Below are 144179 nucleotides of genomic sequence, written 5' to 3'. Positions count from 1 at the left end.
TCAGATAAGAATAGTTATGAAAATATCTTCAGAAATATGGAGGATATTTATAATGAAAGATACGATGATATCTTAGAATATCTAAGATCAGAGGATGATGAAGAATATTGTCCACAAGGGTTTAGAGTAAGGAGCAAGGTATTCGCTAAAGACTTCAGCAGACACTGAATCATTTGGATTCTTTGAAGGTAGATTTAGTCTTTGTGATTTGTCCACAACCTCCTTCATGGTTTGCTCAATCCATTTTCTAATTCCAAACCTTCTCTTTTTTCTGAGCTTTGCCAACACACTATTCTTTATCATCAAACTTTTGACTGTTACAGTTGTCTACAGTTTCTGCTGTTTCATTCAGTTTTTTTTTTCAAAATTCAGGGTATTGATTCGTAGACTGGGTGCAATTCAGAATTTCAGAATTGAAGGTCAAAATTTTCAGGAGTGACACATTATATGTATATATATAACGTGTTACTTGAAGTTGCTGGTACTTCTCTTTTTCCAGGAAATTATTGTTACAGGATGTAGATGGGTACATGATGGGATTTCATAAATAATATAGATATTTTTTAGAGAGACTAAAGCCGAAGTTGCTGGTACATCTGCTGATAATGTGGTGTAATATAAAAGGTTCCCCGGTAACGATGGCGAAAAGGCAATGTATATATCGAGGTTATAATATGGCTAGTTCGACTGAAAAGTCGAAGTTGACTTGTGGAGCTGTGACAAAATTGACTACTTTGGAAAGGGATTGAAAAGTTATTTTTGGTATAAAAAAAAAAATGCCAAAAGATCTAACCCAGATGCGTGTTAAACTTCTACTTAGGTTCCGGGAGTTTTCCAGATGTATGACTATATGCATAAGTCTTTCTTTTTGTAGATAACGTGTGGTTGGTTCGTCTTCTCGATTGTTCAATATTTGAAGTGTCTTCAGGAATTTTGATGGGTTTGAACGCAGATTGTCATCGTCAATATCCAAATGATGAAATCACCGTGAATCTTAAATGATTCTAATATCTTTCTGGGTTTTATGAATAAATGTGATGTTCTAGCACAGTTTTGAATTCAAAGTATGGCTTTGAAAGATGTAAGAATCTAAGAGTGATGTTTTCTGTTAAATCTTGACTTGGATTCTGATTTGTCAAAATCAGAATATGTAATCAAATTTGGATGCGAATGGTTGTTTTGATTTCTATGAAAGAATGTATATTGTTGTGAAAGTAGTGGGTATAGTTGATGATTTGCTTAATCAGAATCGAAGAATGCAACATATTAATTGTGAATTTAAATATTTCTTGGGTATTACCTACCCGTTAAAAATTTCACAGGTAATCTTTTGTACAAGAGAATTTTTACTACAGTCTTTTTGAAAATATATGTATATTTTCTTCAGATGTAATATAGATTTAATGAGTTAGTATTAAATTAAACTCATTTGATTTACGGTCGGAACTAGAATTGAATAATCCCTAAAACTTTAGAAATGACATAATCTTTGCGGATTATGTAATCAATACTTTATTATTTATTCTTATTGACATTCCTCGGTGAAGGATGTTGGTGCTCGTGGAATTCTTCTGCACTTCGCAAGGCACGAATGATGTTTTTCTTAAAAAGTTTTGAGTACATCGAAAATGAAAGTGTAAAATCAAATATGTATTTGAATACTACACTTGGTTTATAAAAGGGAATTTATCGAGTTGAATCAGAGATTGTAGTTAACGATGGTTAAGTCGTTAATGAAGGATGTACATCATAGCATATTAGTAATGTGAATTAACCGAGTAGTACCTACCAGTAAAAAAAATATTCACACGTAATTGCTTAGTACGAATAGATTTATTATGGTTTCAAAATTCGTATATATATAAAATATACATATGAATTCTTCAGAAATAATGAGTTAGAACTAGAACAAATAATCTCTAAAACTTTAGAGATTACATAATCATCTCAGAATATTCTTCCAATGAAGTTATGAATCAACACTTCATCGTTTGTTGGTATTCCTTGGTATCTATGGGGCGTATGATGTTGATGCTCGAGGTACCGATTGTGATGTTGAGGCGTGGGATGCGGATGTTGTTGGTGGTACTGGTGCTGTTGGTGCTGATGATGGTGGTGCTTGTGATGCCTGCAAGTTGTGCATCATACTCTTCAAAGCCACTGCTCGAGCGCGAAGCTCGTTGGCTTCTTCTATTACACCGGGATGATTGGCGGTAGGAACGAGCGGATGAATAAGATCTAGAAGTTTAGATAATATATAATCGTGGCGAGATACTATGGAAATGAGAGTGAAAATGGTGTTACGAACGGGTTCGCCGGTAAGTGCCTCATGTTCTTCACTAAGAGGGAAATGTGGTGGATGGAAGGGATCACCTTCTTCTTGTCTCCAATGATTAAGTAGACTACGAACCCATCCCCAATTCATCCAAAATAGATGATGGCTAATTGGTTGATCCATTCCGGTCACACTGCTTTCAGAGCTCGAGTGAAATTCCAAATCGGAATTCGAGGGACTTGAACTAGTGGAGAGTTCCATTTCATACGATTGAATAAAGGATTTTTCGATATGAAATGATTTCCGGCTATCGGATGATATTTTAATTACATAGAATATCTATATATATATATATATATATATATATATATATATATATATATATATATATATATATATATATATATATATATATATATATAGAGAGAGAGAGAGAGAGAGAGAGAGAGAGTAAAAGATTTCATAGATTACGGAGGAATTTACAGAATATGTTAGGCAAAGTTTACAGTAACAAATACGCTAAGATATGAATTAGCATATACGCTAAAATATGAACTTTGTCTATACACTATTTATGCAATCAATGCAGTACGATGTGTCTAGACTAAGAATGATAATCATGTAATTTTCTAAGGGTGATAAGCAGATGATTTCCGACTAGAAATGATAAGCAAAACTTTTGACATGCAGTTAAGGTCGAAGTCCAGACTCACTAATGCATCTTAATAACTATCCGTTAGAGACACTAATGCAAGACATGGTTCGCTAAGACCACCGCGCTGATACCAACTTTAATGACCTGTCCATATTACTATAAACGCAGTACGTTCTCATTGGTCCCATAGCGAGGTATTTGACCTCTATATGATACGTTTGAGAAAATATTGCATTCGTTTCATAAAAAGCAGATCATTATTATACATAATGCATGTTTTAAACAAGTGGGCGATTATTTAAGAAATAATCCCCAAAATACATCGGTTTCCAAATACTACACACGTGACGTAACAGTCGAATATAATACATGACAAAGGTTTTATTGAATGCAACACTTTATTTAAATAAAAGTATGAGACTCCATGCACAGCTTGCTCAGATAATGCAACGGCGGAAGACTTCTTAAGGACCTGAGAATAAACATGCGTAAACAGTCTACACAAAGGTTTGTGAGATATATAGGTTTATCATCGATATAAATATAGACCACAAGATTTCATAGTTATAAATATATGTACACTCGCAAGTGTATAAAAGTATTCTATAAGTTGTTGAGCGCTTCGGTAACCATACTTAACCATTCATGTGGCATATTCCCTTTATTATGAAATCTCCCTACACTGTACCAAGTGTAGTAAAAACGAAGTACTATGCAACCGTTTACGATACTAGAGCGATTAGCCCGGTTGGAGTTGTCAAACCCGATAGATCTATCAATAGGATTCGCGCTTACATGTTCTTACAATATGTAAATATTAGTTACCAAGCTATTAGGGAAGATATGCAAGGTGGTACAAATCAACGTAGAATATATTTTAAGTACTTGTGTCCATAGCGTAAAACGTAAAATGCATGTATTCTCATCCCAAAATATTTTTAGAGTCTAAAAATGGGACTATATACTCACAGTAGTAAAAGTATATTAATAATAAGTTTTCAACTTATTAAAAATATGACCGTCGTCCTTGGATTCATGAACCTATAACAATAATAATGATTCAGATAATAATACGACATATGAATAAAATAAAGCAAGTTCATAGAATACTTATATAATAATTTTTAACATTTTATGTTAGTAGTCCATTGTTAGTAGTCCAAAATAGTCCGAAAAGTCCAACAGTCCAATAATCGGTATATATATATATATATATATATATATATATATATATATATATATATATATATATATATATAATCTTAGAATTACCCCACGACGTATTGTATACGTATTGTCTTTGCATCAACCCAGAGACGTATTGTATACGTATTGTCTTAGAATTAACTAAGACGTATTGTGTACGTATTGTCTTAGGATTTATCAAAACGTATTGTATACTTATTGTGTTAGGACGTACCAAGAATATTATTATACATATATACAATCACAGAATTAACCAAGATTATAATATTTTGTTATACTACTGATAACATGTCCAAATATATATAGGATATAGGAAAAGTTAACAAGGATATGGTTAATATAGTTTTATAATATAAATTTCGTCCATACAACGTTAATTTTAGCAGATTTTGTTTTGCTCGCCAAATATTCATTACAACTCTGTTTAAAGTGAATCAAATTGCTATGGATTCATTAAGAAGTAAATTTTACAAAACCAATTCGAAAATTTCATCCCAAGTAGTAATTTTTAGAGCTTTACCCTCTTTTTGTGTCAGTGGACAGATTTGGAAAAATCCCGGCATTCACCCAATATATGATTTTTGATAAAATACTTCCACTTTGTCTAAAATCATGAAAAAAATACTGGAAGTCTTATTTACATATATTAACATATTTCCAAAGTCTTAGCCTTGAACTCAAAGTCTAAGATAGGTTTTTAATTCCCAACCCAAAACAGGCCGCTTTTTACCAAATGGAGATTAAAGGATATATGTTAAGTTTCAAGGTGTTCTTCATATGTACAAGTTATAAGTTCTTATATTAACTTAATATAACATCATAATACATATAAATAAGTGTTATTAGAGTTAAGTTAGAAAGATTAGATTAGTTTTTCAAACAAGCTTGGTGTTCACCAAAACAAGTTCTAATTTTTACAAGTTTTATAAGTATAATAAGATAGCAACTATACAAGGAATTGAACAAGGATTTTGAGAAGTATTTTACCTTGATTATGAAGAGGAAAGTTGCTGAGATTAAAGTATGATATGTGAGCATTCAAGTGTGTGTTTTTAGTTTAAGAAAATGTGGAGTAAAAATGAGTTAAAATGGTCCTTATTTATAAGCTTATAATTTTGACTTTTAGTGAAAATATCTAAGATAAGTTAAATTGTATTAAGTCATGCATAACATATTAAATTGATTAGGTCATGATGACATATTACACAAATAATTGCAGATTTCTATTGGTATATACCAATAGTAAATATTTCTAGAAGCTGTGTATAATACGGGTAAAAATACCGTATGAATGCGAGTAGAATTCTTTGAGGAAATTGAACGAAAATACGAGTATAGCTATTCTTTATATGTATTGGTATATTATAAAGTGTATTCAATACTTGTAAGGATGTATTTACACTCGTAATACATTATATGTAAATACATTTTAACATAAGTTAATTACGTCGTTTAAATAATAATATATATACTGTTTGAAAACTCTTTAAATTACTAGTATGAAAATATATATATAATACTTTGTTAATGTACTTAATGAGATATTTAATTATCATATTTTCAAGTTAAATATATATAAATCCATATATATATACACAATAATTAAACAATTAAACAATTAAATCAAGTTATGACGTTCGTGAATCGTCGGAATAAAAGGGTGACCAAAAGCTTGTGTAAAACTCTTTTCGGAGATTCAAGATTTATTAAAATTCATTGCTTATCAAGTCGGAATTATATAAAGATTAAGTTTAAATTTGGTCAAAAATTTCCGGGTCGTCACAACACTTAACTAAGAAAGTTAATAAAAGTTAACAACACCCTCTTTTTGATTAACTTTCACAAATACACTCTTTTTTATAGCGAAATGAGATATATTACCGAAAATAAAAAAAACTTGTATAATATGTTACCTTTTAATGGAATTTGCCATATTTTTAACCAGCAAACCATATTTTTTTATTTTTAAATTTTTTTTCCAGGTAGGCAACCACTAAAGAACATTCACATGTTATTAGTATTATAAAAAAAAATTAAGGACCCCACTAAATTTTGTTTCTGAAAATCGCCATTGCATTTCCTGGTCAACATTTTAGTTAGTCTCATTAAATGTCTATCAACGTTTATATACACTTCTCTTTTTGCCAAAATAACGTAGAAGATCCAAAAAATATAACTAATACAAAGTATATTTGAACCAAATCAAAATAAACATAAATATAAATTCCGGCCAACAAGTTGAAATGCTACTAACTAGGAAACTAAATCATGCCTAACAAGCAATCACCGGATACCCAAGTACTAGCTACACTTAAAAGCAATAAACAAACAAATACAATAAAATACAATGATAACGGTCGAAAAAAACGCCAACCACCAATGCATCAATAAAACAGAACAATACCAACAACTGCACAACATCTCGAGGCGTCTTGAAAAGAGCACAAACCGCAAATATCCGAACCCACCCTCGAGTCTTGAACCAGTATCTTTCCAGTAACTAATACCTTCTTCCACGTAACTTTTAGTACTTGTAAAATCTTTGATCCTTTACCATATTCGTGTGGGTAACTGCCTAACTCATTATCAGCCAACATGTTAAAAAACTCATTGTACAAATCTCTTATGTCCGCCATCATCTTATCCTAAACTCCATGATTGATCACCTATTTTTAACAATATGAAACGACTTTGACTCGCTTTCGAAAAACAACATTTTTTTTATACAATACATCATTAACATTCGCAACTTACAAAGTGCAGAATATGCACATTAGACTAATATTATTACAAGCTTCGCGTACACAACACTTTTTACATGTATGTGACCCAAAACAACACAAGGTGGTAATTTGACCCATTACCACTATTAACACCAAAAGACATCCAAAATTAGAGCATGGTTTTGGGACACTACCCAACTTAATTATCACCAAAGTATAGTGATGCCACCCTGCAAAAGCACATCTAACAAGTCGTCATCCAAGCTTACCCTTTCCTTTCCCAACGTTTGAATCTATAAAAGATTAAAAAACAAAAAACGTAAGCTAACGCTTAGTGAGGATAATAAACATATATATAAGTGTATGAATCGTCCAAATTCTCATATCACCAAGAATTCGCTAAGATAACATATATGTTATCGCTAAGTATGTTACTTTATACACACACGCACTTATGTCCAATTTTCCAATTTAACATGTAAAAACACACATAACATGTTAACACGAATAAATACACACTATTGTATTATGGTTACGCCCTACTTGATTTCACCATAACACATAACATCATATTGCGATTACGCCCTACTTGGTTTCATCACAATACACAATACCACATCGTGATTACACCCTACTTGGTTCATCACAATGCACTTTGGTTAACCCTACTTGGTTAAACCAAATCACATCACATCTCAAGATTTCACCCTACTTGGCTTCATCTTAAGACCATATGACTAACTATAAGTAGTTAAGTCATAAATCACCAAAATGATCAACCCTACTTGGTTAATCAAACACTAAGTAAACTAACTTAAATTAGCTAGTCATTTCACCACTCGGATAAACCTACTTGTTTACCCATTAATACACACATATACACAATTATACACACATACATATATTTATTAAACTCACCTTATTCTTGCACAAGGAATCGCCAAGAAACTTATTTGCAAGCTCCAAACACCAGCAGTTAGCCTATAAGAATAATTTTACCACAAGTGCAACTTTGACCCATTTGCACTTGACTACCCAATTGACTCACAAAAGTTAACTCATAATCACCACTTAAGTAGTGACTATGTTTTAACACCACACTTATACACTAAGCACATAAGTAATTTGTACTTTTTACCAATTTAATTCAAAACCCTAATTTGACTAATAAGAGTCAACAAACAGGTTTGACCAATGCTTGAACTCCAAACATACTCAATCAATAACACTTATAACCACTAGCAAAAGAGTACCAATTACATAATTATATATTTACAATTTAATACCCAACCCTAACCCACATACAAGGGTTTCACAACATAATTTTAGACTCACATAACCCCAATTTAACAAGTAAAGGGGTTTATTAATCACAATAAACTCAAACCCTAACTTAATTTTTATAAATAGAACATATAAATTTGGATTAGGGTTTACCTTAAACACTTAGATGACCTCTAACAGCTGAAACAATAGAGAGAGACCTTAAACAAGGTTGGAATCACCACTTTCTCTTCTCAATTTGATCTTTCTTCACACTAGGGTTTCTTATCACTTTGGGAGAGTTATTTTCTAAAATAAAATGGAATGTGAATGAGGCTTCTGCCTCATCCTGGACTTTATCCCATTCATTTAATATTTTTACACATATAGTCCCCAAGAAGTTATAAAATTGACAAAAATTGCCTAAATTTCAGCAACTATTTTATGTTAAAATGGAACAGGGGACGTTACAACTCTCCCCCACTAGGATTAGATCACGTCCTCGTGATCCAAGCTTGGTGAACAGATGGAAAATGTTTTATCACAAACTCGTCTGTTTCCCAAGTGTACTCTAACTCTTTACCGTACTTCTGTAGTGACCCGAACTTTTCCATGTTTATATATATTAAATGAAATTGATATTTACATGATTAAGTGTTTTCAACATGTTAAGCAATCAAACTTGTTAAGACTTGATTAATTTAAATAGGTTTTATATAGACAATTGACCACCCAAGTTGACCGGCGATTCACGAACGTTAAAACTTGTAAAAACTATATGATGACATACATATGGATATATATAGTTATCATGATATTATGATAAGTATGTACCTCATTAAGTATTTTAACAATGAGTTATATACATAAAAATGAGACTATTGAATTAAGAAACTTGAAAACGGTATATATCACGATTATCGTTATAACAACGTCTTACTAATTACATATGAATCATTTTAAGATATTGATACACTATATATAAACATGTTAAATGATAAGTAAACATATCATTAAGTATAATAACAATGAACTACATATGTAAAAACAATACTACTAACTTAAGGATTTCGAAACGAGACATATATGTAACGAATATCGTTGTAACGACATTTAACTGTATATATATCATATTAAGATATATTAATACATCATTATATCATGATAACATAATAATTTAACATCTCATTAGATATAATAAACAATGTGTTAACAACATTTAACAAGATCGTTAACTTAAAGGTTTCAAAACAACATTTACATGTAACGACTAACGATGACTTAACGACTCAGTTAAAATGTATATACATGTAGTATTTTAATATGTATTCATACACTTTTGAAAGACTTCAAGACACTTATCCAAGTACTTCTACTTAACAAAAATGCTTACGATTACATCCTCATTCATTTTCATCAACAATTCTACTCGTATGCACTCGTATTTGTACTTGTACAATACACAACTTTTAAATGTATTTACTATTGGTATATATACTCCAATGATCAGCTCTTAGTAGCCCATGTGAGTCACCTAACCATGTGGGAACCATCATTTAACATCTAGTATGACTTATGAGCAAGAAAACAAAAACAAGAACTCCTTTTAACCCCACTCACCTTCACCACTCACCACCTACTCCATTTCACTTCCAATTTTCTTCCCAATTCTCTCTCAAAACACACACACTCTTCCATGAACGTCTAAGTTACTATTTTCCAGTAAAAATCATCAAATACAAGCTTTGGTTATTACCTATAATCATCATAAAAACAATTACTCAAGAACACATCAAGAACACCTTCAAGTTTACAAGTTTACTTCCAAGTTTCCTAATCCATTCCAAGCAATCATCTAAGATCAAGAAACCTTTGTTATTTACAGTAGGTTATCTTTCTAAATCAAGGTAATATTCATATTCAAGCTTTGATTCAATTTCTATAACTATAACTATCTTAATTCGAGTAATAATCTTACTTGAACTTGTTTTTGTGTCATGATTCTATTTCAAGAACTTCCAAGCCATCAAAGATCCTTTGAAGCTCAAGTTATTTTTTCATCATTTTCAGTAGGTTTACCTACTAAAATTGAGGCAGTAATGATGTTCATAACATCATTCGATTCATATATGTATAACTATCTTATTCGAAGATTTGAACATGTAATCACTAGAACATAGTTTAGTTAATTCTAAACTTGTTCGCAAACAAAAGTTAATCCTTCTAACATGACTTTTAAAATCAACTAAACACATGTTCTATATCTATATGATATGCTAACTTAATGATTTAAAACCTGAAAACACGAAAAACACCGTAAAATCGGATATACGCCGTCGTAGTAACACCGCGAGCTGTTTTGGGTTAGTTAATTAAAAACTATGATAAACTTTGATTTAAAAGTTGTTCTTCTGGGAAAATGATTTTTCTTATGAACATGAAACTATATCCAAAAATCATAGTTAAAATCAAAGTGGAAGTATGTTTTCCAAAATGGTCATCTAGACGTCATTCTTTCGACTGAAATGACTACCTTTATAAAAATGACTTGTAATATGTATTTCCGACTATAAGCTTATACTTTTTCTGTTTAGATTCATAAACTTAAGTTCAATATGAAACCATAGCAACTTGAATCACTCAAAACGGATTTAAAACGAAGAAGTTATGGGTAAAACAAGATTGGATAATTTTTCTTGTTGTAGCTAGGTGAAAATTGGTAACATATCTATATTAATCATATCCTAGCTAACTCATATTGTATTATACATGTATTCTAATATATTATGTAATCTTGGGATACCATAGACACGAATACAATGTTTTGACATATCATATCGACCCATATATATATATATATATATATATATATATATATATATATATATATATATATATATATATATATATATATATATATATATATATATATATATATCGGAATAACCATAGACACTCTATATGCAGTAATGTTGGAGTTAGCTATACAGGGTTGAGGTTGATTCCAAAATATTATATATACTTTGAGTTGTGATCTAGCCTGAGGCTTGTATACACGAGGTAGTGGATTGATTCGAGATATATATATTGCTTTATTTCTGTACATCTAACTGTGGACAACTAGTTGTAGGTTACTAACGAGGACAGCTGACTTAATAAACTTAAAACAGTAAAATGTATTAAAAATGTTGTAAATATATTTTGAACATACTTTGATATATATGTACATATTTGTTATAGGTTCGTGAATCGACCAGTGGCCAAGTCTTACTTCCCGACGAAGTAAAAATCTGTGAAAGTAAGTTATAGTCCCACTTTTAAAATCTAATATTTTGGGATGAGAATACATGCAGTTTTGTAAATGATTTATAAAATAGACACAAGTATTGAAACTACATTCTATGTTGAATCGTTATACCGGATATCTCCCTTGTTGAACTTGGTAACCTAAGAATTGGTGTTTATTATAATTGCCACCAATTGACGCGAATCCTAAAGATAGATCTATGGGCCATTGACAAGCCTCAGTCAGAGAATTTGAACTGCTTTAGTACTTCGATATTTATATATGGGGATATTCTAGATGCATTTGTTAATGTCGGTTACCATGTGTTCAACCATACGAATGATTTTTATGCAGATTGCATGTTATTGAAAGATGAAATCTTGTGGTCTATTATTACAATTTGATATATAGGTTAAACCTATAACTCACCAACATTTTTGTTGACGTTTTAAAGCATGTTTATTCTAAGGTGATTATTAAGAGCTTCAGCTGTTGCATGCTAATATATGGACAAGATTTGGTGTCAGCATGCTTGTATAATATTGTTTAAAACTGCATTCGAGATTTACTTTGTTGTAACATATTAATATTGTAAACCAATATGTATTGGTAGTGTGTAAGTGTGATATTTTTAGATTATCATTTATGATAATCTAGGTGTGTCCTTTTAACCTTGTCGATAAAATAAAGGTTATGGTTTGTTTTAAAAACGAATGCAGTCTTTGAAAAACGTCTCATATAGAGGTCAAAACCTCGCAATGAAATCAATTAATATGGAATGTTTATAATCAATATGAACGGGACATTTCAGTTGGTATTCGAGCGTTGGTCTTAGAGAACCAAAAATTTGCATTAGTGTGTCTTATCGAGTTTGTTAGGATACATTAGTGAGTCTGGATTTCGACCGTGTTTTTTTAAAAACGATTGCTTAACACTTTTGTTGGAAACTATATATTATTAACATGTAATTATTATGTGATATATTAACCTCTTAATATATTTGATATTGTGTGATAGATGTTTACCACTAGTACAAATCTCATCGACTCACCTAATAATAATGAAGAGTCGAATATACTTTGGGAAGATTCACAAATTCCCGAAGAGGAACCGGAAGAGGAAAAACCAGAAGAAGAGGAACCGGAAGAAGAGGAACCGGAAGAGGAGGAACCGGAAGAAGAAGAGGTTCCGGAGGAAGAAATATTGATACCTACAGTAAATCGATTAAATAAAAGAAAATCCTCAACCAACGGACCAAAGTTAAAAATGGTCAATGGTGTTTCCGCCGAGGAAGCAAATTATTGGGAAGATTACCAATTTTTCGATGAATCGGATCCCGATGAGGATTCCGATGATGTTATAGAAATTACCTCGACCCAATTTAATAAAGCAAAAGAAAATAATAAGGGAAAATGTATAAAAATAGAGAAACCTGTTTCCAACCCCGATAAACTTTATATGTATCGGAAAAATCCGTATTTCCTAAATTGTAACAATAACCCGGGAACCTCTAAACCACCAGGTTTTTCTAAACCATTGTGGAAAATGACGGCTCGTATTAGAGGAACACCATATATCCCTAGAAATTTAGGAAAACGAACCAAGTCCGAAGAAGAAGAAACCAGTGATTCAGATTAGAGGGTTGTAATTATGTTGTGTATTATATGTATTGTAGTGTGCTTGTACTTTTATGTTCTATGTAAAAATTGTTTGTATTATTTGTTAATTATCTTTTACAAATTTAATCCTTGTCTATTTTACAGTATAAAAACAAAATGGACGTTAAGGGTAGACAACCGAATATTTTAGAAGACCTACCAGAGGATATGATTGAGGAAATCTTGTCTAGAGTCGGTCAGAATTCATCAGCACATTTAGTTATGGCGAAATTAACTTGTCAAACATTTGAAAGACTTTCCAGAAATGCCTTAGTTTATAAAAGGCTTTCCTTTGATAGGTGGGGTATATCACATTGGGGAGATCATAAGTTACGTCGTGTTTTCTTTAAAGCGTTAAATGCAGGGAACCCAAATGCAATTTTACGCTACGGGTTAAGAACCTATTTTGACTCAACATATCCCAACATAGGATTTCGTGAGTTAGAAAGAGCTTCTAACATGCAACATAAAGAAGCATGTTATACTTACGGGTTAGTGATGTTCGCTTCTTACCAAAGTGAGAAGAAGAACATCGGATTACAACTTTTAAATAAAACATTCTCACAAGTGACGGATTCAGTAGTTGGGGTGAGAAACAAGGTTTTTAGATTATTACGGGGCTGTTGGACATTACAAAACCCTCGTCCTTTTGACGACATTACAACATGCTGCCTAGCCAAATGTCATAACGGTTACTTTCCACAAGACCAAGGATGGGAAATCGTCTTAGTAAAACCAGAATGCATGACTTGTTTCTGAACTTTTGAATTACGTGTCTTTATTTCTTTTGCTGATCAACTTGCGTATTAACTAGAATTGCATTTATAGCTGCTGAGTAGCAAAGTTATTATGTGTTATATTTCATCCTAAATGTATAATAGCGGTATTGTAAGTTGTAAAATATTATATAAAATTTGAACGCGAAATTTTATTACAATCAGTTTTTCATATGGAATTGTAGTAGTTGAATTGTATATTAGCTACTAAGTATGAACTTAACAGGTATATACTACCCGAATTAAAAACTATAAAATGCTAATATGAAAATTTTTTTTTTTATAAATGAGTTCATACTATGCTACGAAATACTATTGACTACTCTTAAAATTCTATATAATTAACTTAATTCTTTTGGCTATTTTTGAAGGAAATGGCACCGACTACTCGTCAGAATTTGAACATGAGCGAGGAAGACTTCCGTGTTTTCCTTGCTGCGAACATAGCCGCAGTGCAGGCTGTAATGCAAAATAACAACAATAACTCTGGTTCTAGTAGTGGAACTAATTCCACAAGAAATCGTGTAGGATGCTCCTACAAAGAATTCACTGCCTGCAAACCTTTGGAATTCGATGGAACCGAAGGACCAATTGGATTGAAACGGTGGACCGAGAAAGTCGAATCGGTGTTTGCCATAAGTAAGTGTACTGAAGAGGACAAAGTTAAGTACGCTACGCATACCTTCACAGGTACTGCGTTAACGTGGTGGAACACCTATCTTGAACAGGTAGGACAAAATGCTGCTTACTCACAACCGTGGTCGGCATTCAAGCAACTGATGAACGAGCAGTACCATCCTAGAAACGAAGTCAATAAGCTCAAGGTAGAGCTTAGAGAGTTACGAACACAAGGGTTCGACATTACCACATATGAACGACGATTCACAGAGTTGTGCCTATCATGTCCAGGAACGTTTGAAGATGAAGAGGAGAAGATCGACGCGTTTATAAAAGGGTTACCAGTAAGGATTCAAGAAGATGTGAGTTCACCAGAGCCCGCTTCCATACAAAAGGCAAGTCGAATGGCTCATAAACTCACAAATCAGATTGAGGGAAGAATTAAAGAACAGGCGGTCGAAGAAGCCAACACGAAATAACTCAAGAGGAAGTGGGAGGAAAACGGTGACAAGAATCACCAGTACAACAACAATAACAATCGCAACAACTATCCCAACAACCGTAACAACAATCGCAATAATAACCGCAATCCTAATAATAACTACAACAAACGTCCCAACAATAACAACAACTACAACAACCGTTCCAACAACAATAACAATCCCAACAACAACCAAATCAATAACAACAATGGCAACAACAATCAGAACAATAAATGTCTAAGGTGTGGAGGGTATCATCCAAATAAGTTCTGTGTAGTAGTGTGTACCAAGTGTAATAGAACTGGTCATAGTGTAATGAAGTGTGATGTCTATGGACCAAAGGCATATAAAAATAACAGAACAAATAATTCCATTATTTGTTACAGATGTGGAAAGCCGGGCCATTTCAGTAAAGCATGCCCTAATCAAGGGAATAATAATGGGCAAGGCCGTGGACGAGTCTTCAACATTAATTCGGCAGAAGCGCAGGAAGACCCGGAGCTTTTTACGGGTAAGTTTCTTATTGAATATAAATCTGCTTATGTTTTATTTGATTCGGGTGCGGATAGAAGCTATATGAGTAGAGATTTTTGTGCTACATTAAGTTGCCCATTGACGCCTTTGGATAGTAAATTTTTACTCGAATTAGCAAACGGTAAACTAATTACAGCAGATAAAGTATGCCAGGATAGAGAAATTAAACTGGTTGATGAAACATTTAAAATTGATTTAATACCAGCCGAGTTACGGAGTTTTGATGTAATAATTGGCATGGACTGGTTGAAAAAGGTGAGAGCAGAAGTTTGTTACAAAAATGCGATTCGCATTGTACGTGAAAAAGGAAAACCTTTAATGGTGTACGGAGAAAAGAACAACGCGAAATTAAATCTTATTAGTAGTTTGAAGGCGCAAAAACTAATAAGAAAAGGTTATGACGTCATTCTAGCACACATCAAGGAAGTTAAACTTGAAGAAAATAACATCAGTGATGTTCCCGTCGCAAAAGAATTTCCCGATGTATTTTCGAAAGAATTACCGGGATTACCCCCACATCGATCAGTTGAATTTTAAATAGACATTATACCAGGAGCTGCACCAATAGCTCGTGCTCCATACAGACTCGCACCCAGCGAAATGAAAGAATTACAAAGTCAGTTACAAGAACTTTTAGAGTGTGGTTTCATTCGACCAAGTACATCACCGTGGGGAGCTCCTGTTTTGTTTGTCAAGAAGAAGGATGGTACATTTAGGTTGTGTATCGACTACCGAGAGTTGAACAAACTTACCATCAAGAACCGCTACCCACTACCGAGAATCGATGACTTATTTGATCAACTACAAGGCTTGTCGGTTTATTCGAAGATTGATTTACGTTCTGGGTATCATCAAATGCGGATGAAGGAGGATGATATTCCAAAGACTGCTTTTAGGACGCGTTACGGTCATTACGAGTTTATGGTTATGCCGTTTGGATTGACTAACACACCAGCTGTGTTCATGAACCTCATGAACCGAGTGTGTGGGCCATATTTTGACAAGTTTGTCATTGTTTTCATCGATGACATACCTATTTACTCGAAGAATGATCAAGAGCACGAAGAACAATTGTGAAAAGTGCTAGAGTTGTTAAGGAAAAAAAACTGTACGCTAAGTTTTCAAAGTGTGCATTTTGGTTAGAAGAAGTTTAATTCCTCGGTCATATAGTGAACAAAGAAGGTATTCTGGTGGATCCAGCAAAGATTGAAACCATTGAAAAGTGGGAAACCCCGAAAACTCCGAAGCATATACGCTAATTTTTAGGACTGGCTGGTTACTACAGAAGGTTCATCCAAGATTTTTCTAAAATAGCAAAACCTTTGACTGCATTAACGCATAAAGGGAAGAAATTTGAATGGAAGGATGAGCAGGAGAAAGCGTTTCAATTGTTGAAGAAAAAGTTAACTACGGCACCTATATTGTCATTGCCTGAAGGGAATGATGATTTTGTGATATATTGTGACGCCTTAAAGCAAGGTCTCGGTTGTGTATTAATGCAACGAACGAAAGTAATTACTTATGCGTCTAGACAATTGAAGATTCACGAGCAGAATTATACGACGCATGATTTGGAATTAGGCGCGGTTGTTTTTGCATTAAAGACTTGGAGGCACTACTTATATGGGGTCAAAAGTATTATATATACCGACCACAAAAGTCTTCAACACATATTTAATCAGAAACAACTGAACATGAGGCAGCGCAGATGGATTGAATTATTGAATGATTACGACTTTGAGATTCGTTACTATCCGGGGAAGGCAAATGTGGTAGCCGACACCTTGAGCAGAAAGGACAGAGAACCCATTCGAGTAAAAGCTATGAATATAATGATTCACAATAACCTTACTACTCAAATAAAGGAGGCGCAACAAGGAGTTTTAAAAGAAGGAAATTTAAAGGATGAAATACCCAAAGGATCGGAGAAGCATCTTAATATACTGGAAGATGGAACCTGGTATAGGGCTGAAAGGATTTGGGTACCAAAATTTGGAGATACGAGAGAAATGGTACTTAGAGAAGCTCATAAAACCAGATACTCAATACATCCTGGAACGGGGAAGATGTACAAGGATCTCAAGAAACATTTTTGGTGGCCGGGTATGAAAGCCGATGTTGCTAAATACGTAGGAGAATGTTTGACGTGTTCTAAGATCAAAGCTGAGCATCAGAAACCATCAGGTCTACTTCAACAACTCGAAATCCCGGAATGGAAATGGGAAAACATTACCATGGATTTCATCACTAAATTTCCAAGGACTGCAAGTGATTTTGATATTATTTGGGTAATAGTTGATCATCTCACCAAATCAGCACACTTCCTGCCAATAAGAGAAGATGACAAGATAGAGAAGTTAGCACGACTGTATTTGAAGGAAGTCGTCTCCAGACATGGAATACCAATCTCTATTATCTCTGATAGGGATGGCAGATTTATTTCAAGATTCAGGCAGACATTACAGCAAGCATTAGGAACTCGTCTAGACATGAGTACTGCCTATCATCCACAAACTGATGGGCAGAGCGAAAGGACGATACAAATGCTTGAAGACATGCTACGAGCATGTGTTATTGATTTCGGAAACAGTTGGGATCGACATCTACCGTTAGCAGAATTTTCCTACAACGGCTACCATTCAAGCATTGAGATGGCACCGTTTGAAGCACTTTATGGTAGAAAGTGCAGATCTCTGATTTGTTGGAGTGAAGTGGGGGATAGACAGATTACGGGTCCAGAGATAATACAAGAAACTACCGAGAAGATCATCCAAATTCAACAACGGTTGAAAACCGCCCAAAGTCGACAAAAGAGCTACGCTGACATTAAAAAAAAAGATATAGAATTTGAAATTGGAGAGATGGTCATGCTTAAAGTTTCACCTTGGAAAGGCGTTGTTCGGTTTGGTAAATGAGGGATATTAAATCCAAGGTATATTGGACCATTCAAGATTATTCATCGTGTCGGACCAGTAGCTTACCGATTTGAGTTACCTCAACAACTCGCGACTGTACATAACACTTTCCACGTCTCGAATTTGAAGAAATGTTTTGCTAAAGAAGATCTCACTATTCCATTAGAAGAAATCCAAATCAACCAAAAACTTCAATTCATCGAAGAACCCGTCGAAATAATGGATCGTGAGGTTAAAAGACTTAAGCAAAACAAGATACCAATTGTTAAGGTTCGATGGAATGCTTGTAGAGGACTCGAGTTCACCTGGGAATGAGAAGATCAGATGAAGAAGAAATACCCGCACCTATTTCCGGAAGATACGTCAACACCTCCAACTGCTTAAAATTTCGGGACAAAATTTATTTAACGGGTAGGTACTGTAGTGACCCGAACTTTTCCATGTTTATATATATTAAATGAAATTGATATTTACATGATTAAGTGTTTCCAACATGTTAAGCAATCAAACTTGTTAAGACTTGATTAATAGAAATAGGTTTTATATAGACAATTGACCACCCAAGTTGACCGGTGATTCACGAACGTTAAAACTTGTAAAAATTATATGATGACATACATATGGATATATATATAGTTATCATTATATTATGATAAGTATGTACCTCATTAAGTATTTTAACAATGAGTTATATACATAAAAATGAGACTATTGAATTAAGAAACTTGAAAACGGTATATATAACGATTATCGTTATAACAACGTCTTACTAATTACATATGAATCATTTTAAGATATTGATACACTATATATAAACATGTTAAATGATAAGTAAACATATCATTAAGTATAATAACAATGAACTACATATGTAAAAACAAGACTACTAACTTAAGGATTTCGAAACGAGACATATATGTAACGATTATCGTTGTAACGACATTTAACTGTATATATATCATATTAAGATATATTAATACATCATTATATCATGATAATGTAATAATTTAACATCTCATTAGATATAATAAACAATGTGTTAACAACATTTAACAAGATCGTTAACTTAAAGGTTTCAAAACAACATTTACATGTAACGACTAACGATGATTTAACGACTTAGTTAAAATGTATATACATGTAGTGTTTTAATATGTATTCATACACTTTTGAAAGACTTCAAGACACTTATCCAAGTACTTCTACTTAACAAAAATGCTTACGATTACATCCTCATTCATTTTCATCAACAATTCTACTCGTATGCACTCATATTTGTACTTGTACAATACATAGCTTCTAAATGTATTTACTATTGGTATATACACTCCAATGATCAGCTCTTAGCAGCCCATGTGAGTCACCTAACTATGTGGGAACCATCATTTAACATCTAGTATGACTTATGAGCAAGGAAACAAAAACAAGAACTCCTTTTAACCCCACTCACCTTCACCACTCACCACCTACTCCAATTCACTTTCAATTTTCTTCCCAATTCTCTCTCAAAACACACACACTCTTCCATGAACGTCTAAGTTACTATTTTTCCAGCAAAAATCATCAAATACAAGCTTTGGTTATTATCTATAATCATCATAAAAACAATTACTCAAGAACACATCAAGAACACATCCAAGTTTACAAGTTTACTTCCAAGTTTCCTAATCCATTCCAAGCAATCATCTAAGATCAAGAAACCTTTGTTATTTATAGTAGGTTATCTTTCTAAATCAAGGTAATATTCATATTCAAGTTTGATTCAATTTCTATAACTATAACTATCTTAATTCGAGTAATAATCTTACTTGAATTTGTTTTTGTGTCATGATTCTATTTCAAGAACTTCTAAGCCATCAAAGATACTTTAAAGCACAAGTTATTTTTTCATCATTTCCAGTAGGTTTACCTACTAAACTTTAGTTAGTAATGATGTTCATAACATCATTCGATTCATATATGTATAATTATCTTTTTCGAAGATTTGAACATGTAATCACTAGAACATAGTTTAGTTAATTCTAAACTTGTTCGCAAACAAAAGTTAATCCTTATAACTTGACTTTTAAAATCAACTAAACACATGTTCTATATCTATATGATATGCTAACTTAATGATTTAAAACCTGAAAACACGAAAAACACCGTAAAACCGGATATACGCCGTCGTAGTAACACCGCGGGCTGTTTTGGGTTAGTTAATTAAAAACTATGATAAACTTTGATTTAAAAGTTGTTCTTCTGGGAAAATGATTTTTCTTATGAACATGAAACTATATCCAAAAATCATAGTTAAACTCAAAGTGAAAGTATGTTTTCAAAAATGGTCATCTAGACGTCGTTCTTTCGACTGAAATGACTACCTTTACAAAAATGACGTGTAATCTGTATTTCTGACTATAAGCTTATACTTTTTCTGTTTAGATTCATAAACTTAAGTTCAATATGAAACCATAGCAACTTGAATAACTCAAAACGGATTTAAAACGAAGAAGTTATGGGTAAAACAAGATTGGATAATTTTTCTTGTTGTAGCTACGTGAAAATTGGTAACAAATCTATATTAATCATATCCTAGCTAACTCATATTATATTATAAATGTATTCTAATATATTATGTAATCTTGGGATACCATAGACACGAATACAATGTTTTGACATATCATATCGACCTATCTATATATATATTTTGGAACAACCATAGACACTCTATATGCAGTAATGTTGGAGTTAGCTATACAGGGTTGAGGTTGATTCCAAAATATTATATATACTTTGAGTTGTGATCTAGCCTGAGGCTTGTATACACGAGGTCGTGGATAGATTCGAGATATATATATATATATATATATATATATATATATATATATATATATATATATATATATATATATATATATATATATATATATATATATATATATATATATATATTGCTTTATTTTTGTACATCTAATTGTGGACAACTAGTTGTAGGTTACTAATGAGGACAGCTGACTTAATAAACTTAAAACAGTAAAACGTATCAAAAATGTTGTAAATATATTTTGAACATACTTTGATATATATGTACATATTTGTTATAGGTTCGTGAATCGACCAGTGGCCAAGTCTTACTTCCCGACGAAGTAAAAATATGTGAAAGTGAGTTATAGTCCCACTTTTAAAATCTAATATTTTGGGATGAGAATACATGCAGTTTTGAAAATGATTTACAAAATAGACACAAGTATTGAAACTACATTCTATGTTGAATCGTTATACCGGATATCGCCCTTGTTGAACTTGGTAACCTAAGAATTGGTGTTTATTATAATTGCCACCAATTGACGCGAATCATAAAGATAGATCTATGGGCCATTGACAAGCCTCAGTCAGAGAATTTGAACTGCTTTAGTACTTCGATATTTATATATGGGGATATTCTAGATGCATTTGTTAATGTCGGTTACCATGTGTTCAACCATACGAATGATTTTTATGCAGATTGCATGTTATTGAAAGATGAAATCTTGTGGTCTATTATTACAATTTGATATATAGGTTAAACCTATAACTCACCAACATTTTTGTTGACGTTTTAAAGCATGTTTATTCTCAGGTGATTATTAAGAGCTTCCGCTGTTGCATGCTAATATATGGACAAGATTTGGTGTCAGCATGCTTGTATAATATTATTTAAAACTGCATTCGAGATTTACTTTGTTGTAACATATTAATATTGTAAACCAATATGTATTGGTAGTGTGTAAGTGTGATATTTTTAGATTATCATTTCTGATACTCTAGGTGGTGTCCTTTTAACCTTGTCGATAAAATAAAGGTTATGGTTTGTTTTAAAAACGAATGCAGTCTTTGAAAAACGTGTCATATAGAGGTCAAAACCTCGCAATGAAATCAATTAATATGGATCGTTTACAATCAATATGAACGGGACATTTCAACTTCCATTTTACTTTAAATGATTAGATCGGTCGATTTCGAATTTGTCTCACTTGTTCATCAACTATCTCAACTGATTCCTCCACAAAACCAAGTTGCTCATTAACTTCAATCTCATCCAATGGCACAATCGTAGACTGTGCGGTTAAACACTTTCTCAAATGAGATACATGGAAGGTGTTATGAATTCCCGAAAGTTTCTCGGGCAATTCTAATTTATACTCAACTTCACCAACTCTTTCTAGAATTTTTAAAGGTCCAATGTAACGGGGACCAAGTTTACCTCGTTTTCGAAACCGAATTATCCCTTTCCAAGGCGATACTTTAAGCATTACCATATCACCTACTTGGAACTCGATTGGTCACTTACATTTATCCGCATACGACTTTTGCCTATCTTGGGCTGCTTTCAATCGTGCACGAATATTCTCAATCTTCTGATTTGTCTCAAGTACTACATCGGTACTTCCTATTTCTTTCTGCCCAATTTCACCCCAACAAATAGGAGTTCGACACTTTCTCCCATAGAGCATCTCATAAGGTGGCATTCCAATACTAGTGTGAAAACTATTATTGTATGAGAATTCCACCAACGGTAAGTGCTCATCCCAATTTCCACCGAAATCAATCTCGCACGCACGAAGCATATCCTCCAAGGTTTGGATGGTTCGTTCGCTTTGACCATCTATTTGAGGATGAAAGGCGGTACTGAATTTTAATTGAGTTCCCATATCCTCGTGAAACTTGTTCCAGAATCAGGATGTGAAACGAGTATCCCTATCCGAAATAATAGACACTGGAACTCCATGTCTCGCAATCACTTCTTTAATAAACAATTTCGCCAAAGATTCTGATGAAAACGTTTCCCGAATAGGAAGAAATAACGCACTTTTCGTTAGCCGATCAACGATCACCCAAATAGTGTCAAATTGAGTTCTCGCCATTTTTGGTAACTCGGTTATAAAATCCATGGTAATGTGCTCCCATTTCCATTTAGGAATTTCGAGTGGTTGCAACATACCATACGGCTTTTGATGTTCTGCTTTTACCTGTAGACAAGTAATGCATTCTTCCACATACTTAACAATATCACGTTTCATACCAAGCCACCAATAATCTTCTTGCAGGTCTCGGTACATTTTAGTAGCACCAGGATGAATAGAATATCTAGATTTATGAGCTTCATCAAGCAAAAGATGCTTGATTTCACTAGTTTTTGGTATCCACACTCTGTCATGCATCGTTAATAAACCACGATCATTTTCTTTAAGAAGTTCAACTTGGCCTTTCATACCACATTCTTTACTAATTTTCGACTGCAAGGCTTGGGTTTGAGCTTCCCGAACCCTTTGAAGTAAGTCATTAGTAATCATCAATCTTAATGATTTAACTCGGATACTCGGTGGCCTACTCTTTCGACTTAGGGCATCCGCCACCACATTTGCTTTACCAGGGTGGTAAAGGATTTCACAATCATAATCTTTCAGAAGGTCTAACCACCTACGCTGGCGGTTATTCAAGTCTCTTTGATCGAATAAGTATTTTAAATTTTTATGATTAGTATATATCTTACACTGAACACCGTATAAATAATGGCGCCAAATTTTTAATGCATGAACTACCGCCGCCAATTCAAGATCATGAATGGGGTATGATTTCTCGTGGTCCTTAAGCTATCTCGATGCATAAGCTATGACTCGCCCGCGTTGCATTAAGACACACCCAAGGCCATTTAAGGACGCGTCACAATAAACTGACATATCCTCGACCCCTTCAGGTAACACCAACATCGGGGCCTTACTCAACTTTTCTTTTAGAGTCTGAAATGCCAAATCTTGCTCATTTCCCCAATTAAACTTTACATTTTTGTGAGTCAATTTAGTCAACGGGGAAGCAATTTTAGAAAAATCTTGTATAAACCTCCGATAGTACCCGGCTAAACCTAGGAAACTGCGAATTTCTGTCGGTGTAGTCGGATACTCCCACTTTACAATCGCCTAAATCTTCTCGGGGTCCACTTGAATTCCCGCGGCCGATACAATATGGCCTAGAAATTAAACCCTTCGAAGCCAGAATTCACACTTTGAAAACTTTGCATATAGCTTTTTGGCTCGCAAAGTCTCCAAAATTTCGAGTAAATGTCTTTCATGCTCATTTTCACTACGAGAATAAATAAGAATGTCATCGATAAACACGATAACCGATCGATCTAACATGGGTCGACACACCCGATTCATAAGATCCATAAATGCCGCTGGTGCATTCGTGAGACCAAAGGGCATCACTACAAACTCGTAATGTCCATAACGAGTACGAAACGCTGTTTTCTCAACATCTTCTTCCCGGACCCTCATTTGATGGTACCCGGACCGCAAATCAATTTTGGAAAAATAACATACTCCTTGGAGTTGATCAAATAAATCATCAATCCGAGGTAACGGGTAACGGTTTTTGATCATCACTTTATTCAATTCACGATAGTCGATACACATTCGCATACTACTGTCTTTCTTCTTTATAAACAAGACCGGAGCACCCCAAGGTGAGCTGCTCGGTCTAATAAAACCTTTCTCTAATAGCTCTTGAATTTGATTCATTAACTCTCATATCTCGGTTGGTGCCAAACGATAAGGTGTCTTAGCAATAGGGGTAGCCCCCGGAACCAACTCTATACGGAACTCTACTTGTCTCTCCGGTGGAACACCGGTAATTCATCCGGAAACACGTCTTCAAACTCATTTACCACCGGAATATCACTAAAGGATGGCGCCGCTTTCTAAGTATCAACAACATGGGCTAAAAAGGCTATGCACCCACTAGTAACAAGACGACGCGCACGAGCATACGTACACACGGGTATAAGTCGTCTTTGTTTCTCACCGTGAATAATCATAACTCCCCTACTAGGAGTCTTCACTTTTACATATTTTTCATGACATGAAATATCAGCTTCATTTCGATCAAGCCAATCCATGCCAATGACAATATCAAACTCACCTAAAGTAATGGGTATCAAATCAATCTTAAAGCTTTCCGACCCGAACACTATATCACAATCTTTATAGATTCCGGATGCTTTCATAAATCTTCCATCCGCTATCTCTACTTCTAATGGATGCTCTAAACTATTTAAAGTTTTATTCACATAAGCCACAGAGTTTAAAGCAACGAATGAGTTGTTCGCACCACTATCAAACATCACTTTCACCGGTTTAGAATTAACTAGAAAAGTACCTGAAACGACTTCTGAGGAATTTTTAGCTTCCTCCGTTGTAATAAGATAATTACGACTTTTAGCGGGCCCCGTCACCTTCTCTAGCTTTTTTTCTGCCTCTTTCTTTCTCTCGGCGTCAGACAACATAGGACACTCGGATTTACGATGACCCTCTTTATGACATTTAAAACACACTATTGACCCTGGAGTTAGATTCGTACAGTCTCGAGCAATATAACCCACTTGCCCACAATTATAACACCTCGGAAGAGGTAAACTCATTCCTCCTTTCTTGACACTTCCCACACTCTCGGTCACAGTTTTAGTTTTCTTACTAGGAACACCGGTAGCCTCAAACTTTCTTTTGTAGGGAGCTTGATCTACCTTCTTTGGTAAATTAGTTTCAAAACCCTTCGCCACCTCAAACAATCTTGTAAAGGAGTCTACATGACCCAAACTTATTTTCTCTCACAAATTTGGATTCATTAATCGATGAAAAGTCTATCTCAATTAACGATCATTCCCCACAAACTCGGGACAGAACTGAACTCTCGCCATGAAACAAGTTTTAAATGTATTAAGATCCATAGAGCCTTGCTCCATATTTTGTAATTCATTACGCAACCGGGTAACGTCTGCTTCAGTTCAGAACTCTTTAAAGAATTCCTTTTTAAAATCATCCAAGACAAATTCATCATTTGCTCTTCACCGAACAACGTAATTTTCTCGTCCCACCAACGTTTCGCGTCACCCTTTAACATGCTAGTACCCATACTGGTCTTTTTCTCGGGTGGACACTCACTTGTACGAAAACATCCCTCTATATCAGATACCCAACGTGCACTTATTATCGGGTCAAGTTCCCCATCATAAGCCGGGGTTTTAGTAATCTAGAAATTTTTCAAACCATACTCTTTTCGAGGGACAAATTCACGTACACCTTCTTCAATATCACCAGGCCCTTCGACACCATCACCCACACCACCATCATGAACTGGAGGTTTAGGGAACCTCCTTTCAAACTCACTTTGCACCGTATCAGAGACTTGCACTTTAATCATTTCTGCGATCTCATTATTGACCGCATCTTGAATTGTCTCCTTAATTTGGCGGGTGATGAATGGAGTGAAATTCTGCAACGCTTCACCTATTTTGGCGAATAGGTCACCATCACCACCGCCTTGATTAACATTAGCTTCCATACTGAGAGTTAACGCTTCATTAGATACCATTAAACATTACATGAAATATAAACACTTCACATAATAATACACATCATCATCTATCGGTACTTGTTAGGCTTCACTTATACAACACGGTATACGACTGTAATAGTGGTGGCCAATCACCATTACCTCCGCACACCTTGTCATACTCGTTGACTTCACAAGTCCCTCACATAAAACACAGTGCAATATATCCTAGTCAGTCTACACATAACGAACTAACTAGTCTAGGCACAAAACGGTCCAAGTCTAGGCACGCGTCACAAAGTCACCTAGATCCCTTAGACCATGCTCTGATACCACTTGAAACGACTTTGACTCGCTTTCGAAAAACAACATTTTTTTACACAATACATCATTAACATTCGCAACTTACAAAGTGCAGAATATGCACATTAGACTAATATTATTACAAGCTTCGCGTACATAACACTTTTTAGATGTATGTGACCCAAAACAACACAAGGTGGTAATTTGACCCATTACCACTATTAACACCAAAAGACATCCAAAATTAGAGCATGGTTTTGGGACACTACCCAACTTAATTATCACCAAAGTATAGTGATGCCACCCTGCAAAAGCACATCTAACAAGTCGTCATCCAAGCTTACCCTTTCCTTTCCCAACGTTCGAATCTATAAAAGATTAAAACATGAAAAATGTAAGCTAACGCTTAGTGAGGATAATAAACACATATATAAATGTATGAATCGCCCAAATTCTCATATCACCAAGAATTCGCTAAGATAACATATATGTTATCGCTAAGAATGTTACTTTATACACACATGCACTTATGTCCAATTTTCCAATTTAACATGTAAAAACACACATAACATGTTAACACGAATAAATACACACTATTGTATTATGGTTACGCCCTACTTGGTTTCACCATAACACATAACATCATATTGTGATTACGCCCTACTTGGTTTCATCACAATACACAATACCACATTATGATTACACCCTACTTGGTTCATCACAATGCACTTTGGTTAACCCTACTTGGTTAAACCAAATCACATCACATCTCAAGATTTCACCCTACTTGGCTTCATCTTAAGACCATATGACTAACTATAAGTAGTTAAGTCATAAATCACCAAAATGATCAACCCAACTTGGTTAATCAAACACTAAGTAAACTAACTTAAATTAGCTAGTCATTTCACCACTCGGATAAACCTACTTGTTTACCCATTAATACAAACATATACACAATTATACACACATACATATATTTATTAAACTCACCTTATTCTTGCACAAGGAATCGCCAAGAAACTTATTTGCAAGCTCCAAACACCAACAGTTAGCCTATAAGAATAATTTTCAATAAGCTAAAATTATTTATAACCACAAGTGCAACTTTGACCCTTTTGCACTTGACTACCCAATTGACTCACAAAAGTTAACCCATAATCACCACTTAAGTAGTGACTATGTTTTAACACCACACTTATACACTAAGCACATATGTAATTTGTACTTTTTACCAATTTAATTCAAAACCCTAATTTGACTAATAAGAGTCAACAAACAGGTTTGACCAATACTTGAACTCCAAACATACTCAATCAAAAACACTTATAACCACTAGCAAAAGAGTACCAATTACATAATTATATGTTTACAATTTAATACCCAACCCTAACCCACATACAAGGGTTCCACAACATAATTTTAGACTCACATAACCCCAATTTAACAAGTAAAGGGGTTTATTAATCACAATAAACTCAAACCCTAACTTATTTTTTATAAATAGAACATATAAATTTGGATTAGGGTTTACCTTAAACACTTAGATGACCTCTAACAGCTGAAACAATAGAGAGAGACCTCAAACAAGGTTGGAATCACCACTTTCTCTTCTCAATTTGATCTTTCTTCACACTAGGGTTTCTTATCACTTTGGGAGAGTTATTTTCTAAAATAAAATGGAACGTGAATGAGGCTTCTGCCTTATCCTGGACTTTATCCCATTCATTTAATATTTTTACACATATAGTCCCCAAGAAGTTATAAAATTGACAAAAATTGCCCAAACTTTCAGCAACTATTTTATGTTAAAATGGAACAGGGGACGTTACACAATAATAAAAATTAATTTAAAAAAAATAAACTACTAAACTACATACATCTTTGATGTTATTAAACATAGTTTTAAAGAAGGCTGGACCTGAAAGCAAAGGTTGCAATTTTGACCCATTTACATATTTGCGAGTTGTGTTAGGAGGTGGTAATTTTGACCCATTTACAAATTTATGAGTTGTGTCAGGAGGTAAAAATTTTGACCCATTTATATATTTACCTGAAAGATACCAAAACCTTCACATGCTTTTACGAGTTGTTTGACGATCTCATACCGTTGACTTTGAAGGTTGATAACTGAAATCTCCTGGCTAATTATAACGAATGTTTGTTTGGTTTAACGAATATTTGTTAGGTTTAACTGTAAGGAAAATGTCAAAATACTATTTAAATTGTATAGGACACCACTAGACTTTGAAGATCGTGATCGTGAGGTGCTTTTGCCAGAATATTTTTTCATTTTTTTAGAAACGACGTTCTGGGGTTTTGTTTGCAACATGTATTGAGACCTGGTAACTTACTTGGTCGAGATTAAATCATGGGTATGTCTATGTATCCGAAAGAGTTGATCGCGTAGGGATTCGGGTAACGGTTCTTGAAAGTTATTTTGTAATCGGGACGCTAATCGCATCATGATGGTGATTTTTTTCGCGAAGGGTTACGGAGTCAGAGGCCAGGTCGATGGGTTCATTGTGGAGAGATTTTGTCGGGAGATCTGGGTAACGGATCTGAGTTCTCGGAGTTTTGGGAGCTGTTGTGGAAGAAAATTCGTAGTTGGTTCGTTAACCGTTGGATAGACTAAATTTTTTGGTTGTGGGAATAAGACATACTGGTCTACACGTGGTAAAAATCTTAGGCTAATCTGACCGTTGAATCTTGAGATATGTGTTTCCGAATCTGGCAGTTTTCAGGGTGAACTTTTTCAGGTTCGATGATGCGAGCGCGAGATGGTTTTGTCTCGAAAACTTCAAACGATACGAGCTGTGTTTTTAGAGATGTGTGTTTGTTATGGGAGCTCAGGGGGGTGTTTTTTCTTTCGGTCTAGAGCGGTTAGGTAACGAACAAGATGCATCAATTGAAAGTCGATAGTAGGAGTATTGGGGGAAGTTTGTTGCTTGCGTGTTTTGAAACGGGGTGACTAAGTGTATGGTCGGATATTCCATGATCTATGGAGTATGAGGGATGATTTGAGCTTCTTGTCACTAAGGGTAATTTGTTGTAGAAGGGTGTCAGATAGAACGAATTCGACGGCTGCTCGGGTATTGGTTGATGTTTTGACAAAAGGAGCGGTTTTTTCTTCAAGGGTGATCAATTAGAAGTACTTAGGTGATGGAAAAGGGTGGATAATCATGTAAGTCCCGGAACTTGAGCTTTCTAGGATCGTTGAGGATGTCGGGAACTCGGTATTGAAATGTCCCGTTCATATTGATTATAAACGTTCCATATTAATTGATTTCGTCGCGAGGTTTTGACCTCTATATGAGACGTTTTTCAAAGACTGCATTCATTTTTAAAACAACCATAACCTTTATTTTATCGATAAAGGTTTAAAAAACATTACGTAGATTATCAAATAATGATAATCTAAAATATACCGTTTACACATGACCATTACATAATGGTTTACAATAAGAATATATTACATCAAAAATAAGTTTCTTGAATGCAGTTTTTACATAATATCATACAAGCATGGACTCCAAATCTTGTCCTTATTTTAGTATGCAACAGCGGAAGCTCTTAATAATCACCTGAGAATAAACATGCTTAAAACGTCAACAAAAATGTTGGTGAGTTATAGGTTTAACCTATATATTATCAAATCATAATAATAGACCACAAGATTTCATATTTCAATATACATCCCATACATAGAGATAAAATTCATTCATATGGTGAACACCTGGTAACCGACATTAACAAGATGCATATAAGAATATCCCCTATCATTCCTGGAAATCCTTCGGACATGATAAAAATGAATTCGAAGTACTAAATCATCCGGTACTTTAGATGGGGTTCGTTAGGCCCAATAGATCTATCTTTAGGATTCACGTCAATTAGTAGATCGGTTTACTAATTCTTAGGCTACCAAGCAAAAGGGGCATATTCGGCTTCGATCATTCACCCATATAATTTAGTTTCATTTACTTGTGTCTATTTCGTAAAACATTTATAAAACTGCATGTATTCTCATCCCAAAATATTAGATTTTAAAAGTGGGACTATAACTCACTTTCACAGATTTTTACTTCGTCGGGAAGTAAGACTTGGCCACTGGTCGATTCACGAACCTATAACAAATATGTACATATATACCAAAGTATGTTCAAAATATATTTACAACACTTTTAATACATTTTGATGTTTTAAGTTTATTAAGTCAGCTGTCCTCGTTAGTAACCTACAACTAGTTGTCCACAGTTAGATATGCAGAAATAAATCGATATATATTATCTTGAATCAATCCACAACCCAGTGTATACACGTCTCAGGCTAGATCACAACTCAAAGTATATATATTTTTGGAATCAACCTCAACTCTGTATAGCTAACTCCAACATTACTGCATATAGAGTGTCTATGGTTGTTCCAAATAATATATATACATGGATCGATATGATATGTCAAAACATTTGCATACGTGTCTATGGTATCCCAAGATTACATAATATATTAGAATACATGTATAATACAATATAAGTTAGCTAGGATATGATTTATATAGAATTGTTAATATTTCCCGTAGCTACAAAAATCAAAAAATATCCAATCTTGTTTTACCCATAACTTCTTCATTTTAAATCCGTTTTGAGTGAATCAAATTGCTATGGTTTCATATTGAACTCTATTTTATGAATCTAAACAGAAAAAGTATAGGTTTATAGTCAGAAATATAAGTTACAAGTCATTTTTGTAAGAGGTAGTCATTTCAGTCGAAAGAACGACGTCTTGATGACCATTTTGAAAAACATACTTCCACTTTGAGTTTAACCATGATTTTTGGATATAGTTTCATGTTCATAAGAAAAATCATTTTCTCAGAAGAACAACTTTTAAATCAAAGTTTATCATAGTTTTTAATTATCAAACCCAAAACAGCCCGCGGTGTTACTACGACGGCGTATGTCCGGTTTTACGGTGTTTTTTCGTGTTTCCAGGTTTTAAATCATCAAGTTAGCATATCATATAGATATAGAATATGTGTTTAGTTGATTTGAAAAGTCAAGTTAGAAGGATTAACTTTTGTTTTTGAACAAGTTTAGAATTAACTAAACTATGTTCTAGTGATTTCAAGTTTAAACCTTCGAATAAGATAGCTTTATATGTATGAATCGAATGATGTTATGAACATCATTACTACTCAAGTTTTGTGGATAAACCTACTGGAAAAGAGACAAATGGATCTAGCTTCAAAGGATCTTGGATGGCTTGAAAGTTCTTGAAGTAGAATCATGACACGAAAACAAGTTCAAGTAAGATTTCCACTCGAAATAAGATTGTTATAGTTATAGAAATTGAATCAAAGTTTGAATATGAGTATTACCTTGTATTATAAAGATATCTTACTGTAAATAAGAAAGATTTCTTGAGGTTGGATGATCACTCTATAAGATTGGAAGTAAGCTAGCAAACTTGGAAGTATTCTTGATTTTATGAAACTAGAACTTGTAGAATTTATGAAGAACACTTAGAACTTGAAGATAGAACTTGAGAGAGATCAATTAGATGAAGAAAATTGAAGAATGAAATTATTTCTAGGTGTTTTTGGTCGTTGGTGTATGGATTAGATATAAAGGATATGTAATTTTATTTTCATGTAAATAAGTCATGAATGATTACTCATATTTTTGTAATTTTATGAGATATTTCATGCTAGTTGCCAAATGATGGTTTCCACATGTGTTAGGTGACTCACATGGGCTGCTAAGAGCTTATCATTGGAGTGTATATACCAATAGTACATACATCTAAAATTTGTGTATTGTACGAGTACGAATACGGGTGCATACGAGTAGAATTGTTGATGAAACTGAACGAGGATGTAATTGTAAGCATTTTTGTTAAGTAGAAGTGTTTTGATAAGTGTCTTAAAATCTTTCAAAAGTGTATGAATACATATTAAAACACTACATGTATATACATTTTAACTGAGTCGTTAAGTCATCGTTAGTCGTTACATGTAACTGTTGATTTGAAACCTTTAAGTTAACGATCTTGTTAAATGTTGTTAACTCAATGTTTATTATATCTAATGAGATGTTAAATTATTATATTATCATGATATTATGATATATTAATATATCTTAATATGATATATATACATTTAAATGTCGTTACAACGATAATCGTTACATATATGTCTCGTTTCAAAATCATTAAGTTAGTAGTCTTGTTTTTACATATGTAGTTCATTGTTAATATACTTAATGATATGTTTACTTATCATAATATCATGTTAACTATATATATATATATATATATATATATATATATATATATATATATATATATATATATATATATATATATCCATATATATGTCATCATATAGTTTTTACAAGTTTTTAACGTTCGTGAATCACCGGTCAACTTGGGTGGTCAATTGTCTATATGAAACCTATTTCAATTAATCAAGTCTTAACAAGTTTGATTGCTTAATATGTTGGAAACACTTAATCATGTAAATAACAATTTCATTTAATATATATATATATATATATATATATATATATATATATATATATATATATATATATATATATATATATATATATAAACATGGAAAAGTTCGGGTCACTACAGTACCTACCCGTTAAATAAATTTCGTCCCGAAATTTTAAGCAGTTGGAGGTGTTGACGTATCTTCTGGAAATAAATGCGGGTATTTCTTCTTCATCTGATCTTCTCTTTCCCAGGTGAAATCGGGTCCTCTACGAGCATTCCATCGAACCTTAACAATTGGTATCCTGTTTTGCTTAAGTCTTTTAACCTCACGATCCATTATTTCGACGGGTTCTTCGATGAATTGAAGTTTTTCGTTGATTTGGATTTCATCTAATGGAATAGTGAGATCTTCTTTAGCAAAACATTTCTTCAAATTCGAGACGTGGAAAGTGTTATGTACAGCCGCGAGTTGTTGAGGTAACTCAAGTCGGTAAGCTACTGGTCCGACACGATCAATAATCTTGAATGGTCCAATATACCTTGGATTTAATTTCCCTCGTTTACCAAATCGAACAACGCCTTTCCAAGGTGCCACTTTAAGCATGACCATCTCTCCAATTTCAAATTCTATATCTTTTCTTTTAATGTCAGCGTAGCTCTTTTGTCGACTTTGGCCGGTTTTCAACCGTTGTTGAATTTGGATGATCTTCTCGGTAGTTTCTTGTATTATCTCTGGACCCAGAATATGTCTATCCCCCACTTCACTCCAACAAATCAGAGACTTGCACTTTCTACCATAAAGTGCTTCAAACGGCGCCATCTCAATGCTTGAATGGTAGCTGTTGTTGTAGGAAAATTCTGCTAACGGTAGATGTCGATCCCAACTGTTTCCGAAATCAATAACACATGATCGTAGCATGTCTTCAAGCGTTTGTATCGTCCTTTCGCTCTGCCCATTAGTTTGTGGATGATAGGCAGTACTCATGTCTAGACGAGTTCCTAATGCTTGCTGTAATGTCTGCCAGAATCTTGAAATAAATCTGCCATCCCTATCAGAGATAATAGATATTGGTATTCCATGTCTGGAGACGACTTCCTTCAAATACAGTCGTGCTAGCTTCTCCATCTTGTCATCTTCTCTTATTAGCAGGAAGTGTGCTGATTTGGTGAGACGATCAACTATTACCCAAATAGTATCAAAACCACTTGCAGTCCTTGGCAATTTAGTGATGAAATCCATGGTAATGTTTTCCCATTTCCATTCCGGGATTTTGGGTTGTTGAAGTAGACCTGATGGTTTCTGATGCTCAGCTTTGACCTTAGAACATGTCATACATTCTCCTACGTATTTAGCAACATCGGCTTTCATACCCGGCCACCAAAAATATTTCTTGAGATCCTTGTACATCTTCCCCGTTCCAGGATGTATTGAGTATCTGGTTTTATGAGCTTCTCTAAGTACCATTTCTCTCATATCTCCAAATTTTGGTACCCAAATCCTTTCAGCCCTATACCGGGTTCCGTCTTCCCGAATATTAAGATGCTTCTCCGATCCTTTGGGTATTTCATCCTTTAAATTTCCCTCTTTTAAAACTCCTTGTTGCGCCTCCTTTATTTGAGTAGTAAGGTTATTACGAATCATTATATTCATAGATTTTACTCGAATGGGTTCTCTGTTCTTCCTGCTCAAGGCGTCGGCTACCACATTTGCCTTCTCTGGGTGGTAACGAATCTCAAAGTCGTAATCATTCAACAATTCAATCCACCTACGCTGCCTCATATTCAGTTGTTTCTGATTAAATATGTGTTGAAGACTTTTGTGGTCGGTATATATAATACTTTTGACCCCATATAAGTAGTGCCTCCAAGTCTTTAATGCAAAAACAACCGCGCCTAATTCCAAATCATGCGTCGTATAATTTTGTTCGTGAATCTTCAATTGTCTAGACGCATAAGCAATTACTTTCGTTCGTTGCATTAATACACAACCGAGACCTTGCTTTGAGGCGTCACAATATATCACAAAATCATCATTCCCTTCAGGTAATGACAATATAAGTGTCGTAGTTAACTTTTTCTTCAATAACTGAAACGCTTTCTCTTGTTCATCCTTCCATTCAAATTTCTTCCCTTTATTCGTTAATGCAGTCAATGGTTTTGCTATTCTGGAAAAGTCTTGGATGAACCTTTTGTAGTAACCAGCTAGTCCTAAAAACTGGCGTATGTGTTTCGGAGTTTTCGGGGTTTCCCACTTTTCAACGGTTTCAATCTTTGCTGGATCCACCTGAATACCTTCTTTGTTCACTATGTGATCGAGGAATTGAACTTCTTCCAACTAAAATGCACACTTTGAAAACTTAGCGTACAGTTTTTCTTTCCTTAACAACTCTAGCACTTTTCTCAAGTGTTCTTCGTGCTCTTGATCATTCTTCGAGTAAATAAGTATGTCATCGATGAAAACAATGACAAGCTTGTCAAGATATAGCTCACACACTCGGTTCATGAGGTCCATGAACATAGCTGGTGCTTTAGTCAATCCAAATGGCATAACCATAAACTCGTAATGACCGTAACGCGTCCTAAAAGCAGTCTTTCAAATATCATCCTCCTTCACCCGCATTTGATGATATCCAGAACGTAAATCGATCTTCGAATAAACAGACGAGCCTTGTAGTTGATCAAATAAGTCGTCGATTCTCGGTAGTGGGTAGCGGTTCTTGATGGTAAGTTTGTTCAACTCTCGGTAGTCGATACACAACCTGAATGTACCATCTTTCTTCTTGACAAACAAAATAGGAGCTCCCCATGGTGATGTGCTTGGTCGAATGAAACCACGCTCTAAAAGTTCTTGTAATTGGCTCTGAAGTTCCTTCATTTCGCTAGGTGCGAGTCTGTATGGAGCACGAGCTATTGGTGCAGCTCCCGGTACAAGGTCTATTTGAAATTCAACGGATCGGTGTGGAAGTAGTCCCGGTAATTCTTTCGAAAATACATCGGGAATTCTTTTGCGACGGGAATATCATTGATGTTCTTTTCTTCGGAATTGACTTTCTCGACGTGTGCTAGCACAGCATAGAAACCTTTTCTTATTAGTTTTTGTGCCTTCATGTTACTAATAAGATTTAACTTTGCGTTGCTCTTTTCTCCGTACACCATTAAGGGTTTTCCTTTTTCTCGTATAATGTGAATTGCATTTTTGTAACAAATGATCTCTGCTTTCACTTCTTTCAACCAGTCCATACCGATTATCACATCAAAACTCCCTAACTCTACTGGTATCAAGTCAATCTTAAATGTTTCGCTAACCAGTTTAATTTCTCGATTCCGACATATATTATCTGCTGAAATTAATTTACCATTTGCTAATTCGAGTAAAAATTTACTATCCAAAGGCGTCAATGGGCAACTTAATTTAGCACAAAATTCTCTACTCATATAGCTTCTATCCGCACCCGAATCAAATAAAACATAAGCAGATTTATCGTCAATAAGAAACGTACCCGTAATAAGCTCCGGGTCTTCCTGTGCTTCTGCCGCATTAATATTGAAAACTCTTCCACGGCCCTGCCCATTAGTATTCCCCTAATTTGGGCAATTTCTAATAATGTGGCCCGGTTTTCCACATTTATAACAAACAGCGTTGGTATTACTTGCTCCGACACTATTCGTTTCGGCATTACTTGTTCCGGCATTATTTGCTCCCTTAGTTCTGTTGAACTTTGGTCCGTAGACCTCACACTTTGTAGCGCTATGACCATTTCTTTTACACCTGTTGCAAAATGTCGTGCAAAACCCCTGGTGATTTTCTTCACACCTATGACATGGCTGTTTTTGGTTTTTGTTGCCGTTGTTGTTATTGAGGTTGTTGTTGGGATTGTTATTGTTGTTGAAACGGTTGTTGTAGTTGTTGTTGTTGTTGGGATGTTTGTTGTAGTTATTGTTAGGATTGCGGTTATTATTGCGATTGTTGTTGCGGTTGTTGGGATAGTTGTTGCGATTGTGGTTGTAATTGTTATTGTTGTTGTACTGGTGACTCTTGTCACCATTTTCCTCCCACTCCCTCTTGAGTTGTTTCGTGTTGGCTTCTTCGACCGCCTGCTCTTTAATTCTTCTCTCAATCTGATTTATGAGTTTATGATCCATTCGACTTGCCTTCTGTATAGAAGCGGGCTCTTGTGAACTTACATCTTCTTGAATCCTTACTGGTAACCCTTTTACAAATGCGTCGATCTTCTCTTCTTCATCTTCGAATGCTCCCGGGCACAATAGGCACAACTCTGTGAATCGTCGTTCATATGTGGTAACGTCGAACCCTTGTGTTCGTAACACTCTAAGTTCTGCCTTGAGTTTATTGACTTCGTTTCTAGGACGGTACTGCTCGTTCATCAATTGCTTGAATGCTGACCACGGTAGTGCGTAATCAGCATTTTGTCCTACCTGTTCAAGATAGGTGTTCCACCACGTTAACGCAGTACCTGTGAAGGTATGCGTAGCGTACTTAACTTTGTCCTCTTCAGTACACTTACTTATGGAAAACACCGATTCGACTTTCTCGGTCCACCGTTTCAATCCAATTGGTACTTCGGTTCCATCAAATTCCAAAGGTTTGCAGGCAGTGAATTCTTTGTAGGTGCATCCTACACGATTTCTTGCACCTTTAGCTGCATTTCTAGATTCAGAGTTATTGTTGGTATGTAGCGCAGCCTGTACTGCGGCTATGTTTGCATCAAGAAAGGTACGAAATTCCTCTTCGCTCATATTCATGGTTTGTCGAGTCGTCGGTGCCATTTCCTTTAAAATAGCCAACTGAATTGAGTTAATCATATAGAATATTAAGAGTAGTCAATAGTATTTCGTAGCATAATATGAACTCATTTATAAAAGCTTTTTCTTCATAATAGCATTTTATAAGTTTAAATTCGGGTACTACCTACCCGTTAAGTTCATACTTAGTAGCTAATATACAATTCAACTACTACAATTCCATATGAAAAACTGATTATAATAATATATCACATACAAATATTCTTCAAACTTACAACTTCGCTATATTACATATAACATGAAATACAGTACAGTTTGATACATGACAGTTTTGAAGATAAACCTAGTTAATACGCAAGTTGTTCAACAAAGGAAATAAAGACACGCAATTCATAAGTCCAGAAACAAGTCATGCATTATGGTTTTACTAAGACGACTTCCCATCCTTGGTCTTGTGGAAAATAACCGTTATGACCATTGGCTAGGTAGCATGTTGTAATGTCGTCAAAAGGACGAGGGTTTCGTAATGTCCAACAGCCCCGTAACAATCTAAAAACCTTGTTTCTCACCCCAACTACTGAATCCGTCACTTGTGGGAAGGTTTTATTTAAAAGTTGCAATCTGATGTTCTTTTTCTCACTTTGGTAAGAAGCGAACATCACTAACCCATAAGCATAACATGCTTCTTTATGTTGCATGTTAGAAGCTCTTTCTAATTCACGAAATCCTATGTTGGGATATGTTGAGTCAAAATAGGTTCTTAACCCGTAGCGTAAAATTGCATTTGGGTTCCCCGCATTTAATGCTTTAAAGAAAACACGGTGTAACTTACGGTCTCCCCAATGTGATATACCCCACCTATCAAAGGAATGCCTTTTATAAACTAAGGCATTTTCGGAAAGTCTTTCAAATGTTTGACAAGTTAATTTCGCCATAACTAAATGTGCTGATGAATCCTGACCGACTCTAGACAAGATTTCCTCAATCATATCCTCTGGTAGGCCTTCTAAAATATTCGGTTGTCTACCCTTAACGTCCATTTTGTTTTTATACTGTAAAATAGACAAGGATTAGATTCGTAAAAGATAATTAACAAACAATACAAGCAATTTTTACATAGAACATAAAAGTACAAGCATACTACAATACATATAATAAACAACATGATTACAACCCTCTAATCTGAATCGCTGGTTTCTTCTTCTTCGGACTTGGTTCGTTTTCCTAATTTTCTAGGAATATATGATATTCCTCTAATACGAGTCGTCGTTTTCCACATTGGTTTAGAAAAACCTGGTGGTTTAGAGGTTCCCGGGTTATTGTCACGATATTAAAAATATGGGTGTTGACGGTACATATAAAGTTCATCGGGGTCGGAATCAGATTTCTCTATTTTGATGCCTTTTCCCTTATTATTTTCTTTTGCGTCATTAAATTGGGTCGGGGTAATTTCTATAACATCATCGGAATCCTCATCAGGATCCGTTTAATCGGAAAATTGGTAATTTTCCCAATATTTTGCTTCCTTAGCGGAAACACCATTGACCATTATTAAATTTGGTCCATTGGTTGAGGATTTTCTTTTATTTGACCGGTTTTCTGTGGTTCCTACTATTCCCCCCTCCGGAACCTCTTCTTCTTCCGGTTCCTCTTCTTCTGGTTCCTCTTCTTCCGGTTCCTCTTCTTCCGGTTCTTCGGGAACTTGTGAATCTTGCCAATATATATTCGACTCTTCGTTATTATTAGGTGAGTCAATGGGATTTTTGCTAGAGGTAGACATCTATCACACAATATCAAATATGTTAAGAGATTAATATATCACATAATATTTACATGTTAATAATATATAGTTTCCAACAAAAATGTTAAGCAATCATTTTTAAAGAAAATACGATCGAAGTCCAGACTCACTAATACATCCTAACAAACTCGATAAGACACACTAATGCAAATTTTCTGGTTCTCTAAGACCAACGCTCGGATACCAACTGAAATGTCCCGTTCATATTGATTATAAACGTTCCATATTAATTGATTTCGTCGCGAGGTTTTGACCTCTATATGAGACGTTTTTCAAAGACTGCATTCATTTTTAAAACAACCATAACCTTTATTTTATCGATAAAGGTTTAAAAAACATTACGTAGATTATCAAATAACGATAATCTAAAATATACCGTTTACACACGACCATTACATAAAGGTTTACAATAAGAATATATTACATCAAAAATAAATGCAGTTTTTACATAATATCATACAAGCATGGACTCCAAATCTTGTCCTTATTTTAGTATGCAACAGCGGAAGCTCTTAATAATCACCTGAGAATAAACATGCTTAAAACGTCAACAAAAATGTTGGTGAGTTATAGGTTTAACCTATATATTATCAAATCATAATAATAGACCACAAGATTTCATATTTCAATATACATCCCATACATAGAGATAAAATTCATTCATATGGTGAACACCTGGTAACCGACATTAACAAGATGCATATAAGAATATCTCCTATCATTCCGGGAAATCCTTCGAACATGATAAAAACGAATTCGAAGTACTAAAGCATCCGGTACTTTGGATGGGGTTCGTTAGGCCCAATAGATCTATCTTTAGGATTCGCGTCAATTAGTAGATCAGTTTACTAATTCTTAGGCTACCAAGCAAAAGGGGCATATTCGGCTTCGATCATTCACCCATATAATGTAGTTTCATTTACTTGTGTCTATTTCGTAAAACATTTATAAAACTGCATGTATTCTCATCCCAAAATATTAGATTTTAAAAGTGGGACTATAACTCACTTTCACAGATTTTTACTTCGTCGGGAAGTAAGACTTGGCCACTGGTCGATTCACGAACCTATAACAAATATGTACATATATATCAAAGTATGTTCAAAATATATTTACAACACTTTTAATACATTTTGATGTTTTAAGTTTATTAAGTCAGCTGTCCTCATTAGTAACCTACAACTAGTTGTCCACAGTTAGATGTACAGAAATAAATCGATATATATTATCTTGAATCAATCCACGACCCAGTGTATACACTTCTCAGGCTAGATCACAACTCAAAGTATATATATTTTTGGAATCAACCTCAACCCTGTATAGCTAACTCCAACATTACTGCATATAGAGTGTCTATGGTTGTTCCAAATAATATATATACATGGGTCGATATGATATGTCAAAACATTTGCATACGTGTCTATGGTATCCCAAGATTACATAATATATTAGAATACATGTATAATACAATATAAGTTAGCTAGGATATGATTTGTATAGAATTGTTAATATTTCCCGTAGCTACAAAAATCAAAAAATATCCAATCTTGTTTTACCCATAACTTCTTCATTTTAAATCCGTTTTGAGTGAATCAAATTGCTATGGTTTAATATTGAACTCTATTTTATGAATATAAACAGAAAAAGTATAGGTTTATAGTCGGAAATATAAGTTACAAGTCGTTTTTGTAAGAGGTAGTCATTTCACTCGAAAGAACGACGTCTTGATGACCATTTTGAAAAACATACTTCCACTTTGAGTTTAACCATGATTTTTGGATATAGTTTCATGTTCATAAGAAAAATCATTTTTCCAGAAGAATAACTTTTAAATCAAAGTTTATCATAGTTTTTAATTATCAAACCCAAAACAGCCCGCGATGTTACTACGACGGCGTATGTCCGGTTGTACGGTGTTTTTTCGTGTTTCCAGGTTTTAAATCATTAAGTTAGCATATCATATAGATATAGAACATGTGTTTAGTTGATTTTAAAAGTCAAGTTAGAAGGATTAACTTTTGTTTGCGAACAAGTTTAGAATTAACTAAACTATGTTCTAGTGATTTCAAGTTTAAACCTTCGAATAAGATAGCTTTATATGTATGAATCGAATGATGTTATGAACATCATTACTACCTCAAGTTTTGTGGATAAACCTACTGGAAAAGAGGCAAATGGATCTAGCTTCAAAGGATCTTGGATGGCTTGAAAGTTCTTGAAGTAGAATCATGACACGAAAACAAGTTCAAGTAAGATTTCCACTCGAAATAAGATTGTTATAGTTATAGAAATTGAATCAAAGTTTGAATATGAGTATTACCTTGTATTAGAAAGATATCTTACTGTAAATAAGAAAGATTTCTTGAGGTTGGATGATCACTCTACAAGATTGGAAGTAAGCTAGTAAACTTGGAAGTATTCTTGATTTTATGAAACTAGAACTTGTAGAATTTATGAAGAACACTTAGAACTTGAAGATAGAACTTGAGAGAGATCAATTAGATGAAGAAAATTGAAGAATGAAAGTGTTTGTAGGTATTTTTGGTCGTTGGTTTATGGATTAGATATAAAGGATATGTAATTTTGTTTTCATGTAAATAAGTCATGAATGATTACTCATATTTTTTTAATTTTATGAGATATTTCATGCTAGTTGCCAAATGATGGTTCCCACATATGTTAGGTGACTCACATGGGCTGCTAAGAGCTGATCATTGGAGTGTATATACCAATAGTACATACATCTAAAAGCTGTGTATTGTACGAGTACGAATACGGGTGCATACGAGTAGAATTGTTGATGAAACTGAACGAGGATGTAATTGTAAGCATTTTTGTTAAGTAGAAGTATTTTGATAAGTGTCTTGAAGTCTTTCAAAAGCGTATGAATACATATTAAAACACTACATGTATATACATTTTAACTGAGTCGTTAAGTCATCGTTAGTCGTTACATGTAAAGGTTGATTTGAAACCTTTAAGTTAACGATCTTGTTAAATGTTGTTAACTCAATGTTTATTATATCTAATGAGATGTTAAATTATTATATTATCATGATATTATGATATATTAATATATCTTAATATGATATATATACATTTAAATGTCGTTACAACGATAATCGTTACATATATGTCTCGTTTCAAAATCATTAAGTTAGTAGTCTTGTTTTTACATATGTAGTTCATTGTTAATATACTTAATAATATGTTTACTTATCATAATATCATGTTAACTATATATATATATATATCCATATATATGTCATCATATAGTTTTTACAAGTTTTTAACGTTCGTGAATCACCGGTCAACTTGGGTGGTCAATTGTCTATATGAAACCTATTTCAATTAATCAAGTCTTAACAAGTTTGATTGCTTAACATGTTAGAAACACTTAATCATGTAAATAACAATTTCATTTAATATATATATAAACATTGAAAAGTTCGGGTCACTACAGGTATGAGTTTGGTAACCACGGCAGTTATGGAGCTAGTGGGAGTTAATCGACTAGTGGAGTTTTGGAGATGATTATGAGATGCCATTCTCTAATGTTCTAGAGATTAGTGTGATGATTCCGGGTAACGCTAGGGCTTCAAGTACTTGTCTTAGTCTCTGATGGCAATAAAATTTGCAACTGACCGGTGGTACGAACCAAGTTTCTTCTCGAGTAGCCGCAGTTTTATTTCTTACTCGTACAGTGGGAGCGTACTTGAGATGAGAAGATGGGTTTGTGAAATTCATAGCTATGAGGAGGTCAGTGAACCAGCGAGAAAGCGGAAAGTTAAAAAGGTAGTAGACTTCGAGGTTGTGAATGCGTTCTCATCGGAGCCTTGATGAAGAGTTTAGGAGGGCGTCTGTTGAATTTTCTGATTTTTGAGAAGGAAAATCATAGATAGACGGTGAAATCCTGTACGAGAATGATCAATGATATGTAGGTTCAGGATTGGACATGTGTAGATTGATCAATGAGGTGGTGTTTGTCTCATGAAAGAATCCTATAATTGAAGAGTCGTATACTTCAATTAGTCTTATGGTGTAAGAAGATGATCTTCGTGTTAGAAGATGGTGGTGTAGAAACAGAGATGACCCAAGCTAGTAACTAAGAGATTGGATTATCGCTCAGCAGTGTTTTTGGTGTCGAAAGACTTCACTTGCTCGTGGGTTAACGAGTGAAGTGCGGCGTGATTCGAGTAGTTTACTCGGCGGTATCAAAAGGAGTTGGTAATCGGATAATCTGGAGTTATTGTGGGTGTTGAAGAAACATAGTTGACGGGTTGGCGAAGGTTGTTTATTGTCCTATTCAAGTGGGAGATTGTTGAGTACGAAGTCGATTAAACAAATGAAGAGGAGCTGGCAGGTGAAAGCTCGCGAACGCGAGGAAGCACAGCTTGGAAGCTCGGGATCGCGGGAGGGGGCGGCCAGCAGTTTCTAGATTAAGGAAACTTGTTCCCAAAGTTGTTTCCTTGTTTGTTTTTCCTATAATAGGACACTATGTAACCCATAACTGTGTGCACGAAAAATATAGTGAAAAATCTCTTGTTTGCGCCCCTGGAGTAAATCCTTCTCCATGTCTTGGAGTTAGGATATAACCACGTTAAATCCCTTGTCGTTTATCTTTATCGTTATGCTTTAATTATTCGTTATCATTCGTGAGTAAGTGATTGGTTTAAATCACTTGTCTTGTTGTGGCCTTCCGAATTTTGAACAGTATTATCTAGTTATCTCAATAGCAGGTTTGTATTCTCACTATAAAATAAATTTTATCCCATCATCACTATAAGTACCAGTATTGTAAAAAACTCGATTACTCGCCGATTAATCATCGATTAATCATTTTTAAGAGCAATCCTTTCCTATTTTCCAAAATCCGTTTAATTAATCGGTCAACGTCAATTGATGGGTCAAAATCGAATTTGGTAATCAAACAATCAAAGTCAAATTTGGTCAACATTTTGACCTGTATTTAAAGTAGAAATTTATAGTTTTGAACAAAATGAACAAATTTAAACAGTCACGTTTAAGTTTATGTTAATGTATATGATTTTCTTTTATATTTACACATATAATTTTTGAAATTTAATTGCATAAAGTACAGTCTGATTAATCTCCAATTAATCTCCGAATTGCCGATTAATCCTTTAGAAATCCTGACCGATTAATCCCCGAATAGCTGCAACCTTGACTATAAAACTTCATTGTTTCAGTGTTATCTGTTTATGAGATCAATAATCTCACTATAACACAAATTTTCACACACAAATGTATTCTCCCATCTTCATCATCTTTGGGTTGCAGTTCATCACCTTAATGTAATCTTGATTCACCATGTGTATTTTCATATAATCTTTAACACATCGTTTCATATTTAGTTCTTGTATTAAGTGTGTGTATTTCTGTTTATTTAAAACAGACATCATACTCATTTGTTCTTGTTAATACAAATAATACATGGATTAAATTATACAAATACTTATATTAATATTCCACTCTCGGATCAAACATGGTACACGGACAAGTAAAAACTTGCCGAGGATGAGGTCACCAAGTGACCTTTTTATTAGCTTAGTTTGTCTTATGAGATCATGTTACATATATCTATTATACATATGTTTATGAGCAAGGTCTCTGATATAATCTAGACCCGGTAAGAATCCAGTGCGGTTCCATTTCGAGGAATTGGTTTGCGAATGAAGTCCAAGTAATTGGCTATGAACTCATTGTACTTGAATGATTTGAAAATTTGGGGACTACTTGAACTAACAAGCTCTTTAGCAGGTTCTACAACAATCGGAAGATTGGAATTAGGTCCCATAAATGTAACAATCGATGTTCGAGCAGCAATTGAATTCAAGACCCCACGATGTTCTGCACTTTTCAGCTTTCCGTTACTTATTATCTACCAGAAAATTAACCAAAACATTGATCAGAATCCTATATGTTTTTTTCTTCTTATTTTAAAGCATTGAAAATGAGTTATAATAGGTGAGACCTGAAGTTGGTAGCCAAGGTTTACTACAAAAGCATTTGGAATGGGGTCAATACCCATCCATACGCCATCCTTTTGTATTTGTAGCCCATATTGATCTTGTTGAAGGAAGGTTATGAGGTTAGGGTCAGTATGACCACCTATGCCCATGGCTAAACTTGGGTCAGGGCATGGTGGGTAGTGGTTAACCGCCATCGATTGATCTTGACTCACTTCGTTAAAGTACCCTTTGCTAAGTCCAAGTCCTTCAGCAATCAAATCCAAAATATTGAATCCCATTTTTCGAACTTCGGCCGCATATCTCCCAACCTCGTCCCTGAATAATTGTTAATGTAGTAAATAGTGTACGAAAATACTATTATTACTCAAATACACCAATGCGCTCTTTGTTTTTAATGATGTTTTTGTTTTAAGATTTGTAAACCACATACGTAAAGAAAATGTGGTCCGAAGATCTATAACATGAACAAAAATTGTAAGCACAGTGAGAAGCATATTTTTAAATATGCAGACTAGCTGACAAAAGACAAAAGACATTATTTATCTTTTCTCTTCAGAAAATAAACAAGTCTGCAGTAAAAACATTTGCAGACAAAAAAACATAAGACCTAAAAACATTATTCGTACATTACCTGTATCTAGCTGGTTTGTCTGGCCACGATGGTGCGTGTTCTTCTAACGGATGACACCCGTGTTTCAGAGTGTCTTTCCAGTAATGAACATCCTCCTTCGCGTAATTCAAACCACTCGTATAAAGTGTACACCCTTTACCGAATTTTTCAGAATAAACACCTAATTTTTCCTCAACAGGCAGGTTAAAAAACTCTTCGTACAAAACTCTCATGTCAGCCATCATCTTATCCGAAACTCCATGATTAATCACCTGTAAATCAAATAATAATCTTCACGTAAGCCTTGAAAACATGAGTTTATTAAACGGAAGGGATGTAGGGTGAAAAATACCTGAAATAGACCAAATTCTTTACAAGCGTTTATAATTTGTTGTACGACCTCGGATCGATCACCTTGAAGATTGATTACTGGAATCTCGTTGCAAACTTTTATGAATTCACCGGCTCTTCGTTCAGGTGGCATTACGTAATCTTGAGGAACAGATTGAACTCCATTAGACCAAGTAGACACCAGTAAAGCCATGGTCAACTTCAATCAATCAACTTGTGTTGAAACTAGGATTAAGAAATGGATTTTATAGGAAAATATATCTACATATTCGAGTTTGAAATTAACGATTAGACAGTGAAGGGATGCAATCGGGCAAGAAATTGAAATATTTGGAATCTAACTAAGAAGAAGAAGACATACGGACCATGTTAGAAAATGTCACCTTTAACAATGTTTGGAGGTTAAACCAAATAAGAAGCTTCTTTATCTTATACGGAGTAGAATGGTACAACAATGTAACAAGAAAACATGATGACATCAGGAATGACTAATTGGAACAACTAGTCGACAACACAAGTGGTGAATATGTTTTACGAGTAGAATTTAGAACGTAAATTACTAGCTAGATGCTTAACAGGAAAGTAATTAATGGATTAATTACTTGGTATATTACATATTATTCAAGAGATTTGAAAGCTAAAACACTCAAATCATATATGGATATCATTAGTCTATTAAGCTCGATATCAATAGCATTCATGATTACAATATTCAGAGGAGGAGTTTGAACAATTGTTTTTCCTTTTTATGGGCTACTATATCGAGAATACTAAATGATGTTAGTAAATAATATTAATCTTTTTTATGATGGTGATATCCCCGAGAAAAAAGTGCATGTCTAGGATTTGTGACTCTTAATTTTAGGTAAGAATTAAAAATGAAATTTGTAGACCTTTGAGTTACGAATATTTAAGCTATTAAATCCACTAAATCCGAGGATTGAAAGAGATATAACCAAAACAGTGTCAACTCGTAATTTTTGCGAGCCTTCACTATTTTAGTCATATCTTCTTCATAAGAAAGCTCCGCCCTTGACAACATTTGAGAATATATATTTCAAATTATATAAAAACTAGAGAACATCCCAAGAATACACGAAGGTGGTTCGGTGGTGGTCCGGTGGTGGTTCGGTAGTCCGTTAGCCCATTGGCGATGGCCCGATAGTGGTACGGGGGTGGTCTGTGGGCAGTCCGATGGTGTTCTGGTGTTGCGGTGGTGATCCAGGGGTGGTCCGTCGGTCCGAAGGTGGTCCGGTAACAAATTTATTAATCAATGATCGATTGGTATGAGCATAAACACAATTATTGCATCATTATGACATTGTTATATCATGATGACATAAGTACGACTTTTTTTAAGAGGAGGAGTACATAGTAAAGATTGATCAATGGAAGATATTGATCAATATTTGATCGTATCTTATAAACCTGGATTAATGATTCGGTGTCCTTTGTATTCTAAGTATATATAAAACTTCAGAAAACCTTTCGATTTGAGAGGTCCATATTAAGGGACACCAGTTCCGATAATTGATTTTGTAGCTTTTATAATGGTTTCAAACCACAAAGAAACATTGGTCTAGCGGTATGGAAGAACCCTTCAACCATTAGGTTGTGGGTTCGAGACTAGAGATAGATATTTGTATATATTCAGGTGAAATATGTATAAGGTGTGTAAGTTTGCTTTCAAAGAGAAAAAAAAAAACAGTGGTTTTAGGACCAGAGTGATGAAACTCACATTCGTCGTTTGATCTTTCCTTGAGTTTGTCACTACTCTATGTTCCGCACTTGTTATCTAGACTAATACAGTTAATCTCACAATTGTAATTCAAGTAACTACATCAAGAAGGAATCTAGCATAAGAAGGGTCTGTTAGCCGATATATATTCCCGGTCTGCGAGCCCGCTAGCCTAGCTATGCTTTCATTATTGGGCCTGCGTGCCTTATGTTTATGTTATGGGCATGCGTGCCTTGCTAGGGTTATGTGTAGGTTCTATTTATACATTGCATATGTACAGGCATAATCAAGATACATATTACAATCATAATACACGTTAATATGGTATCACGCCTCAAAATATCGATCCTCAAACCCTAACCACAGCCGCTGCTTCTCCTCTCTTCTTTACGTCCCCCCTTCATCTTCTTCGTTTACAACAAACAAACCCTACACAATCCCTCCTAGTCAATGGCCCCTACAATCAAATACGATAAGCTATATGCCGTCACCTCTGTCACACACCTCATCCCCATAAAACTTGATCTCGCTAAACTAAACTACACCCATTGGAGCACCCTTTTCTCCAATCATTGTGCCGCGTTTAACGTTCTCGATCTGCTCGAACACATATCCACATCTGAACCTCTTGATGAAAAAGCTAAGAAGGCGGACGCTGTTGTGCTTGGCTGGATCTATCTCACCATCTCTGAATCTCTGTTGGAACGATTACTAAACATACAACCCAAGTCATCTAATGCCGCTTGGGAATTCTTGAAGCGAATTTTTCAGGACAATAAACGATCCCGTACCGTCGAACTTATGGCTTAACTCAGGAACTTGAACATGGGGGATCTCACCGTCGAACAATATTTTCGAAAAGTAGATTCCATTGCAGCGATGTTAACCAATCTCGGTTCCACTATCGCAAGTGACGAATTAGTCACCTATGCGATCAACGGGCTCAACGATCGTTATCCACACGCCACACATATTATTCTTCACAACAAGGAGTTTCCGGACCTCGATACTGTCCGTTCCATGATAACTCTCGAAGAAATGCAACTCAAACGCAAAACCGGGATGACAGAAACACATGGGGCTCCATCGGCACCCACGGCTTTAATCACACAAAACCCACCACCACAAACTACCTCGGTTCGTCAAGGTTCATCGCAACAAACATGCCGCAACTTCTTGCGTGGGAATTGTAGGTTTGGTGCTTCATGTCGTTACCTTCACCATGGCAATCGCACATGTGCTTCAGGATCTAATAACTATCGAACACAAGGCACTTCTCAAGCCCATATGTTGGAAATCATAGCAGCACAACAGAAAATAATAGCCCAACATGTTAATTCCAGGTCCACTAGTACTTACGGCCCAAGTTCAGCAACTAACAATAACAGGAACCGATCAGTGGCCCAGTCCGCAAGCCCACCTGGATTCAATACTTATGATAAACATTCTGTTTTTAATGGCCCACTGCAACAGGCCCATACTGTCAGTCGCATGCTTCTGTTTACAATCCTGGACTAGCTCAGCCCAACACAGGCTCGGTCCTTGGGCCCTATCCACACACATCTACTCTTGAACAGGAAACTACTTTACCAAATGCTTTCAGCACCATGACCCTTCAGGATTTTGGTAATGCCGGCTGGCACATGGACTTAACTTCTAGCATTAACAGTCTAAGTACTATATTTAATCATTGCATGTACCCATCTGTAGCTGTTGGTAACGGGAACACCATTCCGGTCATCAACACAGGCCATAGCATGTTGCCCAACATTCACCGACCCCTACCACCTCAATAATATACTCGTTACCACTGATATTATTAAAAACCTTGTTTTTATTCGTCAATTTACTCGTGATAATAAAGTTTCTGTCTGTTTTGATGAGTTTGGTTTTTTTTCGAAGGATTATCTGACTCGCTGCCTGCTCCTCCGATGTGACAGCACTAGAAATCTATACCCCATCACCACTCAACAATCAACTTCGGCTCAACATGCACTCATCACCACTCCCACTACACGGCACTGTAACGACCCAACCCGTTATCCAACCAAATACGCAAGAATAAATTTTTATTTTATACAGTTAGGGTGCGCGGCGTGCAACCCTCTTTGTGCGCGGCGCGCACAGAGCCTGATCAGTTCTGTCCGGATTTTCCATTTTTCGTTTAATGATCTACCACTTCCCGACACCTTTAGACGAAACGGTTTTCACAACACATTATACTAAGTAAAACTCACACGTTTTCATAATAAAACAAGTTTTACGACACCGGGCCCACATCGGCTGTTTTACGACTTTCGTACAAAATACAAGTTTTCGACCACATGATTTTAACACAAAATAAAGACCGAGCATGGTGATTGGGGATACGCTACCCAATCCTAATCAATCCATAAGCACGTCTTCTAAGCAACTACGCGAGTCCACTAGTTCCCACGCTTACTAGAGCCACCGCATCCATGCAAATCTATAAAAATGTAAACAACGAGAGGGTAAGCTAAAGCTTAGTGAGTGAGAATATACTACATACATATATATGCATAAAATGGACACGCCACACAAATAATCAAATAACACATACCGGAGCATCCAAGCATAAAGGCAAGCTAATCTAAGCATACCGTACGTACACTAAGCAACAAGCTAATAACATCCACAATAAAGTAAGTTCACCAACGACGATGTGAACAACGCCAAATAAGCTACACCCGGAGGGTTAGCTACATCACAAAAATACGTTAATATATATATACATCAATATATAAACGCCCAAGGTTAACCCCTTAACCCAATACTGAAAACCAAATACCACAATGAAGATTGGCCGAACTACACGAGCCTTAGTAAATCAGCATCCACACGAAACTACTATCTTCATTACCACAATAACATCGAGGTTGGTCGAAATACACGAACCTTAGTGAATCCGCAACCACACGAGATCACTACCTCAATAAGATGACCGAACTACACACGTCATCGTGAATCCGCATCCACACGTGACCCACTTCTCCAACTCAATATCAACCCTTCGCCATTGGGGTTATACAAATCCACATCACAATACATGTGATAACGTACACACAAGTGTACACCTCGCCAAAGGTGGTCAACCAAACCGCACAACCGTGCCAATTGGACCTATACACAAGTCCATCAAATCCACCTATGCGTGAAGTGAGCTCTATAACCGAGGACCACTTCACCCGACCCGCACCCATCCTACACATACATATGCACATAGGATATTAACACTCACCTTGTCACCTTGATGAATGCTACCGAATAATCCGCAACTCGCCGATGGAATGTACCTATTCCATTTTCACAAATACAATAACACACTTAGAGTGGATTTATAAACCAACTCAATTCGACACTTAGTGCAAATTCGACCAATTGTACTTACAAACACAAATCGCGCCCAAACTAACCAATAATCACTAACACTAGTGACAATGGTCCTAATATGCCAATTTAACCCAATCATAAGTGTTAAACACTTAAAATTCTCAAAATCACCCATAAACTCTAATTTTGACTCATTTCAAAATTAGTCTTTCAAACACTCTAAATGGGTTCCAACACTTCCATAATTACTAAACCTAGTGATTAAATCCAATTACAAGTTCTAATCATGGCCAATTTGTTCACCAACCCAAAACTCACCAACAACAACCAATAACCCGATTACTAGCATCAATAAACTCACTTCAAGAGTTTAAATGGGTTTCTCTACAAATCAAGTTCAAACCCTAACTTTGAATATCAAATCAAACAATGAAATTCGGGATTAGAACTTACCACAACAACCAAAACGTAGCTAGGAACGAGGTGAACAACTTTAACACTCGGGCTTTTGATCAATTCGAGCTTCTTCTTCACCAAAACCCCAGTTCTCTCTCTAGAACTCTCCATCTCTCTCTTAGATAGTTGAGAGTGTTTGTGGATGTGAAATATGATCCAAAAGTGGATCCAAACCAGCTGATATAGCCTGAGATCCAGCCTCAAGTGAAAAGACCAAAAATCTCTTCATTAAACCCACAAATAGAAAAAGCAGAATTCTGTCGCTGGCATAGTGCGCGGCGCGCTCACCTTATGGTGCGCGGCGCGCACAACAGTCTGAGCAGATTCTGAGCTTTTAATTTACACCACGCTTCACCCACTAAACGTACATTATTATAACTCTATGTACCATAAATATTTGGGTGTTACAGGCACCAACGTCTTGGACACCCTAACATAGATTCTTTTCGTCGTCTTATTTCAAATAATTATATTGCATGTAAGAATACGAAGCCTCCCAAGTTTTGTCATGCATGCCAACTTGGCAAACACGTGCGGCTTCCATTCAGTAATTCTACTTCTCATTTTACTTCTGCTTTTGATATTATTCATTCAGACTTATGGACTTTACCTGTTTTAAATCTTAGCGGTTTTAAATATTATGCTATCTTCTTAGAACATTTCTCACACTATTTATGGGTTTTTCCATTGCGTAACAAATCAGAAGTGTTTAATATATTTGTACAATTTCGTGCCTTTGTTAAAACAAAATTCAAAACCGAAATTAAAGCCTTTCAATGTGACCAAGGGGGAATTCGACAACACACCGTTACACCAACTTTTCAGAAAAAATGGTATCCAACTCCGTCTATCTTGCACACAAACCTCCCAACAAAACGGAAAGTCCGAACGAATGATCCGCACCATAAATAATATCATACGCACCCTTCTCTTCCAAGCAAACCTTCCTCCAACCTATTGGACCGAAGCTCTACACATGGCCGCCTACCTTCTTAATCTCCTCCCATCTTCCGCCATCAACTATGCCATTCCCCATACACGCCTATATAACAACCCACCAAACTACTTCACCTTACGCGTCTTTGGTTGCCTTTGTTACCCACACCTTAACACCACCAACAAACTCGCTCCTCGCTCTACACCTTGTATCTTCCTTGGGTATCCGACCAATCATCGAGGCTAACGATGTCTCGACCTCTCAACCAATAAAATCATCCTCTCTCGCCACGTCACTTTTCATGAGAACATATTCCCGTACGGCACTTCCCTAGCTTCCCCCACCTCCACCACCTCCACAAATCCGACCTCATACGACTTTCTCGATCCACCACCCAACTCAATCTCACGTAGCTTCGCCAACAATACTCCGCAACCATCACCACCTCCTACACCGCAACCTTCACCGCCACCATCACCTCCATCTCCGCCACCAGCCCCACAACCGCAACCACACCCCGCACCATCCAACACTACTTCCGTTCACCCCATGATCACCCGACACCGTCGGTACCACCTAACCTGTCCAACGCCTAAATCTTCATGTATCAACCACTTCCCTGATTCCCACATCCTATACTCAAGCCTTTAAAGACCCCAATTGGCAACATGCTATGACCGAAGAGTATAATGCTTTGATTAATAATAGTACTTGGACCCTTGTGCCCCGCCCATCGGACACGAACATAGTTCGCTCCATGTGGCTTTTTATGCACAAGTTTAATGCAGATGGAACCCTGAGCAGGTATAAGGCTCGTCTTGTCGCCAATGGTCGCAGTCAACAGGTTGGTATCGACTGCGATGAGACTTTTAGCCCGGTCATCAAACCGGCCACTATCCGGACTTTACTTAGCCTTGGGATTTCTCGACACTGGCCCATTCATCAGCTAGATGTCAAGAATGCATTTTTGTATGGCCACCTTTCAGAGACAGTATACATGCATCAACCACCCGGATTCCGTGACCCAGCTCGACCAGATCATGTGTGCCTCCTTCAGAAATCCCTATACGGTTTGAAGCAGGCCCCACGTGCCTGGTACCAGCGTTTCGCAACCTATGCCCAGAGCGTCGGTTTTCAGTAAAGTCGGTACGACACCTCTCTATTTATCTATCATAAGGGGTGCAACACCGCCTATCTTATATTATATGTGGACGATATTATCCTTACCGCCTCTTCATCAGCCCTACTTCAGCAGATTATTTCCTCACTTCATCAAGTGTTCTCTATGACCGACCTCGGGCCCCTCAATTACTTTCTGGGTATCTCCGTGACACGCAACAACTCCGGGATGTTCTTATCTCAAAAGAAATATGCTACAGAGATCATCGAGCGTGCCGATATGACAGGATGTCACCCCAGCCGCACACATGTCGAGACATCTTCTAAGCTCAGTTCTTCTGGTCCACCAGTCGCAGATCCGACCCTCTATCGTAGTCTAGCCGGAGCCCTGCAGTACCTTACTTTCACGAGACCAGACATTGCCTACGGTGTACAACAGATATGTCTTTTCATGCACGACCCTCGGGAACAGCATTTTTCTGCGCTTAAGCGAATTATTCGGTATATTCAGGGTACCCTAGACCACGGGCTACAGTTGTTTTCGTCCTCCACCACATCTTTGACAACTTACTCTGACGCGGATTGGGCAGTATGCCCCACTACACGTCGTTCCACATTCGGTTATTGTGTTTTCTTGGGAGATAACCTTCTTTCATGGTCCTCCAAGCGACAGCTAACACCATCTCGCTCTAGTGCCGAAGCGGAATACCGCGGTGTTGCTAACGCTGTTGCCGAAACATGCTGGCTGCGCAATCTTTTACGCGAACTTTAGTGCCCGTTATTCTCTGCTACCATCGTCTACTGCGATAACGTCAGTGCCATGTACATGTCCGGTAACCCAGTTCAGCATCAGCGTACGAAACACATTGAGATTGACATTCACTTTGTTCGGGACCTTTTCACCAAAGGCCATGTTCATGTCCTACACGTACCATCGAGATATCAGTTCGCAGACATTTTCACCAAGGGCCTTCCAACCGCCCTGTTTGATGAGTTTCGTTCCAGTTTGAGCGCTCGTTCTACTGCCGCTCCAACTGTGGGGGGATGTTAACCGATATATGTTCCGTGCCTGCGAGCCCACTAGCCTAGCTATGCTTTCATTATTGGGACTGCGTGCCTTAAGTTTATGTTATGGGCTTGCGTGCTTTGCTAGGGTTATGTGTAGGTTCTATTTATACATTGCATATGTACTGGCATAATCAAGATACATATTACAATCATAATACACTTTAACAGGGTCACCCAACTAGTAACATGTTTAATCTTTTCTGTAGACGATACGGTAACTACTTTAAACCTAAATAGATCATATGATAATAATTTGAAATGAAAGATTTTGTAAAACTATCTCGAGTTAATTTTTTAAGTTCTCATATTTAAACAAAGAAACTTCATTTTACAAAAGAAATGTATCCTTGTCTTGAAGTGTGAAGAGTTTGATCCAAAAAAAGAAGAGAATTCAATTGCTAAAGAGTCTTTCATATAGGAAGAAAGTTTTCCCGCATAGGGAGCTGGCTTCCGTATATGGAGAAAAGTCTCTCGCATCGGAAGATCGGTCTAACGGGTTGAAATTGGTTTTGGACTAGGACACCTCGTTTGGTTCCGATTCATATCACACCTCGTTTAGCACTATAAATATACTCATATGTAACATGTAATTGTGTGCATGACATTTATTTGCGCCCATGGAGTAAATTCCCTTCTCCGTGTTTGGAGTTGGGATATAATCGCGTTAAATCCCGCGTCGTTTATCTTTATTTTTATCATTATGCTTTAATTATTTGTTTTTCGTTGTGGGTTTGTGATCGTGGCAGATCATGTTTCTTGGTTGGGATCCTCGCAAATTCCTAACACCTTGATCTATTTGTCTAAATATCGATGATCGATTACAAACAAACCAACTGAACCCCTATGATTCCGTATCAGAAAATGTATGTGAAAGACGGAGATGAAAAGTTGATTTACCTTGATCACACTCTTCCATATATATATCTTAATCAATACGTGTAAGTAGTAAATTATCGACAAGAAACATGGGTTGATGCAACTGATTATCATTCATAGCGTTGATTATATGAATCATTTAGTTAGCGATATCATTATTCGAATTAACGATGAACATCAAATTAAACATAAACATGTTACCCTCAATACACATTTGACAAATAAACAATGAAATTATAGCGTCCACTGCGGCGCGCAATAACAACCACCTCAGTTCACTCAAATCATACATATATGGTACGTACACGTACAACTAAAAACTTGCCAACAATGAAGTCATGAGGCCCCTGTTTATTAGAGTAGCTTGTCTTAAGCGTTCATGTTAGGGGGATGATTCTCACACACACTTTTTTGATCCTCACACACCAATTGAGTATTATTAGAAGAGTAAAAGGTTAAAATAGGTGTGTGTGAGGATCAAAAAAGTGTGTGTGAGAATCATCCCCCTTCATGTTACGTATATTATTATTTATTATAATTATTATATAATCGTAGCATAATATATAAAAGTTTAGGTCTCCGATCAGCTAGACCCGGTACGCATCCAGTGGGGTTCCTTTTCTGGGTATTGGTTTGCTTGCGAAAGCAAAGCAACTGGCTACGAACTCGTTGTATTTAACTGATTTGAATATTTGGGTACTACTTGAACTAACAAGCTCTTTTGCAGGTTCCACCACAACTGGAAGACTTGGATCCGGACCCATAAATGTAACGATCGATGTTCGAGCAATACTTGAATTCAAGACCCCACGATGTTCCGCACTTTTCAACATTCCATTACTTATAATCTACCAGAAAATTAACCAAAACATTGATAATTTTAGACTAGTTATATTTTATGGACCTTCCTAACCCATGTCCCATCTAGTAATGGACTCAGCTTGCCCACCTTATAAAGGTAATAATAGATGGGACATGGACAATATAAAGGCAATAAACCTACAAATATAAGGTGGGTTGAATCCAATACTAGATGCAACGGGCTAACAAGGTCCATAAATATAACTAGTCTAACAGATAAGAATCCTATATGCGTTACTATGATATTTAACTGACATAAACCACTACGCTCTATTCATGTATGGTTTAATTAATATTCATTCCTCCCAAATTTGACTTATTGTTCACAAATAACCGTCTAATTTATTACCTTTATATATGTTGGAAAATCGTGTGTACTTTTACCAATTCAGATTAACGCAGCGGATAGTTAAAATAATAATCTTTTAATATTTCATAAAATATTTACAAGATTAAATATTCATATATTTAATGAAACATGCACACGATTAATTTATCTCAATGAGATCCAGTTAGAGCACTAACAATTGTCAAAATATGTAATTCACAAAGTGAGTAAACGATATACCTTTCTTGAAGAAACTGATTGAAGGAGAGAAACCTACGATCAAAAATATGACCGTCTCTTAGGATAGTCCACACTACACTTCAAACGACCGTCAATGGATGCTAGTCCAAATCCAAGTAACTTATTATAATAATCAAATTATTATAATAAAACAATATATAATACTCCGTATAACTCTTGTTTGCAAGAACACTTAAGCATCTCTTCATGCTAATTAATTTCAAGAATTAAAGAGCCAAGGATGAGATAAAAAGGGTTCATTTGATTTGCGATGTATGTGTTTCCTTTTCTTTTTGTCTGACTTACTCTTCCAAAAACCAATCAATGCTTATATTTATAATATATGTGTAAAAGTAAACATTGAATTGTGAAGTCCGTGAAACAAAACGCGTACAAAGTTATTTTGTTTCTATCTATATTTAGATTCCCAAAATCTATATTTCGTTTGATTTTATTTTAAAAAGTCGTATTTCTCAAATAATTTAGGGGTATGTTATGTAACTTATAATTTCTATCATGTCGCTTTCATGTGAATAGTAAATTAATTAATTTCGTTTCATTTACTATTCATATAAATAGTAAATGAATTAATTTCGATTTACTATTTTGTTACTTGAGTAATATATATACATCATATATATATATATATTTTATTTGATGTCTCGGTGTATATGTGTGTGACCTCAAAGCCTCAAATGAAGTTGGTCATATAGTTATATGTTGTACCTTGCACATTAATCCTACAGACTCTCACTTGTGCATGGCACAACACTAAGTAACTATACAAACAATAGTAAGCGTCTAGCAACACGTCATTGTCCCCAAATTCATGTGAGGGTAGTTTCTCGAAACTGTTTATGATAAGTTTTAAATGTCATTCGTCCTTTTGTTTCAGATACTTTAGTTAAACTTGAGATATGGATCATCGGTCATTCTCATTTGTTTAACAATTTTGTTTCTCGATCTTAGAACTGAATTAGATCACTAAATTAATTAAGTATCATCTTAATTAAGTCTGGGTGCGGCCACACAAATATCTTATTCATTCATCGAGGAGCTCAAAAAGTATCTAACTCCAAACATTTTAGAGGAACAAATTCTATATTGCATACACGTGTCTATCACGAGCTTTACATTATACCCAATAATGGCCTTTATAACAGCCTTATTCAGGACAGCGTTTAACTATATCAAAGTACAATGCTACACTCATCAAGACGGGCGTGCATCTCAAGTCTAAGGACACAAAGACATAATCACTAAAAGATTCACTACTGACTATGATCCATGTAGTGACATCTCATGGTTGGGTCATTCCAATATTCATCATCAATGAATACATATGAATTTTGGTCTCAACAAGTTAACTATTCATCATCAATGAATATAACCAAAATTTCACATTAATCTTAATTCATGTTATTCCCATAACATGACCGATTATGGAGATTTTGAATAATCAACAATTATTCATGGATTAAACATGCTAATATAGAACACAGTGATATAAATGAAAATGATCATACCAACTATAATACAAAACTGCTTAATGTTCCAAAAATATCCAGATACTAAATTACAAATGAAAAAGACCAGCAGCATAACGAAGTCCAGTATTACTAGAATGATCATCATGCTTGTTGTACATCATGGGCTTCATGAACGGGTCAGCCACATTATCATTTGTATGAACCTTTAAGAATACTAACATCATTCCTCTTAATGACTTAATGAAATGTAGTCAAACTTTTGAAGAATGTGCCAGATACTTAAATGTACATGTGATTCTTTCAAAAGTATATTAACATTCGAACTATCACAGTACATATTATAGAAGATTAAATGTTGTGTACTACTCTGAGTATAACAACAAACTTCCTTATCCAGACAGCTTTCTGAGCAGCTTCTCAGTCAACAATGTATTCTTCTTTTGTTGTAGATTGTTCAATAGTGCTCTGCCTAGAGCTCTTCCAATCAACTGTCTTGCCCATCATGACAAAGAAACAACGTGACTGGATCGAGAATCATCTTGATCAGTTTAGAAACTAGAATCAGTATAAAACTTAATACTTAACTCTTCTTCTAAACCACCATAAACCAAGAACATATCATTAGTACTCTGCAAATACTAAAGAATATTCTTAACAAGAATCCAATATACTTCACCTGGATTATGTTGACAATGACTCGTCAAACTCAAAACTAATGAAATATCGAGCATAGTACATATCATGGCATACATAATGGATCATATAGCCGAAGCATATGTGATACATTTCATTTGTCTCATCTCATCTGCTGTGATAGGACTTTTGATACTTTCTCACGGTTATGCCCTTTTGCATTGGCAAAGCTTCATGCTTGGAGTTTTGCATGCTAAATCTCTGCAAGATAATGTATGTACTTTGATTCAAAATAATAAGCCAATTGGATCTATTGTATAGATCCTCATTCCAATAATATAAGTAGCTTCATCAAGATCCTTTATGGAAATACATTTTCCAAGCCAAGACTTGACATCTTGCAAATTGGAATGTTATTTCTAATAAGTAATATATCATCAACATATAAGATCAAGAAGACTACTCTGCTCCCATTAGCTCTTATGTAAACTCAGGGCTTATCTTGGTTTTGAGAAAAATTAAACACTTTGATTTTCTCATTAAATTAAGATTCTAGCTCCTGGATGCTTGCTTTTATCCATAAATGGATTTTAGAAGCTTGCATACTTTATTAGGATGCTTAGGATTCATAAACCCTTCCGGCTGAACCATATATACATCCTCGCTTAGGTCGCCTTTTAGGAAAGTGATTTTGACATCCATTAGCCATATTTTATTATCATGAAAAGTAACCATGGAAATAAGTATCCTAATTGTTTTAAGGCTCGCGACTGGTGAAAAACTTTCATCATAACCTTTTGTCACCAATCGAGCTTTAAAAGTGCTTACATTACCGTCCATATCAGTCTTCCTTTGAAGACCCATTTTTACCTCATTGTCTTACAATTGGGTAGAAGATCAATCAAGTCTCATACTTGATTATCCTTCATGGACTGCATATCTGTATTCATAGAATCTAGTCATTTTTAGATTCAGGATCTGATATGGCCTCACGCAGCTAGAGGGTTCATCATAATCCCTTAGTTGAGGTTTATCTGAATTAATCAGATAATTAAACCACATAAGCCGATGAGTTCTACTAGATCTATAAAGTGCATGTGTAACACGTTCTGGCTCACCAAGACCTGAGATGCATACTGGGTTCGGATATTTACCATGTATTATGCCTTGATTCTTTCCTTCGCTATTCTGAAATATGGTAGTTCATAAGGAAGAGCTCAGGTATAATGCAAGGCATATATTTAAGACGTATGTAGTCAAGATGGAATTTGTCCCTCTTATTCGTTGAGAGTCAGATGTCTAAGGCCTGATAAAGTTAAATCTAAAAGAGAGTGATCACTCTGTGTCTCTTGGATTTAACATGACATCTAAGACGAAAGGATAGAATGAAAGATTCACCTATTCATATTCGAGATGGGAACTCGAAAGGGATGATGTTATTGAATGTCACTAAGTCATAACATATTGGGGGTGATGGACGGTCGTTAGGTGGTATCCATCACTTGCATTAATTTCTTATGTTTCTCGTGCAAGTGGGAGATTGAAGGTATTTTGTATGCCCGAGAGACATATTAAATTAACGTGGCTAATATGTTTTGATCCAAGTCGGGTCATACCCAATAACAAGCTTACCGACACCTTATACGTATTTAATCTTAACGATTGGATCATGGATTAATACGCGACACTTGAACTTTAAGAAAAATGGTTTTCTGGAATATTACTTGATGTGTACATATATAAATTATGGAATAATTTATATAATATGGATTTAATTATTTATAGGTTAAATAATTAATTAATTTATATTACATTTTATATAAATTGGTTTTATATAATAAAATGTATATATATAAAATGGAATGGAAGTTTTATAAAATTTAATTCTTTTATAAAACTTATTTTATAAAACAAATGGGAAGTGGCATAGGGAATGAGATACACATGCTCTTAGATTCCTCCTTGGTCAAATACAATCCCCATTCCATATACATGAACTTGACTAGTTCTCTTGGAGACTTAACACACTAGCAATACACATCAATACACTTCAAAAATTCTGCATTATTCTCTCCTTGAGCTGCCATTTCTGGCCGTGACATTTGAGGGTGAGAAAGGGCTTGCATAATTTTTTTTTACAAGCTAAATTCAAGTGTTATCAAATCCTAACCATAGTAAAAGGTGCTGGTGATAAGCTTGGGGTATTACAATTTGAGGTTTCACACTTTTGGAGCTCCATTCATCATCATCATCTTCATTACTTCTCAACAAGCTTGGAGTAGGTATAAACTCTTTTCTTGCTTGTAGTTTGTAAGTATACTTCACGACTTGATCCTAATTGGGATTTAACTTTAAATTGGTTAAAGATTAACATGTTTCAAATGGTAATACTTACATGCTTCCGCTTTAATTAGATTCTTAAAATGTTTTAAGTATTATGAAACTTGTTAAATCCCATCAATGGTATCTAGAGCCGAAGTTGTTGAAATATGCTTCGAGATGATCTATTAAACCCACTATATTTTGCATTTTATGTACATGCATGAAAGTAAAATGCAAAAATTTTCGGGTTTTGGGTGGGTTCTTGTTTTGGCCGAATTATTAGAGTCTCAAAAGTGGGTTTTGAGCTCTTCCATTTGCTTCATACTTTGTTGTATGTTGAAGTTCACAATCAAGCCTTGACCTTTTGTTTGAATGGATGCATGTTTGGATGATTATTAATAATTCATTTGGTATGTAATATTAATTCATTCATGTGGTTGTAATATTCATTCAATTTGGTTTGTAATATAATTATTTTGGTTATGTAATTTATTTTATATTTGGTATGTAAAATAGATTAGGTTGTATTTTCATTTTTTAGAAAAACGTATTAGGATATATTTTTGTAAAAATGAAGATGCAAGATGGAGACAAGGAAGATGCAAGATTAAGTGGGAGATTTGAAATCTCCTACTTTGTGTTATAATCCTTACCGGTGACATTTTTTTCGGCTAAACAAATGTCTACCAAAATGGCTTGATTGTGAACACATTAGTTTTGCATGCATGGTTGTATATTGTGTTTGCATGTTTGGTTACTACAAGTTAATCACAAGTTAACAACAAGCAAAATGGCAAATTAAATTGGTTAAATTAAACTTTATTAACGACATGCATAATGTCAATTTAAATGGTTAAATTAAAAATGGCTAAAAGGACATTAATAAACGGTTATTAACAACATGATAAGGATCATATGTATAAAATGGTTTATATCAAGTAATTGGCTAAAATTACAAGGCTTGAAAATAGATTTCAAATGGACCATACACTAAATGCATGTTGGTGTATGGCATGAAAGGTTTCTCAAACTAGAATTAATGAAAACTTAAAATCCCTTATTAACAAGGCAAACAAGTTAAACGCCATCCTTTTGTGTGACACTTAAAAATATTAGGAAACTCGTAATGGGATAAAGGTCACCTAACCGTTATGAGAAAACTAATATGATTAAGGTGAATTTCGTATGCTTGTGGGATAAAGGTCACCTAACCACTTGTATGTTGAATTTACACGTTTACACAAGTAGGACAACTTGATTTGGGAATCATGAACTTAGGGTCACCGAAGCATGAGGAACAAATAGGCTTTGATGGGATAAATATGCCATGCAAAAGGATTGCATGATCCCATAACTTAGAAGTTGCAAAAGGATTGCAATTGTCATATAATGACTACCTAGCTAAATCAAATGACGGGATAAAGGTCACCTAACTGAAATTTGGTTTACCGTTGGATTCTAAAATTTAATAAATATCAATTGGATTTAAAGGGTATTGATTGTTAAATTAAAATTTATACTTAAACCACTTTGTTAAATTTTGTAGATAGCCACCAATAACAACAACATTCCTAACGCACCAATCAACTTTAACAACCTATCGTTGAGGTCAATCCTCGAAAAGGAAAAACTCAACCATACGAACTTCATGGATTGGTTTCGCAATCTAAGAATTGTCCTCAAACTTGAGGATAGGGCGTATGTGTTGGAAGACCCCATTCCCGATCATCCGGACGAGGATGATACAAAAGGCATGGCTTATTGGGAGAAATATTGCACCGATTCATTGCAAGTTTCTTGCCTCATGCTTGGGACTATGATACCCGAACTCCAAAAGGACTTCGAGCATCATAGTGCATATGACATGATCACACAGTTGAAGGAGATGTTCCTTCAACAAGCTCGTGTCGAGCGCTTTGAAACGGTCCGAGCGCTTCATGCATGTCGGATGGACGACACCCAATCCATTTCATCTTATGTCCTTAAGATGAAAAGCCTGATTGATCGAGCAAACCGTCTAAATTGCAACGTGTCTAATGAATTAGCCACGGACCTTATTCTCAACTCATTGTCAAAAAGGTTTGACACATTTGTAATGAATTACAATATGAATGGTTGGGATAAAAGCATTGGCAAATTACATGCCATGCTTAAGATGGCAGAAGCAAGCATGGGTAAAAGGGCTTCACCCGTGTTTACGATCAATAAAGGCGGGTCTAAAAACTATAACACTTCTAAGCCAAAGGCGGCTAAGAGGAAAGGACCCGCCTACCAAGGCAAGGGCAAGGGAAAGGGGAAGATAGTTACCCCAACCAACAATAACAAGAAGCAAAAGGTTTCCGGTAAAGCTAACCCCAAGGAAGATTCGTGCTTTGGTTGCGGTGAAATGGGTCACTGGAAACGCAACTGCCCGGTCTACCTGAAGGAGCTGAAGGAAAAGAGGGATGCAGGGCAAACCTCAGGTAATGTATATATGGTATACATTGAGCTTAGTATTACTTCTTCTAATACATGGGTATTAGACACAGGATGTGAAACTCATATTTGTAATTCTTTGCAGGGGTTCAAAAGAAGTGATCAAGATGCGGGAACAACAAGTCTCTTCATGGGAAATGGAGCAAGGGTGCAAGTGAAAGCTCAAGGAGACTTTGTTTTAAAGCTTCCAAGTGGTTTGGAGCTTATTTTGAAAAATGTTTTGTATGCACCCGATTTATCTCGAAACATTATTTATGTATTCCGTTTGAAATAATGTGGTTTTAATCTTAATTTCATTAATGATGATATCCATGTTTCTTTAGATAATGTGTTCTATTTTAATGCTTCACCTTCGAATGGTATTTATGAATTGGTTCATGATGACACATCATACAATAGCTCAATATACCATGCAAACACCGAGAAACTCAAAAGGGATTTGAGTGATTCCTACTTATGGCATTGTCGCCTTGGTCACATAAACAAGAATCGAATGCATACACTTCAAAAGAATGGCCTTTTGAAATCAAATGAACTAGACTCATTTGATGTATGTGAATCTTGTTTACAAGGCAAAATGACTAAAGCACCTTTCAAAGGGACCTATGAAAGGGCTAAAGACTTATTGGGATTAATACATTCGGATGTATGTGGACCCTTTAAGCCCATGACTAGGAAAGGTGAAAGATACTTCGTTACTTTCATTGATGACTTCAGTCATTTCGGATATGTCTACTTATTAAGACACAAGGACGAAACTTTTGAAGCATTCAAAGAATATCAAAACGAAGTACAAAATCAACTTAATAAGACAATCAAGGTACTTCGTACCGATAGAGGAGGTGAATACCTAAACGATGCTTTCCAAGATCATCTTAAAGGTTGTGGGATTATCTCACAACTTACTCCCCCTGGAACACCCCAACTTAATGGAGTTTCCGAAAGGAGGAACCGAACCCTAATGGATATGGTTCGATCTATGATGGCTAAAAGCTCGTTACCTCTATCATTTTGGGGTTATTGTCTATGCTTCGCGGCTCGTATTTTAAATATGGCCCCAACCAAGAAAGTGGAACGAACTCCTCATGAGATGTGGTTTGGAAAACCTCCATCTCTATCATACTTAAAGGTATGGGGATGTGAAGCTTACCCTAAGCGTTACGTCCCTAATAAGTTGAATGCTCGGTCCACGAAGTGTATCTTCATAGGATATCCCAAGGATGATATGGGATACTATTTCTATGATCCATCCGAGCAAAATGTATTTGTTGCTCGGAAGGCTGAATTCCTTGAAACTAAGTTCCTAACGGAAGGAGATAGTGAAAGGAAGATAAATCTTGAAGAGGTTCAAGATCAAATAGATGATGCACAATTGGTTGACACTAGCACTCAACATGAAAATGTTGAGAATGATCGAATGGATGATCAAAGTACACAAAACTTTCGCAAATCTAGTAGGATTAGTAATCCTCCTGAGAGATATGGGTTTCTCATGGATAGTTGCTATGTGGTTGATTTGGATGAACCAACAAACTACCAAGATGCTTTATCAAGGATTGATAAGGATAAATGGTAGGAAGCCATGAATGCTGAGATGCAATCCATGTATGACAACCAAGTTTGGGAACTTGTTGAACAACCTACTGGCTCAAGGCTAGTTGATTGTAAATGGCTTTTCAAAATGAAAACTGACATACATGGAAACTTGGATACATATAAAGCTAGACTTGTAGCAAAAGGTTTCACTCAAACTCAAGGGGTTGACTATGATGAAACTTTTTCTCCTGTGGCAATGCTAAAGTCTATTAGGATATTACTTGCCATTGCTGCTCATTATGATTATGAAATATGGCAAATGGATGTCAAGACCGCTTTCCTAAATGGACATCTTGAGGAAGATGTCTATATGGTTCAGCCTGAAGGTTTTGTTGATCCGAAGTGTCCTAAAAAGGTATGCAAGTTAAAGAAGTCAATCTACGGATTGAAACAAGCATCTAGAATGTGGAGTCATCGTTTTAATGAGGAGGCCAAGAAATTTGGCTTCATTAAAAATGGTGATGAAGCTTGTGTATACAAGAAAGCTAGTGGGAGCACTATCATGTTCCTTATACTATATGTGGATGATATATTGTTATTTGGAAATGATATTCCGGCAATGGAAGGTGTTAAAACTTGGCTAAGTAAATGCTTCTCCATTAAGGACCTTGGAGAAGCACAATACGTCTTGGGGATTGGGATCTACAGGGATATACCCAAGAAACTGATAGGTTTGAATCAAAGTGCATACATTGAAAAGATCTTGAAAAGGTTCAAGATGGACAACTCTAAGAAAGGTATGGTACCTATTCAAAAGGGAGCGCTTCTCAGTTCATCTCAGTGCCCTACCACGAAAGATGAACAGGAGAGAATGAAGAAAGTCCCATATACGTCTGCCATTGGGTCAATCATGTATGCAATGATATGCACTAGACCGGATGTGTCATGCGCTCTTAGCCTGACAAGTAGATACCAGAATAACCCAGGTAACAGTCATTGGATTGATGTCAAAAGTATATTGAAATACCTTAGGAGGACTAAGGATATGTTTCTGATATATGGGTCTGGTGAAGAGGAACTCGCTGTAAAAGGTTACGTGGACGCTAGTTTCCAAACTGATCGAGATGATTCTCGATCACAGTCCGGTTATGTCTTCACATTAAATGGAGGTGCGGTCTCTTGGAAGAGTTCAAAACAGGATGTTGTTGCATTATCCACTACAGAGTCAGAGTACATTGCCGCCTCATTGGCAGCTCAGGAAGCTGCATGGATGAAGAAATTCATCGACGACTTAGGAGTAGTCCCTTCCATTCAGGACCCTCTTGAGATCTTTTGTGACAACGAGGGTGCGATTGCTCAAACCAAAGAACCTCGTGCTCATCAAAAGACCCGTCACATTGAGCAGAGATTCAACTACATAAGGGATGAAGTTGAAAAGGGAAAGATATGTATTCGCAAAGTTCACACAGATCTTAACATAACGGATCTACTCACGAAGCTCTTACATGGATCAAAACATGCAGGACATGTTTGTGCTTTAGGGCTTAGATATTCTAGTGATTGGTCATGATCTGTTTTAAGTATTATAACGGAACGAAATTATTCAAACTCATTAATATAATTATGGTATTAATTTATTTTGAGTTATGTTCCTATTTTGCATATTTTATCCATGAATAAGTAATTATTCTAAATTCCGTAGTCGATCACATTTGTGGGAACAAGTGTGAGGTTTAGACTATTATGAACTTGGATTGGTATATGTAGCGACCAGACCAAATCATGTTTGACGGCGCCGTCTACGTAGACCCCATTACATGGTCATAAGTCTTTAAGACAAAGTTTGACCGAAAATATGTCGCATTCATTTCATAAGTGTGGATGTTTCAAAGTTTACAAAAGTAGTTTCCATAACTAGTACATAACGATGTTTAAAGTACAAATGAAACACGTGCGACACAGTTTAAAGTAGTCAAAAGACGCTCCACATATGCAAGTATACTCGACATCCAAGCAAGTATCAAAAAGAATGTGCGGAAGCATGTATCACCTAATGATCAAGGACTTGAGAAAAACATAGGGAATCTGTCAACGAAAACGTTGGTAAAATCATAGGTTTAAATAAGTAAGTGAGTAAATGTAAGTCGAACCACAAGATTTGCAACATTGATGAAATAGTAGTACATTCTAAAAGTTAATATTCACGAGCACCCAATTATCAAGGCTTAACATTCCGTCCGTTGAACCCCATTAATAGTGCTAGAACAACACTGTTTCTCAAAAATATATTTCATCCGTAGACGGTAGCGAACCGTCCGAGATGAGGGTTTGTCAAACCCATATGGCCATACAACATAAGTTCACGCCTACACTTACACACTGCAAGAGTAACTAATGATAATCGAATTGAGGATTTTGTTCTATACTCATATGTAGAATGTTTGTTTTCCTCTACTTGTGTTCACTTAGTTAAAAAGAAATGTTTATGTTTTCTCATCCCAAATGTAAGTTCAAAAGAGTAAAACTGGGACTATGATCTCACCTTGAGTGCACGTATGAAAAGTACTTCACAAAGTAACGTGTGCAAAGGATAATGCTAGTCTTGACCTAAACAAATAGGTCGTATCAATAACGGTAAACACGATAGGTCAAAGATGTTCAATTAGTCCTATGGCTCGTTACGACTCGATTATGTAGCATGTGAATCAATTTGTCAAGTTTCATGCAAGATACATGTATAGAAACAAGTTAGGAAGGTTGCATAATCATTTGGTTAAGTTTGACAAAAAGTCAAACTTTGGTCGGTCAAAGTCAACGAAAAAGTCAACACGTTCGGGTTGAAATGTCCCGTTCTTATTGATTAAAAACATTCTATATTAATTGATTTCTTTGCGAGGTTTTGACCTCTATATGAGACGTTTTTCAAAGACTGCATTCATTTTAAAACAAACCATAACCTTTATTTCATAAATAAAGGTTTAAAAAGCTTTACGTAGATTATCAAATGATGATAATCTAAAATATCCTGTTTACACACGACCATTACATAATGGTTTACAATACAAATATGTTACATCGAAATCAGTTTCTTGAATGCAGTTTTTACACAATATCATACAAACATGGACTCCAAATCTTGTCCTTATTTTAGTATGCAACAGCGGAAGCTCTTAGTATTCACCTGAGAATAAACATGCTTTAAACGTCAACAAAAATGTTGGTGAGTTATAGGTTTAACCTATATATATATCAAATCGTAACAATAGACCACAAGATTTCATATTTCAATACACATCACATACATAGAGATAAAAATCATTCATATGGTGAACACCTGGTAACCGACATTAACAAGATGCATATATAAGAATATCCCCATCATTCCGGGACACCCTTCGGTTATGATATAAATTTCGAAGTACTAAAGCATCCGGTACTTTGGATGGGGTTTGTTAGGCCCAATAGATCTATCTTTAGGATTCGCGTCAATTAGGGTGTCTGTTGCCTAATTCTTAGATTACCAGACTTAATAAAAAGGGGCATATTCGATTTCGATAATTCAACCATAGAATGTAGTTTCACGTACTTGTGTCTATTTTGTAAATCATTTATAAAACCTGCATGTATTCTCATCCCAAAAATATTAGATTTTAAAAGTGGGACTATAACTCACTTTCACAGATTTTTACTTCGTCGGGAAGTAAGACTTGGCCACTGGTTGATTCACGAACCTATAACAATATATACATATATATCAAAGTATGTTCAAAATATATTTACAACACTTTTAATATATTTTGATGTTTTAAGTTTATTAAGTCAGCTGTCCTCGTTAGTAACCTACAACTAGTTGTCCACAGTTAGATGTACAGAAATAAATCGATAAATATTATCTTGAATCAATCCACGACCCAGTGTATACGTATCTCAGTATTGATCAAAACTCAATCTATATATATTTTAGAATCAACCTCAACCCTGTATAGCTAACTCCAACATTCACATATAGAGTGTCTATGGTTGTTCCGAAATATATATAGATGTGTCGACATGATAGGTCGAAACATTGTATACGTGTCTATGGTATCTCAAGATTACATAATATACAATACAAGTTGATTAAATTATGGTTGGAATAGATTTGTTACCAATTTTCACGTAGCTAAAATGAGAAAAATTATTCAATCTTGTTTTACCCATAACTTCTTCATTTTAAATCCGTTTTGAGTGAATCTAATTGCTATGGTTTCATATTGAACTCTATTTTATGAATATAAACAGAAAAAGTATAGGTTTATAGTCGGAAAAATAAGTTACAAGTCGTTTTTATAAAGGTAGTCATTTCAGTCGAAAGAACGACGTCTAGATGACCATTTTAGAAAACATACTTCCACTTTGAGTTTAACCATAATTTTTGGATATAGTTTCATGTTCATAATAAAAATCATTTTCTCAGAATAACAACTTTTAAATCAAAGTTTATCATAGTTTTTAATTAACTAACCCAAAACAGCCCGCGGTGTTACAACGACGGCGTAAATCCGGTTTTACGGTGTTTTTCGTGTTTTCAGGTTTTAAATCATTAAGTTAACATATCATATAGATATAGAACATGTGTTTAGTTGATTTTAAAAGTCAAGTTAGAAGGATTAACTTTTATTTGCGAACAAGTTTAGAATTAACTAAACTATGTTCTAGTGATTACAAGTTTAAACCTTCGAATAAGATAACTTTATATGTATGAATCGAATGATGTTATGAACATCATTACTACCTCAAGTTCCTTGGATAAACCTACTGGAAATGAGAAAAATAGATCTAGCTTCAAAGGATCCTTGGATAGCTTGAAAGTTCTTGAGCAGAATCATGACACGAAAACAATTTCTAGTAAGATTTCCACTCGAAATAAGATTGTTATAGTTATAGAAATTGAATTAAAGTTTGAATATGATTATTACCTTGTATTATAAAGATAACCTACTGTAAATAACAAAGGTTTCTTGATCTTGGATGATTACTTGGAATGGATTTAGAAAACTTGGAAGTAAACTTGCAATCTTGGAAGTATTCTTGATTTTATGAAACTAGAACTTTTGGAATTTATGAAGAACACTTAGAACTTGAAGATAGAACTTGAGAGAGATCAATTAGATGAAGAAAATTAAAGAATGAAAGTGTTTGTAGGTGTTTTTGGTCATTGATGTATGGATTAGATATAAAGGATATGTAATTTTGTTTTCATGTAAATAAGTCATGAATGATTACTCATATTTTTGTAATTTTATGAGATATTTCATGCTAGTTGCCAAATGATGGTTCCCACATATGTTAGGTGACTCACATGGGCTACTAAGAGCTGATCATTGGAGTGTATATACCAATAGTACATACATCTAAAAGCTGTGTATTGTACGAGTACGAATACGGGTGCATACGAGTAGAATTGTTGATGAAACTGAACGTGGATGTAATTGTAAGCATTTTTGTTAAGTAGAAGTATTTTGATAAGTGTCTTGAAGTCTTTCAAAAGTGTATGAATACATATTAAAACACTACATGTATATACATTTTAACTGAGTCTTTAAGTCATCGTTAGTCGTTACATGTAAATGTTGTTTTGAAACCTTTAGGTTAACGATCTTGTTGAATATTGTTAACCCATTATTTATTATAACAAATGAGATGTTAAATTGTTATATTATCATGATATTATGATATATAATATATCTTAGTATGATATATATACAGTTAAATGTCGTTACAACGATAATCGTTACATATATGTCTCGTTTCGAAATCATTAAGTTAGTAGTCTTATTTTTACATATGTATTTCATTGTTAATACACTTAATAATATATTTACTTATCAATTAACATAATTAACCAAGTGTATCAATATCTTAATATGATTCATATGTACCTAGTAAGACGTTGTTATAACGATAATCGTTATATATATCGTTTTCGAGTTTCTTAAATTAATAGTCTCATTTTTATGTATATAACTCATTGTTAAAATACCTAATGAGATACATACTTATAATAAAATCATGTTAACTATATATATAACCATATATGTCATCGTATAGTTTTTACAAGTTTTAACATTCGTGAATCACCGGTCAACTTGGGTGGTCAATTGTCTATATGAAACCTATTTCAATTAATCAAGTCTTAACAAGTTTGATTGCTTAACATGTTGGAAACACTAAATCATGTAAATAACAATTTCATTTAATATATATATAAACATGGAAAAGTTCGGGTCACTACAGTACCTACCCGTTAAATATATTTCGTCCCGAAATTTTAAGCATTTGGAGGTGTTGACGTATCTTCTGGAAATAAATGCGGGTATTTCTTCTTCATCTGATCTTCACGCTCCCAGGTGAACTCGGGTCCTCTACGAGCATTCCATCGAACCTTAACAATCAGTATCTTGTTTTGTTTAAGTCTCTTAACCTCAAGATCCATTATTTCGACGGGTTCTTCAATGAATTGAAGTTTTTCATTGATTTGGATTTCATCTAATGGAATAGTGAGATCTTCTTTAGCAAAACATTTCTTCAAATTCGAGACGTGGAAAGTGTTATGTACAGCCGCGAGTTGTTGAGGTAGCTCCAGTCGGTAAGCTACTGGTCTGACACGATCAATAATCTTGAATGGTCCAATATACCTTGGATTTAATTTCTCTCGTTTACCAAATCGAACAACGCCTTTCCAAGGTGCAACTTTAAGCATGACCATCTCTCCAATTTCAAATTCTATATCTTTTCTTTTAATGTCAGCGTAGCTCTTTTGTCGACTCTGGGCGGTTTTCAATCTTTGTTGAATTTGGATGATTTTCTCGGTAGTTTCTTGTATTATCTCCGGACCCGTAATCTGTCTATCCCCCACTTCACTCCAACAAATTGGAGACCTGCACTTTCTACCATAAAGTGCTTCAAACGGCACCATCTCAATGCTTGAATGGTAGCTGTTGTTGTAGGAAAATTCTGCTAACAGTAGATGTCGATCCCAACTGTTTCCGAAATCAATAACACATGCTCGTAGCATGTCTTCAAGCGTTTGTATCATCCTTTTGCTCAGTCCATCAGTTTGTGGATGATAGGCAGTACTCATGTCTAGACGAGTTCCTAATGCTTGCTGTAATGTTTGCCAGAATCTTGAAATAAATCTGCCATCCCTATCAGAGATAATAGAGATTGGTATTCCATGTCTGGAGATGACTTCCTTCAAATACAGTCGTGCTAACTTCTCCATCTTGTCATCTTCTCTTATTGGTAGGAAGTGTGCTGATTTGGTGAGACGATCAACTATTACCCAAATAGTATCAAAACCACTTGCAGTCCTTGGCAATTTAGTGATGAAATCCATGGTAATGTTTTCCCATTTCCATTCCGGGATTTCGGGTTGTTGAAGTAGACCTGATGGTTTCTGATGCTCAGCTTTGACCTTAGAACACGTCAAACATTCTCCTACGTATTTAGCAACATCGGCTTTCATACCCGGCCACCAAAAATGTTTCTTGAGATCCTTGTACATCTTCCCCGTTCCAGGATGTATTGAGTATCTGGTTTTATGAGCTTCTCTAAGTACCATTTCTCTCATATCTCCAAATTTTGGTACCCAAATCCTTTCAGCCCTATACCGGGTTCCGTCTTCCCGAATATTAAGATGCTTCTCCGATCCTTTGGGTATTTCATCCTTTAAATTTTTCTCTTTTAAAACTCCTTGTTGCGCCTCCTTTATTTGAGTAGTAAGGTTATTGTGAATCATTATATTCATAGATTTTACTCGAATGGGTTCTCTGTCCTTCCTGCTCAAGGCATCGGCTACCACATTTGCCTTCCTCGGGTGGTAACGAATCTCAAAGTCGTAAATATTCAACAATTCAATCCACCTACGTTGCCTCATATTCAGTTGTTTCTGATTAAATATGTGTTGAAGACTTTTGTGGTTAGTATATATAATACTTTTGACCCCATATAAGTAGTGCCTCCAAGTCTTTAATGCAAAAACAACCGCGCCTAATTCCAAATCATGCGTCGTATAATTTTGCTCGTGAATCTTCAATTGTCTAGACGCATAAGCAATCACCTTCGTTCGTTACATTAATACACAACCGAGACCTTACTTCACATTGGCCTCTTCAGCTGTCTGTTCTTTAATTCTTTCCTCAATCTGGTTCACTAGTTTGTGAGCCATTCTACATGCCTGTTGTATGGAGGAGGGCTCGTGTGAACTTATATCTTCTTGGATTCTTTCCGGTAATCCTTTCACAAACGCGTCGATCTTCTCTTCCTCATCTTCGAACGCTCCCGGACACAATAGGCACAATTCTGTGAATCGTCTTTCGTACGTGGTAATATCAAATCCTTGGGTTTGTAACCCTCTAAGTTCTGTCTTGAGCTTATTGACCTCGGTTCTGGGACGGTACTTCTCGTTCATCAAGTGCTTGAATGCTGACCACGGTAGTGCTTAAGCATCATCTTGTCCCACTTGCTCTAGATAGGTATTCCACCATGTTAACGCAGAACCTGTGAAGGTATGCGTAGCGTACTTCACTTTGTCCTCTTCAGTACACTTACTTATGGCAAACACCGATTCGACCTTCTCGGTCCACCGTTTCAATCCAATCGGTCCTTCGGTTCCATCAAATTCCAAAGGTTTGCAGGCAGTGAATTCTTTGTAGGTGCATCCTACACGATTTCCTGTACTGCTAGATCCAAGGTTATTGTTGATATGTAGCGCAGCCTGTACTGCGGCTATGTTTGAAGCTAGAAAAGTACGGAATTCCTCTTCATTCATATTCACGGTGTGTCGAGTAGTCGGTGCCATTTCCTTCAAAATAGTCAAATGGAACAAGTTAATCATACAGAATATTAAGAGTAGTTAATAGTATTTCGTAGCATAATATGAACTCATTTATAAAAGCTTTTTCTTTATATTAGCGTTTTATAAGTTTAAATTCGGGTAGTACCTACCCGTTAAGTTCATACTTAGTAGCTAATATACAATTCAACTACTACAATTCTATATGAAAAACTGATTATAATAATATTTCGCGTTCAAACTTTTATACAATATTTTACAAACTTACAATACCGCTTATTTTACATAAAGTATGAAATATAGCACACAATAACTTTGATACAAGATAGTTGTGAAGATAATTCTAGCTAGTACACAAGTCGTTCAGCAAAGGCAATAATGACACGTAATTCATACGTCCAGAAACAAGTCATGCATTCTGGTTTTACTAGGACTACTTCCCATCCTTGGTCTTGTGGAAGATAACCGTTATGGCCGTTGATAAGACAGCGTGTTGTAACGTCGTCAAAGGGACGAGGGTTACGTAATGACCAACAGTCTCGTAATAACCTAAAACCTCATTTCTTACCACAATTACCGACTCCGTCACTTGTGGGAACGTTTTGTTTAATAGTTGTAGCCCGATGTTCTTTTTCTCACTTTGGTGAGAAGCGAACATTACTAACCCGTAAGCATAGCATGCTTCTTTATGTTGCATGTTAGCCGCTTTTTCTAAATCATGAAGTCCTATATTCGGATACATTGAGTCAAAATAATTTCTTAACATGTTGCGTAAAATAGCATTTGGGTTCCCCGCAATATATGCGTCAAAGTAAACACATCGTAACTTATGGGTTTCCCAATGTGATATCCCCCATCTTTCAAACGAAAGTCTCTTATAAACTAAGACATTCTTGGAACGTTCTTCGAATGTCTTATAAACTGATTTCTCCGTAAATAGTTGTGCCGAAGAATTCTGACCGACTCTAGACAAGTTTTCATCAATCATGTCTCCGGGTAGGTCTCTTAAAATATTGGGTTGTCTATCCATTTTGTGTTTTTATACTGTAAAATAGACAAGAGTTAGATTCATAAAAAAAATACTTATTAATACAAGCAATTTTTACATATATCATAAAGCATAAGCACACTATATTACATATATTACACCACACAAATACAACTATCTTATTCTGACTCGCTCGTTTCTTCTTCTTCGGTTTTGGTTCGTTTTGCCAAGTTTCTAGGGATATATGATGTTCCCCTAATACGAGCTGTCGTTTTCCACAACGGTTTAGAAAAACCTGGTGGTTTAGAGGTTCCCGGGTCATTGTTACAACTTAAGGGCTTCGGGGGTTGACGATACATATAAAGTTCATCGGGGTTGGAATTAGATTTCTCTATTTTTATGCCCTTTCCCTTATTATTTTCTTTTGCCTTTTTAAATTCAGTTGGGGTAATTTCTATAACATCATCGGAATTCTCGTCGGAATCCAATTCATCGGAGAATTGGTAATCCTCCCAATATTTTGCTTCCTTGGCGGAAACACCATTGACCATAATTAACCTTGGTTGGTTGGTTGAGCATTTTCTTTTACTTAACCATTTTATTATTTCCCCCACCGGTTCTATTTCCTCCTCCGGTTCCTCCTCTTCCGGTTCTGATTCTTCTTCCGGTTCTGATTCTTCTTCCGGTTCTTCTTCGAGAACTTGTGAATCAGTCCAATATATATTCGAATCTTCGTTATTATTAGGTGAGTCAATGGGATTTGTGCTAGAGGTAGACATCTATCACACAATATCAAACATGTTAAGAGATTAATATATCACATAATATATACATGTTAATAATATATAGTTTCCAACAAAAATGTTAAGCAATCATTTTTAAAGAAAACACGGTCGAAGTCCAGACTCACTAATGCATCCTAACAAACTCGATAAGACACACTAATGCAAATTTCTGGTTCTCTAAGACCAACGCTCTGATACCAACTGAAATGTCCCGTTCTTATTGATTAAAAACGTTCCATATTAATTGATTTCGTTGCGAGGTTTTGACCTCTATATGAGACGTTTTTCAAAGACTGCATTCATTTTAAAACAAACCATAACCTTTATTTCATAAATAAAGGTTTAAAAAGCTTTACGTAGATTATCAAATAATGATAATCTAAAATATCCTGTTTACACACGACCATTACATAATGGTTTACAATACAAATATGTTACATCGAAATCAGTTTCTTGAATGCAGTTTTTACACAATATCATACAAACATGGACTCCAAATCTTGTCCTTATTTTAGTATGCAACAGCGGAAGCTCTTAGTATTCACCTGAGAATAAACATGCTTTAAACGTCAACAAAAATGTTGGTGAGTTATAGGTTTAACCTATATATATATATATATATATATATATATATATATATATATATATATATATATATATATATATATATATATATATATATATATATATATATATATATATATATATATATATATATATATATATATATCAAATCGTAACAATAGACCACAAGATTTCATATTTCAATACACATCCCATACATATAGATAAAAATCATTCATATGGTGAACACCTGGTAACCGACATTAACAAGATGCATATATAAGAATATCCCCATCATTCCGGGACACCCTTCGGATATGATATAAATTTCGAAGTACTAAAGCATCCGGTACTTTGGATGGGGTTTGTTAGGCCCAATAGATCTATCTTTAGGATTCGCGTCAATTAAGGTGTCTGTTCCCTAATTCTTAGATTACCAGACTTAATAAAAAGGGGCATATTCGATTTCGATAATTCAACCATAGAATGTAGTTTCACGTACTTGTGTCTATTTTGTAAATCATTTATAAAACCTGCATGTATTCTCATCCCAAAAATATTAGATTTTAAAAGTGGGACTATAACTCACTTTCACAGAATTTTACTTCGTCGGGAAGTAAGACTTGGCCACTGGTTGATTCACGAACCTATAACAATATATACATATATATCAAAGTATGTTCAAAATATATTTACAACACTTTTAATATATTTTGATGTTTTAAGTTTATTAAGTCAGATGTCCTCGTTAGTAACCTACAACTAGTTGTCCACAGTTAGATGTACAGAAATAAATCGATAAATATTATCTTGAATCAATCCACGACCCAGTGTATACGTATCTCAGTATTGATCACAACTCAAACTATATATATTTTGGAATCAACCTCAACCCTGTATAGCTAACTCCAACATTCACATATAAAGTGTCTATGGTTGTTCCGAAATATATATAGATGTGTCGACATGATAGGTCGAAACATTGTATACGTGTCTATGGTATCTCAAGATTACATAATATACAATACAAATTGATTAAATTATGGTTGGAATAGATTTGTTACCAATTTTCACGTAGCTAAAATGAGAAAAATTATCCAATCTTGTTTTACCCATAACTTCTTCATTTTAAATCCGTTTTGAGTGAATCAAATTGCTATGGTTTCATATTGAACTCTATTTTATGAATCTAAATAGAAAAAGTATAGGTTTATAGTCAGAAAAATAAGTTACAAGTCGTTTTTGTAAAGGTAGTCATTTCAGTCGAAAGAACGACGTCTAGATGACCATTTTAGAAAACATACTTCCACTTTGAGTTTAACCATAATTTTTGGATATAGTTTCATGTTCATAATAAAAATCATTTTCTCAGAATAACAACTTTTAAATCAAAGTTTATCATAGTTTTTAATTAACTAACCCAAAACAGCCCGCGGTGTTACTACGACGGCGTAAATCCGGTTTTACGGTGTTTTTCGTGTTTCCAGGTTTTAAATCATTAAGTTAGCATATCATATAGATATAGAACATGTGTTTAGTTGATTTTAAAAGTCAAGTTAGAAGGATTAACTTTTATTTGCGAACAAGTTTAGAATTAACTAAACTATGTTCTAGTGATTACAAGTTTAAACCTTCGAATAAGATTGCTTTATATGTATGAATCGAATGATGTTATGAACATCATTACTACCTCAAGTTCCTTGGATAAACCTACTGGAAATGAGAAAAATAGATCTAGTTTCAAAGGATCCTTGGATGGCTTGAAAGTTCTTGAGCAGAATCATGACACGAAAACAATTTCTAGTAAGATTTCCACTCGAAATAAGATTGTTATAGTTATAGAAATTGAATTAAAGTTTGAATATGATTATTACCTTGTATTAGAAAGATAACCTACTGTAAGTAACAAAGGTTTCTTGATCTTGGATGATTACTTGGAATGGATTTAGAAAACTTGGAAGTAAACTTGCAATCTTGGAAGTATTCTTGATTTTATGAAACTAGAACTTTTGGAATTTATGAAGAACACTTAGAACTTGAAGATAGAACTTGAGAGAGATCAATTAGATGAAGAAAATTGAAGAATGAAAGTGTTTTTAGGTGTTTTTGGTCGTTGGTGTATGGATTAGATATAAAGGATATGTAATTTTGTTTTCATGTAAATAAGTCATGAATGATTACTCATATTTTTGTAATTTTATGAGATATTTCATGCTAGTTGCCAAATGATGGTTCCCACATGTGTTAGGTGACTCACATGGGCTGCTAAGAGCTGATCATTGGAGTGTATATACCAACAGTACATACATCTAAAAGCTGTGTATTGTACGAGTACGAATACGGGTGCATACGAGTAGAATTGTTGATGAAACTGAACGTGGATGTAATTGTAAGCATTTTTGTTAAGTAGAAGTATTTTGATAAGTGTCTTGAAGTCTTTCAAAAGTGTATGAATACATATTAAAACACTACATGTATATACATTTTAACTGAGTCGTTAAGTCATCGTTAGTCGTTACATGTAAATGTTGTTTTGAAACCTTTAGGTTAACGATCTTGTTGAATGTTGTTAACCCATTATTTATTATAACAAATGAGATGTTAAATTGTTATATTATCATGATATTATGATATATAATATATCTTAGTATGATATATATACAGTTAAATGTCGTTACAACGATAATCGTTACATATATGTCTCGTTTCGAAATCATTAAGTTAGTAGTCTTATTTTTACATATGTATTTCATTGTTAATACACTTAATAATATATTTACTTATCATTTAACATAATTAACCAAGTGTATCAATATCTTAATATGATTCATATGTACCTAGTAAGACGTTGTTATAACGATAATCGTTATATATATCGTTTTCGAGTTTCTTAAATTAATATTCTCATTTTTATGTATATAACTCATTGTTAAAATACCTAATGAGATACATACTTATAATAAAATCATGTTAACTATATATATATAACCATATATGTCATCGTATAGTTTTTACAAGTTTTAACGTTCGTGAATCACCGGTCAACTTGGGTGGTCAATTGTCTATATGAAACCTATTTCAATTAATCAAGTCTTAACAAGTTTGATTGCTTAACATGTTGGAAACACTAAATCATGTAAATAACAATTTCATTTAATATATATATAAACATGGAAAAGTTCGGGTCACTACACGGGTCGGGTCCCGAACTATTTTTCTGAGGTTTTTATTCATATATAAGCATGTTAGAACAAGTCTCATGTGAATCGGAGGTCCATAGCATGCCAAACATTTTTCTTATTTTGACCAAGGAGGTCAGAACCTGGACACGGCTTAGATCGCGCCGCGACCCAGGATTGCCGCGCCGCGGCATTGGTCGTGTGTTGGTACCTGGTCAGTCTCAATTGTTCAAATCCCAAATCAAAACTCTTTCAAGCATATTTTACAAACCGCTAACACTTAGAACTCGCACCTTATATCGTTAGAAAGCTAATTTGACAAGGAACCCAACTAAACACATTTCACCAACCAAAAACATTATTTGCAATAATCGACTTTTCAAATCAAATGATCAATCAATGCACACATTTAATGCTTCAAATTTTACAAGTGCACATTTATGATTCGGGCATTTAATGCATACATAAAACACGCCGTTTTGTAGATAATCAAGCATACAATACAACTAACTACTTACTAACAATAATTCATGGCTTTCAATGCATTAAATGTTCACATTCAATTCTATCAAACCCTAACTAACAACATCAAAATCACTAATCATGTTTATGAAGTTTTCTAAAACAACCTACACATCAAATTGAAGCTAGTGATGTTAGGAACACATTTAATACATGCATTTATAACATTTAACATCATTCAAACAACCAAATCACCAAATCAAACACACCAAAGTTTATGTTCATGCTAGTTACTTCAAATAACAAAATTGAACATATAAATCATATATTCATGTTAGACTTGAGCCATAGACACTAATTAACAACTTTATAAGTTAAAAACATCAAGAACACAAAATCTAGTGATTTTAGAAAGTTACCCAAACTTGATGAAATCGGTATGAAATCGAAGAGGAAGTTGCAAGGATTCCAAATATGTAATTTGTTTTGTGAGACACCCGCTAGCTTGGATTTAGATGATGATTCTTTTGTTTGGAGAATTGAAAGAAAAATGGAAAGTATGAAGAGAAAAGGAAAAATGAAAATGAAAAAGATGAATGGATGGGAGTGGTTTGACCACTTTGACCTAGTCAAAAGTTTGGTCACATGGCAAGATTGGTCCCTCAAGTTTTAATCGGGTGCGTGAATTACCTAAACGAGATAATTTAAAACGCGTATTAACGGGAGGTGTTATAAACATATAACGGACTTTAAATAATTAAACGGAAAAGTAAACGGAAAAAGGCGGGATGTTACATTACCTACTCCTTAAAAGAAATTTCGTCCCTAAACTTAATTAGGCGTAGTAGTCGTTGTTTCTTCCTAGGAATCTTGCGTTTCCGGAACCGGGAATAGATGAGGGTATTTCCTTTGCATTTGATCTTGCCTTTCCCAAATAAACTCAGGTCCTCTTTTGGCGTTCCAACAGACTTTAACAATCGGAATTCGGCTTTGTTTCAATGTCTTGACGGAGGTGTCCACAATTTCAACCGGTCCCTCCACAAAATGAAGTTTGTCATCAATAGTAAGTTCCTCGAGAGGGATGACGATATCGAGTTCGGCAAGACACTTTTTCAAGTTAGATACATGGAAGGTAGGATGAACGGAGCTCAATTGAGGTGGAAAATCTAAACGATAAGCAACGGTTCCAATACGCTCCAAGATTTCGAAAGGACCAATATACCTTGGATTTAGCTTCCCGCGTTTCCCAAAACGGATTACACCTTTCCAAGGCGCGACTTTTAACATTACTCGGTCACTGACTTGAAATTCGAGGTCGTTGCATCGTTTGTCGGTATAGCTCTTTTGATGACTTCGGGCCGTCCTAAGCCTATCTCGGATTTGAACGATTTTCTCGGTGGTTTCGTGAATGAGTTCGGGTCCGGTGATTTGCACGTCGCCTACCTTGGCCCAATAAAGAGGAGAGCGACACTTTCGGCCATATAATGCTTCAAAAGGTGCGGCTTTTATACTCGCGTGATAACTATTGTTGTAGGAGAATTCGGCGAGAGGTAAGTGCTTGTCCCAAGCTTTTCCAAAATCGACAACACAAGCTCGTAACATATCCTCCAAGGTTTGTATTGTACGTTCACTTTGCCCATAGGTTGGTGGATGATAGGCTGTGCTCATGTCTAAACGCGTTCCTAACGCTTCTTGCAAGGTACGCCAAAATCTAGAAACAAAACGGCCATCTCGGTCAGAGATAATCGATAAAGGTATACCGTGTTGGGCTACGATCTCCTTAATATAAAGTTGTGAAAGTTTCTCCATTTTGTCCGTTTCTTTCATGGCAAGGAAGTGTGCGGATTTGGTGAGACGGTCAACAATAACCCAAATAGTATCATAACCGCCCGTCGTTTTTGGTAGTTTGGTGATAAAATCCATCGTTATCCTTTCCCACTTCCATTGCGGGATCTCGGGTTGTTGAAGTAGTCTGGACGGTCTTTGGTGTTCGGCTTTGACTTTGAATCATGTCAAACACTTGGCAACATAAGTAGCTACGTCCCTTTTGATGTTCGGCCACCAATATTGTTCTTTAAGGTCATGGTACATCTTATTGGCACCGGGGTGAATCGAGTATCGTGACTTATGGGCTTCATCTAAAATAAGACTTCGTAGGTCCTCATAACTAGGCACCCAAATCCTTTCGGCAAAATATTGGAGTCCGGTTTCCTTAGTTTCGAATCGAGAGACGAGAATGTTCAAGAGCTCGTGTGAAATGTTTTCATCCTTGAGAGCTTCATCTTGGGCTACCCGAATTTGGCTATTAAGGTTTGTGTGGATGGTGATGTTTAAGGCTCGGACACGAAGAGGCACTGCTCTTTCTTTTCGACTTAAGGCATCGGCTACTACATTTGCCTTTCCGGGATGGTAACGAAGCTCGCAATCGTAATCGTTTAAGGTTTCAATCCACCTTCGTTGTCTCATGTTTAGTTTCTTTTGATCGAAGATGTGTTGGACACTTTTGTGATCGGTAAAGATAGTACTCTTGGTTCCATAAAGATAGTGTCTCCACATTTTAAGTGCAAAGACAACGGCTCCGAGTTTGAGATCATGTGTCGTGTAGTTTCGTTCATGAATTTTGAGTTGTCGGGAAGCATAAGAAATGACTTTCGTTCGTTGCATCAACACACACCCAAAACCATGTTTTAAGACGTCGCAATACACAACAAAATCATCGTTGCCTTCGGGAAGTGACAAGATAGGAGCGGTGGTTAGCTTCGTTTTCAAGATTTGAAATGCGGATTCTTGTTCGGTTGCCCAAATGAATTTTATTCCCTTATGAGTTAACGCGGTTAGAGGACGAGCGACCAAAGAGAAATCTTTGATGAATCTACGATAGTATCCGGCGAGACCCAAGAATTGACGAATGTGAGTAGGAGTAGTAGGAGTTTCCCAGTTACTAATGGCTTCGATTTTTGATGGATCCACTTTAATACCTTGATCACTTACAACATGACCAAGAAATTGAACTTCCTTCAACCAAAATTCACACTTGGAGAATTTGGCATAGAGTCGTTCTTGTCTTAAAAGTTCAAGCACAAGTCGGAGATGTTCCTCGTGTTCTTCTTCGTTTTTAGAATAGACCAAAATATCATCGATGAACACGATAACGAATTTGTCGAGATACAGTTTGCACACGCGGTTCATAAGATCCATGAACACCACCGGTGTGATGACCCGGAAATTTCCGATCAAATTTAAACTTTAATCTTTATATGTTTCCGACACGATAAGCAAAATCTGTAATGTTGAGTCTCGAAAAGTTTGAAACTATATTCATTTGACCTTTGACCAATTCCGACGATTCACGAACAACTAATTTTAAATAGATATGTAATTATATATATATATATATATATATATATATATATATATATATATATATATATATATATATATATATATATATATATATATATATATTATAATCTGAAATATATTAATAAAATGTTATACGGTTTGGTTGTTGAAATTAAATAGTTTATGATTTAAAAAATAGAAACTTATTAATCTTATGATGAACAATAAAACTAATATTATTATAACTGATAAAATTATTAGTACCATTAATATTATTAATATTTTCATCATCATTAGTAATAATAATATTATTATTACTATTATATTTGTATTACTTTTATTTATAACATTAAGAGTGTTATTATTATTATATTTATTAATAAAATTAACTTATAAAAAAAATAATAAATAAATAAATGATAATAATAAATATATGGATATAATAAATATACAACCTTGGATATAAATTCAGGTCTACGAAAATCAGTATTTCAGGTTATATACAAATACATACACATTTACAGAATCCAGATTTATATATAAATATAGATATATGAACATATATACATAAACATGATAAATACAGATAAATGAAAAGTGGAGTCCAAAATCTGTTGCACATCGTCATCTAACTATATTTGATTGTTGACTCTGTCCCTAGGCTTGTACTAATCACTGCTCAATCACAAGTATAATCCAAGAATCAGTTTAACATATCTATCACTCTTAATTTTTTATATTTTTATCTGTCCTTGGAGAATAATCTTTGTCCATCAAATTGACTATATGATAAACGAGTTGTTTTATTAAATGATAAAGTTTTTCTATCTTTATCTCACTTTCTCTATATATCTATATATGTATAAGGATACTAGATATAAATGGATACACATAAGTTTTCTTGCATCATCTTGATGAACCACAACCCATCAACACCCATTTACACTTCACTTCCACACTTCCACCACTCGACACCATCAACCCTACGACCACCTCTCCTCCGCATTCAACCACCGTATGATCATCACCTCAATCACACCCTTCTCCTTCGGCAACCAAACATAACACAACGGTTTAGATTTTTGGTTGAAAACCTCACAACCACAATTACACATAAGCAACCACCTTTAATCTAAGTTATATATACTTACATATATAATGAAACATAATCACTTTAAAACCACTTTCATTTCATCACCCACTTCTCCATCAAAACCCATCACCACGATCACCTTTGAACAACCATCACCACATACGCACCCAACTGTTATTCTTGTTTACCTTTTCATACCCTCACCTTGCAAAACACCGCAACTATTACTGCTACATCTGGGTTTCTGTTTTCTTCGATAGCCGCAAGCAAACACTCCATAAAACCCACAAAACCTGCAACTTTAAATGTTGATTGCTACCGTTTCATTTTTTCCTGTTTAACCGACCCAAACACCAACAAACTGCTTTCGTTTCTACATTTGAACCGAGACCACCATCTACCGAACTGCTATTATATTTTTTTTTCTGTTTCCATTTAATTACAAAACCGTCATAACCATTTTGATAACCACCATTCGTGCCTAGGTACTACTGCCGTATTATTATTATTTTTTTATTTTTATTTTTCTGTTGAGCAAAACCGAAGAGAACCCATACTCGTGCTGCTACTGCTAGTACCTGTTTCTGTTTTCCATTATAACAACGAGTGATGATGGTGTATGCTGTTATGGTGAAACGTATTTAATAAACAAAGAAAAGATGATGATTATGAATGATGATGGATGTTGTTGTCTCCTTCTGTTCATGATGAAGATTGAACCCCACCAACTTGTAACTTCCAGCTGTGTTATTTCATAAGGCATATATCAAATCTTAAATGAATTGGACAATAGTTTAGTACTTGGGCCGTTAGTGGACTGCTGGGCTGTTAATCTGTTTCGTTTGGGCTGAACTGTAAAATTTTTTTTCAAGGGCACCTGATACAGAATGGGTGAAGCCCTTTACACCTTGAATTGCTGCTCGATCTCGACTGATTCTGGGTTCAACTACAACCGAATTTTTTTTTGTTCCAATTACCAGTCCTAAATCAATCCTATAAACTGCTGTTATGATTATGGGAAAAAAAATCCAGTTGTTTATGTTCATAATGAAGGAAGAAATTAACAATAGATGTGATATTAATTATGGTGAAGATGGTGTAATATAACGATGATAAGATAATGAGGGTTTCATAATAATAATGATAATTGATGATGATATTGTTAAATGAAAGGATGATGATGAACACGTACGATGGGGTTAAAAGATATTAATATCCTAGTTCTGACAGAAAGTATTAGAAAGAGGAAGGGTAAGGTGTTGTGTTGGTTAGCGGGAGGTCACGGGTTCGAGCCTGGGCGGTGAAATGTCCCGTTCTTATTGATTAAAAACGTTCCATATTAATTGATTTCGTTGCGAGGTTTTGACCTCTATATGAGACGTTTTTCAAAGACTGCATTCATTTTTAAAACAAACCATAACCTTTATTTCATAAATAAAGGTTTAAAAAGCTTTACGTAGATTATCAAATAATGATAATCTAAAATATCCTGTTTACACACGACCATTACATAATGGTTTACAATACAAATATGTTACATCGAAATCAGTTTCTTGAATGCAGTTTTTACACAATATCATACAAACATGGACTCCAAATCTTGTCCTTATTTTAGTATGCAACAGGGGAAGCTCTTAATATTCACCTGAGAATAAACATGCTTTAAACGTCAACAAAAATGTTGGTAAGTTATAGGTTTAACCTATATATATCAAATCGTAACAATAGACCACAAGATTTCATATTTCAATACACATCCCATACATAGAGATAAAAATCATTCATATGGTGAACACCTGGTAACCGACATTAACAAGATACATATATAAGAATATCCCCATCATTTCAGGACACCCTTCGGATATGATATAAATTTCGAAGTACTAAAGCATCCGGTACTTTGGATGGGGTTTGTTAGGCCCAATAGATCTATCTTTAGGATTCGCGTCAATTAGGGTGTCTGTTCCCTAATTCTTAGATTACCAGACTTAATAAAAAGGGGCATATTCGACTTCGATAATTCAACCATAGAATGTAGTTTCACGTACTTGTGTCTATTTTGTAAATCATTTATAAAACCTGCATGTATTCTCATCCCAAAAATATTAGATTTTAAAAGTGGGACTATAACTCACTTTCACAGATTTTTACTTCATCGAGAAGTAAGACTTGGCCACTGTTGATTCACGAACCTATAACAATATATACATATATATTAAAGTATGTTCAAAATATATTTACAACACTTTTAATATATTTTGATGTTTTAAGTTTATTAAGTCAGCTGTCCTCGTTAGTAACCTACAACTAGTTGTCCACAGTTAGATGTACAGAAATAAATCGATTAATATTATCTTGAATCAATCCACGACCCAGTGTATACGTATCTCAGTATTGATCACAACTCAAACTATATATATTTTGGAATCAACCTCAACCCTGTATAGCTAACTCTAACATTCACATATAGAGTGTCTATGGTTGTTCCGAAATATATATAGATGTGTCGACATGATAGGTCGAAACATTGTATACGTGTCTATGGTATCTCAAGATTACATAATATACAATACAAGTTGATTAAGTTATGGTTGGAATAGATTTGTTACCAATTTTCACGTAGCTAAAATGAGAAAAATTATCCAATCTTGTTTTACCCATAACTTCTTCATTTTAAATCCGTTTTGAGTGAATAAAATTGCTATGGTTTCATATTGAACTCTATTTTATGAATCTAAACAGAAAAAGTATAGGTTTATAGTCAGAAAAATAAGTTATAAGTCGTTTTTGTAAAGGTAGTCATTTCAGTCGAAAGAACGACGTCTAGATGACCATTTTAGAAAACATACTTCCACTTTGTGTTTAACCATAATTTTTGGATATAGTTTCATGTTCATAATAAAAATCATTTTCTCAGAATAACAACTTTTAAATCAAAGTTTATCATAGTTTTTAATTAACTAACCCAAAACAGCCCGCTGTGTTACTACGACGGCGTAAATCCGGTTTTACGGTGTTTTTCGTGTTTCCAGGTTTTAAATCATTAAGTTAGCATATCATATAGATATAGAACATGTGTTTAGTTAATTTTAAAAGTCAAGTTAGAAGGATTAACTTTTGTTTGCGAACAAGTTTAGAATTAACTAAACTATGTTCTAGTGATTACGAGTTTAAACCTTCGAATAAGATAGTTTTATATATATGAATCGAATGATGTTATGAACATCATTACTACCTCAATTTTAGTAGGTAAACCTACTGGAAGTGACAAGAAATGATCTAGCTTTAAAGGATCTTGGATGGCTTGAAAGTTCTTGAAGTAGGATCATGACACAAAAACAAGTTCAAGTAAGATTTTTACTCGAATTAAGATAGTTTATAGTTATAGAAATTGAATCAAAGTTTGAATATGAATATTACCTTGAATAAGAAAGATAACCTACTGTATATAACAAAGGTTTCTTGATCTTAGATGATTACTTGGAATGGATTAGAAAGCTTGGAAGTAAATTAGTAAACTTGAAGGGATTTTTGAAGTGTTCTTGAAGTGTTCTTCCTATGATGATTATAGCTTGATTCTTGAAGTGATTTTTGATGAAGATGATGATTAACTACTGGAAAAATACGTTCATAATAGTGTGGGTGTGTTGAGAGAGAATTAGAAAGAGAATTGGAAGTGAAATGGAGTGAATGATGAGTGGTAATTGGTGAGTGGTGAGTGGGGTTAAAAGGAGTTCTAGTTAGTTGACTAGCTCATGGTAGAAGTTAAAATTGATTAGTCATACATGACATAATCAAGAGTGGAATCCCATGCTAGTTCCTATTGGTATATACCCATAGTAAGTACGTTTTGAAGCTGTGTATAATACGGGTAAGAATACGACTAGAATTCTTGATGAAAGAAAAGAATGGGAAAGTAACTGTAACCATTTTCGTTAAGTATGAGTGTTTTGATATATGTCTTGAAGTCTTCCAAAAGTATTTTAATACATCTAAATACACTACATGTATATACATTTTAACTGAGTCGTTAAGTCATCGTTAGTCGTTACATGTAAGTGTTGTTTTGAAACCTTTAAGTTAACGATCTCAATTAATGTTGTTAACCCATTGTTTATTATATCTAATGAGATGTTAAATTATTATATTATCATGATATTATGATATATTAATATATCTTAATATGATATATATACATTTAAATGTCGTTACAACGATAATCGTTACATATATGTCTCGTTTCGAAATCCTTAAGTTAGTAGTCTTGTTTATATGTATATAACTCATTGTTAATATACTTATGGAGATACTTACTTATCATAATCTCATATTAACCATATGTTTATCCATATATATATCGTCATGTCATTTTTACAAGTTTTAACGTTCGTGAATCGCCGGTCAACTTGGGTGGTCAATTGTCTATATGAAACATATTTCAATTAATCAAGTCTTAACAAGTTTGATTGCTTAACATGTTGGAAACATTTAATCATGTAAATATCAATCTCAATTAATATATATAAACATGGAAAAGTTCGGGTCACTACAGTACCTACCCGTTAAATAAATTTCGTCCCGAAATTTTAAGCTGTTGAAGGTGTTGACGAATCTTCTGGAAATAGATGCGGGTATTTCTTCTTCATCTGATCTTCACACTCCCAGGTGAACTCGGGTCCTCTACGAGCATTCCATCAAACCTTAACAATTGGTATCTTGTTTTGCTTAAGTCTTTTAACCTCACGATCCATTATTTCGACGGGTTCTTCGATGAATTGGACTTTTTCGTTGATTTGGATTTCATCTAACGGAATAGTGAGATCTTCTTTAGCAAAACATTTCTTCAAATTCGAGACGTGGAAAGTGTTATGTACATCCGCGAGTTGTTGAGGTAACTCAAGTCGGTAAGCTACTGGTCCGACACGATCAATAATCTTGAATGGTCCAATATACCTTGGATTTAATTTCCCTCGTTTACCAAATCGAACAACGCCTTTCCAAGGTGCAACTTTAAGCATGACCATCTCTCCAATTTCAAATTCTATATCTTTTCTTTTAATGTCAGGCTAGCTCTTTTGTCGACTTTGGGCGGTTTTCAATGTTGAATTTGGATGATCTTCTCGGTAGTTTCTTGTATAATCTCCGGACCCGTAATCTGTCTATCCCCCACTTCACTCCAATAAATCGGAGACCTGCACTTTCTACCATAAAGTGCTTCAAACGGCGCCATCTCAATGCTTGAATGGTAGCTGTTGTTGTAGGAAAATTCTGCTAATGGTAGATGTCGATCCCAACTGTTTCTGAAATCAATAACACATGCTCGTAGCATGTTTTCAAGCGTTTGTATCATCCTTTCACTCTGCCCATCAGTTTGTGGATGATAGGCAGTACTCATGTCTAGACGAGTTCCTAATGCTTGATGTAATGTCTGCCAGAATCTTGAAATAAATCTACCATCCCTATCAGAGATAATAGAGATTGGTATTCCATGTCTGGAGACGACTTCCTTCAAATACAGTCGTGCTAACTTCTCCATCTTGTCATCTTCTCTTATTGGCAGGAAGTGTGCTGATTTGGTGAGACGATCAACTATTACCCAAATAGTATCAAAACCACTTGCAGTCCTTGGCAATTTAGTGATGAAATCTATGGTAATGTTTTCCCATTTCCATTCTGGGATTTCGGGTTGTTGAAGTAGACCTGATGGTTTCTGATGCTCAGCTTTGACCTTAGAACACGTCAAACATTCTCCTACGTATTTAGCAACATCGGCTTTCATACCCAGCCACCAAAAATGTTTCTTGAGATCCTTGTACATCTTCCCCATTCCAGGATGTATTGAGTATCTGGTTTTATGAGCTTCTCTAAGTACCATTTCTCTCATATCTCCAAATTTTGGTACCCAAATCCTTTCAGCCCTATACCGGGTTCCGTCTTCCCGAATATTAAGATGCTGCTCCGATCCTTTGGGTATTTCATCCTTTAAATTTCCTTCTTTTAAAACTCCTTGTTGCGCCTCCTTTATTTGAGTAGTAAGGTTATTATGAATCATTATATTCATAGATTTTACTCGAATGGTTTCTCTGTCCTTCCTGCTCAAGGCATCGGCTACCACATTTGCCTTCCCCGGGTGGTAACGAATCTCAAAGTCGTAATCATTCAACAATTCAATCCACCTACGCTGCCTCATATTCAGTTGTTTCTGATTAAATATGTGTTGAAGACTTTTGTGGTCGGTATATATAATACTTTTGACCCCATATAAGTAGTGTCTCCAAGTCTTTAATGCAAAAACAACCGCGCCTAATTCCAAATCATGCGTCGTATAATTTTGCTCGTGAATCTTCAATTGTCTAGACGCATAAGCAATCACCTTCGTTCGTTGCATTAATACATAACCGAGACCTTGCTTTGATGCGTCACAATAAATCAAAAAATCATCATTCCCTTCAGGCAATGACAATATAGGTGCCGTAGTTAGCTTTTTCTTCAATAACTGAAACGCTTTCTCTTGTTCATCCTTCCATTCAAATTTCTTCCCTTTATGCGTTAATGCAGTCAAGGGTTTTGCTATTCTGGAAAAGTCTTGGATGAACCTTCTGTAGTAACCAGCTAGTCCTAAAAACTGGCGTATGTGTTTCGGAGTTTTCGGGGTTTCCCACTTTTCAACAGTTTCTATCTTTGCCGGATCCACCTTAATACCTTTTTTGTTAACTATGTGACCGAGGAATTGAACTTCTTCCAACCAAAATGCACACTTTGAAAATTTAGCGTACAATTCTTCCTTCCTCAATACTTCTAACACCTTTCTCAAATGTTCACCGTGTTCTTGGTCATTCTTTGAGTAAATAAGTATGTCATCAATGAAAACAATGACAAACTTGTCAAGGTATGGTCCACACACTCGGTTCATAAGGTCCATGAACACAGCTGGTGCATTAGTTAAACCAAATGGCATGACCATAAACTCGTAATGACCGTAACGTGTTCTGAAAGCAGTCTTTGGAATATCATCTTCTTTCACCCGCATTTGATGATACCCGGAACGTAAGTCAATCTTTGAATAAACAGACGAGCCTTGTAGTTGATCAAATAAGTCGTCGATTCTCGGTAGTGGGTAGCGGTTCTTGATGGTAAGTTTGTTCAACTCTCGGTAGTCGATACACAACCTGAATGTACCATCTTTCTTCTTGACAAACAAAAGAGGAGCTCCCCACGGTGATGTGCTTGGTTGAATGAAACCATGCTCTAAAAGTTCTTGTAATTGGCTTTGCAGTTCTTTCATCTCGCTGGGTGCGAGTCTGTAAGGAGCACGAGCTATTGGTGCAGCTCCTGGTACAAGATCTATTTGAAATTCAACGGATCGATGTGGGGGTAATCCCGGTAATTCTTTCGGAAATACATCGGGAAATTCTTTTGCGACGGGAACATCATTGATGCTCTTTTCTTCAGTTTGTAATTTCTCGACGTGTGCTAGAACAGCATAGTAACCTTTTCTTATTAGTTTTTGTGCCTTCAAATTACTAATAAGATGTAGCTTCGTGTTGCCCTTTTCTCCGTACACCATTAAGGGTTTTCCTTTTTCTCGTATAATGCGAATTGCATTTTTGTAACAAACGATCTCTGCTTTCACTTCTTTCAACCAGTCCATACCGATTATCACATCAAAACTCCCTAACTCTACTGGTATCAAGTCAATCTTAAATGTTTCGCTAACCAGTTTAATTTCTCGATTCCGACATATATTATCTGCTGAAATTAATTTACCATTTGCTAATTCGAGTAAAAATTTACTATCCAAAGGCGTCAATGGACAACTTAATTTAGCTCAAAAATCTCTACTCATATAGCTTCTATCCGCACCCGAATCAAATAAAACGTAAGCAGATTTATTGTCAATAAGAAACGTACCCGTAACAAGCTCCGGGTCTTCCTGTGCCTCTGCCGCATTAATATTGAAAACTCTTCCACGGCCTTGTCCATTCGTGTTCTCCTGGTTCGGGAAATTTCTAATAATGTGGCCCGGTTTTCCACATTTATAACAAACTACATTGGCATAACTTGCTCCGACACTACTTGCTTCGCCATTACTCGTTCCGACACCATTTGTTCCTTTCGTTCTATTAACCCCTGGTCCGTAGACCTCACACTTCACCGCGCTATGACCATTTCTTTTACACTTGTTGCAAAATTTGGTGCAGAACCCCGAGAGATACTTTTCACACCTTTGGCATAGCTGCTTCTGATTGTTGTTGTTGTTGCGGTTATTATTGTTGTTGGGATGATTGTTGTAGTTGCTGTTGTTGTTGTTGTTGTTGTTGTTGTTGTTGTTGTTGTTGTTGTTGTTGGGCCGTTTGTTGTAGTTGCGATTGATGTTGCGATTGTTGGGATAATTGTTGCGATTATTGTTGTAATTGCTGTTGTTGTTGTATTGGTGATTCTTATCACCGTTTTCCTCCCACTTTCTTTTGACTTGCTTCACATTGGCCTCTTCAGCAGTCTGTTCTTTAATTCTTTCTTCAATCTGGTTCACTAGTGTGTGAGCCATTCTACATGCCTGTTGTATGGAGGCGGGCTCGTGTGAACTTATATCTTCTTGGATTCTTTCCGGTAATCCTTTCACAAACGCGTCGATCTTCTCTTCCTCATCTTCGAATGCTCCCGGACACAATAGGCACAATTCTGTGAATCATCTTTCGTACGTGGTAATATCAAATCCTTGGGTTCGTAACCCTCTAAGTTTTGTCTTGAGCTTATTGACCTCGGTTCTGGGACGGTACTTCTCGTTCATCAAGTGCTTGAATGCTGACCACGGTAGTGCGTACGCATCGTCTTGTCCCACTTGCTCTAGATAGGTATTCCACCATGTTAACGCAGAACCTGTGAAGGTATGCGTAGCGTACTTTACTTTGTCCTCTTCAGTACACTTACTTATGGCAAACACCGATTCGACCTTCTCGGTCCACCGTTTCAATCCGATCGGTCCTTCGGTTCCATCAAATTCCAAAGGTTTGCAGGCGGTAAATTCTTTGTAGGTGCATCCTACACGATTTCCTGTACTGCTATATCTAAGGTTATTGTTGGTATGTAGCGCAGCCTGTACTGCGGCTATGTTTGAAGCTAGAAAAGTACGGAATTCATCTTCATTCATATTCACAGTGTGTCGAGTAGTCGGTGCCATTTCCTTCAAAATAGTCAAATGGAACAAGTTAATCATACAGAATATTAAGAGTAGTTAATAGTATTTCGTAGCATAATATGAACTCATTTATAAAAGCTTTTTCTTCATATTAGCGTTTTATAAGTTTAAATTCGGGTAGTACCTACCCGTTAAGTTCATACTTAGTAGCTAATATACAATTCAACTACTACAATTCTATATGAAAAACTGATTATAATAATATTTCGCGTTCAAACTTTTATACAATATTTTACAAACTTACAATACCGCTTATTTTACATAAAGCATGAAATATAGCACACAATAACTTTGATACAAGATAGTTGTGAAGATAATTCTAGCTAGTACACAAGTCGTTCAGCAAAGGCAATAAAGACACGTAATTCATACGTCCAGAAACAAGTCATGCATTCTGGTTTTACTAGGACTACTTCCCATCCTTGGTCTTGTGGAACATAACCTTTATGGCCGTTGATAAGACAGCGTGTTGTAACGTCGTCAAAGGGACGAGGGTTACGTAATGTCCAACAGTCCCGTAACAATCTAAAAACCTCATTTCTTACCACAATTACCGACTCCGTCACTTGTGGGAACGTTTTGTTTAATAGTTGTAGGCCGATGTTCTTGTTCTCACTTTGGTGAGAAGCGAACATTACTAATCCGTAAGCATAACATGCTTCTTTATGTTGCATGTTAGCCGCTTTTTCTAAATCACGAAGTCCAATATTCGGATATATTGAGTCAAAATAATTTCTTAACACATTGCATAAAATAGCATTTGGGTTCCCCGCAATATATGCGTCAAAGTAAACACATCGTAACTTATGGATTTCCCAAAGTGATATCCCCCATCTTTCGAACGAAAGCCTTTTATAAACCAAGGCATTCTTGGAACGTTCTTCGAATGTCTTACAAACTGATCTCGCCTTAAATAGTTGTGCCGAAGAATTCTGACCGACTCTAGACAAGATTTCATCAATCATGTCTCCGGGTAGGTCTCTTAAAATATTGGGTTGTCTATCCATTTTGTGTTTTTATACTGTAAAATAGACAAGAGTTAGATTCATAAAAAAAATACTTATTAATACAAGCAATTTTTACATATATCATAAAGCATAAGCACACTATATTACATATATTACACCACACGAATACAACTATCTTATTCCGACTCGCTTGTTTCTTCTTCTTCGGTTTTGGTTCGTTTTTCCAAGTTTCTAGGGATATATGATGTTCTCCTAATACGAGCCGTCCTTTTCCACATTGGTTTAGAAAAACCTGGTGGTTTAGAGGTTCCCGGGTCATTGTTACAACTTAAGGACTTCGGGGGTTGACGATACATATAAAGTTCATCGGGGTTGGAATTAGATTTCTCTATTTTTATGCCCTTTCCCTTATTATTTTCTTTTGCCTTTTTAAATTCAGTTGGGGTAATTTCTATAACATCATCGGAATTCTCGTCAGAATCCGATTAATCGGAGAATTGGTAATCCTCCCAATATTTTGCTTCCTTAGCGGAAACACCATTGACCATAATTAACCTTGGTCGGTTGGTTGAGGATTTTCTTTTACTTAACCGTTTTATTATTTCCCCCACCGGTTCTATTTCTTCATCCGGTTCCGATTCTTCTTCCGGTTCCGATTCTTCTTCTGGTTCCGACTCTTCTTCCGGTTCCTCTTCGGGAACTTGTGAATCAGTCCACGAATCATTCCAATTTACATTTGACTCTTCATTATTATTAGGTGAGTCAATGGGACTTGTTCTAGAGGTAGACATCTATCACATAATATCAAACGCGTTAAGAGATTAATATATCACATAATATTCACATGTTAAAAATATATAGTTTCCAACAAAATTTGTTAAGCAATCATTTTTCAAGTAAACACGGTCGAAGTCCAGACTCACTAATGCATCCTAACAAACTCGATAAGACACACTAATGCAAAATTCTGGTTCTCTAAGACCAACGCTCGGATACCAACTGAAATGTCCCGTTCTTATTGATTAAAAACGTTCCATATTAATTGATTTCGTTGCGAGGTTTTGACCTCTATATGAGACGTTTTTCAAAGACTGCAATCATTTTTAAAACAAACCATAACCTTTATTTCATAAATAAAGGTTTAAAAAGCTTTACGTAGATTATCAAATAATGATAATCTAAAATATCCTGTTTACACACGACCATTACATAATGGTTTACAATACAAATATGTTACATCAAAATCAGTTTCTTGAATGCAGTTTTTACACAATATCATACAAACATGGACTCCAAATCTTGTCCTTATTTTAGTATGCAACAGCGGAAGCTCTTAATATTCACCTGAGAATAAACATGCTTTAAACGTCAACAAAAATGTTGGTGAGTTATAGGTTTAACCTATATATATCAAATCGTAACAATAGACCACAAGATTTCATATTTCAATACACATCCCATACATAGAGATAAAAATCATTCATATGGTGAACACCTGGTGACCGACATTAACAAGATGCATATATAAGAATATCCCCATCATTCTGGGACACCCTTCGGATATGATATAAATTTCAAAGTACTAAAGCATCCGGTACTTTGGATGGGGTTTGTTAGGCCCAATAGATATATCTTTAGGATTCGCGTGAATTAGGGTGTCTGTTCCCTAATTCTTAGATTACCAGACTTAATAAAAAGGGGCATATTCGACTTCGATAATTCAACCATAGAATGTAGTTTCACGTACTTGTGTCTATTTTGTAAATCATTTATAAAACCTGCATGTATTCTCATCCCAAAAATATTAGATTTTAAAAGTGGGACTATAACTCACTTTCACAGATTTTTACTTCGTCGAGAAGTAAGACTTGGCCACTGTTGATTCATGAACCTATAACAATATATACATATATATTAAAGTATGTTCAAAATATATTTACAACACTTTTAATATATTTTGATGTTTTAAGTTTATTAAGTCAGCTGTCCTCGTTAGTAACCTACAACTAGTTGTCCACAGTTAGATGTACAGAAATAAATCGATAAATATTATCTTGAATCAATCCATGACCCAGTGTATACGTATCTCAGTATTGATCACAACTCAAACTATATATATTTTGGAATCAACCTCAACCCTGTATAGCTAACTCTAACATTCACGTATAGAGTGTCTATGGTTGTTCCGAAATATATATAGATGTGCCGACATGATAGGTCGAAACATTGTATACGTGTCTATGGTATCTCAAGATTACATAATATACAATACAAGTTGATTAAGTTATGGTTGGAATAGATTTGTTACCAATTTTCACGTAGCTAAAATGAGAAAAATTATCCAATCTTGTTTTACCCATAACTTCTTCATTTTAAATCCGTTTTGAGTGAATCAAATTGCTATGGTTTCATATTGAACTCTATTTTATGAATCTAAACATAAAAATTATAGGTTTATAGTCGGAAAAATAAGTTATAAGTAGTTTTTGTAAAGGTAGTTATTTCAGTCGAAAGAACGACGTCTAGATGACCATTTTAGAAAACATACTTCCACTTTGAGTTTAACCATAATTTTTGGATATAGTTTCATGTTCATAATAAAAATCATTTTCTCAAAATTACAACTTTTAAATCAAAGTTTATCATAGTTTTTAATTAACTAACCCAAAACAGCCCGCGGTGTTACTACGACGGCGTAAATCCGGTTTTACGGTGTTTTTCGTGTTTCCAGGTTTTAAATCATTAAGTTAGCATATCATATAGATATAGAACATGTGTTTAGTTAATTTTAAAAGTCAAGTTAGAAGGATTAACTTTTGTTTGCGAACAAGTTTAGAATTAACTAAACTATGTTCTAGTGATTACGAGTTTAAACCTTCGAATAAGATAGTTTTATATATATGAATCGAATGATGTTATGAACATCATTACTACCTCAAGTTTAGTAGGTAAACCTACTGGAAGTGACAAGAAATGATCTAGCTTCAAAGGATCTTGGATGGCTTGAAAGTTCTTGAAGTAGGATCATGACACAAAAACAAGTTCAAGTAAGATTTTTACTCGAATTAAGATAGTTTATAGTTATAGAAATTGAATCAAAGTTTGAATATGAATATTACCTTGAATAAGAAAGATAACCTACTGTATATAACAAAGGTTTCTTGATCTTAGATGATTACTTGGAATGGATTAGAAAGCTTGGAAGTAAATTAGTAAACTTGAAGGGATTTTTGAAGTGTTCTTGAAGTGTTCTTCCTATGATGATTATAGCTTGATTCTTGAAGTGATTTTTGATGAAGATGATGATTAACTACTGGAAAAATACGTTCATAATAGTGTGGGTGTGTTGAGAGAGAATTAGAAAGAGAATTAGAAGTGAAATGGAGTGAATGATGAGTGGTAATTGGTGAGTGGTGAGTGGGGTTAAAAGGAGTTCTAGTTAGTTGACTAGCTCATGGTAGAAGTTAAAATTGATTAGTAATACATGACATAATCAAGAGTGGAATCCCATGCTAGTTCCTATTGGTATATACCCATAGTAAGTACGTTTTGAAGCTGTGTATAATACGGGTAAGAATACGACTAGAATTCTTGATGAAAGAAAAGAATGGGAAAGTAACTGTAACCATTTTCGTTAAGTATGAGTGTTTTGATATATGTCTTGAAGTCTTCCAAAAGTATTTTAATACATCTAAATGCACTACATGTATATTGTGACGATCGCTCCAAATCCATATGGACGAACACGTCATTCATTGATTTCATTGCGAGGTATTTGACCTCTATGTGATACATTTTGTAACATTGTATTCGTTTGAAAAGGTATTTCATAAATGAACATATAAATTCCAGGTTTTTAACATCTGATGATTTCTACGTATAGACAATCACCATTTAAATGGTTTACAATAATACATCTGTTGACAATACAGTCAAAATAAGATACATGGTAATGGTTTGGTGAATGCAAGTTTCTTGTATATAGCATGTATGACTCCAAGCACATATCTTGTATCACGTATAAGCAAACAGCGGAAGACTTCTAGAATCCTGAGAATAAACATGCTTCAAGTGTCAACACAAAGGCTGGTGAGTTCATAGTTTTATTATTACACATAATCCGTAAATCAATGTGGATTACAAAAGTTCAGTTGTTTTATTCAAAACGTTTATCAATAGGTTTTACATAAAAGGTAGATCACAAGATTTCAGTTGTTTCATCCGAAACGTTTATCAATCGGTTCTACAAAATTGAGCACCCTGGTAACTAAACTTTAATGCTTATATAATTTGTACCCTTTGTATAATCATCTTAATAATACACGCAAACCAACGTGTACGCTTCTCAAATAGCATACGTCCGTTAAAAGGCTAGTGCTCTAGCTCGGACGGGGATATCAAGCCCTATGGATCCATATAATACTACTCGCGCCCACCAGTTCTTATAACCGGCAGTTACTAGTTACCAAAGCTAAGGGATTTTCGGTTCAAACTCAGTGTAGAATTTAGTATGTACTTGTATCCATTGCGTTTAAAATAAAGTGCATGTATTCTCAGCCCAAAAATGTAGAGAGTAAAAGGGATCTTATGAAACTCACTGTTTAATATTGATATACAATATTGTAGGAAAGCATGTAGACGCATCGGAGATAATAAACACGAGGTTTGATTCACAAAAATACCCCCGAACATTACCCATAACCTCCTTGGCAATAACCCATATTTTCCTTAGCTCTAGCTCGCTCGGAAACTCGTTTTGAAAATTACTTGGACAGTACTCCGTCGTAATATTTTATGTACATTATTATTTTTGTATCGCAAAAATAATAATACTAATAATAAGATTAATAAGATTAATAATAATCTTAATAATAATAATAATAATAATAATAATAATAATAATAATAATAATAATAATAATAATAATAATAATAATAATAATAATAATAATAAATATTATACGGAGTAATATATATTTGTGTATGTGTGTTTGATTTTTCATTCGAGCAAAACACCTGAATTTATAGTACCTGGCCTGGAATCTGGAGTCATGCGACTCGCATGGAAATGGCCTTCTGGCCATGCGACTCGCATGAGGACCAGGGACAGCTCACATTGTTTTGGCTCCTAGCTTGTCGACATAATATAAAATAAATATAAATATATAAATAATTAATATAATTATTTATATATTATATTTTATTCTTGTGCATAGTAGACTAGATATTTTTGGTCCGTTGCGTCGGGCGTTTCTTCTTGACTCGGGTCCCGGTTCCGGATTTTCAGACGTCCTTGCGTACTATTTTATATCGTGTACTTTGCGTTCCGCAACTTGTACTCTTGTCATTTTTAGACGTTCTTCATCAATAATTTGAACCTTTTTAATTGTATCTTGTACATTTGAGCATTTTGGACCTTTCCGTCTTCAATTCTTCGTTTTCGCCTTTTGTCTTCGCACTTATTAAATATAAACGAATATTACTTGAATATGGAACAATTACAACTAAAATCCTGTCTTTCTTGGGGGATAATGCTATGAAATATATGTTCCTTTTTAGCCTTATCAATAGCCTTAAATTATCCCTTAATTATATCACTCAAAGTGTATCTTAAACTTTCGAGTGTTTTGGTCATTTACTTCTATAAATCATCGTCTCGCTATTTGTTAAAATACATTTTTATAATAGCGTTTACTGTAGCAAAGTTACTGTAGCAAAGTCAAATTTTACTGTAGCAATTCACTGTATCAAAGTCAATTTCACTGTAGCAAATAGTGATTTTCGAAAACACTGTAGCATTTTGAGTAATGTGGCAATTTGAAAACACTGTAACAAATTAGTGTTTAACTGGTTCATCTTAAACGCTTTAGTTAACTTATCTAAATATCAATTGAATCAATAAACGAATGTTACTATCGTTTATTATATATATGTATATATCTTTTTAATATACATAAATCAGTTTTTAAATACACATTGGAAGTTATTTATAAATAAATTTTAATAATAAATATTTCAACTTATCATATACATTCAAATAGATATTTAAACCAATAAGTTTAATGTACGGTATCAAACAATTAATACATTGTTATCTTTTCATGTTATAGTATATATGTATCTATTTACATATAATTGTTCTCGAATCGTCGAAAATAACCGAAGGGTATTTAAATATATAAAAGTAGTTCAAAAATTTTGAGATTCAGTTTTACAGACTTTGCTTATCGTGTCGAAAATGTTAATCATACAAAGATTAAGTTTAAATTTGGTCAGAAATTTCCGGGTCATCACAGTACCTACCCGTTAAAGAAATTTCGTCCCGAAATTTGAGTGAGGTCGCCATGGCTAACAATAAAAATGTTTTAATGACGAATATGAGTTGATAATAGAGTTTTATCTATATTTGAATAATATGGATAAAATAATCCAATTACTCGAAGCGTATGAGAGAAATTATCGTAATCAAGTGAAATGGAGAATAGAGATGCGTCTTATCTCTTGATGTAGTAACGATTGATTTCCGGATTTTAAGGAATAGAAAATCTTCATAATTTAAATAAGATTTGATTTTTCGGAATTTGCGGAAATTAGGATTTTCTTTGATTAAATGCGTAATCTGACTCTATTACTGCGTCCGATATTTTGCTATAAATTGACCTCTTCCGTTTCATTTATTTTCAACACTCCTATAATTTTCTTTATTATTTCATACATCCCAATAGATTGTGAAAATGCTTAATCCAGTTCTGATTCTTGATATTTTCCTGGCTATCGTATCCTTCATTCTTCTTTTTCATCTGCCACCAGAGGAAGTTATTTTCTTCTACTATTACCTTGGGGTTATAGTGTTTTTCATTCTCCCGTGTCTTTATATTGCTATACGCATTGATATACACGGTTTGTAATTTCGGGGTTGTTATCGGGCTTTATGTTCTCCATTATATTTCGGAGCTTCATGCTTTCGTTTTCTCTTCCCGACCTTAAGTCAAGCGAATAATGGTCCAGAATTCGTAGGTATGAATTTCAGAATAAACATAATTAATGTTCTAAGAAAGAAACGGTAATGGCACAATCTGACTTGTCAAATTACCAGAATACCTCGAAAAAGACCGAATCATCAAGAAATATATTTTCTTGTTATATTTAGAGATTATATAGAATGAATGAGTTATGTAACATGGTTCATGATGAGGGTGGGATCTGTGAACCTTTATCACGTTCCATTAGAAACTCAGCATGACTTACTGTAATATAATCACGTTGATCAAGTGTCATTATATTATACTAATTCATGCTTCAGTTCCCAACACTACTTCAAAACATTCAAATTTTAAACTTGAAGGTTTCAGAATTTAGAAACTAAAATAGTTTCTTTTATGATGTAATACAGATAGCGCGAAGAGATGAATGATTTCAGATAAGAATGCTTATGAAAATATCTTCAGAAATATCGAGGATATTTAAAAGATACGATGATATCTTAGAATTTCTAATATCGAAGAATGATGAAGAAGATTTGTTCGTAACGGATTTTGAGTTAGTAGCAAGGTATTCGTTAATGACTTCAGCAAATACTGAATCATTTGTATTCTTTGAAGGCAGGTTTAGTCTTTGTGATTTATCCACAGCCCTCCTTCATACTTTGCTCAATCCGTTTTCCAGTTTCAAACCTTTTTTTTTTCTCAGCTTTACCATCATATTATTCTTTATCATCAAACTTTTGACTGTTAAGGTCGTTTACAGTTTTTGCTGCTTCATCAGCATTGTTCTAATTTCAGAGAACTAGTTTCATAGTTTGGGGTGTTTTTCAAAAACTTCACATTCGAAGTATGTAATTCGAGGAGGTAGACGTTATATGTACACATATAACTGTTGGCGTAGACGTGCTGCAAGATTTCAAAATACTGATTGCAAATTCCCGATAGTTGGAATGGCAACTATTGTTACAAGATGTGGATGAGTACATGATAGGGTTTCAATGTATATATAGTGATTTCCGGAGAGTTTCAAATAGCAGAGTGACGGAGTCGCTGGTACATTTACTGCTAATATGGTGGAACATAAAAGGTTCCCCAGTAACAAAAACGTATATGCCAAAGTTATAAGTCTGAAAGGTCGTCGTTGACTAGTTGAATGGGTGATAATACTGGATACTTTTAAAAAGGAATTGCAAGGTTATTTTCAGTAATGATAATGCCGAAGGATTTATCACAGATACGTGTTAAAGTTTTACTTAGGTTTCGAGAGCTTTCCAGATATATGATTATAATTACAAATCTTTCTTCTCGTAGATATCATGTAGTTGGTTTGTCTTCTCGTTTGTTCATTAGTTGAAGTGTTTCCAAGAATTTCGATGGGTTTGAACGCAAAATGTAATCATATGATGTTCTAGTACTGTTCTGAATTCAAAGCATGGTTTTCGAAGCATGGTTTTGAAAGATGTAGGAATCTAAGAGTGATGTTTTTCGTTTAATCTTGACTTGGATTCTGATCTATCGAAATCAGAATATGAAATTGAATGAAAATGGTTATTCTGCGATGAACAGATACGTATATCTATAGGTTTGAGCAGTATAGTTAATGATTGCTGAATCAAAATTGAAGAATGTATAGTGTAACATATTAATGTGGAATTTATATATTTCTAGGGTATTACCTACCCGTTAAAATATTCTCATCATTAACAGTTTGTACAAAAGGATTTTCAATTACAATCTTTATGAAAATATATGTATGTATATTTCCTTCAGATGTAATATAAATTTAATGAGTTATTAAACTCATTTGATTTTCGGTTGGAACTAGAAACGAATAATCTCTTCTATATTAAAGATTACATAATCGTCGCAGGATATTTCTCCAATGAAGTTATGAATCAATACTTCATCGTTTATGGTTATTAGTATTCTTCGGTGCCTACGGTGCATATGAGGTTGATACTCGTGGAACAGATTGTGAGGTTGAGGTTTCCGGTGCGGATGTTGTTGTTGGTGGTACTGGTACTGTTGTTGGTTGTGCTGCTGGTACTGGTGGTGCTACCGGTGCTGCCTGTGATGCCTGCAAATTGTGCATCATATTCTCCAAAGCCACAACTCGAGCGCGAAGCTCGTTAACTTCTTCTATTATTCCGGGATGATTGGAGGTTGGTACGAGAGGATGAATAAAGTTTAAAATTCTGGTTATCATATAATCGTTGTGAGATATCCTGGAAATGAGGGTGAAGATAGTGTTTCGTACGGGTTCGCCGGTAAGTGCCTCAGGTTCCTCACCAAGAGGTGATTTTGGTTGGTGGAAAGGATCGCCTTCCTCTTGTCTCCATTGATTAAGTTGATTACGAACCCATCCCCAATTCATCCAGAATTGGTGATGACTGATTGGTTGATTCATTCCGGTTACACTGCTTTCGGAACTCAGGTGGAAATTCATATCGGAATCCGAAGAACTCGAATTACTTGTAGAATGCATCTTACACGGTTAGATAAAGAATTTTCGATGTGAAATGATTTTCAGATATCGGATGATATTCTAATTACATAGAATACCTTTATATAGTACAAAGGTTCCGTAAATTATGGAGAAACTTTCGGAAACTGTCAAGTAAAGGTAACAGTAACAGATACGCTAAGATATTCATTTTGTCTATACACTAGTCATGCAATCCATGCAATAAGGTGTGTCTAGACTACAAATGATAAGCAGGTAATTTTCCACACAAGGAATGATAAGCAGGTAATTTCTAACAAAAAAATTATAAGCAACAACTTTTATCATGCAGACATGGTCGAAGTCCAGACTCACTAATGTATCCTAACAATAACCGGTTAGACACACTAATGCAAATTCTGGTTCGCTAAGACCAACGCTCTGATACCAACTGTGACGATCGCTCCAAATCCATATGGACGAACACGTCATTCATTGATTTCATTGCGAGGTATTTGACCTCTATGTGATACATTTTGTAACATTGTATTCGTTTGAAAAGGTATTTCATAAATGAATATATAAATTCCAGGTTTTTAACATCTGATGATTTCTACGTATAGACAATCACCATTTAAATGGTTTACAATAATACATCTGTTGACAATACAGTCAAAATAAGATACATGGTAATGGTTTGGTGAATGCAAGTTTCTTGTATATAGCATGTATGACTCCAAGCACATATCTTGTATCACGTATAAGCAAACAGCGGAAGACTTCTAGAATCCTGAGAATAAACATGCTTCAAGTGTCAACACAAAGGCTGGTGAGTTCATAGTTTTATTATTACACATAATCCGTATATCAATGTGGATTACAAAAGTTCAGTTGTTTTATTCAAAACGTTTATCAATAGGTTTTACATAAAAGGTAGATCACAAGATTTCAGTTGTTTCATCCGAAACGTTTATCAATCAGTTCTACAAAATTGAGCACCCTGGTAACTAAACTTTAATGCTTATATAATTTGTACCCTTTGTATAATCATCTTAATAATACACGCAAACCAACGTGTACGCTTCTCAAATAGCATACGTCCGTTAAAAGGCTAGTGCTCTAGCTCGGACGGGGATATCAAGCCCTATGGATCCATATAATACTACTCGCGCCCACCAGTTCTTATAACCGGCAGTTACTAGTTACCAAAGCTAAGGGATTTTCGGTTCAAACTCAGTGTAGAATTTAGTATGTACTTGTATCCATTGCGTTTAAAATAAAGTGCATGTATTCTCAGCCCAAAAATGTAGAGAGTAAAAGGGATCTTATGAAACTCACTGTTTAATATTGATATACAATATTGTAGGAAAGCATGTAGACGCATCGGAGATAATAAACACGAGGTTTGATTCACAAAAATACCCCCGAACATTACCCATAACCTCCTTGGCAATAACCCATATTTTCCTTAGCTCTAGCTCGCTCGGAAACTCGTTTTGGAAATTACTTGGACAGTACTCCGTCGTAATATTTTATGTACATTATTATTTTTGTATCGCAAAAATAATAATACTAATAATAAGATTAATAAGATTAATAATAATCTTAATAATAATAATAATAATAATAATAATAATAATAATAATAATAATAATAATAATAATAATAATAATAATAATAATAATAATAATAATAATAATAAATATTATACGGAGTAATATATATTTGTGTATGTGTGTTTGATTTTTCATTCGAGCAAAACACCTGAATTTATAGTACCTGGCCTGGAATCTGGAGTCATGCGACTCGCATGGAAATGGCCTTCTGGCCATGCGACTCGCATGAGGACCAGGGACAGCTCACATTGTTTTGGCTCCTAGCTTGTCGACATAATATAAAATAAATATAAATATATAAATAATTAATATAATTATTTATATATTATATTTTATTCTTGTGCATAGTAGACTAGATATTTTTGGTCCGTTGCGTCGGGCGTTTCTTCTTGACTCGGGTCCCGGTTCCGGATTTTCAGACGTCCTTGCGTACTATTTTATATCGTGTACTTTGCGTTCCGCAACTTATACTCTTGTCATTTTTAGACGTTCTTCATCAATAATTTGAACCTTTTTAATTGTATCTTGTACATTTGAGCATTTTGGACCTTTCCGTCTTCAATTCTTCGTTTTCGCCTTTTGTCTTCGCACTTATTAAATATAAACGAATATTACTTGAATATGGAACAATTACAACTAAAATCCTGTCTTTCTTGGGGGATAATGCTATGAAATATATGTTCCTTTTTAGCCTTATCAATAGCCTTAAATTATCCCTTAATTATATCACTCAAAGTGTATCTTAAACTTTCGAGTGTTTTGGTCATTTACTTCTATAAATCATCGTCTCGCTATTTGTTAAAATACATTTTTATAATAGCGTTTACTGTAGCAAAGTTACTGTAGCAAAGTCAAATTTTACTGTAGCAATTCACTGTATCAAAGTCAATTTCACTGTAGCAAATAGTGATTTTCGAAAACACTGTAGCATTTTGAGTAATGTGGCAATTTGAAAACACTGTAACAAATTAGTGTTTAACTGGTTCATCTTAAACGCTTTAGTTAACTTATCTAAATATCAATTGAATCAATAAACGAATGTTACTATCGTTTATTATATATATGTATATATCTTTTTAATATACATAAATCAGTTTTTAAATACACATTGGAAGTTATTTATAAATAAATTTTAATAATAAATATTTCAACTTATCATATACATTCAAATAGATATTTAAACCAATAAGTTTAATGTACGGTATCAAACAATTAATACATTGTTACCTTTTCATGTTATAGTATATATGTATCTATTTACATATAATTGTTCTCGAATCGTCCAAAATAACCGAAGGGTATTTAAATATATAAAAGTAGTTCAAAAATTTTGAGATTCAGTTTTACAGACTTTGCTTATCGTGTCGAAAATGTTAATCATACAAAGATTAAGTTTAAATTTGGTCAGAAATTTCCGGGTCATCACATATATACATTTTAACTGAGTCGTTAAGTCATCGTTAGTCGTTACATGTAAGTGTTGTTTTGAAACCTTTAAGTTAACGATCTCAATTAATGTTGTTAACCCATTGTTTATTATATCTAATGAGATGTTAAATTATTATATTATCATGATATTATGATATATTAATATATCTTAATATGATATATATACATTTAAATGTCGTTACAACGATAATCGTTACATATATGTCTCGTTTCGAAATCCTTAAGTTAGTAGTCTTGTTTATATGTATATAACTCATTGTTAATATACTTATGGAGATACTTACTTATCATAATCTCATGTTAACCATATGTATATCCATATATATATCGTCATGTCGTTTTTACAAGTTTTAACGTTCGTGAATCGCCGGTCAACTTGGGTGGTCAATTGTCTATATGAAACATATTTCAATTAATCAAGTCTTAACAAGTTTGATTGCTTAACATGTTGGAAACATTTAATCATGTAAATATTAATCTCAATTAATATATATAAACATAGAAAAGTTCGGGTCACTACAGGCGGAGGCAATTTATTTTCTATTTGGAAGCTTTTTCTTTTAAAGGTAGTATTATTTATATTACTATAATTATTATTATTATTATTATTATTATTATTATTATTATTATTATTATTATTATTATTATTATTATTATTATTATTATTCTTCTTATCATTAACATGATTGTTATCAAAATAATTATTGTTAACATTATTTATTCAAATAGATATTAAATACATAAAAATATTTTGATACATAATATAAGGATATTAGTATTACATAATTTTTTTTGAATTAACCTATTAACATTAATTATATAAATATTACATATAACAAATTACTGATTTTTACTAAATTACTTATATACATATATTAATATGGCTATATGTATGAATATTAATTATATTACAAAAATAAATATATGTAACATATAATTAAAAATATAATATAGATAAAGTATATGTATGTATATATATATATATATATATATATATATACATATATCTTAATTAGATTGGGTATGAGTATTATAAAATACTTAATAAATAAATACTATATAATTATTAGATGGAATTATGTGGTTATATGTTTTAATATATATACAAATGATATAGGTTCGTGAATCCGAGGCCAACCCTACACTTGTTAAATGACGTCATATGTATTTTTTACTACAAAATACAGTATGGTGAGTTCATTTGATCCCTTTTACTCTTTACATTTTTGGGACTGAGAATACATGCGATGCTTTATAATTGTTTTTACAACTGCTTTATTAAATGCTTTTGAAATATATTTTGAACTGCGAATACATGAAATGCTTTTATAAATGTTTGACGAGATAGACAGAAGCAAAACATTACTCGAATGAATTATTATGCAGACAGAAGTTCTGTGGATTATTGTTGAATTATGTGGACATGATAATTGCCACCGTCGAATTATGTGGACATGATAATTGCCACCATTGAATTATGTGGACATGATAATTGCCACCGTTGAATTATGTGGACATGATAATTGCCACCAATTGATATGAATGTTATGTATCGAGAGAATGAGTTTATGCACAGGTTATGTGTATGTTATTTTTGTGCACGAGATATGTGTACGGTTACTAAGATTTATGAAAGATGATTTCGTACACGAGAAAGGTGTACTGTATTTAAAAGATATCGCATGTACATTACATGTGGGTATAGGATTCGGGCCCATTTGTACCACTCAAAATGATGAATTTTATTGTTTTAAGATAAACCTATGAACTCACCAACCTTTTGGTTGACACTTGAAAGCATATTTATTCTCAGGTATGAAAGAAATCTTTCGCTGTGCATTTGCTCATTTTAAGGACATTACTTGGAGTCGATCATCGCTCTGGGATCAAATGTTGATGACTTCGTCCAGATGGATTAGGACGGAGCATTTCAGCCGGTGCATTAGTGAGACCAAATGGCATAACAAGGAATTCATAACTACCATAACGAGTTCGGAAAGCGGTTTTGGAGACATCTTCCCCCTTAACCCTTAATTGATGATAACCCGAGCGGAGAATTTTCGAATATACACAAGACCCTTGTAGTTGATCAAAGAGGTCATCGATGCGAGGAAGAGGATATCGGTTTTTAACCGTCAATTTGTTTAGTTCACGATAATCAATGCACATTCGTAGGGATCCGTCTTTCTTTTTAACAAACAAAATCGGAGCGCCCCAAGGTGAATGGCTAGGTTGGATAAAACCATGATCAAGTAGTTCTTAGATTTGACTTTGCAATCCTTGCATTTCGGATGGAGCGAGTCTATATGGTGCACGTGCTACGGGTGCAGCTCCCGGAATAAGATCAATTTGGAATTCAACCAGTCGATGAGGTGGAAGACCCGGCAATTCATCGGGAAATACATCGAAAAAGTCGCTAACAATTGGCACATCATCGATATGCTTCTCATTGGACTCGACTTTCTTAACGTGAGCAAGGATCGCAAAACAACCCTTACAGAGTAGTCTTCTAACTTTAATGCACGAAACAAGGTTGAGTCCAGTGCAACTCTTATCGCCATAAACAATCAAAGGTTCACCATTCTCGATAGGAATTCAGATTGCGTTAAGATCACAAAGAATGTGAGATTTCGTTTTGGCTAGCCAATTCATACCGATTATTACATCGAAGCTTCCTAGTTCCATGGGTATCAAGTCAATTTCAAACTCATTACCCAAAATGTTTAACGTACACCCCCGGTAATATGTGTCGGCACTCAATAGTTTCTCGTTGGCCACTTCAATGGTATAAGTGGTATCTATTGGAAGTGGTGGAGTGCTAAAAGAATGAGTCAAAGTCTTGGATACAAAACTCTTTGGAAGCTTTTTCTTTTAAAGGTAGTATTATTTATATTACTATAATTATTATTATTATTATTATTATTATTATTATTATTATTATTATTATTATTATTATTATTATTATTATTATTATTCTTATCATTAACATGATTGTTATCAAAATAATTATTGTTAACATTATTTATTCAAATAGATATTAAATACATAAAAATATTTTGATACATAATATAAGGATATTAGTATTACATAATTTTTTTTGAATTAACCTATTAACATTAATTATATAAATATTACATATAACAAATTACTATTTTTTACTAAATTACTTATATACATATATTAATATGGCTATATGTATGAATATTAATTATATTACAAAAATAAATATATGTAACATATAATAAAAAATATAATATAGATAAAGTATATGTATGTATATATATATATATATATATATATATATATATATATATATATATATATATACATATATCTTAATTAGATTGGGTATGAGTATTATAAAATACTTAATAAATAAATACTATATAATTATTAGATGGAATTATGTGGTTATATGTTTTAATATATATACAAATGATATAGGTTCGTGAATCCGAGGCCAACCCTACACTTGTTAAATGACGTCATATGTATTTTTTACTACAAAATACAGTATGGTGAGTTCATTTGATCCCTTTTACTCTTTACATTTTTGGGACTGAGAATACATGCGCTGCTTTATAATTGTTTTTACAACTGCTTTATTAAATGCTTTTGAAATATATTTTGAACTGCGAATACATGAAATGCTTTTATAAATGTTTGACGAGATAGACACAAGCAAAATATTCCTCGAATGAATTATTATGCAGACAGAAGTTCTGTGGATTATTGTTGAATTATGTGGACATGATAATTGCCACCGTCGAATTATGTGGACATGATAATTGCCACCATTGAATTATGTGGACATGATAATTGCCACCGTTGAATTATGTGGACATGATAATTGCCACCAATTGATATGAATGTTATGTATCGAGAGAATGAGTTTATGCACAGGTTATGTGTATGTTATTTTTGTGCACGAGATATGTGTACGGTTACTAAGATTTATGAAAGATGATTTTGTACACGAGAAAGGTGTACTGTATTTAAAAGATATCGCATGTACATTACATGTGGGTATAGGATTCGGGCCCATTTGTACCATGCAGCATTTAAATTTTGTGGTCTATCAAAATGATGAATTTTATTGTTTTAAGATAAACCTATGAACTCACCAACCTTTTGGTTGACACTTGAAAGCATATTTATTCTCAGGTATGAAAGAAATCTTCTGCTGTGCATTTGCTCATTTTAAGGACATTACTTGGAGTCGATCATCGCTCTGGGATCAAATGTTGATGACTTCGTCCAGATGGATTAGGACGGGGCATTTCAGTTGGTATCAGAGCGGTGGTCTTAGCGAACCATGTCTTGCATTAGTGTGTCTAACTGATAGTTGTTTAGATGCATTAGTGAGTCTGGACTTCGACCGTGTCTGCATGTCAAAAGTTTTGCTTATCATTTCTAGTCGGAAATCATCTGCTTATCATCCTTAGGAAATTACCTGCTCTTTATTCTTAGTCTAGACACGTTTTACTGCATTGACTGCATGAATAGTGTATAGACAAAAATTCATATCTTAGCGTATCTGTTACTGTAAACCTTGCCTGGCTTATTCCGTAGATTTCTCCGTAACTTATGGGATTTTAGTATTATATATGCATATGTAAATTATGTATTGCAGGGTACTGATCTACATCCTATAATCTGTTTCTTATCGAAATTTCTTCATCTCATCGTACGAGATGAATCCCTCAACCAGTTCGAGTCCCTCAGATTTCGATAACTATTCCGATAGTTATTCCGACAGCTATTCCGACATGGATGTTCACCTAAGCCCCGGAGGTAGCGTCACCAGAATGAATCAACCAATCAACCATCCCCAATTCATCTGATGGGTTCGTAGCCTCCTCAATCATTGGAGACAAGATGAAGGCGATCCCTTCCATCCACCACATTGCTCTCTTGGCGAAGAACCTGAAGCACTTACCGGTGAACCTGTTCGTAATACCATTTTCTCTCTCATATCCAGAGTATCTCGTCATGATTATATACTCTCTCAAATTCTAGATCTTATTCATTCGCTCGTTCCTATCAACGATCATCCCGGAATAATATAAGAAGTCAACGAACTTCGCGCTCGAATAATCAATTTGGAGAATATGGTGCAAAATTTACCAGCTTCAGCAACATCATCCGTATCAGCAGTACCACCAGCACCAGTAGTACCACCAACAACAACATCCGCATCACAAGCCACAACACTAAACGTCTCAACCTCACAATCGGTACCTCGAGCATAATCATCATTCTACATGACGTTCTACATCATTTATCTTCGTTCGACATGGCGATTATGTAATCTCTAATATTTTAGAGATTATATATTCTTATTCTAACGGTAAATCAAATGAGATTAATATTATATTAACTCATTTAATCCATAATTACATCTGAAGAAAATATATATGTATATGTTTTCATAAAGTTTGTAATTAAAAATTCTTTTGTACAAACTGTTAATGGTGAAAATATTTTAACGGGTAGGTAATACCCGAGGAATATTTAGATTTCACATTAATAAGATACACTGTACATTCTTCGAATTTGATTCAACGATCATTTACTATTCTATTTACAACCACCGATATACGTATCAGTTCACCAAAGAGTAACTATTTTCATTCAAATTCAATTTCATATTTGGATTTTGATCTATCAGAATCCAACAAGTGGCATAATGAAGAAATAATGGACACAATAAAAATTGATTAGAAACAGACTAATTAACAATATGAAATTTTGTTAAGAAACCACGCTAACGAGATCCTAGCTAATTGTTCCTAGCTAACTGTTAATTCCGTATTACATTTTTATTTTATCGAAGTTTATTTATCGCAATTTATATTCTCGTAATTTTATTTATCGCCATTTAATTTCTGTTATTTACTTTACGCATTTAATTTATCGTCATTTAATTTCTGTTATTTATTTTACGCACTTTAAATATCGGGACACGTATACAAGGTTTTGACATATCATATCGATGCATATATATATATATATATATATATATATATATATATATATATATATATATATATATATATATATATATATATATATATATATATATATATATATTATTTGGAATAACCATAGACACTCTATATGCAGTAATGCGGGAGTTAGCTATACAGGGTTGAGGTTGATTCTACAATCATATATATACTTTGAGTTGTGATCGAGTCTGAGACATATACGGGTCACGATACGTATTAATTAATTCAATTATTATAAATTAAACTATATATGAATTGTTGGACTGTTAACTGTGGACTATCAACTGTGGACTAATAACATTGGACAATTAAAATGAATTAAAATATTGATTATAACATATGAAACTAAACAATTCTTCAAGTTTGCCACTTGATTTCATCTTAAACTTCATTTGTATCTCGACGATTACAATCTGCGTTTAAATCATGATTCTTGAAACCTCTCAATTAAGAGACAACTAAGAAGATGAACCAACTGCACATCATCTGCAAAAGAAAGATTTATGCATATAGTTATGCCCCTGAAAATACTCGAAAACTGAGTAAACGTTTAACGTGTAGCTGTGCTAATTTCCTTTAGCGTTATTAATACCAAAAAAAAAAAAAAATTTCAATCTCTTTCCAAATTAGCCAATTTTGTCACAGCTCCAGCAAGTCAACTTCGACTTTTCGTTCAAAACAACCTTACTATAACCTTGATATATATACGTGCTCTTTTATTGTTACCAGAAAATCTTTTATATTCCACCATATTATTAGCAGATGTACCAGCAACCTCGTCGCTCCTTGGTTAAAATCTCTCCGACAAATTACTATATTTATCTATTTCAGTCTCATCATGTACCCATCCGCATCTTGTAACAAGAATTGCCATACCAATTACAGGGAATCAGCAAATCTGTATTATGAGTCTCGCAATGCTTCCACATCAACAGTTATATGTATCCATATAACATTTATCTCTTAGAACTATGATCTTCCATTCTGAAATTCTGAAAAGCACCCAGTCTGCAAATTAATACTCTGAATTTTGAAAAGTTGAATGAAGCAACAAAAACTGTAAACGACCTCAAAAGCCAAAAGTTGATGATAAAGAATTGTATGTTGGCAAAGCTCAGAAAAAGTTTAAAACTGAAAAACTGATTGAGCAAACTACGAAGGAGCCTCTGAACAAATCACAAGGACTAAACTTGTACATTAAGAATCCTGATGATTCCGTTTTTGATGAAATCTTTAGCGAATACCTTACTCCTTAACCACTCTAAATTATCGTGAATGAATTTCTTCATCACAATTTGATTCTAAAATCCTAAGATATCATCGTACCCTTCTTTATTAATATCCTCAATATTTCTGAAGATATCTTCATAAATATTCTCGTTCGATATTAATTACCTCTCTGCGCTATTCGTATTATATCATAAAAGGAAACTGTTTTAGTTTCTATATTCTGCGAACCTTCGAATTTAAAATATGGATGTTTTTGAAGTAGTGTTGGGAACTGATGCATGAGTTAGTATAATATAATGACACTTGATCAACGTGATTATATTACATTAGGTCATGCTGAGTTTCTAATGAAACGTGATGATTCACATTCCCTAACGTCATCATGTGCCATGTTACACGACTCTTACATTCTACCCAATCTCTAAACATATTAAGAACATATCTTCTTGATAGTTCTATCTTTCCAGATATTCTGGTAAATTACCAAATCAAGATCGTGCCATTACGATTTTCTTCTTAGAACATTAACTATGTTCATTTCAAAATCCATACCTACGAATTCTAGCCATTACTTGTAGTACTTAGAGTCGAGAAGAGAATAAAAAGGCAAAGAGCTCCGAATTATAAAAGAAAATATAAAGCTCGACAACAACACATAAATTACAAACCGTGCATATCAATACGTATTAACACGTAAAGGCACGGGAAAATTAAAATTACTATAACCCCAAGGTAATAGTAAAAATAAATAAAATCCTCCGGGAGTAGATGAAAAAGAAGAATGACAGATATGAAAGTTATGAGTATATTAAGAATCAGTATTGGATGGAGCATATTGACGAATGTTTTAAAAATATGAATTGGGGGAGAAAGAATAGAAGGTATGAGATATGGAAATAAGGGAACGAAGGCGGTGGATTTATAGTAAAATATCCGACATAACAATCGAAACAGATTATCGCATTAAATCAAAGGAGATCTTGATTTTCTTAATCGCCGAAGAACCAAATCTTATTATGAAGATTTTTTTTAAATCCCTTAAGTTTCGGAAACCAATCATAATTACGTCATCGGTTAAAACGAATATACGTTACTCATTTCACTCTATTGCGATAGCTTCATTTATACTCTTCGCGTAATCAAATTCTGTTATCTATATTACTCAATGATGATAAAACTCTATTTATCAACTCACATTCGTCATGAAAACATTCTTATAGTTAGCCATGACGACCTCGATCAAATTTCGGGACGAAATTTCTTTTAACGGGTAGGTACTGTGATGACCCGGAAATTTCCGATCAAATTTAAACTTTAATCTTTATATGTTTCCGACACGATAAGCAAAATCTGTAATGTTGAGTCTCGAAAAGTTTGAAACTATATTCATTTGACCTTTGACCAATTCCGACGATTCACGAACAACTAATTTTAAATAGATATGTAATTATATATATATATATATATATATATATATATATATATATATATATATATATATATATATATATATATATATATATATATATATATATATATATATATATATATATTATAATCTGAAATATATTAATAAAATGTTATACGGTTTGGTTGTTGAAATTAAATAGTTTATGATTTAAAAAATAGAAACTTATTAATCTTATGATGATCAATAAAATTAATATTATTATAACTGATAAAATTATTAGTACCATTAATATTATTAATATTTTCATCATCATTAGTAATAATAATATTATTATTACTATTATATTTGTATTACTTTTATTTATAACATTAAGAGTATTATTATTATTATATTTATTAATAAAATTAACTTATAAAAAAAAATGATAATAATAAATATATGGATATAATAAATATACAACCTTGGATATAAATTCAGGTATACGAAAATTAGTATTTCGGGTTATATACAAATACATACTCATTTACAGAATCCAGATTTATATATAAATATAGATATATGAACATATATACATAAACATGATAAATACAGATAAATGAAAAGTGGAGTCCAAAATCTGTTGCACATCGTCATCTAACTATATTTGATTGTTGACTCTGTCCCTAGGCTTGTACTAATCACTGCTCAATCACAAGTATAATCCAAGAATCAGTTTAACATATCTATCACTCTTAATTTTTTATATTTTTATCTGTCCTTGGAGAATAATCTTTGTCCATCAAATTGACTATATGATAAACGAGTTGTTTTATTAAATGATAAAGTTTTTCTATCTTTATCTCACTTTCTCTATATATCTATATATGTATAAGGATACTAGATATAAATGGATACACATATGTTTTCTTGCATCATCTTGATGAACCACAACCCATCAACACCCATTTACACTTCACTTCCACACTCCCACCACTCGACACCATCAACCCTACGACCACCTCTCCTCCGCATTCAACCACCATATGATCATCACCTCAATCACACCCTTCTCCTTCAGTAACCAAACATAACACAACGGTTTAGGTTTTTGGTTGAAAACCTCACAACCACAATCACACATAAGCAACCACCTTTAATCTAAGTTATATATACTTACATATATAATGAAACATAATCACTTTAAAACCACTTTCATTTCATCACCCACTTCGCCATCAAAACCCATCACCACGATCACCTTTGAACAACCACCACCACATACGCACCCAACTGTTATTCTTGTTTACCTTTTCATACCCTCACCTTGCAAAACACCGCAACTGTTACTGCTACATCTGGGTTTCTGTTTTCTTTGATAGCCGCAAGCAAACACTCCATAAAACCCATAAAACCTACAACTTTAAATGTTGATTGCTACCGTTTCATTTTTTCCTGTTTAACCGACCCAAACACCAACAAACTGCTTTCGTTTCTACATTTGAACCGAGACCACCATCTACCGAACTGCTATTATATTTTTTTTCTGTTTCCATTCAATTACAAAACCGTCATAACCATTTTGATAACCACCCTTAACCACCATTCGTACCTAGGTACTACTGCCGTATTATTATTATTTTTTTATTTTTATTTTTCTGTTGAGCAAAACCGAAGAGAACCCACACTCGTGCTGCTACTGCTAGTACCTGTTTCTGTTTTCCATTATAACAACGAGTGATGATGGTGTATGCTGTTATGGTGAAACGTATTTAATAGACAAAGAAAAGATGATGATTATGAATGATGATGGATGTTGTTGTCTCCTTCTGTTCATGATGAAGATTGAACCCGACCAACTTGTAACTTCCAGCTGTGTTATTTCATAAGGCATATATCAAATCTTAAATGAATTGGACAATAGTTTAGTACTTGGGCCGTTAGTGGACTGCTGGGCTGTTAATCTGTTTCGTTTGGGCCAAACTGTATATTTTTTTTCAAGGGCACCTGATACAGAATTGGTGAAGCCCTTTACACCTTGAATTGCTGCTCGATCTCGACTGATTCTGGGTTCAACTACAACCGAATTTTTTTTGTTCCAATTACCAGTCCTAAATCAATCCTATAAACTGCTGTTATGATTATGGAAAAAAAATCCAGTTGTTTATGTTCATAATGAAGGAAGAAATTAACAATAGATGTGATATTAATTATGGTGAAGATGGTGTAATATAACGATGATAAGATAATGAGGGTTTCATAATAATAATGATAATTGATGATGATATTGTTAAATGAAAGGATGATGATGAACACGTACGATGGGGTTAAAAGATATTAATATCCTAGTTCTGACAGAAAGTATTAGAAAGAGGAAGGGTAAGGTGTTGTGTTGGTTAGCGGGAGGTCACGGGTTCGAGCCTGGGCGGAGGCAATTTATTTTCTATTTGGAAGCTTTTTCTTTTAAAGGTAGTATTATTTATATTACTATAATTATTATTATTATTATTATTATTATTATTATTATTATTATTATTATTATTATTATTATTATTATTATTATTATTATTATTCTTATCATTAACATGATTGTTATCAAAATAATTATTGTTAACATTATTTATTCAAATAGATATTAAATACATAAAAATATTTTGATACATAATATAAGGATATTAGTATTACATAATTTTTTTTGAATTAACCTATTAACATTAATTATATAAATATTACATATAACAAATTACTATTTTTTACTAAATTACTTATATACATATATTAATATGGCTATATGTATGAATATTAATTATATTACAAAAATAAATATATGTAACATATAATAAAAAATATAATATAGATAAAGTATATGTATGTATATATATATATATATATATATATATATATATATATATATATATATATATATATATATATATATACATATATCTTAATTAGATTGGGTATGAGTATTATAAAATACTTAATAAATAAATACTATATAATTATTAGATGGAATTATGTGGTTATATGTTTTAATATATATACAAATGATATAGGTTCGTGAATCCGAGGCCAACCCTACACTTGTTAAATGACGTCATATGTATTTTTTACTACAAAATACAGTATGGTGAGTTCATTTGATCCCTTTTACTCTTTACATTTTTGGGACTGAGAATACATGCGATGCTTTATAATTGTTTTTACAACTGCTTTATTAAATGCTTTTGAAATATATTTTGAACTGCGAATACATGAAATGCTTTTATAAATGTTTGACGAGATAGACAGAAGCAAAACATTACTCGAATGAATTATTATGCAGACAGAAGTTCTGTGGATTATTGTTGAATTATGTGGACATGATAATTGCCACCGTCGAATTATGTGGACATGATAATTGCCACCATTGAATTATGTGGACATGATAATTGCCACCGTTGAATTATGTGGACATGATAATTGCCACCAATTGATATGAATGTTATGTATCGAGAGAATGAGTTTATGCACAGGTTATGTGTATGTTATTTTTGTGCACGAGATATGTGTACGGTTACTAAGATTTATGAAAGATGATTTCGTACACGAGAAAGGTGTACTGTATTTAAAAGATATCGCATGTACATTACATGTGGGTATAGGATTCGGGCCCATTTGTACCACTCAAAATGATGAATTTTATTGTTTTAAGATAAACCTATGAACTCACCAACCTTTTGGTTGACACTTGAAAGCATATTTATTCTCAGGTATGAAAGAAATCTTTCGCTGTGCATTTGCTCATTTTAAGGACATTACTTGGAGTCGATCATCGCTCTGGGATCAAATGTTGATGACTTCGTCCAGATGGATTAGGACGGAGCATTTCAGCCGGTGCATTAGTGAGACCAAATGGCATAACAAGGAATTCATAACTACCATAACGAGTTCGGAAAGCGGTTTTGGAGACATCTTCCCCCTTAACCCTTAATTGATGATAACCCGAGCGGAGAATTTTCGAATATACACAAGACCCTTGTAGTTGATCAAAGAGGTCATCGATGCGAGGAAGAGGATATCGGTTTTTAACCGTCAATTTGTTTAGTTCACGATAATCAATGCACATTCGTAGGGATCCGTCTTTCTTTTTAACAAACAAAATCGGAGCGCCCCAAGGTGAATGGCTAGGTTGGATAAAACCATGATCAAGTAGTTCTTAGATTTGACTTTGCAATCCTTGCATTTCGGATGGAGCGAGTCTATATGGTGCACGTGCTACGGGTGCAGCTCCCAGAATAAGATCAATTTGGAATTCAACCAGTCGATGAGGTGGAAGACCCGGCAATTCATCGGGAAATACATCGAAAAAGTCGCTAACAATTGGCACATCATCGATATGCTTCTCATTGGACTCGACTTTCTTAACGTGAGCAAGGATCGCAAAACAACCCTTACAGAGTAGTCTTCTAACTTTAATGCACGAAACAAGGTTGAGTCCAGTGCAACTCTTATCGCCATAAACAATCAAAGGTTCACCATTCTCGATAGGAATTCAGATTGCGTTAAGATCACAAAGAATGTGAGATTTCGTTTTGGCTAGCCAATTCATACCGATTATTACATCGAAGCTTCCTAGTTCCATGGGTATCAAGTCAATTTCAAACTCATTACCCAAAATGTTTAACGTACACCCCCGGTAATATGTGTCGGCACTCAATAGTTTCTCGTTGGCCACTTCAATGGTATAAGTGGTATCTATTGGAAGTGGTGGAGTGCTAAAAGAATGAGTCAAAGTCTTGGATACAAAACTCTTATCGGCACCCGAATCGAATAAACAAGTAACATAAGTGTTGTTGAGAAGAAACGTACCCGTGACTAGTTCATTGTCATCCCGGGCTTCCTCGGTGTTAATGTTGAAGGCTTGGCCGCGTGTGTTGGGGTTGGCCTTCTTCTTCGGGCATTCGTTCCTATAATGGCCCGTTTGGCCACATTCATAACAAGTGACCGTTTTTGGAGGATTGGGCCCCTTTCGAGCGACGTGGGCAACACTTGTGCAATTGTTGGCCTTATGACCAACTCCTTGGCACCGGTGGCAAATTAGCTTGTCGCATTCACTCGAGTGGTGCTTGTGACATTTGTTGCAAAAAGGTTGAGTTCCGGCATAACCTTTCTTGCCGTCGTTGGTGAAAGGCTTTTTGGTGAAGGTGTTGTTGTTGTAGTTGCTTGATGGAGTGGCTTCCCATTTCCTTTTGTTGCCACCCGATTTGTCCTCTGCCTTAGAAGCCAGCACTACGATTTCATCAACCGTTTCAATCAATTAGTGGGCCATGTTCAAAGCGGCTTGGTGATTAGCTGGTTTGGAGGACATCACACCTTGTTTAATGCTCTTTGGAAGACCATCCATATAGAGTTCAACCCTTTGATATTCGGGGTTCACGAGGCTGGGACACATCAAGGATAGCTCGGCGAATTATTGATTGTAGGCCTTGAGATCGTTTCCGACCGCCTTCAAAGTTCTTAGCTCTTGTTCGAGCTTTCGAGTTTCTTCGTAAGGGAAATATTCAACAATCATCTTTTCCCTTAAATCGGCTCAAGAGAGGGCATGAGCTTCATCGGTACCCACCGATTATACATAGGTGTTCCACCATGTAAGAGCAACGCCGGCGAGAGTGTGGGTGGAGTACTTGACCTTATCTTGGTCCCGACAACCGCTTATGCTAAAGACGGCCTCCGTTTGTTCGAACCATCGAGTGAGTGTAACCGATCCCCCAGTTTCATCATAAGTGTGAGGTTTGCACCCCATAAAAGCTTTGTAGGAGCACCCTTCGCTTGAGTTATCGGCCCCTTGATTGTTGTTGTTGTTATTGTTATTGTTGTTGGAGGAGTGACCGGCCATGGCCGACTCTACGGCGGTGGCCACCATTCGTTGTAGTGCTTGTTCGGGAGTTTCACGGCGTGGCACACGGCGAGGAGGCATTGTTCCTTCAAAACAAAAGAATACCGTTGGTTAGTATTCTAAATAATACTAACCGTGATATGGAATAAAGATAGAGAGAAAATTTTCCTTGACTCGCCTTAAATTCTTTATGTCATAATGTCAAAACGTTCATATGAGTCACCGTAATATAATCCCGGAAATTATATTACCCTAATTCATATGTGCATTCGACATTACTTCATATAGTCAAGGTGGCGTGTCAATCAAATTAGTCAACGTGAGATTAAGGTAGAATAAGAATAGATATGAGTAGGAGAGTTCGAGTATAAATGCACAAGTAGTCAAGTAATTCCTACATCAAGTCTATATGCCGGTTGTAGTCTAGACTCACCAATGTACCCTATGACTCGGGGTCAACACCAACGAACTCTAAATCTATACAACCAATGCTCTGATACCATCTGTAGCGACCCGACCAAATCATGTTTGACGGCGCCGTCTACGTAGGCCCCATTACATGGTCATAAGTCTTTAAGACAAAGTTTGACCGAAAATATGTCACATTCATTTCATAAGTGTGGATGTTTCAAAGTTTACAAAAGTAGTTTCCATAACTAGTACATAACGATGTTTAAAGTACAAATGAAACACGTGCGACACAGTTTAAAGTAGTCAAAAGACGCTCCACATATGCAAGTATACTCGACATCCAAGCAAGTATCAAAAAGTATGTGCTGAAGCATGTATCACCTAATGATCAAGGACCTGAGAAAAACATAGGGAATCTGTCAACGAAAACGTTGGTGAAATCATATGTTTAAATAAGTAAGTGAGTAAATGTAAGTCGAACCACAAGATTTGCAACATTGATAAAATAGTAGTACATTCTAAAAGTTAATATTCACGAGCACCCAATTATCAAGGCTTAACATTCCGTCCGTTGAACCCCATTAATAGTGCTAGAACAACACTGTTTCTCGAAAATATATTTCATCCGTAGACGGTAGCAAACCGTCCGAGATGAGGGTTTGTCAAACCCATATGGCCATACAACATAAGTTTACGCCTACACTTACACACCGCAAGAGTAACTAATGATAATCGAATTGAGGATTTTGTTCTAAACTCGTATGTAGAATGTTTGTTTTCCTCTACTTGTGTTCACTTAGTTAAAAAGAAATGTTTATGTTTTCTCATCCCAAATGTAAGTTCAAAAGAGTAAAAGTGGGACTATGATCTCATCTTGAGTGCACGTATGAAAAGTACTTCACAAAGTAACGTGTGCAAAGGATAATACTAGTCTTGACCTAAACAAATAGGTCGTATCAATAACGGTAAACACGATAGGTCAAAGATGTTCAATTAGTCATATGGCTCGTTACGACTCGATTATGTAGCATGTGAATCAATTTGTCAAGTTTCATGCAAGATACAAGTATAGAAACAAGTTAGGAAGGTTGCATAATCATTTGGTTAAGTTTGACAAAAAGTCAAACTTTGGTCGGTCAAAGTCAACACGTTCGGTTCGGGTCCCGAACTATTTTTCTGAGGTTTTTATTCATATATAAGCATGTTAGAACAAGTCTCATGTGAATCGGAGGTCCATAGCGTGCCAAACATTTTTCTTATTTTGACCAAGGAGGTCAGAACCTGGACACGGCTTAGGTCGCGCCGCGACCCAGGATTGCCGCGCCGTGGCATTGGTCGTGTGCTGGCACCTGGTCAGTCTCAATTATTCAAATCCCAAATCAAAACTCTTTCAAGCATATTTTACAAACCGCTAACACTTAGAACTCGCACCTTATATCGTTAGAAAGCTAATTTGACAAGGAACCCAACTAAACACATTTCACCAACCGAAAACATTATTTGCAATAATCGACTTTTCAAATCAAATGATCAATCAATGCACACATTTAATGCTTCAAATTTTACAAGTGCACATTTATGATTCGGGCATTTAATACATACATAAAACACGCCATTTTGTAGATAATCAAGCATACAATACAACTAACTACTTACTAACAATAATTCATGGCTTTCAATGCATTAAATGTTCACATTCAATTCTATCAAACCCTAACCAACAACATCAAAATCACTAATCATGTTTATGAAGTTTTCTAAAATAACCTACACATCAAATTGAAGCTAGTGATGTTAGGAACACATTTAATACATGCATTTATAACATTTAACATCATTCAAACAACCAAATCACCAAATCAAACACACCAAAGTTTATGTTCATGCTAGTTACTTCAAATAACAAAATCGAACATATAAATCATATAATCATGTTAGACTTGAGCCATAGACACTAATTAACAACTTTATAAGTTAAAAACATCAAGAACACAAAATCTAGTGATTTTAGAAAGTTACCCAAACTTGATGAAATCGGTATGGAATCGAAGAGGAAGTTGCAAGGATTCCAAATATGTAATTTGTTTTGTGAGACACCCGTTAGCTTGGATTTAGATGATGATTCTTTTGTTTGGAGAATTGAAAGAAAAATGGAAAGTATGAAGAGAAAAGGAAAAATGAAAATGGAAAAGATGAATGGATGGGAGTGGTTTGACCACTTTGACCTAGTCAAAAGTTTGGTCACATAGCAAGATTGGTCCCTCAAGTTTTAATCGGGTGCGTGAATTACCTAAACGAGATAATTTAAAACGCGTATTAACGGGAGGTGTTATAAACATATAACGGACGATAAATAATTAAACGAAAAAGTAAACGGAAAAAGGCGGGATGTTACAGTATACATTCACGGGATGAATGTGGGGCAAGGTTGCAACCAAGGTTCATAGATATTTGTGGGATACAAATATTGGAAGACCCGCCCTCAAGATTTACTCAATGGAGCCTTTGTGGTTGATCACATGTAATCTTGAGTAAAGGTGAATGTCATTGTATCCTCTGACCTGAGATGCATATTGGGTTCGGATATTTACCATGTATTGTGCCTTGATTCTTTCCTTCGCTATTTTGAAATATGGTAGTTCATAAGGAAGAGCTCAGGTATAATACAAGGCATATATTTAAGACGTATGTAGTCAAGATGGAATTTGTCCCTCTTATTCGTTGAGAGTCAGATGTCTAAGGCCTGATAAAGTTAAATCTAAAAGAGAGTGATCACTCTGTGTCTCCTGGATTTAACATGACATCTAGGACGAAAGGATAGAATGAAAGATTCACCTATTCATATTCGAGATGGGAACTCGAAAGGGATGATGTTATTGAATGGCACTAAGTCATAACATATTGGGGGTGATGGACGGTCGTTAGGTGGTATCCATCACTTGCATTAATTTCTTATGTTTCTCGTGCAAGTGGGAGATTGAAGGTATTTCGTATGCCCGAGAGACATATTAAATTAACGTGGCTAATATGTTTTGATCCAAGTCGGGTCATACCCAATAACAAGCTTACCGACACCTTATACGTATTTAATCTTAACGATTGGATCATTGATTAATACGTGACACTTGAACTTTAAGAAAAATGGTTTTCTGGAATATTACTTGATGTGTACATATATAAATTATGGAATAATTTATATAATATGGATTTAATTATTTATAGGTTAAATAATTAATTAATTTATATTACATTTTATATAAATTGGTTTTATATAATAAAATGTATATATATAAAATGGAATGGAAGTTTTATAAAAGAGTTTTATAAAATTTAATTCTTTTATAAAACTTATTTTATAAAACAAATGGGAAGTGGCATAGGGAATGAGATACACATGCTCTTAGATTCCTCCTTGGTCAAATACAATCCCCATTCCATATACATGCACTTGACTAGTTCTCTTGGAGACTTAACACACTAGCAATACACATCAAAAATTCTGCATTATTCTCTCCTTGAGCTGCCATTTCTGGCCGTGACATTTGAGGATGAGAAAGGGTTTGCATAATTTTTTTACAAGCTAAATTCAAGTGTTATCAAATCCTAACCATAGTACAAGGTGTGGGTGATAAACTTGGGGTATTACAACTTGAGGTTTCACACTTTTGGAGCTCCATTCATCATCATCATCTTCATTACTTCTCAACAAGCTTGGAGTAGGTATAAACTCTTTTCTTGCTTGTAGTTTGTAAGTATACTTCACAAATTGATCCTAATTGGGATTTAACTTTAAATTGGTTAAAGATTAACATGTTTCAAATGGTAATACTTGCATGCTTCCGCTTTAATTAGATTCTTAAAATGTTTTAAGTATTATGAAACTTGTTAAATCCCATCAAGTATAACTCTTAGATCTTTATGGGACCTAAAGATATATGTAGTCCAACAAACCACTATTATCTAATGACATGTTTGTCCCATCATTGCCTCGAACTCAGATCTCACCGTGAATACGATTAAGTCGTCCAATTTGGAAAAAGTGAAAATTCACGCTAGTCTCACTAGATCGAAAAATTCACCTCTTGGCTATAATTCAGCCTAGTCTCACTAGATCAGAAAAATAACGAGGAGTGTTTGCAAGCTTATTGAATGGCATGACTTAAATTTGACGGGTATTTTGGAAAAAGTTTGTGTCAACGAATAATGCATGCACACAATATTCGCTACACTATTAGTTAAAAAAATTTCCAATGGTATATGTCGATTATGTTTCTGATCTAATTTGTTATTTAATTTATAGGATATAAAATATATATATATATATATATATATATATATATATATATATATATATATATATATATATACACACAAACGTGTATCGTTTTAAAACAGTTTTAAAAGATGTCGTCCATATATATTATTTGACTTTCAAAATAATTTAACATTAAACTCGTTAGAGTTTAACTTATTTTAAAACCATCAATTTTAATCTTTGAAACTCGTTTAGAGTTTTATTTAATGTTTCCATCAAAAACATATGTAATTTAAGTCTCAAAATTATTTAACTTTAAACTCGTTAGAGTTTAACTTTTTTTAAAATCATCAATTTTAATATTTGAAACTCGTTACCGGTTTTATTTAATGTTTTCATCAAAAACATTTAGCATATATTATAATCAATAATTAAATATAAATGTGAAAAATAAAACACAATCATGCATCACACACACACAGCCTAGCCCAAAAATCCTATGCTTGATCCAATGAGCCGACATGAGATCAAGAGGTCAAACTAAGGGTAATATCGTAGCTCCCACTTAATTCAAGAATCAAGTGACACCTGACAAACGTCATCGTTGTCAACTTGACATGTTCGTCATCTTCTAAGTTAAAATCCACGTTGCATCTTTATCTTTAATCTTCATCTTATTACATTTATTTAAAATTGAAAAGTACAACTAATCTAATACTTTTACAATTTAGAATAAACTTAAATACAATACTATGAAAATGTAAAATAAATATAATACAACTTTGGCTTCAAAATGGACTTTCTAATAAAATAAATAATCAACATGACATAATATTATCGTAATCAAAAATCACAACAATCACATATAATCAAACACATAGGTCGGAGCATTTCGGGCTATGTATGTAATCACAATTTTAATAACTACATTATTAAAACCTATATATGGCTTATCCATGGTTATAATGCATGTGTATAACCATAGAATATAACAATCAACAATTATAATAAATATTCAAGCCATAACAATTAATCTACAATTTAAAATAGTGATATTTTTTCAATCATATTTGTGCGTCATAAGGTTACGTCTAAATCAACCGTGTTGACTTTAAAAACCAAAAAGGTTTCGACTTTTACCAATTCACCACAAAGCTAAAGCTAAAGAAAATCACGCGACAATTAAGATGGTGTAAAAGCGGCTCTGATACCACTGTTGGAAAATCGTGTGTACTTTTACCAATTCAGATTAATGCAGCGGATAGTTAAAATATATATAACCATATATATGTCAAATTATTTGGCTCAAGGTGTAATTTCTTCTGGGATTAGTTACTTAATTAGGAAGGTTAACTACAAGTGTGATTTCCCGTTCTTTTCGCTGATTTTTATTACATGTTGCAATTTATTTATTTGTGTGTGTACCAGATTACATATTTAATTTTTCCAGTTTCATGATTATTTGTGTTTATTAAGAAAAATTATGTTTGCACCAACATTACATAAACCTGTTATATATTAATATATCTCATGTTATAATGAGACAGGATGTTCAGTCTAAAGTGAGTGATGTAGTTCTTGGAAAAGAAAAGCCAGTGGAAGAAACAAATCTAGAATACTAGAAGCTAAAACGATATATATTTGAACTTGAAGATCACTTAGCTGAAGCTCAGAAGCATGCGTATCGTCTAGTTAAGAGGCACAAAGGTATTTAAAGCTTCTAAAAACCTTTATACTGGTTCTTTATCCTTTCAGTGTTTGCTCCAGCTGTTAAAAAAAGACATTTTAGATGAATATTAAACACAATTAGCAAATCTAAAGAGCATACGGCTTTCATCTGACACTGAAACAACCCAACCCATATTAAAACCGGCCCATAAAAATTTTTCCTTTTAATACGCGTTAAATAATACTTTAGGTCCCGTTACACATATTCCAAAACATATTTGTTATCAAAGTAAGTTCATCGAACTTAAAACATACATTAATGATTTAAACTCCTTAATACAATGGTTCATTAATTAAATCGTAAACCGGTTATAATCATTATGACCCGACTAGTTACGTTTACACAAAACCGAGCATGGTGATTTGGGACTACGCTACCCAAATCCTAATCGAGTCCAAAAGCAAGATCTTCTAAAGCAACCTAGCCGAGATCTCTAATTCCCAAGCTTACCCGAGCCGCCAAGCATGCGAACCTATAAAAATATCAACAACGAGAGGGTAAGCTAACGCTTAGTGAGTGAGAATATACTACATACATATATATGCATAAAATGGACACGCCACAAAATAGCAAATACCGCATACCGGAGCATCCAAACATAAAGGCAAGCTAGTCTAAGCATACATTAAGATCACTAAGCAATGAACTAAAGATACATCAACAAAATATAAGTTTGCCAACAACGATGTGAACAATGCCAATAAGCTACACCCGGAGGGTTAGCTACAACACGACAACACAACATTATATGTATACAATATATATATGTATATATATGTATATATCTCTCGAATAACATAATTTGCTTACGCTTACAACACAATAACCATGGTTAACCAATCGTACAAGGGAACGATACTCGTAAGAGACCGTCGGAGTTCGTAACATCCATTAGCGTTACTTAAACACCGCTTAATCACTAATCCCCCGGGTGATGTCTTAAACACCGCGACTAACTCACCCTTACAACAATGTGGCGTCTTAAACACCGCGACGAACCCACACTTCATTCAATACAATGAGTGGTGTCTTGAACACCGCGACACTTCCACTCTCACGACATTGTGGTGTCTTAAACACCGCGACAATCCCACAAGTCAATTACACAAGGAGTAGTGTCTTAAACACCGCGACAATACTACTCGTTACCTAGAATGTGGTGTCTTGAACACCGCGACACTTCCACATTCATACCACACAAATAAATACATTATATACGTTCACGCATAATTATTCCACTCACAATATTAACCCTTCACCATTGGGGTTATATAATCCACATCACACGCCCATGTGATAGAGTACACGCAAGGTGTGCACCTCGTCAAAGATGGTCAACCAAAACGCACAACCGTGCCAATTGGACCTACACACAAGTCCATCAATCCACCTATATGTGAAGTGAGCTCTATAACCGAGAACCACTTCACCCGACCCGCACCCATCCTACACATACATTTGCATATAGGATATTAACACTCACCTTGTCGTCTTGATGAATGCTTCCAAGTAATCCGCAACTCGTCAATGGAAAGTACCTATTCCATAATCATAAATACCACAACACAATTAGGATGGATTTACAAACCAACCCAATTCGACACTTAGTGCAATTTCGACCCAATTGCAGCTCCAAGCACAAACCGTGCCCAAACTAACCAATAATCACTAACACGAGTGACAATGGTCCTAATATGCCAATTAAACTCGAACACAAGTGTTAAACACGTGTCTTGCCCATTTTGACACCAAAACCCTAATTTTTGACCCATTAAGTCAAAATCTCACCATTTACAAGTTTTGACACCAAAACATGTTTAACTCGGTTTAATACTCTAACTTAATCCATTTTAAGTCTATAAACCTTATTAATTCACAATCGGGTCATAATCATCACCAAAACCCTAATTTTGACTCTAGTCAAAATTAGTCAACCAAAAGAAACCTAATCTCTTCCAACACCTCAATAATCACTAAATATTAGTGATTACACCCATTGCAAGTCTTACAAGCATAAACTTGCACACCAAACCCAAAACCCGCCAATAACAACAATAAACCCGAATATTGGTGTTAATCTCCAATTAACAACTAAATGGGTTTCACCTATGAATCATACAATCAAAAGCCCCAAATTGAATGATGAACACAAAAACGAAATTCGAAGTTAGAGCTTACCACTAGTATCACCGTGTAGCTAGGAACGAGGAGAACACACTTGTTGACTACGCCAAAGATCAAAACCCGCTTCTTCCTTTCCAAAATTCCACTTGAATCACTTGGGTGTTTGAGTTTTCTTGAGAGAAAATGAAAAGAAAAGATAAAAAGAAAATAAGGAAATGAATGGGTGGATGAGGTTAAAGCCTCAAATCTGATTCAATCATGAAAAGACCAAAATGCCCTTGAACTTCATTTAAATTTACAAGAATCCGGCACCAGTTTGCCCAGAATGCCACGCCGAGGCCTAATTTGTCGCGCCGCGACATTTGACTAGTTCTGGGATCACTTTTTGTCCAACTTCTGATCCAGATTTCAGTTGTTTGCCGCGCCGCGGCCTCCTTTGTCGCGCCGCGACACAAGGCGTGATCTGACTCCTTGTCTCATACACAAGACTTTAACACCCGAACATGTCCCAAACCCTTCATACGCCTATCGTACGTACACTATAAACCTATAAGTCATGTACGGGGAAAAACGGGGTGTTACAACTCTCCCCCACTTAAAATCGATCACGTCCTCGTGATCCTAGTCACGAACCCAAACGGACCCACACTCAATGGTCCTTGAACATGCATTTCAAACCGACTTCTACCACAATTTCACTAACCCGAAGGTTAATCCAATGACATATCACACACTTGCTCGCATCCCGAGACGTACAATACCCGCAACAACCGAAGTCTACAACGATCCCTTAGACAATTCTCCTCAAAGTGTTACCCTTAACGACAAATTCGTCATCCGCGATTTATCACATTACACAATTCCGAGCACTAGCACCAACTCAAACCCTCACATCGGGAAAACCCAACCATTCTCGTACCGAGATTTCAACTCCTCGCGTACCATACCAAGTACATCGCTAGTAACAACCGCAAACCAAGGTAAGGTCAACCATCAAATCGAAGAAGACCTAAATAAAGCGAATCCTTACGGATAACACTCACCACTTAACATCCCTTGTAGTGCGCAATACGACCCACACCCAACTACCGTAACATCAAAATCAGACGGCTACAACCGATAGCGCCCAAAACGATCATGGCAACGCTAGATCCCAAGGTGTACAAAATCGACTTTTGTCACACCCGTAACAACACGTGAGCGAAACACGGCTATCGCATCACTAATCATACCACATGGTCCTCGCGACCCCACCATCGGCGTATAAAAACACCCGATCGATCACACAACACGGTCCTTACGACCCCACCATTGGTGTATAAAACAACCAACAGATCAACATCACGGTCCTTACGACCCCACCATCGGTGTATAAAACAACCGACAGATCACACAACACGAAGGCTGGCCGAAAACACACGCGCCTTAGTGAATCCGAACTACACGCGATTCACTACCATGATGAAGTTAGCGAACCCGAATATCATGCTTCACCAATCAATAATCCCATGATGAAGTCAGCGGACCCCGAAGGTCATGCTTCACCAATCTCAACACCGGATGAAGTCAGCGGACTCCGAAAGTCATGCTCCACCAATCGCATACTCCCATGATGAATTCAGCGGACCCTAAAGGTCATGCTTCATCAATCACCAATACCATGATGAAGTCAGCGGACCCGAAAGTCATGCTTCATCAATCAACGCCCTTTTGGCCTCGAACGACGAGTAGCGTAACATCGCGCTCTGCTACGCCATAGTGAATCCTAACGGATACCACTAACCATTCACATACACGAGCAAGAACCACCTATATCAAACATAGGCACAAAACAATTATTCTCTAGAAGAGAATCCGACACACACCTCCCTTAACCGAAGGATTTCACCTTGCTCGCCAAACACGTCCATTATCTCTCAATCGAGATTTACCACATTACCACCTCGGTGATAATTCAAATCCAAACCATAAGTACAATTTATCCGAAATTGTAATCTACCACAAACCGACCAAAATCAGGTCTCGACAACATTTTCCGGATCTACCAAAAGCATCATCCGAAATCTCACACTAAAACTTCCTCGTGCGGGAGTGTAGCTCCCCCATTTGGAACTACGTCCCATATCCACAACTCGTACAACCGTACAATGCTACCTAAGGTAGACTTTACAAAGATTGGGCTCACACGACCCGTCACCATATCTTGCTCCAGCCTTGAGCACACAAAGGATTTCAATCAATCCTTAAACACTTCGAGCAAAAAGTGTACCACGATTACACAAACCATACCTTCGCAATCATCCAATTGCTTTAGTTTGTCAAATTACACCTAGTCACTCATGTACCTAAGGATTTCACTTCGGTACCTTAAGTACAATGTAACCGCAACATAATCGGAGTCGAACACCACGCTAGTAGGTATAAAAGAGGCACCTAATGTCGCGTCATAAAGACTCCATTACCAACATACATCGAGATTCAAAACACTCGATCTCAAGGGTTTCAGCCCACCCGTCGAACCTCACGGTTCATCGACCTCAACACAAAAGCGAACACGCGCTTAACAACCGAACACCAACCCATTTCCATGGCTTGGTAGAAACATTTTACAAATATCAAGGAATGCTTGGTTACACCAAGTCTTACGCCCTTCGCCCGTCAATCAAAACGTCGTCATAGGGTACTTCCATTAGGGACGTCACCCATATCAATAACATGCACAACACAATGCATTTAATAAACTCAACTTCAAACGGCACTTAATAAATAATCAAAAGACATATTTATTAAAACGAAACGTACCTTAACGTCTCCTTGCCGGCCCCGTCCCCGCTAACTTGGGACATTCCGACTTACGATGTCCTTCTTCTTGGCAATTGAAGCACACCATGCCATCGCCTTTTGGTGCCGAACATTCCCACGACTTGTGACCCCTTATGCCACAATTGTAACATCTAGATGCACTAGAATCCAATATACCCGTCCGTGTACCACCCGTGCTCACACTCGGACCCTTAGTCCTCTTACTCGGAGCACCATGCGAAACAACCCTTCTCTCGCTCGAGGGTTCACCCTTCTTTGATCGTGAATACGACTCGAAACCTCTAGCCACGGCGAAAAATTCCGCAAATGATTTCGCGTGACCCCGGCTAATCTTATTCTTCAAGTCATCATTCAAGGTTCGATAGAAATCCTCCATCAACAACCGATCATTCCCTAAATACTCCGGGCAAAAACGAGTCTTCGCCATAAAGGTCGTCTTGAGAGTATTCAAATCCATAGATCCCTGTTGCAAGTTTCGCAACTCATCACGCAATTCCGACAAGTCGGCCGAAGTCCGGAACTCCTCGAAGAATTCCTTCTTAAAATCGTCCCACGATAATGCCATAAACGGCTCACCACCGACAAGATCAATCTTACCATCCAACCAATCCTTCACCCTACCCCGCAATAAACTAGTAGCGAGTCTTGTCTTTTTCTCGAGAGGGCATTCAATAGTACGAAAACACCCTTCAACATCCGAGATCCAAGTTGTGCTTACTAAATGATCCGGTTTCCCGTCATACATCGGAGGTTTAGTCCTCATGAAGCTCTTAAGACAATGCTCCATTTCTCCACCATTTCGAAATTCGGAATACTTCCTATCCATTTCTTCTCGAAACGCACTCATTTGCTCCGTAACGGCGGCCGCAACTCTAGCGTTAAACTCAGCGTCGTTCGTCTCGATCCCATTTCCGTCGCCATTCTAAGGAATACAAAGCGGTTAGACCACGAATGTGTAAATCACACGCACAACACCGCCCCATCTTGCTAAACATTTGTCGTACATCACTTGCTAGACACGATTTGCACCCGTAATAAGGTTTGCAAGTCCTTATTACGCATACACGCTGTATCGGCTCGTTAGTACAACAACCGTCTCGCTCGATGATATATGCAAACACAAACAAAATTCTACGCGATATAAACACACGCGAGAATTATTATCACATCACAATAGCATATTAATAATATTCGCATTACTAATACAAACGTTAGTCAACCTATAAACAAGGCACTAGCTAGAACCCATTCCGACCCGTACTCCTACATGTCCCGCAACAAATTAAGCACACACAAAAGTCTAAGTCTAGGCACCTATCTCAAGTCACCTAAATCCCTTAGACCATGCTCTGATACCACTTGAAACAACCCAACCCGTATTAAAACCGGCCCATAAAATTTTTTCCTTTTAATACGCGTTAAATAATACTTTAGGTCCCGTTACACATATTCCAAAACGTATTTGTTATCAAAGTAAGTTCATCGAACTTAAAACATACATTAATGATTTAAACTCCTTAATACAATGGTTCATTAATTAAATCGTAAACCGGTTATAATCATTATGACCCGACTAGTTACGTTTACACAAAACCGAGCATGGTGATTTGGGACTACGCTACCCAAATCCTAATCGAGTCCAAAAGCAAGATCTTCTAAAGCAACCTAGCCGAGATCTCTAATTCCCAAGCTTACCCGAGACGCCAAGCATGCGAACCTATAAAAATATCAACAACGAGAGGGTAAGCTAACGCTTAGTGAGTGAGAATATACTACATACATATATATGCATAAAATGGACACGCCACAAAATAGCAAATACCGCATACCGGAGCATCCAAACATAAAGGCAAGCTAGTCTAAGCATACCGTAAGATCACTAAGCAATGAACTAAAGATACATCAACAAAATATAAGTTTGCCAACAACGATGTGAACAATGCCAATAAGCTACACCCGGAGGGTTAGCTACAACACGACAATACAACATTATATGTATACAATATATATATGTATATATCTCTCGAATAACATAATTTGCTTACGCTTACAACACAATAACCATGGTTAACCAATCGTACAAGGGAACGATACTCGTAAGAGACCGTCGGAGTTCGTAACATCCATTAGCGTTACTTAAACACCGCGTAATCACTAATCCCCCGGGTGATGTCTTAAACACCGCGACTAACTCACCCTTACAACAATGTGGCGTCTTAAACACCGCGACGAACCCACACTTCATTCAATACAATGAGTGGTGTCTTGAACACCGCGACACTTCAACTCTCACGACATTGTGGTGTCTTAAACACCGCGACAATCCCACAAGTCAATTACACAAGGAGTAGTGTCTTAAACACCGCAACAATACTACTCGTTACCTAGAATGTGGTGTCTTGAACACCGCGACACTTCCACATTCATACCACACAAATAAATACATTATATACGTTCACGCATAATTATTCCACTCACAATATTAACCATTCGCCATTGGGGTTATATAATCCACATCACAAGCCCATGTGATAGAGTACACGCAAGTTGTGCACCTCGTCAAAGATGGTCAACCAAAACGCACAACCGTGCCAATTGGACCTACACACAAGTCCATCAATCCACCTATATGTGAAGTGAGCTCTATAACCGAGAACCACTTCACCCGACCCGCACCCATCCTACACATACATATGCATATAGGATATTAACACTCACCTTGTCATCTTGATGAATGCTTCCAAGTAATCCGCAACTCGTCAATGGAAAGTACCTATTCCATAATCATAAATACCACAACACAATTAGGATGGATTTACAAACCAACCCAATTCGACACTTAGTGCAATTACGACCCAATTGCAGCTCCAAGCACAAACCGTGCCCAAACTAACCAATAATCACTAACACGAGTGACAATGGTCCTAATATGCCAATTAAACTCGAACACAAGTGTTAAACACGTGTCTTACCCATTTTGACACCAAAACCCTAATTTTTGACCCATTAAGTCAAAATCTCACCATTTACAAGTTTTGACACCAAAACATGTTTAACTCGGTTTAATACTTCAACTTAATCCATTTTAAGTCTATAAACCTTATTAATTCACAATCGGGTCATAATCATCACCAAAACCCTAATTTTGACTCTAGTCAAAATTAGTCAACCAAAAGAAACCTAATCTCTTCCAACACCTCAATAATCACTAAATATTAGTGATTACACCCATTGCAAGTCTTACAAGCATAAACTTGCACACCAAACCCAAAACCCGCCAATAACAACAATAAACCCGAATATTGGTGTTAATCTCCAATTAACAACTAAATGGGTTTCACCTATGAATCATACAATCAAAAGCCCCAAATTGAATGATGAACACAAAAACGAAATTCAAAGTTAGAGCTTACCACTAGTATCACCGTGTAGCTAGGAACGAGGAGAACACACTTGTCGACTACGCCAAAGATCAAAACCCGCTTCTTCCTTTCCAAAATTCCACTTGAATCACTTGGGTGTTTGAGTTTTCTTGAGAGAAAATGAAAAGAAAAGATAAAAGAAAATAAGGAAATGAATGGGTGGATGAGGTTAAAGCCTCAAATCTGATTCAATCGTGAAAAGACCAAAATGCCCTTGAACTTCATTTAAATTTACAAGAATCCGGCACCAGTTTGCCCAGAATGCCGCGCCGCGGCCTAATTTGTCGCGCCGCGACATTTGACTAGTTCTGGGATCACTTTTTGTCCAACTTCTGATCCAGATTTCAGTTGTTTGCCGCGCCGCGGCCTCCTTTGTCGCGCCGCGACACAAGGCGTGATCTGACTCCTTGTCTCATACACAAGACTTTAACACCCGAACATGTCCCAAACCCTTCATACGCCTATCGTACGTACACTATACACCTATAAGTCATGTACGGGGAAAAATGGGGTGTTACAGACACGAATCTCGATTTTGTATTGTTATCTAGGTGGTTGTGGGTTAGCAAATATATTTTGCTTTTTGCAGAACTGAAATGCAGATTTCATACTGCTGATTATAACAATCAGTCAATTATAAAGGCATCAAACGTATATATATATATATATATATATATATATATATATATATATATATATATATATATATATATATATATATATATATATATATATATATATATATATTTTAATCTTTTAATATTTCATAAAATATTTACAAGATTAAATATTCATATATTTAATGAAACATGCACACGATTAATTTATCTCAATGAGATCCAGTTACACCACTAATAATTGTCAAAATATGTAATTCACAAAGTGAGTAAACGATATACCTTTCTTGAAGAAACTGATTGAAGGAGAGAAACCTACGATCAAAAATATGACTGTCTCTTAGGATAGTCCACACTACACTTCAAACGACCGTTAATGGATGCTAGTTCAAACCCAAGTAACTTATTATAATTATCAAATTATTATAATAAAACAATATATAATACTCTGTATAACTCTTGTTTGCAAGAGCACTTAAGCATCTCTTCATGCTAATTAATTTCACGAATTAAAGAGCCAAGGATGAGATAAAAAGGGTTCATTTGATTTGCGATGTATGTGTTTCCTTTTCTTTTTGTCTGACTTACTCTTCCAAAAACCGATCAATGCTTATATTTATAATATATGTGTAAAAGTAAACATTGAATTGTGAATTCCGTGAAACAAAACGCATACAATGTTATTTTGTTTCTATCTATATTTAGATTCCCAAAATTTGATTTTATTTTAAAAAGTCGTATTTCTCAAATACTTTAGGGGTATGTTATATAACTTATAATTAATAATTTCTATGATGTCGCTTTCATGTGAATAGTAAATTAATTAATTTCGTTTCATTTACTATTCATATGAATAGTAAATGAATTAATTTCGATTTACTATTTTGTTACTTGAGTAGTATATATACATCATATATATATTTTATTTGACGTCTCGGTGTATATGTGTGTGACCCCGAAGGCTCAAATGAAGTTGGCCATATAGTTATATGTTGTACCTTGCACATTAATCCTACAATATACTACGGGTATTACTCAATAGCTGATGAACGGCATTAGGGTTTGTTTAATCGTTTCACGGTTGTTGGTGTAGTTGTTAAGCCGAACATTAAGTGTCAGAAAGATAAACGTAAATCGGTTGAATCTCTCAAACGGATATAGTTGTGTCTGATACAATTGTAACACGTCTAAATCATTTGATCTATTTTAATTCCTATACTTTATATAGATAAAAAGGGAAGGGAAGGGAAGGGAGGAAAATGAGTGAGTTATAATAGGTGCTACCTCAATTGAGTAGCCAAGGTTGACTACAAAAGCATTTGGAATGGGGTCAATACCCATCCATATCCCATCCTTTTGTATTTGTAGCCCAAATTGATCTTGTTGAAGGAAGGTTATGAGGTTAGCGTCAGTATGAGCATCTATGCCCATGGCTAAACTTGGGCAGGGCATGTTGGGTAGTGGTTAACCGCCATCAACTGATATTCAGTCATCTCGTTAAAGTACCCAATGCTGAGTCCGAGTCCTTCGGTAATCAAATCCAAAATATTCAATCCCATTTTTCGAACTTCCTTCGCATATCTCCCTACCTCATCCCTGAAAAAATTATCATTGTAGTAAATGTTATACAAAGTACTATAATACATATACATATTTACATATATATATGTACATATATACAAAAGTACTAATGGCACTCGGTAAACAATAAAAAGCCTTCATTTTTAGTCAAAAAAGAATTTTTTTTTTTTTTAGTGTTTTTTTTTAATCGGTGGGAACCCCTTTCGGATACACTATCTTCCGATCATGTACAATTAATATTACATGTATCTAGCTGGTTTGTCTGGCCAAGATGGTACATGTTCTTCTAAAGGATTACATGCATGTTTCAGAGTGTCTTTCCACAAATGAACATCCTCCTCCATGTAATCAAAACCGCCCGTAGAAAGTTTACATCCCTCGCCGAAAGTCTCAGAATATAAACTTGATTTTTCCAAAATAGACATGTTAAAAAACTCATTGTACAAAACTCTCATACCAGCCATCATCTCATCCGAAACTACATGATTAATCACCTATATAATTTGATTATCTTCATAAGTCTTGAAAACGTAAACATACGAAAATTTGGAGATGTACGAAAATTTGAAAAATTGATACCTGAAATAGACCAAATTGTTTACAAGCTTGTAGAATTTGTTGTACGATTTCAGACCGATCATCTTGAAGGTTGATTATTGGAATCTCGTTGCAAACTTTTATGAAATCGCCAGGTCTTCTTTCAGGTGGCATTACATAATTTTCGGGAACAGATTGAACTCCATTAGACCAACTAGACACCAGTAGAGCCATGATCAGCCTCAATCTACTTGTATTGATCGAAACTAGGAGGAAGGGATTTTATAGGGACAGATAGTTAACTTTAATCTACCAAATTAGAAGCATCTTTAACTATAATATTAATTAATATTAATATGGTACCATAATGTTACATTGTCGCTTGAAACTAGGATTTCATAGGAACAAATATTCAACCTCAATCTACCAAATCAGAAGCATTTGTTAGTTATAATATTAATATTAATATTAATATTAATATGGTACCATAATGTCACATGAAAACGTGACGTGACATAAGGGGTGACGAATTGGAACAAATAGTCGACAAATTACAAGTGTTGGATTAGTTAGAAGTTTAGAAGTATGTAAATAACCATCTAAATACTTAACGAAAAATTTGACCAAGGGGTATAAATCCCTATCACCCTTTTTGTTGAATTAACAAGATTCGGATCGACCTACGCGTTGCGGCGGGTCTTTCGGATTACATACTCATATTTAACATCGCATTATGCACTTACGAAATTAAAAGCGCGTTTGTGAAGGTTGGGTATATATGGAAGGTAGGTCGAAATATTGAGCGTTTTAAAAAAAACGCCCGTTTCGCGTGTAGCAAGTTGCGTTGTGTTCGTAAAATTATTTCGAGCTGAACAGCGATGACGTAAAAATTTAACTCGCGTCGAGGAAGGAGATACGGCCCGTTTAAAATTCGGGTGGTGTTTATTTATGTTTTTTTAATAAATTAATAATTTTACGTTTTTTACCCTGATGAATTTGCATATTGAACAATAGATGAAGGGGTTTTTTTGAAAAGTGTGTGGGTGTTTGCTGTTTTTCGCTGTGTATACGGCACAGGTTAGCATGCCATTTAGTATATATATATATATATATATATATATATATATATATATATATATATATATATATATATATATATATATATGTTCAAACAAGAATTTTGTAAACTTAATATACCTAGATTTTATAAATCCGGGTTTGTCCATCTCACCCTAAATCTGACTTCTCAAAATCCGGTTAAGGTGAAATAGACAAAACCAAATTTGAGAAATCCAGGTATACTGAGTTTAAAAATTCTTGTTTGAATACATATACTAATACTAATACGAGGTAGTGAGGATCTATACCCGTTAGCCAAATTTTTTGATACTTAACAGAAATGCAAATCACTAGTTAGAAACTTTGGGTATACAGACCCTATAAGGGGGTGTGACCTCTTGACCGCCGCTATTTTTGTAACAGTATCGAGTTTAGTTTTACGGACATGCACTACATACTCTTCGAACCCGTTATAGAACACAGCTATGTAACCCTTGCTTTCAATTATTCATAACTAACTAAATAATTGTTAGATGACACTATAATCACCAACAAATACGCCCTCAATTTTAGTGTAATCATTGATTTATTAAATCACTTGAACAAACAGACAAACTAATGCATAAGTGAAAATATTTCAATAATTATTTTCCATCTTATACATTGCAAGAATTTCGAGAATCCAAGTGTTCTGAGGCTTGAACCCTCCAACCCATATAAATTCGAGAAAATAATATTTAAGTCATTTTCTAATTACATTACTCTAATATAAATTTGACACTAAAATATGTGACGACCCGGGAATTTCCGACCAAATTAAAATTAATCTTTATATGTTTCCGACACGATAAGCCAATTCTGTAATGTTGAGTCTTAAAAACTTGAACTGTTTTGTATATACAATTGACCTTCGACCATTCTCGACGATTCACGAACAACTATATATAAATAGATACATATACATTAATTTGAAATTATTATTATTTGAAATAATATATAAATTAATTGTTGAAAATAAATATGAAAAATAACATGTGATGTAATGAAAACTATTATTATAAATATATAGATATATATTTATATATATAAATATTACTTGTAAATATATAAATTATATTAAATTCAATGGTTTAAGGATATATGATATAGTTATTCAGTAGTTAAACTTGCTATTTAAAACTCTTTATATATAAAAAGAGAATATATTAAAAATAAATGATTTCGAGTCTAATTAGTAAACGTCAGTAGCACTCGGTTGACGATTTGTTAGTTTTAAAATAGATATTGTACATGTCCATGAAGGATTGATATAAAAGTTGAACTGTAAATTGATTACTAAGATTTTAGATTTGTCAAAAATATTTTTACTCTTTTAAGATTAAATATTAGTACTCCGTACATATAAATTGGTACAGAAAATAAAGAATTACCGAATCTTTTTGACCAGGTTTCAAACAGTTAATGAGTGAAATAATTATATATAGTTAATCTAAAAATTTGGGATCATTAGGAGCAACTTTATACGTTAACTGTTTAGCAATGGACACGATATACCCACTCCTTGAAAACTGTCGGCATAATAATGGACTGGTAACTGTACACTCACATGTTTTATGCCTTTATTGAATTCATATGATAAGAGTATTAATATTTTAATATTACTTTCTTATTATTATTAAATCTATAATTACATATATATCTTATATATATATATATATATATATATATATATATATATATATATATATATATATATATATATATACACACACAAATGCGTACACATATACAGACAATGGATCCCCTTCATCGTCGTTTATATTGTGATATCGATCATCATCTCCGGTTAACCACCACAACCATCGGCCACCCCACCAGCACAACCGTTCACCACCATGAAGACCACCGCCACCACAAACCATCGTGAGTTATACATCACCATCACCTTAAACATCATCTTGATTCTTCGTTGAGTAACCAACAACACCACGCCATCATCTCAATCCACCTTCATCGTGGAACTCTCACCATCACAAACCCATTCGAGCCTAACAACACCACTACTCAGACAACCACCACTATACGCCACCTCTCTCTCATCCTCTTTCTCTCTCCTGAATCTCAATCGTGAATACAAATTCTATTTCTGATCGAATCATCATCCACTCGCTATAATGGTGAATGAGGAGATAAAGAAAACGAAAATGAAAAAGAATGATGAAGAAGATGATGATGAACAGTAACTGGGTAACGTGAAGATGATGATGGAACAGTAATTGGTCACAAGAATACGTGAATCGCGTAGAATAATACACGTTACGCGTAATCCCAAACCTGCTTCTGTTTCTAACTTGGTAACAAAAGATATTGGTGATGATATGTGATTATGATAAAGATAGAATATCAACGAAACCTAGCACTATTCGACCTTTCTGTTTCCCATCGAAGCCAACCTGCTAACTGCCACCTATTCTATTTTCCATTCAAAAACAAAACGACACTATTGTTTCTGTAAGCCACAGACCATTTTACTGTTTTGCAAACACCACGAACCTTTATTTAAAAGAAAAATGTATTGTTGCTGTATAGCTTACTTCATGCTGCCGTACACCCGATTAATTCTATTATTATAAACGAAAGTTGTTGATGAAGGGAATAAAAGATTGATGATGATGGTTCTGCGAAATTTAATAAGAGGATGAAGAAGGCGAAGTAA

The 144179-nt window shown here is 34.8% G+C and overlaps 4 protein-coding genes and 1 pseudogene across 4 annotated transcripts; 3 read left to right on the top strand and 2 right to left on the bottom strand.

Moving 5' to 3' along the window:
• Positions 1 to 45750: 45750 nt before the first annotated feature.
• LOC139871583 (hyoscyamine 6-dioxygenase-like) lies at positions 45751 to 47256 on the bottom strand. Its single transcript, XM_071859284.1, has 4 exons — positions 47065 to 47256; positions 46734 to 46984; positions 46105 to 46417; positions 45751 to 46011 (listed from the first exon to the last, which is right to left on the bottom strand). The coding sequence occupies exons 1-4, from the start codon at positions 47254 to 47256 to the stop codon at positions 45751 to 45753; spliced, it is 1017 nt and encodes a 338-aa protein (XP_071715385.1).
• Positions 47257 to 49251: 1995 nt separating this feature from the next.
• Positions 49252 to 49611, top strand: LOC139870092 (uncharacterized). Its single transcript, XM_071857944.1, has one exon. It carries the CDS (start codon positions 49252 to 49254, stop codon positions 49609 to 49611), a length of 360 nt encoding a protein of 119 aa, XP_071714045.1.
• A 15-nt stretch (positions 49612 to 49626) lies between these two features.
• Positions 49627 to 50597, top strand: LOC139870091 (uncharacterized). The gene is made up of 2 exons (XM_071857943.1): positions 49627 to 49948; positions 50275 to 50597. Exons 1-2 carry the CDS (start codon positions 49627 to 49629, stop codon positions 50595 to 50597), a joined length of 645 nt encoding a protein of 214 aa, XP_071714044.1.
• Positions 50598 to 54830: 4233 nt separating this feature from the next.
• On the top strand, positions 54831 to 55436 carry LOC139870090 (uncharacterized mitochondrial protein AtMg00810-like). Its single transcript, XM_071857942.1, has one exon. It carries the CDS (start codon positions 54831 to 54833, stop codon positions 55434 to 55436), a length of 606 nt encoding a protein of 201 aa, XP_071714043.1.
• A 1759-nt stretch (positions 55437 to 57195) lies between these two features.
• Positions 57196 to 140638, bottom strand: LOC139871829 (hyoscyamine 6-dioxygenase-like; annotated as a pseudogene).
• Between the last annotated feature and the right edge of the window lie 3541 nt (positions 140639 to 144179).

This window comes from Rutidosis leptorrhynchoides, chromosome 10 (assembly GCF_046630445.1).
Source record: "Rutidosis leptorrhynchoides isolate AG116_Rl617_1_P2 chromosome 10, CSIRO_AGI_Rlap_v1, whole genome shotgun sequence".
In the NCBI taxonomy this organism is placed as follows: Eukaryota; Viridiplantae; Streptophyta; class Magnoliopsida; order Asterales; family Asteraceae; genus Rutidosis; species Rutidosis leptorrhynchoides.
The sequence above is the reverse complement of the archived record's forward strand: the minus strand, read 5'-3'. Positions and strand labels throughout refer to the sequence as shown.

Bases quoted from the DNA above. Each gene is read 5' to 3' on its own strand.
- LOC139870091 (XM_071857943.1), top strand. From the start codon at position 49,627: ATGGGGGATCTCACCGTCGAACAATATTTTCGAAAAGTAGATTCCATT. The intron at 49,949-50,274 runs GTTCATCGCAAC...CCACTGCAACAG, and splicing joins AACTACCTCGGTTCGTCAAG to GCCCATACTGTCAGTCGCAT.
- LOC139870092 (XM_071857944.1), top strand. From the start codon at position 49,252: ATGGCCCCTACAATCAAATACGATAAGCTATATGCCGTCACCTCTGTC.
- LOC139871583 (XM_071859284.1), bottom strand. From the start codon at position 47,256: ATGGCTTTACTGGTGTCTACTTGGTCTAATGGAGTTCAATCTGTTCCT. The intron at 46,418-46,733 runs GTAATGTACGAA...ACAATTATTCAG, and splicing joins GACAAACCAGCTAGATACAG to GGACGAGGTTGGGAGATATG. The intron at 46,012-46,104 runs GTCTCACCTATT...ATTTTCTGGTAG, and splicing joins ACCTTGGCTACCAACTTCAG to ATAATAAGTAACGGAAAGCT.
- LOC139870090 (XM_071857942.1), top strand. From the start codon at position 54,831: ATGACCGACCTCGGGCCCCTCAATTACTTTCTGGGTATCTCCGTGACA.